Below are 144,179 nucleotides of genomic sequence, written 5' to 3'. Positions count from 1 at the left end.
AGGCCCACTCCCGAATCTGAAACTCTGGGAGTGAGGCTCAGCAAACCTCATTTTAACAAGCCTCTCAGGCAATTCTGATGCCCATTCAAGTTTGAGAGCCTAGAATCTAGAGCGATCAAGAAAAAGTCTCCCCATTATCACGGTGTAAATTCAGGGGTGTAGCCAATTAGTAAATGGAATTTCCCCACTCACAGAGATTTGTTTAGGAGTGATCCAATATAGGGAAATAACTCAAAACACTTAACAACCAGCCTAGCTAGGGCACTAACCGATCAGAATAGGTGCCGGCCATGACACCAGATCAGGGCTCTGTAGGCCCTCTTTTATGTCAGGCACTAAGCCTTCCTTTGCTGAATTTTGGACTCATCTACAGAGTTCTGGAAGGCCAGCGCAGAGGAGAGGCACTTAAGGGGGAAGCAGCTTTTTAGGGGGCAGGGAGGAGTAGCTATTTACCAACTGTATGAAAGTCTTTCGCTATTTTAACAGCTGGTAGAGCTGTAGCAGTGCATACCAGCAGCAAAGCTGCCTTGGTTCAATTGATGCAGCCTCAGCATTTCCCTGCAGTGGCTGTGGAAATAACAGCCAACTCCCGCTGCCTGAGACATGTATCCCTGAAGATATCACCCTAAAGATGAAGCCAGCCTGGGGAGGAGTGCGCAGCAGATAGAGCCAGAGAGAAGTGGAGAAGCCACTCTAAAATCCATCCTACTTCTGGATGTTCCATTCACCTGACCAGCTTGAGTTGAATTTTCTAGCTTTTGCATCTAAAGGCATCATATCTGCTGAAACCACTAAAAAGAGGCCCAGAGAGGTATCACAAGGGAACCCTGTTTCTGAGGGCTGTTCTCCTTCCTTCCTGAAGATTTGGGTAATGCAGCCCTTCCCTTCTTCACCTGAAGGTCTGGAGAGGGAACAGCTCAGGCCCATTCACCCCAGCTGCGTGTTGAGCTGGCTACAAAGCATATTTATTAGTGAAATGGGTTTGATCAGAGAGGCCTGCCTGACAAGTTCATTACATATCAATTTAATTAGTTGATTTACATTTAATTTACATTTCAATTAATGTCTTTAGCGACAAAATGCTGCCTTAATAGGGTAATTGCCTGTTAGGCAATATGTAAAAGAATAAATAGTCACATTCTGAGGAAGAATTCCTATTTTCAATTTTTTATTACCATAAATAACAGAAATAATTATTGCTCTTAAGGGCTACGTCCTCGTTTCCTTCTGGGCCTAATTATAAAGACTTAGTACCTCATTAAACAAGATAGTTTGGGAGTCCCAGAAAAATATTACTCAAATCGTGACTCATTAGTTTCGACAAAAGGGGAAAACTGATAGTAGTCACATTTGGGGGGCTGGAGGGGGGGAATTGACAGCTCATACAGGCAAGCCTTGTCTTGGAGCCACAATGTCACAATGGCAGACAGTATGTCTGTTCTGCGTGCCTGTTGAAATATTGGTCTGGGGGGTTGCTCAAATAGCCTCTTTTAAGTATTTCTGGAGATGAGGAGCTCACTACCTGTTGAAGCAGACTTTACAGAGTTCTGGATTTTAAGTTCTTTCTTAAGTTAGAGTCTGCACACACACACACACACACACACACACACACACACACACTCACACACACACCCTTGAATCAATTGCAATAGGTGTCTGTTAGATAAGTTTTGCCAGGGGCATAATTATGAGACAACCATCACTGTGTAATAGAGACGCTGACCACCCCAAATAGGCAGGAATAGAAATGAGTTGACAACTGTGGAAAGAAGGGCGACTGATCTGAGAAATGGGGAGAGTGAGACTGCATTTTGAAAGTTCAAGAGGAAAAGCTGCCATTCACCCAAGGAGATAACTAGAGGAAGGTAAGAGACAGAGGTTTGAGTCTGAGGAGTGAAACACCAGAGTCACAGTGCACACATGGCTAGCTTGTTCCTTGAAACGGCTGGGTGTTTAAGCTGAAAGAGCAAGTACTAAGAACGGAAAACTTTAGGGTCAAAGTATGGGGTTACTTTAGGCTAGGGCTATCCTTCCTCAAAGAACCTTGGCAAGCATGACTGTCAACTCCCCAGCCTCAGCGTCTTTGTACTCCGTTGGGCTGTCTCCAACAGTGCCACCACGTGGGAGCAAGCTGCAACGGCAGCAGCGGAACACCCCTAGCTTGATTCTGCATCTATTTGGCTCTTAGATCCTGGTTTGGATTTGATGTTTATACAAGCAGAGGAATGAAGACAGGACTCAGGAAAGATATACTGGACTTCCAGAAAATAACTCATCTAACGAGTGAAGGAAGGGAGAATCTAATTATTATAATTAGAAAAAAATGTGACCACATTTGTACCCTAATATTTTGTCTGTGTTTATCCTATTCCACGTAGATGACCACTGGTCTTAGCTTTCTTCTCTCTCCCACTCAGAATCAGTGTGTTCTGTGTCAGCCCATCAGCAATTAAACCACAGGCTTTAGGTCTGTCATTCTACATTTGCTCACTCCTGAATCAAATTTCCAAGGTAAATACCTCTAAGCCTCCAATCCCTCTTAACTGCCTATTTTTTTTTTTTTTTTTTTTTTTTTTAGGGTAAGATTTTTCATATCCCTTGATGCTTTAGCCACTGAGGTCTGGCAGTTACCAGATTTGTTGATAGCTTTTGTAAAGCAGATACCAAAATCTGAAGGCAAACGTGAGAATTATTCCACATAATACGGGGTGAAGGAGGCTGTCAGGATGGCAGCAGCTGGTCCTCACCAGCCTGGGGAGGCTGGAGCTATGTTTACTCTTCCTGGGATTTTCCTGATAAATCTAGAGCAGTGACTCTCAGCCCTACCAGACCCAATGTTCCTTTTTTTTTTTTAAATAATAAATTATGTAACATTTTTTAATATGAAATTCACAGAAAATATAATTTGCATACATGTACGACTTTAAAAAATACATATATTATTCTAAAAGGAGAAATAAATGAAAAGTAACATATAATAGAATAATATGTATTTTCATATGGAAATGCTCTGGCATAACTACATAAAAAGATATAATGAAGTATCACATGCTTTCATCTCTTCATAAAATTACCTAGATGTGAGAATTGCAAATGCAAACTGACGCAGTCAGGTATTTTGAATTGTGATTCAAATACTGCCACTAGCTGAGAGCAATTTGTTTTTCTAAACTCTTGTAGAGTTATGAACAAAATATAATTTTTCCCCTTGATTTAATAGGAAGTTCTATTATTCCTGGAAAAAACTGCTCTGTATTAAAATTATGTAAAAAGTCTTTGAGTTTATATGTGAAATGAAGTTAGCCTGCAAATTCAGATATTTATAAATGTTTTTCACCTATAGAATATGTAAAGAGATAGGATTTAGGGATGCTGAACAATTCATTATGTGGGACTGCCTGGCATGTTTTAATACTTCTCACGAAGTGCCAGGAGTACCCCCCCCATTATTGTGACAGTCATTTTTAGAAGACCCACATACTTCTGAAATACCTATAGGATAATATAATTCTTGTGGAGGACCATTTATCTACAGCAATGCAGATTTATGCCTCAGCTTCCCTTCCTTTCAAATCCAATTCCTTTTTGAACGAAGATTTCTGTTCTACACCCTAGCTCTCTGCCTTACTCTTACTAGTGCCCAGGGGCCCAGGGATGTGGGACGGTCCGGTTCCTGTATCTCAGCTCTTCCTTATTAGAAAGATTACTTGGGGCTTCCATACAGACTATCATCACACTCTGAAGATTGTACAAACTACTTTCCCTTGGTTGTGGCCTTGTTTATGGGTTATAAGAGAGTCCTGCTTGTCCCCCTAGGAAACGGCAGCCCACGTCAGTGTCCCACCCTGTTATTTCAGATGCACCACATTGGTGCTCACTGGCCAGACGTCCAGCTGCCAGTGCCTGTGATCCTCTGCTTTCTGCAGCTGCTGGAGCCCAATCTGCCCACACGGCAAGCCGAGAGGGGCTGGACTTAGCACTCACCCAATGGCTGATGGGAATATATGGATCGTCGTCGTCGGCAGCCGTCCGTCTCGAGAGACAATGGTGTAGCTTCTTTTTTTTTTTTTTTTTTAAAGTATATTTTATTGATTATGTTGTTACAGTAGTTCCAATTTTTTCCCCTTTACTCCCCTCCACCCAGTATCTCCCTCCCCCAGCATCCCCCCCCAAGTCCATACCCATGTTTCGTAAAAAAGAACTATCCCTCCCTCTCAGATATTAAGACCCTTTGTAATCTTGTAAAGGACAATGGGCGAAGGTCTCAAGCTCCTCTAGCTGCTTCAAGCTGGACATGGTCGTCGTCCTACCTACCCTTGGGTCCAGAAATCCCTAATAACAGTGGGGGTGTGGAGGGGAGGGTGGCCTTCCCACATGGGGAAGGATTGTGCAGACTCCAGGTCAGTTGGCTGTCTCCGGACAACGGCGTGCTTGGTTTAGCAGGCTGGCATCCTTGTTGTGTTCTGGGGGCAACAGATTTGGCAAAAAGGGTTAAAAAGCATCATTCAATCCATAACTACTAGGTGGCAAAAAAGGCAGGGATTAATTTTTCAATGTTCCACATTAGGAGAAAAAAAAAAAAAAAAAAAAAAAAAAAGGGCTTCTTTGGAGGAAGGTGTGCTAGGCACATCTCTCCTGTCCAAAACCCTTTTGCCCATTTTATTTAGTTTGGGCTGAGGGAAATAGTTTATGTTTCCCCCCTCTCAGACCTCTGGGCCCTTTCTGTCCAAGTCATTAGGATAGAAAAGAGAATTCAGTTTTAAAGTGAAGCCCACAGACCACCCCATTCTTCACCAACTCAGCCATTTAGTTCAGCCAAACTGTTGAGTCTCCGGAGGCAGCGCTGCAGAGAGGATTAAGTGAGGCTTATGCGTACAGACAATCACTCAGGTAATGCGGTCATAGGCTTATGCCCTTTGAAAACAGAAAACACATGTTAATTTATGTAACATAACCAACAAAAAAGTCTCTAAATCTGTAAGACTGTCTTATTGGGAAGACATACAGTTGCAAGGCACTTGACATTCTACTTGCCTGCAACTTGAATCTCTTTGGTGATATCACAGATATGGTTTAATTTTCAAGTGAAACCATTTTTTAAATGAGAAGAAACTTTAAAGACGGTTAGCTGCCCTACTTTACAGTCTGCCACTGATCATTGTGATTTTCCTTGAATACTGATTTTTCTCCCTAAGATTACTCTCCTTGTCTTTAAAGGGACTACATTAAGTCCATTTTTAATTTATCCTGTTCATTTGCATAAGCATAACAAGAGCAGCAAATGATCACTTATGATCTTTAGTTCTGTTTTGCTGGAACTTACCCAAGGAACATTTAGGGTGGCCCTCAGTCTGCTCTTCAGTGCACAGAAGCTGGACCACATACCTGGCATTCATCCTTGCCTGTACACACCTGTCCTTTCCAAGTCTTTCTGGTTTTCCATTGTGCCTTAAGGTCCCTTCTAGCCATCTTTCAGGAAAACAACCTTCGTTCCTTCCCTGGAGAGATTGCTGTGGACCGCACAACCAACCATGGCAGCAGGCCTTTTATTTCGCGGGCTTTTATTACCTTTGAAAGTCATTCCCAGTTCCTTAGGGCTTTTTGGTAACAACATGAGCCCAAGCATGTCTCCTTTAGGCTTGACATTCCAGTCAAAGGCTTGTTCAGAAAAAGGAACCTCTATTAACAACTGGTCTTATTAGGTCTATGCAAAGAAACTTAAGTCATTACTTACTTGTTTAGAATGCCAAACTCTGGAGAGATCAAATAGGGAGAAAAATATACAACGTGAAGGAAAATCTTTGTCCTAATATTCACTGAACTGGCATTTCCATTCTTCATATTTTCATTTTCCCCCACTAAAAAAAATTTTTTTGTTTGTTTTTCCATTACAGTTGTCTCACTTTTTTTTTTTTTTCCCCTCTTGCTTCCCTGTATCCTGCCCCTCCCTTCCCCCACATTCAGTCCCCACTCAGTTGCCCATGTCTGTGGGTCATTTATACATGTTCTTTGATTTTACACTTCCCCTTCTTACCCCCTTTTCTCCCTCCCCCCTCCCCCCTTGTTACTGTTAGTCTACTCCTTGTTTACATACCTCTGGTTCAATTTTGCTCATTTGTTTGTGTTGTTCATTAGTTTCCTGTAATAGGTGACAGCATAACGTATTTTTCTTTCATTGCCTGGCTTATTTCGCTAAGCATAATTCTCTCTAGTTCCATCCATGTTGTTGCAAATGGTAGAAGTTCCTTCTTTCTTTCTGCTACATAGAACTCCATTGTGTAAATGTACCACAGTTTTTTGATCCACTCATCTACAGATGGGCATTTAGGTTGTTTCCAGCACTTGGCTATTGTAAATAGTGCTGCTATGAACATTGGAGTGCATAGGTTCTTTTGAATTGGTGTTTCAGGATTTTTCGGATATAATCCCAGTAATGGAATTGCTGGTTCAAAAGGCAGTTCCATTTTTAGTTTTTTGAGGAAATTCCAAACTGTTTTCCATAGTGGCTGCACCAGTCTGCATTCCCACCAGCAATGCACCAGGGTTCCCGTTTCTCCGCATCCTCTCCAGCACAAGTTGTTTGTTGATTTGTTGATTATGGCCATTCTGACTGGTGTGAGGTGGTATCTCATTGTGGTTTTTATTTGCATCTCTCTGATGGCTAGTGATGTTGAGCATATTTTCATATGTCTATGGGCCCTCTGTATGTCTTCTTTGGAGAAGTGTTTGTTCAGGTCCTTTGCCCATTTTTTAATTGGGTTGTCTGTCTTCTTGGTGTTGAGTCGTATGAGTTCTTTATATATTTTGGAGATCAATCCCTTGTCTGAGATGTCATTGGCGAATATATTTTCCCATATGGTTGGTTTCCTTTTCATCTTGCTGATGTTTTCTTTAGCTGAGCAGAAACTTTTTAGTTTGATGTAGTCCCATTTGTTTATTCTTTCCTTTATTTCCCTTGCCTTAGGAGATATATCAGTGAAAATGTTGCTACGTGGGATACCTGAAATTTTCCTGCCTATTTTTTCCTCTAGGACTTTTATGGTATCACGGCTTACATTTAAGTCTTTGATCCATTTTGAGTTTATTCTGGTGTATGGTGTAAGTTGGTGGTCTAGTTTCATTTTTTTGCATGTCCCTGTCCAGTTCTCCCAACACCATTTGTTGAAGAGGCTCTTTTCACTCCATTTGATGTTCTTTCCCCCTTTGTCAAATATTAGTTGACCATATGACCCTGGGTTTATTTCTGGGCTCTCTATTCTGTTCCATTGATCTATATGTCTGTTTTTATGCCAGTACCAGACTGTTTTGATTATCGTGGCCTTGTAGTATAGTTTGATATCAGGTATTGTGATTCCTCCTACTGTGTTCTTCTTCCTCAAAATTGCTGTGGCTATTCGGGCTCTTTTTTGGTTCCATATAAATTTTTGAAGTATTTGTTCTAGGTCTGTGAAATATGTTGCTGGTATTTTAATAGGGATTGCATTGAATCTATAAATTGCTTTGGGTAGTATGGACATTTTAATGATGTTGATTCTTCCCATCCATGAGCATGGTATATGCTTCCATTTATTTGTATCTTCTTTAATTTCTTTCTTCAATGTTATGTAGTTTTCTGAGTACAGGTCTTTTACCTCCTTGGTTAAGTTTATTCCTAGGTATTTTATTTTTCTTGTTGCTATGGTAAATTGAATTTTTCTTTCAGTTTCTATCTCTGAGTTTTTATTGTTGGTGTATAAAAATGCCTTTGATTTCTTAATATTGACTTTGTATCCTGCTATTTTGCCGAATTCACTTATTAGGTCGAGTAGTTTTTTTGTGGAGTCTATAGGGTTTTCTATGTACACTATCATGTCATCTGCAAATAATGACAGTTTTACTTCCTCTTTTCCAATTTGGATGCCTTTTATTTCTCTTTCTTGTCTGATTGCGGTGGCTAGAACTTCCAAGACTATGTTGAATAGGAGTGGGGAGAGCGGACATCCTTGTCTTGTTCCTGATCTCAGGGGGAATGCTCTCAGTTTTTGCCCATTGAGTATGATGTTGGCTTCAGGTTTCTCATATATGGCCTTTATTATGTTGAGGTATGCTCCCTCTATTCCCATTTTGCTGAGAGTTTTTATCATAAATGGGTGTTGTACTTTATCAAATGCTTTTTCTGCATCTATTGATATTATCATGTGGTTTTTGTCTTTCATTTTGTTTATGTGGTGTATTACGTTTATTGATTTACGAATGTTAAACCATCCTTGCATCCCTGGGATGAATCCTACTTGATCGTGGTGTATGATCTTTCTAATGTGTTGCTGGATCCGGTTTGCCAATATTTTGTTGAGGATTTTAGCATCTATGTTCATCAGCGATATTGGCCTGTAGTTTTCTTTCTTTGTTGTGTCTTGACCTGGTTTTGGAATTAGGGTTATACTGGCTTCATAGAATGAGTTTGGCAGTCTTCCCTCTTCTTGTATCTTTTGGAATAGTCTGAGAAGGATAGGAGTTAGTTCTTTCCTAAATGTTTTGTAGAATTCACTTGTGAAGCCATCCGGTCCAGGGCTTTTGTGTGCTGGGAGTTTTTTGATTACTGCTTCAATTTCACTAGCTGTTATTGGTCTATTCAGACTTTCTGCTTCTTCTTGATTCAGTTTGGGAAGACTATAGGTTTCCAGGAATCTGTCCATTTCCTCTAGGTTGTCAAATTTCTTGCCATACAGTTGTTCATAATAATTTCTTATAATCCTTTGTATTTCTGTGGTATCAGTTGTGATTTCTCCTCTTTCATTTCTGATTTTATTTATTTGGGTCCTCTCTCTTTTTTTCTTGATGAGCCTGCTTAAAGGCTTGTCAATTTTGTTTATTTTTTCAAAGAACCAGCTCCTACTTTTGTTGATCTTTTGAATTGTTAGTTTAGACTCTATGTCATTTAATTCTGCTCTGATCTTGATGATTTCCTTCCTTCTACTTGATCTGGGCTTTGCTTGTTGTTCTTCCTCTAGATCTTGTAGCTGTAGGGTTAAATTTTTTATTAGATATTCCTCTAACTTTTTTAGGTAGGCCTGTATTGCTATGAACTTTCCTCTTAGGACTGCTTTCGCTGTATCCCATAGGTTTTGGGTTGTTGTGTGTTCATTATCATTGGTTTCCAGAAACTTTTTGATTTCTTCCTTGATGTCATTGTTAACCCATTCATTATTTAATAGCATGTTATTCATTCTCCATGAGTTTGAATGTTTTTGAATTTTTTCCTTGAGGTTGATTTCCAATTTTAAGCCATTGTGATCTGAGAAGATGCTTGATATAATTTCAATTTTCTTGAATTTGTTAAGGCTTGTTTTGTGTCCTACCATGTGGTCTATCTTTGAAAATGTTCCATGTGCACTTGAGAAGTATGTATATTTTGCTTCTTTGGGGTGAAAACTTCTATATATATCGACTAAGTCCATTTGATCTAGAGTGTTGTTCAGTGCCTCCATATCTTTGGTGTTTCTTTGCTTCGAAGATCTGTCCATTGTTGACAATGGGGTGTTAAAGTCCCCTACTATGAGTGTGTTGTTGTCTATATCTTTCTTGGAGTCTTTCAAAAGTTTCCTTACATATTTGGGTGCTCCTAAGTTTGGTGCATATATATTTATAAGGGTTATATCTTCTTGATGGATTTTTCCCTTAAGTATTATGAAATGCCCTTCTTTGTCTCTTTTTATGGACTTTGCTGTGAAATCTGTTTTGTCTGATATAAGTATTGCTACCCCAGCTTTTTTTTCATGTCCATTTGCTTGGAATACATTTTTCCATCCCTTTACTTTCAGTCTGTGTAGATCTTTTGTTCTAAGGTGGGTCTCTTGTAGACAGCATATATGTGGGTCATTCTTTCTAATCCATTCAGCTACCCTATGTCTTTTAATTGGAGCGTTTAATCCATTTACATTTAAGGTTATTACCGATAAGTACTTATTCATTGTCATTTTTCCCCTTTGTACTCGTGTTCTTCTCTGTCTCTCTCTGTTTCTTTATCTTCTTAGAGCAGACCTTTTAGCATCTCTTGCATTGCTGGTTTGGTGGAGATGTATTCTTTTAGCCTTCTTTTGTCTTGGAAGCTCCTTATTTCACCCTCCATTTTGAATGAGAGCTTTGCTGGGTATAGTATTCTAGGTTGTAGGCCTTTGTTTTTCATTGCTTGGAATACTTTTTGCCATTCCCTTCTGGCTTGTAGTGTTTCTGCTGAGAAATCTGATGATAGCCTTATTGGAGTACCCTTGTATGTTATTAGTTGTTTTTCTCTTGCTGCTTTTAGGATCCTCTCTTTGTCTTTGAATGTTGCCATTTTAATTATGATGTGTCTTGAGGTGGGCCTGTTGGGGTTCATCTTCATTGGGACCCTCTGTGCTTCCTGGACTTGCATGACTCTTTCTCTCGTCATGTTAGGAAAGTTTTCTGTCATTAGTTTTTCAAAGAGGTTTTCTATCCCTTGCTCTTCTTCTTCTCCTTCTGGAATTCCTATGATACGGATATTATTACGTTTCATGTTGTCCTGCAGCTGTCTTAGAACCTCTTCAGTCTTGTTCAGTCTTTTTTCATTTTGTTGCATTGTCTGGGAGTTTTTGTGTAGGTTGTCCTCCAGCTCGCTGATCCGATCTTCTGCTTCCTCTAGCCTGCTTTTAATTCCTTCTACTGTGTTCTTCAATTCAGAGATCGTATTTTTCATTTCCTCCTGGCTCTTATTGATAGCTTCTATGTCCTTTTTCATGCTCACGTAATTTTCTGTGAGTTCCTTGTAGTTTTTCTGGAGTTCTTTGAAGTTTCCGCTGAGCTCATTCAGCTTCTCCATAATCCATGTTTTGAATTCCATATCTGATAGTTCGCTCCCCTCTATTTCATTTAGCACTCTTTCTGGGGATTCTACCTTTCCTTTTGATGGGAGGTTGTTTCTCTGTCTCCCCATTTTTTTGACTCCTATTGTTTGTTAGTGCTTCTTGGAATGATCTGCACTTCCTGGATGTGCCTCTGGTGGCGTCAGATCATGTACCAGTCTGGCCCTAGGCAGCCTGTTGGAGACTTCCAGGGATCTACTGCTGTTGTCTGTCTTCTTTGATTGTTAATCTATTCAATCTGTGATTAGCTGTCAGGCTTAAGGACTGTGGGTGTGGCAGCTTAATTCCTGTAGGCAGGGCTTTTGCTTCCCCTCAGGCTGACGCCACTTGGAGGGGAATGGTCTACCCGCAGTACTGGGGATGAGTCAGCACTGGGACCCAGTCAGCTGCTCCTCCAGTTCTCCCCTCAAAGCCACCATGCCAAATTCTCCCCAAGTGTCTCCAGTCCTCTCTGCCTTCCCTCTGCTTGAGCCCAGGGTAAGTGGTGGCCAAAATATTTTCGTATGTGATCCACTTAAGAGCTCTTTTTCTCCTGCTGTTTCTCTCCGGCTAGCAAGAAAGCCTGTGGCTTTTCGCTTTTCACAGCTGATACTATTTTACTTTCCACTCTGTCGCTGTAGGCTGGGAAGCCCAGCTGGGGGTTTAGACCCTGCCCTTCTCAGGGGTAATCCCCGGCTGCTGAGCTGTTTCTCAGTCCCTTCAGCAGCCACCCGTGTGAGCCCAGCCAGCCCTTCCGCGTCTCCGCACTCCCTACCGGTCACGTTGTGATGTAGCGGCCTTTTCTGTCTCTCCGTGGTTATAAGACTTCTTTCCAGCTAGTATTCCGTTGGTTATTCCAGATGATTTCTCCAAAATTAAGTTGTAAATCCAGACTGGTCCTGGGAGGAGGTTAGTGTAGCTTCCACTTACTCCTCCGCCATCTTGGATCTCCTTCTGAGGTTTTTCTGAGGTCTGGCTGGGAGAAGTTAGATTTTCTAGGCAAGGAGGAGTTGTCACTAAGTGAAGACCTAGCCACCCTACTGGATCTATGCCAAATACATCAGCTCCTAGGCCATAAACTCTGGTAGCCACATGGGGTTCCAGACTTAAGGCCTGAGGCTGGTTAAATGTTAGAAGAAGAGGGTTGCACTGGAGAGGCTGGCAGTTTGGGGGAGGAGCTCCTTTGCTTAAAGTTATTTTAGGCAAAAGAGAGACCAGTTTTAAAGTGAGTCCACAGACCAACCCATACTTCGCCAACCCAACCACTTAGTTCAGCCAAACTGTTGAGTCTCAGGAGGTGGCAATGCAGATGGGCTTCTTAAGTGAGGCCTGTATGTACAGACAATCACTCAGGTAATGAGATCATAGGCTTATGCCCTTGGCCGGTGCACGAGGTTGCCTGATTGCCGCGGTGTTTGCTTTTGTTTCCCCCCTGCATCAATCCACTGCTGTCCCAACAAGAAGTCTCCGGTGTAGCTTCTTAAGTGTGTATCTGCACCGCCGAAAATGGCTGTGCAGTCCGACTCGGGAGTGACACGGTATCTGTCTCCTCCCGTGTTGAATCAACATCTTACGATGACGCTGGAGTGTCCTCTCCAGTGAAGCTGAAGCTACAGAGCCTGGGCAGGGTGATATGGAGGGTCTGCTGTTGCCCATGCAGCAGACCCCCCCTCTCTTCGCAGCTGAAGGGTCCAAGGGAAAGACGGAGTCAATACAGCTTGGCTTCAGGTGCGCCGCAGGAGTTGCCGGTGTTGACTACGACGTCAAACCGCCTTAGGGACTCCGGCTCCGGATTTTCTGTCGGGGTTTACTCCCTTAGCCTTTCCCCTGAAGAGGTATGCCGCAAGGCAGCGGAGGTTTTTTGGAGTCAGAGTTTTCCTTCTCTGATGTGCCCTGACTGGAAGATCGAACCAGCGACACTTAGCTCGCAGGCCGACGCTCAATCCACTGAGCCAAACCAGCTGTTCAAAAAGTACAATTAGAGATACTAAATACAAATATTTATTTTCTTTCTTCTGCATTCTCTTTTTTGATTTGTCATAGTGTTTATTTGCTATTTAAAGTTTCAGTAAATAAAAATTAAAATTTTAAATCATCAACATGAATTTTATTACTTATCTTTATATTGTGCAATGCCCATGTGGAGAATCACCAAAATTACAATCTATATCTCTTGGCTCCTCCCAGAGTATTCATCAAGTTGGTGGGAAGAGACAGCCCCAAGTCTCTCCAGGCACTGACTGAGCTATTTGATGGAAAACTGACAGGCACAGGGATACTTTACTGGGCAAGTGCAGACCCTCATGAGCTCCTATAGTTCCCACCTTGAGACTCAGGCCCAGCAAACTGACAACTGTTGCATCCTCCTTCCCACAGATATATGTGCTATGCCCTGGCTGGCATCAGGGAAGTCCAGCCAGGCATCTCTCATTGCAGCATGCTGGCTGACCCAACCCACGACAGACAAGTGAACCCCAGGGTTTTTAAACCTCCACACCAGGATTTGCTCAGCATTTGGTGGGAGAGATACTCACCCTCATTGACTCACCTGCTGAATGTACCATGGAGCTGCCAGCCAGGGGTGCAGTGGCTGCCATTATTATATCCAGTCATAAGACCCTGCAGAGCATGTGCACATCACCCTGACCCTCCCTGCATGCACACCAGGCCCTCTCCAGGGGCAGAGGACAGCAGTGGTCACTGAATGAGGGAGGGGAAGGGTGGGACACAGAGAGCTGAGAAGTGGTGGCCAAGAACGCATCCCAGGGAGATGTGTGAGCCAAGCCTCCATCCCCTGGTGCATGATTCAAAGTTCCATGGGGCTTCACTTACCAAACACATGTTCAAAGATAAAACTAAGAATCTCAAGGCAGTGGCTACAGAGCATTAAACCCCAAGCACTGCACTCTTCTGAGCATAGACCCCTGTGTGACTGCACTAGTTACATATGCCCGTGAAGCTGGCCCTGTACACACAAGGAAGATTGCCAAATCTCACTACATAGCACGAGTACAGAAAGTTGAAACAAAAGAAGGAAAACACTTCACATAATAATAAAGAAATTTAGAGCGCTCAGACCCGTAAGTCAAAAATACTACTTACATCTCACCTGGGGGATGAGCTAAAGAATAGACTCTTGCCTTTACTCCCTTCAACCCAGACTACAAAACTGACCAGAAGTTATGGTATGTATGGGTGAACTGGAATTAGATTTCTGAGCATTAAGCCAGGCTTTATTCCAAAGTACAGTGCCTTTAGCTATTCAAAGGGTATTTCATAGAAGAAGATAGACTAATATCAGAGCAACAAACAGGAGGTAACATGACCAGTTTCCTTTGCCTTAATAATTTATTCTTTTATGGTTTAGCAGTTCATTTCCCAAAGGTTTAATCAAAAAACTTCCTGTTGGGATTGGCTCCAAATAAGGCCTTTCGTATTTCTGGCATATTTTGCTCGGCTAAGAGATCCAGTCGACTTTCTAAGGTATTGGAAACCTTTATTCTCTGATTTCCACTGTAGACCTCCACACCTCCTGCTGAATTCATAGCCAGGTGTACCTCTCGATCAACTTGGACTTTCACATGCTTTTGGGAGACTATCGTGTACTCAGGGATGGCTTCTTGCACTGCATCCTCTACCAGGAAGTGGTCCTGTGGCCTGCAGCGGACAGTCACCACAGGCTCCAGCAGTCGGAGCAGACCCTGGAGCACTAGTTGATACAACAGCCCCTTGTATACTTCTGGGTCTTCCACGATCCTGATGAGTCTGAGCTTCACATCATTCAGTAACTCTGAGACGAGGTCATTCTGGGCTCTCAGGACCTTCAACCTTGCTTGATTCCTTATGGTGGACATCTGGATTTTCTTCTGTTGCTCTATCTGCTTTTCCTTTTTCTCATAATACTCCATAATCTTCAGTCGTTGGGTTTGTACAAGACGTCCTTTCTCAATGTTGAATTCTTCCTCAACCTTGGCATCTATTTCTTCTACCTTCTCATTGGCTTCCTGCTCAATGAAAGCCATCATGTGCTTAATCTGCTTCTGCACATCGACATCATTCAGGGCCATGGCTCCTCCTGGAAAGAGACAGAGGGAGATCTGGCAGACCCTATGGTTCCTTTGATTAGGGCAGAGGTTCAGGGGAGTCTCCAGAGTTCTACTTCCTTAAATGTGGAGTGGGTAGAGGGAAGAAGAAGAGAGTCAGCATCCAAAGGGAAGGAGCTTGGAGACCATCTGTCCACCACTCATTTCACAGATAAGGAAACTGAGGCCCAGAGAGGGAAAGCAACCTGTCTGAGATCATACCTTAGAAGAACAAAGACTTAAACTTGGATTCCTAGAGTTCTCTCTCTACTACACTCACCAGCTTTTGGTCATCAATTAATAATGAGACAATTAGGGCAGACATAATCCAGAAGTTTTCCAGTCAGTGATGGCTCAATACTCAGGAAACATTACTACTGATACCACAGAAATAGAAAGAATTACAAGAGACTACTATGAACAATCATATGCTAACAAATTGGAAAACCTAGAAGGAATGTATAAATTCTTAGAAACATACAATCTACCAAGACTGAATCATGAAGAAATAGAAAACCTGAACATATCTATAACTAGTAAGGCGATTAAGTCAGTAATTGAAAACCTCTCAACAAATAAGAGCCCAGGACTAGAAGGCTTCATTGGAGAATTCTTTCAAATATTTTCTTTTTAATTAATGCCGATCCCTCTCAAGCTCTTCCCAAAAAAAATTAAGAGGAGAAAACACTTCAAAATAGATTTTATGAGGCCCACATTATCTTGACACCAAAGCCAAAGATACTACAAGAAATAAGACAATATCCCTGATGAACATAGATGTGAAAATCCTCAACAAAATACTAGCAAACTGAATTCTACAGTGCATTAAGAGACTCATACATCAAGAACATAAAAATATCAATGTGATATATCACATTAACAGAATGAAGGATAAAATTACATAGTCATCTCAATAGATGCAGAAAAATCATTTGAGAAAATTTAATGCCCTTTCATAATAAAAAAAACACTTAACAAACTAGGAATAAAAGAAAATTATGTCACACTCAACAATGAAAAACTGAAAACTAAGATCAGGAGCAAAGCAAGGATGCCCACTCTTACCACTTTTATTAATGCGGTGTTAAAGGTCATATGAAATGCCAGAATTGGCATAAAAGGGTATATGTAATGTTTTAAACCAATGAGAATAACCAAGGAACTCTGCTGTAGGAAAATGGGCCAAGCAATTCTCAGGAGAGCAAACCAAAAGCCTAACAAATATGTGAAGAGACATTCAAACTGAACAATAATAAGAGAAATGAAATCTATCAAACTGTACATTCATCAGAGTGGCAAAGGATCAAAAAGCTGGAAATTGAGGATTGTTGGCAGGACTGTGGGGGTACAGAGCCCCTGATATGTGACTGCTCATTGGGTGGTTGGGGGAGGGGTAGAATAGGGTCCTCTTCTGGATCCTGAGGAGAAGAGAGTACTGATCCGTGTCTCAGGCCCAAAGCAGCATTGCAGGCAACAATTAGTTAAATCAGGTTTACAAATACCCATTTCATATAACAGAGATTTCTACCTTCATCTACAATGGAACACATACAAGAATACAGCATTATTGTGGTGACAGTACACTAAAGGCAATGTGGGCGTCCTTCCCTGAGGCCTAGTGAACACTCAACACACAGGGCATGCACACCATGGAATATCATGCAGCGGTTAGAAAAAACAAATTAGGCATACAGTATTCCCTCACTTGTCGTGGGTATTTTCACTGCGATAGGTGAAAATCTGCGAAGTAGGAACCTTACATTTATTTTAGTATTTATATATATTTTAAGACTTTATAAACCCTTCCCACACACTTATAAACCATTCCCAGTCCCTTAATAACCTTTCCCACTCTCTTATTAACCTTTTCCACGCTTTTATAAACACTACTTATGTTCTTAAACATATTCTACACTCTTAAACCTATGTAACTTTAACAACATACATATACAGTACCACAAAATCCCACGATATAGCAAAAACTCCATGATAAATAATTAAATATAATATTTTTTAAAATCCCGCGATACAGTAAGGCCGTGATAAGTGAACCGCGATATAGAGAGGGACTACTGTACACATAATGTGTACATGGAGGGATGGTAAAAGCAAGTACAATATCATTTGCATGATCAAAACCTCATGCACATAAAATGCAGCACATCTTGCAAGAACATGTACAAGCCAAAAGATATGCATTAGTCACCTGAAACGAGTGCCTATGGAAGGGTTAGGAAATGACAGTAGAGAATGGAGATTGCTGGAAAAAACTAAAACAATGTAGGTGGTACAAAGTTCACAGGCTTTGGACTCAAAGGTAGGCCAAGGCTGAAGTCTTCACCTCCACTGCGTCCCGTCGCGTCGCTTCTAGGGCTCTTGGCCTCAACTCTGTGTGGCTCCTCTTTGCTGCGTGGGTGCCCGTGTTTTCGCCCACTACTCTCTTGGTGCGCCCCTTTCCCCTCTACCTCTTCTCCTTTTATGCGTTCCCCACCCTGTGATTTCTCTGTTTCCTTCAGCCTTCGCCCCTTTCCTGTGTCTCCTCTTGTCCGTGTAGGTCTTGATTTTCCTGTCCCCTCGGAGTCTCTCTCCTGTCCATTCCGCTGGTTTTTGGACTTCCTTTCTCCCCGCGCCTCCTTCCTTAACATCCTGGCCCCCTTCCCACTTCCCTAGCCGCCGCTGTAGTGTTTCTGTCCTTTCAGCCCTCTCCACCCTGTGTGTGCGTCTCCTTCACAGACTGCACGCGCCTCCCGCTACTCCCGTTATCCAGCGTCGGCTGCGTTCTCTGTGGGGCACCAGCTCCCATTGTCCCTCCCAGTGCTTCCTGTGTTGTCCCCTTTTCTCTGCGTGTTCTGCCCTGTCTCCTTTTCTCTTTCCCACCCGCGAAGAGGGTCTCCTGTTTCCCGAGACCCCGCCCCCGCCTTCGTGCCCCGCCCCTCAGTTTCCCGCGGCGCCGACTGTGCCCCCTGCTGGTCTCCCTCCGACTCCCCGCAAGGGTCTGTCCCGTCCGCTTGCGGCTGCTGCCCTGTACAGTTTCTCTGCAGTGAGGGTAGCATCTCTGCCGACCCCCACTCATCCTTTTTCCCTGGAGGATGTCATTCCAGGTTTCTTCTGGTTGTGTCCCGCTTGTGTTCAGTTTGTTGGCTCCTGTCGTTTTGCATTCCAGGCTGGTGTGTGCTGCCTTCTCTGATTGGCTCCATCCCTTTGTGTGCTCCTTTGTCAGCCTTCATTTCTCATCCCTGTGTCCCTGTTCTGCTGGTCTTAGCCCTTTCGTTTGCCAGTACTTCTGGGATACAGGCCCTGCGTGTCAGGCATTCTGGACAGAAAACGTTAGCTGTGGGTTACTCCTACCTGGATGCTGTAAAGGGGAGCAGTGCTAGACAAAGTTGGAAAGGTTGTCTGGGGCTAATCTAGGGACAGCTGGGTGGGAGGCTTGAATGCCAGCTACAGAGATTGACTTTGATTCTTTAAAAAAAATTTTATTAATGCTTTTATTTTTTAAAGATTTATTTTATTCTCATTTGAGAGAGAGGGAAAGAGAGAAAGAAAGAAAGAAGGAAACATTGATGTGAGAGAGAAACATCGATTGGTCACCTCCCTTATAACTGGGGACCACACCTGCAACCTAGGCATGTGTCCTGACCTGGAATCAAACAGCTGGCTTTTCAGTATATGGGACAGTGCTTCAACCAGCTGAGCCACACTGGCCAGGGCAACCTTGATTCTTTAGCTAGGAGGGAGAAAGAGAGAGTGAGGAGAGGAAAGAGGGAAAGGGAAAGAAAGAAACTGTTTACGGAGAGCTTACCACTTGCCTATGTTAATAATTTTTTTCCCAACAATTACCCTATGAGGCGCATTACTAATTTACGTTATAAATGTGTTCATTGGTTGCACAAGGTTGCACAGCAATATATGGATAAAGACATCAGATTCCTCAACCTTTGGATGGGAAAATTCTAAGGTGTATATTCTACACTGGCTCTCAGTGGGATTAAGCTCTAATTGCCCACCATGGTGACCTTCTTGAAAATGTACGTTTTCTTGGCCTCCTTGCTTCTCTGATTAGTTTCCTGGGATCATCACCTCAATAAACGACTTACACTCAAATAATCGTCTGAGGGTTCTGGGGAACCCAAACTAAGACAGGAACTCTGGGAGAGCAAAGCTTCCAGGAATCTTATTTGTATAAGGACTCATGGGGAGAGGTAGTGAGAGGACTTGAACCTGAAGGTTGAGTCCAGATTCCTTGCACTTGAATCCTCAAGTCCATTGATCTTCCAGGATGCCCTCAAGTGTGATCCACAGGTTTTCAAGGAATTCTTCCTACTCTAGGAGGCCTATGACTCCTATCTTGGAATTTTTCTAGGTTTGTGGGTTGGCAGGAAAGAATCATGTTTTGCACTTGATACTGGATGCTACCATTCAACTGCCTTCCATCTTGGCCCGGGATAACATGATCCACACTAATCAAGAATGGATAGGAGAATCGGAAAGGATGTTTATCTTTGGTAAGCTTCATAAGTAACCGTTTTCAGTAGGTTACTGGGCCCTCTGAAGTCTGACTGAGGGGATGTGTTTCACTGCCTGCAGAGACTCCCCCTTCAAGGACTGTGATAAGAAAGCAGAGAAGCAAGGGTGCAAGTGAAGGAACAGCTCTAAAGAATGACAATAATGGCAGTAGAGGTTCAGGTCTCTCTTCTCTTGTCATGGTAGTAGCCCCGGTTGACAAACAAAGCCACAAAGAGGTGAAGTGGGAAAGAACTGTGGCCCCCATGGCCTGACAGCTTCTGTGGTTTCCTGAGAACAGCCTTCACCCCCCACCTACCCCTAGGGGGAAGACAGGGCTCTGGGGCAGGCCCTGAAATCCCAGTGGCTTTGCTGAGTGGGAGCATAGGTCAGAGGCCTGCGGTGCTGATAGCTACACTTGTATTCATAGCAGCTCTGGGGCCACTAGTCACTTTGGTCAGCACATTCCAAAGCTGCTCTGTAACTTCACGCTAGACAGGGGCTTTCTTCTCCTCTTTACAGTTTACTGGCAAGGTATCAAATGTTTTATAGGGCAAGTGCTGCCATCCACCCAGCTGTGCTCAGAGGTTACTGCCAATAAGAATGTTTCTGTTGGGACTCACACTAGGGTAACTTCAGGTTTGAAAGCCTGCCTCTGAATGCAGCTCTCATGCCCTATAAATGTCGCAAATCAAAGGCACACAGGGAGGGGTGGTGATTGGCAAACTTCCCGCCACGACGATGAGAACATAGCGCTCTGTGAGGCTAGAACAGCAGGGGTGAAGAGGAAGGAGAACAGAGGCAGCTTCCCAGGAGGTCAGAAGCCCCAGTGGACGAGCAAAGCTGGTTCCCTGGCTCAGGTCAGGCTCAGGTATCAATGATATCCCACCAACATCCAGCAGTACCTGTCTTCCTTATCAGGTGTCGGCACTGTTGTTCCTGCTTCCTCCTCTTCTTCCTTCTTGCCCTCCCTTTCACATCTGTTCATTCTTTGCATGTCTGCTATGTAACAGACCCATGGATTTATTTACATCCAAGAGGCTTCAGGGCCCTGACTTGGACCAGCATCTTCCCCAGTACTGTGTTCACCTATCATATTTTTCTATAAATTGCACAAAGGAAGACTTTAATAGCAGTCTTCTAAGACCCTTGTCTCTTTCCACTTCAGTTGCCTTCAAGTATGGTGGCAATCAAGTAGACATGACATTTTGGGGATTGAGGTAAAGGCGAGTCAAGCTGAAGTTTGGGTTTAGTGGGTTATGGTTCTGTGCTTCACAGTCACTTCCCATGTACAATTCAGCTATTGCCAGAGCTGTCCCTGGTATAGGAATGGCTTTCAGAAACACAGTTTCTGCCCACAGCACTGACTTACCCACTGTGGCCCCCCACTAGATTATCCACTTATGTCCTCTGGGTTTCCCTATTCACACCTGTAGAGAAGTCTTGAAATTATTTTTTCCAAGCACAGTCCTTTCCAGAAGAGGAATTAAGCCATCTGTCTAAAGGTAATTTATTTCTTTCCTACTTCGTCTATTCTACTTCCTTTCCTCTTCCCTCCCCTGCCCGTGGCGGTGAGCTGTGTTCTCCTATTCAGCTTCGACAAAATGATTAGAAATGTGAGGACATCTGGAAAGATGTAAAGGAAACAGGACCTTGTGCACCGTGAGGGAAGAGCTCTCTCTAATCACTGGCCTACATGTGGTGCTGGGCTGGGTTCTGTTGGTGGTGGAGAGTGACAGGTGAGGAGCAGGGCCATCGCCATCCAGACCAGAAGCTCTGCAAGGACAAGGGCTTTGTCTTGTTCTCTTATGTATTCTCAACACTGAGTGGAAAGGATGCAATAAATATCTGATGAAGGGAGGAGAGAGAGGGACAGGGGGACATATTAGCGCTGGGATTGCTTCATTTTATAACAGACATCTCTCCAAATCTTTCTGTGTCTGAATTCCAAGGGAGTCTTCCACTTTTCTGTACACATCATTCCTCCTTCCCTCAGGCTCCAAGGAAGATGTGTTAGCCTACCTGTTTAAGACCAGTCCACTGTGTCCTTGACTCCAGACTCTCCTGAGTCCTCCACAACATAGCTCCTATGATCATCTTCCTGCTTCCTGATTGCAGCCTTTTTCAAACTCTACACTGCCTTTTTTTGCTTAGCCTGTAACCATACCGAAGCCTGTCCTATCATTAAGTGTGCGTGCACACACACCCTGACCTCTACCCTCTGAACTATGTCCTGTCTGTAAGGGCCATCTATGAGTTCTCCATTCTCCTGCATTTTCTCTTCATTTGGAATTTCTCCATGAACTGAAACTCATCTAATGAAGGTCACCAATGACCATATTTCAAATCCATTAAGCACTTTGAGTAAATATCTTAACAAAATCATAACAGCGTGAGGCGCTGTCTTCATCCCATCCCTGAAACTTTTCTCTCTATTGGCTCCCATAACAGTTCTGCTGCATGTTCTTGTGCCTTCCCATGTCTCTCTCCTTCAAGGCTGGGCAGCAAAGTGATTTCTGTGAATGAAGGCTTTTATTTTTCACATTTTCATTCTCCCCTTCAAGGATAATAAACTCACCTAATCTCTGGACAGACTTTCTCTATTACAATGCTGAGGTGCTGGAGCTTAAGCAGGTCACTGACCACTCAGCAGTATACCCAAAGAAGACTGAGGGGTAATGATGAAGGGGATTAGAGCCATGTTGAAGCAGAATGGATGAAGGAACCAGGCCTGAGCAGCCTGGAGGAGAAAAGGTGTCATGGGGACTGGAGAGGAGGGAGAAAATGTGTTCTCAGCAGCCCCAGACCATTAGATGGGTCATCGAGTGGAATCTCTGAGGAGGTAGATTTTGCATCATTGTAAAGGAGAAAACTTTGTAATGGCCACAGCCATGCAGCTGTGGAAAGGGTAGCCTCATAATGCCAGGGTCCCTGCTAGCCTATAGGACAGCAGTTCTCAACCTGTGGGTTGTGACCCCTTTGGGGGTCGAATGACCCTTTCACAGGGGTCACCTAAGACCATTGGAAAACACATATTTAATTACATATTGTTTTTGTGATTAATCACTATGCTTTAGTTATGGTTGGGGGCTGTTGGGGGTCACCACAACACGAGGACCTGTATTAAAGTGTCACGGCATTAGGAAGGTTGAGAACCACTGCTATAGGGCATCTTCATGTGACTTTAAAAAAGGTATTTCTTTACGTGGTTGAAGCCTAAAGCAATGGCACTCAGCCCTCACTTGCTGCTTTGGGCAGGTGCCCTAGTGCAGAGTTGTCACACAGTCTTAGGCAGTGATTCTACAAAAGGGAGTACGTCTTCTGTCACTGGAAGCATTCAACCAGTGATTGGATGATCTGCTTTGGTTCTGTGGGGAATACTTCTTATAATTCTGCTTTTGGTGACTTAACACTGGTTATGAAGATGTGCTAGAGATAGAGAGAGGAAGGTGAAGAGAAAAAATGGAGTGAGAGGGGGAGAGATGAAGGGAAAGGAAAACAGAGGGGGAGAGAGAGATAAAAGGGAAGAGTGGTGGAGGAGAAAGGGAGAGAATAGAGGAAGAGATCAATTGATCCTTTAAATCTTAAATCCAAATATGCCTAAATCCAGCTGCATTGTCCTTGTTTTATGAGCAAATCATTTCCATGTCTACCACAGGATGTTAATCCATATCCTACTGTTCTTCCTCCCCTGCTGGCCAGTTGAGTCGCAGTTTTGTTCCAGGTGGTACCATGGATGAGCCATAATGTTACAGAAACAGGAGAGTCCAAAAATCCCCCGAGTTTGTGGCTGGGGGATGGGGAGAAGGAAGCAGCTTTCAGAATGCCTCCACATGCCTAAGGCTGATGGCCGGTGTCTTTCATTATGTAAATTGCTTTAATGCATCCAAAGCCTCAGGTGGATGGGAGGAGTCTTGAACCAGGTGATGGTATGGAAAGCACACAGAGCCTACATGGGGTTATGTGAATGGTCAGAACTATTGGCAACACCCACTGCATCAGAGGACGCAGTCAGGGATATATAGGCAGCTGCGAACACTTTAGGGGGGGCACGCTCTGGGGCTGTCTCCCTTGCTGGTGAGTGTTCACAGAGGTGCTCTGGAGAAGAAGAGGAGATCCACACGGTTTACAGAAAGAAGACAATTTGCAAGGAGGCTGAGAATCCAGGCGGTCCTGCATTGAGAGCTGGAGGGCACCACAGCACAGAAAGGACCTCCCCAATCAGATTGAGTGATTGGCAGCTGCTGGTAAAGCTGAACTGTGCCTAGGAAGTAGGGAAACTGTGTTTCTGACCCCCATAAAACTGGTTAGGTTTGGTAGAGGGGAGGTAAGGATATGTGTAACTGTTAAATAAACAATTTTTCTTTTCATTCAAATATAATATTCAGAGTTGTAACTTTGGCGGCGGGCAATTGGACCCCTAACTAAAGAGCCCGTGGGTTTGTTTTCAATTGGAGCAGCCCAGGGGTTCTGTAACAATAACTGGTCTACACCAGTGGTTTTCAACCTGGTCACACAATGGGATTACCTGTAGAGTTTATGTCTATTATCCTCACCTTTGGGAATGAAGCATAGGTACCCATTGTTTTTTAATTTCTCCAGGTGAGTCCAGTCAGGATCGAGAACCACTGGTTTTCAGTCACAAACATCCTTTTCTCAACTGTGAGATGTTCCACTTCTAGCCTCCCCTATAGTCGCAGGAGGCCCTGTGACCTAGCAAAGGAGGTCTGCTGGGATACTTCTAAAAATGCTTTTATTTCCCTATATAAAAAGGCAGGCATGACTTTCTCATTTGTTGGCGCTTCCCTTTGTCCCTTTTCCTGGTGTGGATTTGGACAAACAGCATGAAGACAAGAACAAAAAACAAACAACAACAACAAAAAAAAAATACTTAAAAACAGCAACATGCTAAACCCAATGAAATGGGAAGATAGACCTGGGCCTTCAAACCAGGTGAGTTCCGGCAGCATCTCCCTCCTAACCACCTCCAGGCTTCTTGTTATGAGAGATAATTAAATGTCTTTATTTTTTAAGCCAATGGTAATTGAGTTTTCTGTTATTTGCAAGTAAAAGCAATTTACCTAAGTATTAGGTATTTTCCTGTGGTGAAAGCTATTAACAGTTGAAAAAGAGAGAAGCACAGCCCATGCTAATGTTCAGAGTTCAGAAAATGAGTCTTCCTAAGATGAAAATGTAAAATGGATTTGAGTTCAATTTTTTTTTTTACTAATCGTGCTAGGTTGTTAGGACTACCATAACATATGACTGTTGTGACTTAAACGACAGTGATTTATTTTTGCACATTTCTTGAGGCTCGAAGTTCAGGATCAAGGTGTTGGCAGAGTTTGTTTCTTCTGAGGCCTCTCTCCTTCGCTTGTAGATGGCTATTTTCTCTTTATTTCTTTGCACGATCTTTCCTTAGTGTGAGTCTGTGTCCCAATCTCCTCTTCTTATAAGGACACCATTGGATTTAGGGCCCAGCCAGGGACCTCATTAAACCTTAATTACTTTTATAGCTTATCTCCAAATAGTCACATTTTGAGGTAATAGGTGGCAAAACTTCAACTTAAGAATCTTACGGGACACAATCCAGCTCATAATACTGGTGATTAAAATTTGGCCAGGGATAAGATGTTCACAAATGGCTTAGACCAATGGTTCTCAATCCTGACTATAATTACCTAAAGAAATTTAAACAATATAGATGTGTAGGCCTCTCTCCCAAAGGTACTGAGTTAATCAATCTGGGTTGGACCAGATATATAATTTTAGGTATTGTCAATCATTATTTATCCGAAAGTTGGTTAAACCAATTATAGAAAAGCTTCTTCTTATTATTCTTATTCTTAGTACCATTATTTTAAAAAAATTCTGGAACTTTGAGGGAAAGATGAGAAGCCAATCTTGTTCTGATGAGTAGACACTGAGCAAGGAGCCATGTAAAAGCAGGTCTTCAACGTAGGAGTCTGGCTACATATCTATTTCAGAATATGGGAAGAGACCCAACTCATTTCCACTCTTCTTTCCATAAGAACAGGGGGAAATAAAGACTCCCAGTGGCATTGGCAGCTGTAACCACTTGAGGAGGAAGGCCCAGAATGGAATATCCAGGGCTACTGGGAAGGAAGGGCAATCACTTGGTGCCAATATGGCCTTACGGTTTTTCGTTTACACCTTTAATTAATAGGCATGATTTATGTTCAGGGACTGTTATTAGAATTTAGTTTTGTTGAAACTGGCAGGTGGCCTAGGAAGGACTGAAAGGAGCTGTTTATCACTTGGCATGCTAAGAAACCATCGCCAGGAGACGCTGCGGAGGTGATTCTTGTTTCCTGACAGCATGACACACTATGTGTGTCATGATTTTTAAGTTTGCCATTTCTGTTGCAAAATTAATTCTGGATGAGTTTAAGAAATTTGCAGTCAGCCTGTTTAACTTCTAAACCACCTGCCGTTTTTGATCAAATCAAGAACAGTTTCCTATTGCTGCCATCAACTTAGTGGCTTAAATCAACACACATTTATTATCTTACATTTCTGTAGGTCAGAAGGCTGAAGTGAAGGAGTCTTACAGGTCTAAAATCAAAGTTTTGACAGGGCTTGTTTCTCTGGAGTCTCTAGGGGAGAATCCATTCCCTGTCTTCTCCAGTTTCTAAAGGCTGCTCTCATTTCTCAGCTTGGGGCTGCATATCACATCCCCTTTGTTCCTGCTGCTCCATGATCACATTGTCCTGTTTTCTGACTCTGACTCCTGTTGGCCGCCTTGTGATTACATAAGGCCCACCTGGATAAAATAAAGTAGGGTAATCTCTCTATCTCAACATCATTAAGTTGATCACATCTACAAAGTCCTTTTTGCCATAGTGTGTAATATTCACGGCATTTTGGGATTAGGACGTAGACATCTTTGCAAGGGTATTCCTCAGTTTACCTCAAGTACTGAGTGTCCCAGGTGCTTGCTTACAGCTTGGTAGTTGTGGATAAAATAAATGTCATTTACATCAGAATCCCCCTCTTTTCCCAACAGCTCCATATTTTAACACCCAAAGAGGACCCATCCTCATTCAGAAATTCTTCCCTAGGATGGATGCAGTTTATAGGCAATGCAGTGCTACTGGCTGGTGCCCAGGTCCTTATCTTTCCTGAAATGAGGTGGCAGGGTAGGGTCTCAGGAGGCCACCCGCCAGGATGGACATAGTGCCCAATCCCAGCAGACTCAGTGAGTAACCAGGGTTCAGAACCTTTACAATGTGTCCTCCCATGCCCACCGCTTGCTTTTCAAAAACAAGCTCGCCTAGTACTTGCTCATTTTCCCCAAGGCTGTTATGTGAGAAATTGGAAGTGATTCTTCATTGCTTATTTCTCTCTAAAACTCAGTCAGAGGAATGGCAATTTAGTTATTATTGATTGAACTAGCCTATCTTGCATAGGGAGACAATATTAATAAAGCAAAACATTCTTCTGGGTATTTGTTATGATAGTTGCATAATACATTAAAGCCAAAATACCTTTTTCCCTGGCAAGGGGTACAATTCATACTGTTCTATATATGAAAATTCTTACAACAGGGTGATGTTTGATTTATCTTTTCATTCCAAACTATATCAGAAATTTTACAAGTCTTGTTCTTCTTAAATCTTTGACACCATTCTCAGTGATAAATACACCAACAGTCTAGTGTTAAGAGGTTTAGAAAAAGTTCTACTTTAAAATATACAGACTCATTCTGAGAATCAAATTAAGTGACAGATTAATTTCCATTCAAATGCAAGATCATAATGACATATTATATATAAGACCTATCCTATTAATATAGCAATTACTGTTGTCATCATGGTTATTTGGCTGTATTGTATCTTAAACTAATTGGTATATTAATAGTATTAAAATAATAAATAATAAGAGGAAGCATGTTATAGCAGAAAGAAGGCTGCCTGTGGAGTAGGGCAGACTTAGGTTCAAATTCCTGCTGTGCCAGGCACCCTGTGAGCACAGGCAAGTTAATGTACTCTGAGCTCACTTCTTTTTTTGTTAAATGGGATATAAACGTTTACTTTGCAGCAATGTGTGAGGTATATAATTATATAAAGTACTTTGTACAATCTCTGATATATAGTGTAGTGTTACTGAATGGTTGCTGTAGTTATTATTATTGTTTATCATCTTTTTTTTTCCACCTTTTTCTTAATTGTTGTTCTATTACAGTTGTCCCAATTTTTCCTCAGTTGTTCTCGACTGCCTCACCCACCCCCCTGCTCCCACAGTCAATCCCCACCCTGTTGTCCATGCCCATGGGTCACTTAAACATGTTCCTTGACTAGACCCTTCCCCTTATTTCCCCTGTTATCCTCCTCCCAACTCCCCTCTGGTCACTTCAGTCTGTTTCTTGTTTCATGCCTCTGGTTTTATTTTGCTTGTTTGTTTTGTTCATTAGTTTCCTGTTATAGGTGAGATCATATTGTTAATCATCTTATAACTAACAAAGACACTGACCTTTGGGAATAATTCTTTTATGGAGACTGAACATGAATGAAAAACAATAGAGCTCTTTAAAAATGCCTCTGACAATCTGACCATTTGACTAGAGTCTGAGTGCCCATCCTCACTTCAAAACTGAAAATTGGACTGTATAAAAAATTCTCAAATTTATTCCTTCAAAATATTCATTAAATGAGGTAGGAGTTCTTGGAAAGATTAAGAGCTAACATATTTTATTGGGCTATTTCCCATAAAATTTTATAGAGGATAAAAGGAGGGGAAGTGCAGAAGCTACCTGTGATTATAAATTTCCCTGAGATATCATTAATTATAGTGGTGCCATTCACGATGCTGCTACTCATGCATATTAAAATTTTTACCAAAATTCTATGTCGGGTCTTAGGAATTGGCAGCTGGATTTTTGTATGTGGCTGAAACTTGAAGGCTATGACAGAGGAAGTATCTTCAAATTAGTTGCTGTGCACTGAATGTGTTCTCTGAATTCATATATTGAAATCCTAACCCCCATGTGATGGTATTTGTAGGTGGAGACTTTGAGTGGTAATTAGGTCCTGAGGGTGGAGCTCTCATCAATGGGATTGTGCTTTTATAAAATAAGCCCCAGAGAGTTCCCTTGCCCACTTCTCCATGTGAAGACACAAAGAGAAAACAGTCATCTGAAACTCAGAACAGGGTTCTCACCAGACCTCAACATGCTGGCACTCTGACCTTGACTTCTAGCCTAGAACTGTGAGAAATTAATTTTTATTGTTTATAAGCTACCTGGTCTATGGTGTTCTGTTATAATTGCTACCCAAGCTGATAAGACAGGAGCTTTGCCAAGAGAGCCTAGAAACCTATGAGTGGTTTCCCCACAAGTTCAAGACTGAGGGATAAGCTTTATAAGCACAGGGTAAGATGACCTGAAACTTTCCAGTTAGCAACTGCTACAGGGTTGGGAGCATAACAGAGTTTCTTGAGATCCAGTACTGCTGGGGAACATTAGAGTTGTGAACCTTCCATTGTGAAGAGATCTTTTTTTTTTTCTTCTTAACATTTTATTAATACTCTTGGATTCCAACTAATAGACCAGAAAGGCTGCATTTTACCAGAGAGGACCATGCCCTGTAGAAAGGCCTGCACTAGACTTGCCTTAACATGTATAACCAAGCCCAACAAAACCAATAGCAGAGACCGAGTTTGGGAGTTGAGTCTTATCAAGTTAGAGGGGCTTTAAAAACATCTTGGGTTTTACACATATCTGTACTAACAAATGTGTCACTGTCTTTGTAAGTTTAAGGTAATCATCCAGTAATTAAACCTCCTGCTAAAACATTATTCAGAGAAAGGTAATAGAATCCAGGGTCTTACAACGTGTTCTTCAGAATATCCAGTATTCAATTAAAAAATAACTAGCCATACAAGGAAACAGTGAATGCGATCCACAGTGGTGGAAACAAGCAGTTCACGGAAACATAACTGACAGGGCACAGATGTTGAACAGAGCATACAAAGACTTTAAAGCAGCTATTGTAAAATGACCAAAAATTAAAGGAAAATATATCCAAAGAATAATGGAAAATTGGTCCTAATAAGTGAATAAATAGGGACTCTCAGAAGACATGTGGAAAAAAAATTAAAAAGACCAAATAGAAATTTTGGAACTGAATAATACATGAATTGAAATGAAAAATTCACTGGATAAACTTAACAGTAGATTGGGGATGGCAGAAGAAAGAGTCAGTTACCTTGAAAACAGATTAATAGAAAATATACAAAACAAAAGAATCTGAGGAAAAAACTTGAAGAAAAATGTGAAGAACATTGGAGACCTATAAACGTAAGTAAGCAAACAGTCTAATATATGCTCTCATTTCATGAGGCTGGTGTAATCCAGATTCCAAAACTGCGAAAGGACAGCGAATAAAAGAAAATTATAGGTCCAATTATCTTATGAACATAGATGCAAACACCTAAATAAAATATTGGCTCACATAATACAAAAGCATATTCACAAAATGACAGTATGGGACTACAAGGATGGCACAGTAGCAGAAAAATCTATCAATGTCATTCACTTCATAAATAGGCTAAAGCTTATAAGGCTCATATAATATTCTCAATAATCAGTATAGAAAAAGGATTTGACACTGTTCAACATATATTACTTTTGTACAAATTACTATAGAACTAAAACATAAACAAAGGTAGGAATGACAGTATAATGAACTCCAGCCTGTCATCAAATTTCAAGAGTTACGTGGCTAACTTGTTTCATTCCTACCTTTACCTACTTTCCATTACTACCACCTCCCACCTCCACTGAAGTTTTTGAAGCAAGTCCCAGACATCATATAACATCCATAAGTACTTCAGGGTGTATGACTTTTGAAAAGACAAGGGCTCTTTTTTTTTTTTTTTTAAAGAAAAGGACCCCAGTACCATTATTATTTCTAAAAATATTTTAACAGAAGTTCTTTCAGATCATCATATGTCCAGTCAGCATTCAAATTTTCCCCACTGTCTCAAATACTTTGTATTAGGTTATGTCTGTTTAGATTTTTTTAATACATAGGGTCTCTCTTCTTGTGTTTTTTATTTCTTTGCAGTTTATTTGTTAAAGAAATAGTATTGTCTTTCTTTTGCTGCTTGTATCACTATGGTTTTAACATGTTTGTATACTTCGAATATTGTATTTCTGGCACATTGGTGGTAGATTTGGATCCTAGGTCAGATTTCAGTTTGATTTTTGACATGAAAGGTGGTGTTGTATACTCCTAGCTGCATCACCTCAAGAGGGACACAATGTCTTATTGTCTCTCTTTTTGTGATGTCAAGACTGATCAGTGTATTTGAGTATTTCAGACTACCTATTATAAAATTCCTCATCAGCTTTTCACTCATGGTTTTGGTAGCCACATATATTTTAATTCTTCATTCCTGTTCATTTGTACCTGAAAGTTTTCTATAAAGAAAGCTCATCAACTCTTTGGTTACCCTGAGGTATAGTTCAAACAAGAAGTTTGGGGTGAATACTGGATTCTTTCTTTTATAAGTTTTCAGAATAAGTTGGTTCTTAAGTCATTCATGGGTGACTAATGCTTTATTTCACCTTGAGTTAACAACTCATGGATTTTTAACATATTTGATTTGTTTCAGTGCAACATATTATTATTCATTTTGGTGCTTGTGGTAGGCAGAATAATGACCCCCAAAGATATCCATAGCCTAATCACTGCATTTGTGAATATGTTATCTTACATGGCAAAGGGAGAATTAAGGTTGCAGATGGAATTACTATTGCTGATCTTCAGAAAAGGAGATTGTCTGGGTAGGCTCAATGTAATAACAAGCATCCTTAATAATGGAAGTGGGAGGTAGGAGAGTAAGTCAGAGTGGTGCAATGTGAGAAAAACTTGATAAGCTACTGTTGCTTTGAAGATGGAGGAAAGAGACCATGAGCCAAGGAATGCTAGTGGCTTTTGAAAGCTGGAAAAGCAAGGAAATGGATCCTCCCCTAAGCCTCCAAAAAGGAACCCAGCCTACCCCTTGATTTTAGCCCACCAAGACCTGAATTGAACTTCTGATCTACAGAACTGTAAGATAATAAATTTATGTTGTTTAATCCTCCAGGTTTGTGGTAATTTGTTATGGCATCAATGGAAACCCAACACAGTGCTTATCATCTCTATGAGAAAAATATCAATAAAAACACTGGGACAGAGAAACTATTTCAATCATTAAGAGTTAAACAGATTTTAATTTTATTTTCTAGATAAAATTATAAAAATAATTTTCCTAGAGTTGCAATAACAAACCAATAAATATAATTTAAAAAATAAGAAACTATTTTTCAACAGCATAAAGAAAAAAACTATAATTAAATACTTAGGAATTAGGTAGAACCTTAATGGAGGACACTTGAAACCTCTAGTAAAGAACATAGAAGATGAGCTAATAAATGGACAAACATTTTATGTTCTTGGATAGGATAATGTAACATTTCTAAGATGTCAGTTCTCAGTCTATAAATTTAATGTACCATAATAAAAATTCCAGTTGGACTGTTTGAGGAAACTGATGAAGTTACTCTAAAATAAAATGAAGCAATAAAGGATCACAAATAGCTAAATCGATCTCATTTTACAAAGAGACTTGCCAAACAGTATATTAAGAAGTTATAGTAATAGATCAGTGTGATGATGTTGCAAGAGTGACAAATAGAACACTGGAACAGAATAGAAAGCTCTAAGACAGAACTTTAGGTAGTTAATATATAACACATATAGTGCCACAAATCTATAAGGGGAAGTATAGAAAGTTTAAGAGATACTGTTGGGAAATTTAGCTCACTCGCTAGAGGAAAAAACAAACAAAACAGAATCCCAGATTACTATTTAACATCATGTACAAAGATTAAGTTTTGGCGGATTAAACATAAAAGTGTGAAAAGTAAAAGTATGATTATGCCTTTGACTTGGGCAAGTCTCCTTCTCTAATCCTCAGTTTCCTCCTGCTGTCATTGTAAACTGTAGAGTGAAATTCAAATGAGAAATAATAATAATAATTCTTTCAGTTGAGGAAATTGAGGCTGCAGAGCGATGCCACGTTGGAACTCAGGGTTCTTGAGTCCAACTCTCTACCTCGTGCACTGTCCCCTTACACAAACAGTTAGTTATTCTCCCCTTTGTCTGCCTTTGGGCTCACAGTTTGACGTCACAGAACTGCCCCGACCTCACCCCACCCCCTAGGAAGCCCCGCCTCTTCTCGGGGCTCCGCCCCGTCCGGCGTTCACCCTGCCCCCAGCCATTCACCCGAGCTGGGAGGTTCCAGCGCGTCCCCGGCTGCCTCTCTTCCGGCCCCGCCCTCCTGGATGCCATGGCAACGAGTCCGCGCCCCCGCACTGCTGCTTCTCCCGCCAGACCCAGGCTGGACCGCGGGCCCCGGCCTGGGGGCTACAGCTGCCACCGCTGTTGTCACCTTGTCTCCTCCCTGTCCCCGCTCCGCCCCGTGTCTCCTTGCCTCAATCGGGCCGTGGCCGGGGGCCCTCCTAGCCGCCACATCCCGCACGGATGCCGAAGGTGAAGGCGCTGCAGTGCGCCCTGGCGCTGGAGATCCGCTCTGTGAGTACCTTTCACGCTCCCAGCCCCCGCCGTCAAGTGTCAGTGAGTTCCCGGCATTGACTTAGGACGCCTCCTCTGCTCAACTCAGAGAACCCCGGGTCACCTCAAAACATCCTTCACCCTCCAAATCGTCCTTAGGTAGCCTAGACCTCTTGTCACCTCGGACTTCCCCACCTCAAACTCTTGAGCTCCCTCCCACTCCAGCCAGGCAGAGGAGTCAAGCTCTCCTGGCTTCATCCCAACTTCCACTTGCTGTTCCTTCAAATCAGTTGCAAACCGCTTCAGAGATCTTCTGCCTGACCCCAACTTTCCAGTGAGTTATTTGGGGGCCGGGCTTCTCCTTAAGTTCCTCTTTTCTGCTCCTCTTCTCGTAGTGAGAGTATTGTTGGCTTTTCTTTTCTCCACTCCGGGGGAGCGGGGGAAGGGAGTAGGATAGGGAACATTTCTTCCCAAATCACTGCAGGACTTTTAAAAATGTCTAACCGTCTGATTAGTGGCCTTTTACTCTCAGTCTAAAAAGTTGAACTCTCATACCCCGCAACTGAAGTGTGTCCTCATTTCACAAAGAGCCTTGCCATCACCCTCTCCCCTCCCGGGGCCGACCGCTCAGCAATCATTTCACGGCCCTCCAATCCCCAAACCCTCCTGACGATGAGAGGTGCCCCTAATCCTTCCTGTCACGCCGAGAAAGGCATAACCTTTTAGAGGGAAACTGATCATTCTCTGAACTCCCGCTGGAGGACCTGCAACTCTGTTCGGGCTCTCTCCGGACTGGCTGAAGAGGCTCCTCTCCCCCAACCCGCTATGCAAATCCTGCTGTGCAAATCCTGCGTGGGCAGAGAGCTCCAAGTTTTAGCTCTGGTGAGGGGACTGGGACCTCCCCATGCTATGAGAAAACGCCCTTCCCCTTCATTCTTTAGAGAACCGCCTCCTTCCCCTCTTCAGCTGAAAGCTCCAGCTTCTCTTCTACAGGAAATCTCCAAAGATCGTTTCCATACCCCTAGCTTAGATCTGCCAGCAGTTTGGAACCAAAATTCTTCCTTCAGTCTCTTTTCCCTACTCCCACCTCTCCAAGACTTCTTATCTCTCAACTCAGTCTTTGCTCTCCCATCGGAACTGGGGATTGAGGGTGGTGAGGGTGCTTAAATGTGCAACATGACTCCACTTCCTTCCTGCAGGCCCCACCGCAAGGCTTCTCTTGCCACTTAACCCCACCCTGGCGGCGTTCCCAGTCCTGGTGGTCCTGCCGCACCTTCCAAGGAGGCTGGGGCAGCCTAGTCCAGGAGACCTCCAGGGAAGTCACGAGACTGCCGGAGGCCTTTTGTCAAGTCTTACGGAAGGGGAGGCTGGATTGGGCAGAGTGGAAAGCAGGGAGGAGAAGATCCAAGTTTGCCTGGCAGCCAGCAGAGATTTTTCTCTGCTCTGTTGGAAACGAGAGCCCTAGCTTCCGACGGTTTCCTTCCATAGCTGCCAAAGTTGGGCAAAATTTTTGTCAAGTAAGATTAGTTCAGCAAAAGAATAACTGAAGCTTCCTAAACTGCTCCTTCTTGGCAGTTAGTAAAAACTAGAAGACTTTGTTACTGGTCGCTGCTTTGTGTCCCGCCGGCTGGCTGGCCTCCGGGTTGGGATTTTGCAGTCAGACTGCCACTCTTTCCCTTCCTTGGCCTACAGACTTGCTAAGAGGAAGTGCTGTGCTGTTCTGTGCCTGAAGGAGCCCGAGAAACACATTTTATTTCACTCTAACTTTCTTCCCTGTATTAGTTGCACTACAGAAAGTGAATGACTGTAAAACGGACTTTGGCTGTTCATGGAGGCCTTAGAAATTAGGCATGTGGGAACGTTCCTGCTTAATTTTTATTTTTTTTGAGTCATGGGATTTTACATTTCTAAGAAATCTGAGCTGTTATTGCATTTATTGTTTCTTACAGGTCAGAAAATCATTGAGGCATAACATGACTATTTTTCTAGGGTTGCAGAACTATTAAGGGGCACATCTGCAAGAAGATGTTTTCTAGCTGGCACAAGCCCTGTTAAATGGCTCTGATGGTCAGACAAGCAAAAAAGACCATTAATAACTATAAAAGTTTAACAAGTTTGGTTAATTTGGCTTTCATTGAACAGAGATATGTGACCATAGGTAGTAACATCTTCTTTTCAATTTAGATTTTTCTTCTCAATTTAATTTTTTGCATTTATATGGTATAAAAGTCAAAACTGTATAGAATGATATATTCAGAGAAATCTTGATCCCGAACCTATTCAAACCTATTTCCTACCTATACTCATCTGCTATTGGTAACTGTTTTTATTCATTTTTGATTTATTCTTCTAGTATACTCTTTTGTAATATAATACACATATATGTACAATAAACTCCCCCATATTCATTTTACTTTCGTTTCTTGAACAATTGATAGTATATTAAATAAGCTGTTCTGCACTTTGTTTTTTTCATTTAATATACCCTGGGGATCATTCTATAAATACATATATAGATGGTTCTTTTCCCTCCTTTTTATTGACATTTTTAAACATACAGAGTAGTTGGAAAGATAGTACAATTAATTTGATTTATCTCTACATATGTATATGTTTATATATAAAATAAATAATTGTTGAAAAATTTCAAGTAAATTATTGATATCATGATATTCCACTCCTAAATACTTAAGTATACGTCTTCTAAAAATAAGGACATTTTTCTATAAAACCATGAAACCATTATCACACAACTAAGAACTTAGTGATGATTTTTTAATATCTAGTCCATATTCAAGTTTCCCAGTTGTCCCAGTTGTCTCAAAATAGTTAACTTTTTCAGACCAGGGTCCAATCCAAATTTACATGTTGCATTTCCTTTTTGGGTCTTTATAGTCGATTTTAATATAGAGCAGTTATACTTTTTCATTTCCATGTTTCCTTTTTTCCCCTCAATGAATTTAGATAAATTCATATGCTCATGTAACCATTACTCAGGTCAAGATTTAGAACACATCCATCACCCATGAAGTTCCCTTGTGCCCCGTAAAACCCCACGCAGAGGGAAATACTATTCTGATTTGTCACTATAGTTTGCTAGTACTTGAACTTCATATTAAATAGAGCCATGTAGTGTGTCATATTTTGTGTTGGCTTCTTTTAGCCAGCATATTTTTGAGGTTCATCCATGTTTGTTGCTGTTTATTAGTGGTTCCTTTAGATTGTGGAGTAGTATTCTCTTAGATGTACATATCATAGCATGTTTATACATTCTGTTTATTGATGATTACTTGGATTGCTACCAGGTTGTGGTTGCCAAGGATAAAGCTAGTATAAACATTCATGCTTGCAAAAATCTTTTTGTACACATTACCTTTTGAAGAGATGGAGTTCAGATATAAAATATCTCTTGTTATTGTTTGAATTTTTTTGTAGTGACAATTTGTTCTCTAATTCCTAGAAACTAGAAATTAGATGTTTTATCTCTGCTTGCCTATTGAAAGTATGGCACTCTATTTTTCTCTCTCCCTTTCCCCCTCCATGTTTATTTTTGCTGCAGTCTTGTATTAGTAGTAATCTCAACATTTTGTGTTGCTCAGCAGAGCCATGTGACTTGAGAGAAAATATATTGCTAGGAAGAAAGTGTGACTTTTCTCAGTGAATCTTTGGAGAATGATATGATATGCCAAGTAACTTGTTTTTAAAGAGCAGCAAAAGAATTATATTTCCCATCCCTTATACTTTTAATATTTGAAACATCTCTGATATGAAAAAGTATTTTTTCTGCTTTTCTCTATCTTTTTATTATTCACTAGTTCAGTTTTCATGACATCATTTGGGAACATGGAAGAAATTGAAATCATAAAAGTAAACCCCAATGCTTGAGCTATGAAACTGGCCAAGTTGCTTTACCTGAATAGTGTCCCTTTGGGGTTAGTTTATGTATGTAATTCCCAGTTTTTTTTTCTCTTTACTCACTTCACCTCATTACTTCACTCAAATCATTAATATCATTGGAACAAACAGGTCTGGGTCTTTTTCAGTCACTATTCAACTGAATGTGATGCTTACCTACATTTCTATGGAGTGGTGTCTCGGTTACACTGCAGTTGGTGGTCAATTTCCCTGGAAAATATAGACTTCACAAAATACTTTAGAAAATACTTCAAATGTATAGGAAAACCCCTGAATACTGCGAATTCTCCCACCCCAATCTAACAAATAGTATATTTTACATGTTTGCCGCAAATTTTTGTTTTAAAAACATAAAATGTTTTCTTTTAAAGACATACATTTTTTGTTTTAAACACATAAAATAAAATAATTTCGTTAAGGCCCCTTTGTGCCTCTTCCTGACCTTTCTTCCTAGATTTGATGTAATCAATATCCTGAAGTGGAATACAGCAGTTCCTTGCTCTATCACGGTTCACTTATCGCGGCCTTACTGTATCGTGGGATTTTTAAAAATATTATATTTAATTATCTTTTGCAGATCTTTTGCTATATCGCGGGATTTTGCGATACTGTATACGTATGTTGTTAAAGTTACGTAGGTTTAAGAGTGTAGAATAAATGTAAGGTTCCTACTTTGCAGGAGGGTCTGGAACGTAATACCCGCGATAAGTGAGGGAAGTACATTCTTTTCATTCAGGTGTTTGTACTTTTACTATATATTTGTGTGTAAGTACCACCTATACTATTGTTTTGTTTAAGACTTTACAGAAATGAGATCATATTGTTTGCATCCTTCTATAAACCTGTTTTGCACTTCACTGTTTTTGAAATTTGTCACTGTTGTTTCTTGCAGATCTAGCTTATTTCCCTTAACTGCTCTGTAATGCTTTATGTTTATATGAGTGATTTCATTTTTTTTTAAATAAAAACAATCACACAGCATTTATTGTCATTTGGTAATAACAAAAAGGCAATCGAAGTGATATAAATGAATGTTCAAGGACTACATCCACAACAAAGAACACCTAAAAAACACAAACTGTATTGCTTCTCAACAATTTCTTGCTTCATTAGTCACTTCTAGTTGGAGACACTTTGGAGGAGAGTAATATTATCTCCTTTTAGCATGATCCGACCTAGTTGTTTTCTTGACTTTGTTTTAGAATGAATTTCTTCTGCATCATCTAATACAAGGTTCATATATTCATCAAAACCAAATGATACAGCCCTCTATTCGCATATTCACTTGCTCATAAAGCCACACCTGAATCCGAGATCTATTTTGCAAGTATCTGAAGATGAGGTTGATGGGCTGCACCATCACCTTCTGCACTTTTTGGCCCTGGCCGCGGTACGCCATGCTTGAAGCTCGATTTCATTTTTATCTCTCTGTTGATGAACTTTTAAATGCCAGTGTTTTCCTATTTGTTAATATTATAGTGTTGCAATGAGTGTATTTTGTATATATCTCCTCTTTTCCACGTGTCAGTTTTTCTCCAGGGTGGGTAGTATACTCTGGGGAGCAATTTAGCAATTTGTTGGGCTCCTTTGCCACAGTGGTTGGGGGTCCTATTGATGTTAATTGCTATTCTTCATGACTTGAATGTTCCATTGTATATGTAAATGAAAACCTGTTTATAATTATTGGAGATTAGGAACTTAATTCTGTTTTATGTATAAACATGAACATTATTTGAAGTTTTTAAAATATAGGAAACTTTTTCAGGAATACAATTTCCATGTCAATTGAGAGACTGTACTTTTTTTTGTTTGGAACTCTGCAGAGAGTTCTTTTTTTTGAAAAATAATGGCACCAATGGCAGCACTGCTTGTGTGTGAGTTGACAATACATAACACTTATTATTCTGCTTTTGAAACTGTCCGTTTCATGTAGATTCTGTGTATGGATATGTCAAATGATGGTAACTGGTGCCAATTCAATGCCAACAGGAATCCCCAATTTGGGGTATGATGAAGAGGGAAACTTTATTCATTGCAAACAGTTCATTTGTGATACAGCAGGGCTGTGAGAACAGCACTGCCTTGAGACAGCTCAGTATCATTTAAGCTCAGTTATGAAACTGCATGGCTGTGAGGCTGCCCTGGGGCGAGGTGGACCTCAGCTATGGCCCGGCTCCTGCTAGACAGCTCTACCCTGCTTGGCTCGCTCTTCTGTGCTCTGGAGACATGGGAGAAATGACGCCTTCTGTCTGCAAAGGAAAGGGAAAGTGTGCTCTCTAAGCCAGAGGGCAGCTGACTTATATGTAGAGAAGTTCCTGCCCCTGGCCTATGAGTGGTCAGTCCTCATGCAAATGAGGACTCCAAATCCTCACAGTTTGATTGGTCCAAAAGCACGTTCTGTTTGGCTAGAATGAAGCTGCTCTGATTGGTGGGTAAAGAGGCTAATGAAGACATAGCTGCGCAGCTCTCCTTGGATGGGAAAAGTCTCAGTCCTGTTGGTTGAAATGCAATTCCAGGAATTGCTGTAAGGGCTGGCTCAGACTGCAGGCGGGCAGTTCAGTGCTGGCTTCTCCCGGAAGTGCCACTTGTGTGAGAGGCCCCTGTTTAGAAATTACCACTGGGCTCTGTTCCTTTTTTATGTTTAAAAAAATTGTTATGAGCCCATTTAGCCCCTAGGAGCCCTTATCTGGTAGGTATTTTTTTCTTCAGGGCCCACAGGTGCAAATATATCTTCTAACTTAGTCCTGCTTGAGCATTTACATGTAGAAATATATTTTTTATTATACAATATTTCTGTATTTTTTTTAGTTTTGGTTTATTTTTAGTTAAATATATAGGTAAATAGTAAAATATCTGTTGTAATGGAAGTGGTATTGGATCTTACAGAGACCCAGTGGTCTGGGGAATGGATTTAAAAATGGAACTACTGAGTCTTTGGCAATTGTTTTAGTTTCCTAGGGTTGCTATAACAAATTACCATCAACTTGGTGTCTTAAAACAACTGAAATTTATTCTCTTTCATTTCTGGAGGCCAAAAGCCCAAAAGAGAGGTATTGACAGGGCAACACTCCCTCAGAAGGTTCTGAAGGAGAAGACTTCCTGGTTCTTCTAGCTATTTGTAGCTCCAGGTATTGCCTGGATTTTGGCTGTATAACTCCAATCTCCAATTCTAGAGGTTTCCTTTTTCATTAACAGCCACTTCACTTCCTTTGCCCTTTGGGTACATAAGTTTTTAAAAATTTTTATTGTTCAATCTATTTGGGATACTAAACTCTATTGTTTATATATGTCCTGTAAAATTCTAAAAAATCTTTTAGTTGAAGTTTTTTTTCTTTTCTACTTTGGTTTCACTTCAGTAATTCCTTTTATTATAAATATATATATATATATATATATATATATTTTTTTTTTTTCTTTACCACTGGCAAACAAAGAGTGCTATTGACTTTTTAAATTATCTTTTTATAGAACTATAGCTTACAGTCATAAAGTGCACAAATCCTAAGTGTCTAATGACTACCCAGATCAATAATTAGACTATCTGCACCCCATGTTGCTCCCTGTGTTCCATTCCCCCCATCCACTCCACCTGCCCCCTTCCCCTCCTAAAGGTAACCTCTATCTTGACTTCTGTCACAATATATTTTGAACTTTTGAAATCTCTCTTTTTAGTATGAACTTTTTTATGTCTAACTTCTTTATGAGAATTTATTCTTGTTGCTTTGTGAGGCAGTAGTTTTTTATCCATTCTATTGTTTTTTCTCTCCAGCTTTATTGAAATATAATTGACACAACTGTGTAGGTTTAAGGTATACAACCTGTTGATTTGATAACTTACAAATTGCAAAATGATTACCACCATCCTGTCACACAGTTACCATTTCATTTTGTGGTGAGGACAGTTAAGATCTATACTCTTAGCAACAACCAACTATATGGCATAGTATTATTAGCTGTAATCACCATGCTATACATTGGAGCCCAAACATGCTAATCTTATAAATGGAAGCTTGGACTCTTTGACTAATATCTTCTAATATCTTCTAACCCCTGGTAACTACCACTCAACTCTCTGTTTAACTGAGTTTATCATTTTTATATTCCACTTATAAGTGGTATCATATAGTGTTTGACCTTCTCTGTCTGACTTGTTTCACTTAGCATAATGCCTACAATGTCCATCCATGTTGTTGCAAGTGGCAGGGTTTCCTCTTTCTCATGGCTGAATAATATACCCCCCCCACACACACCCCACACCACACCACACCACATCACACCACACCGTATCACACCGTACTGCATCTCACTACATCACACCACATCACATCTTATTCGTTCATCTGTCAATGGACCCTTAGGTTGTTTCCATATATTGGCTATGTGAGTAATGTTACAATGAACATGGAGTGCAGATATCTCTATGAGATCCTGATTTCAACTCCTTAGGATATATGCCCAGAAATGGGATTGCTGGATCACATGGTAGTTCTATTTTTGATTTTTAGGGAACTTTCATACTGTTTTCCATAGTGGCTGTACCTAATCTGCATTCCCACTACTAGTGTACAGGGATCCTTTTTCTCCAAACCCTCACTCACACTTGTTATCTCTTGTCTTTCCATTATAGCCATTCTAATTGGTATGACGTGATATCACATTGAGGTTTTGATTTACATTTTCCTGATGATTAGTGATGTTAAGCACTTTTTATGTCCCTGTTGGCCATCTGTATGTCTTCTTTAGAAAACTATTCAGTTCTTCTGTATCTCTTCTATGGTTGGTGGTCATTATCATTTTTTCCAATTTTAGAATATTACAAATTGTGCTCCTATGCTATGCCTATTCTTTACATTTATATTCAGCAACATTTCAAAAATGTCATACTAGTTCTAATAGTTTTATGGATTTTCTATGTGGAAAATTATATTTCCAAATAGAAAGTTTTTACTTCTTCCATAGAATCTTTTTTCCTTTTATTACTTATGTTCCTGACTAAAATCCCCAGTATAATGTTGTTTTTTTAGTTTAATTTTTATTGTATCTTTTCCATTACCATTTAGTCTATGTTCATGAATCCTTTTTCCTTTTTGCTCAATCCCTCCATCCTCTCAAAACCCCACACCCCACTAGCTGTCATCCTGCTCTCCATTTATGAGTCTGTCCCCATTTTTCTTGGTAGTTATTTTTGCTCATTAGATTCCACTTATGAGTGAAATCATATAGCATTTTTCTTTCTCTGACTGGCTTATTTCACTTAGCATAATGTTCTCCAGATCCATCCACACCGTCACAAAGGGTAAAACTTTCTTCTTTTTTATGACTGAGTAGTGTTCTATTGTGTAAATGTTCCATAGTTTTTTTTTTTATCTACTTATCTACTGATGGATACTTGGGCTACTTCCAAAACTTGGTGATTGTAAATAATGCTGCAGTGAACGTAGGGGTACTTATGTTCTTTCAAATTAGTGTTTTGGGCTCCTTCAGATATATTCTTAGAAGTAGGATTGCTGGGTCAAAAGACATATACATTTTTAATTTTTTGAGGTATCTCCATACTGTTTTCCACGGTGCTGTGCCAATCTTTATTTCTACCAACAGTGCAAAAGGGTTCCCCTTTCTCCACATCCTTGCCAGCACTTGTTTGTTGATTTAATGATGGTAGCCATTCTGAAAAGTGTGAGATGATATCTCATTGTGGTTTTAACTTGTTTTTCTCTATGATTAGTGATGTTGAGCATCTTTTCATGTGTCTATTGACTACCTATATGTCTGTCCTCTTTGGAGAAGTGTCTATTCAGGTCCTTTGCCCATTCTTTAATTGGGTTGTTTGCTTTTTGGGGTTGAGTTTTGTAAGTTCTTTATAAATTTTGGATATTAACCTTTTATCAGATGTATCAGTGAATATGTTCTCCCATTCTGTGGGTTGCCTTTTTATTTTGCTAATGATTTCCTTTTCAGTTTGATGTAGTCCATTTGTTTATTTTTTCTTTTGTTTCCCTTGCTTGGGGAGATGTAGCCAATAAAATGTTGCTATGAGCAATGTCCGAGATTTTGCTGCCTGTGTTTCCTTTACAGTTTTTATGGTTTGGGGTCTAACATTTAAGTCTTTGATCCATTTTGAATTTATTCTTATGTGTGGTGTAAGAAGGTGGCCTAGTTTCATTTTTATGCATGTATCTGTCCAATTTTTCCAACGCTATTTATTGAATAAACTATCTTTAGCCCATTGTATATGCTTGCTTCCTCTGCTGAATATTAATTGATTATAAAGGTGTGGATTTAGTTATGGGTTCTCTATTCTGTTCCATTGATCTATGTGTCTTTTTATGTCAGTACCATGCTGTTTTGATTCGTCGTCGGCAGCCGTCCGTCTCAAGAGACGATGGTGTAGCTTCTTAAGAGTCTATCTGCACCGCTGAGAATGGCTGTGCAGTCCGACTCGGGAGTGACACGGTATCTGTCTCCTCCCGTGTTGAATCGACATCTTGCGATGACGCTGAAGCTACAGAGCCTGGGCAGGGTGATATGGAGGGTCTGCTGTTGCCCATGCAGCAGACCCCCCCTCTCTTCGCAGCTGAAGGATCCAAGGGAAAGACGGAGTCAATACAGCTTGGCTTCAGGTGCGCCGCAGGAGTTGCCGGTGTTGACTACAACGTCAAACCGCCTTAGGGACTCTGGCTCGGGATTTTCTGTCGGGGTTTACTCCCTTAGCCTTTCCCCTGAAGAGGTATGCCGCAAGGCAGCGGAGGTTTTTTGGAGTCAGAGTTTTCCTTCTCTGATGTGCCCTGACTGGAAGATCGAACCAGCGACACTTAGCTCGCAGGCCGACGCTCAATCCACTGAGCTAAACCTAAGACCTAATAGTATAGTTTGATATTAAGTAGCATGATTCCTCTGACTTAGTTCTTTCCCAGTATCGCTGTTGCTATGTGGGGCTTTTTGTGGTTCCGTATACATTTTTAAAATATTTGTGCTAGTTCTGTGAAATATGTCATTGGAACCTTGATAGGAATTGTGCTGAATCTGTAGATTGCTTTGGGTAGTATGGACATTTTAATGATGTTAATTCTTCCTATCCATGAACATGGCATATACTTCCACTTATTTGTATCTTCCTAAATTTTTTCTTCAGTGTCTTATAATTTTCCAAGTACAGGCCTTTTACATCCTTGGTTAGGTTTATTCCTAGGTATTTTATTCCTTTAGAAGCAGTTGTGAATGGGATTGTTTCTTAATTTCCCTTTCTGTTAGTTTGTTATTGGCATATAAAAATGCAACTGATTTCTGGATATTAATTTTGTATCCTGATACTTTGATGAATTCATTTATCAGTTCTAGTAACTTCTTGGTGGAATCTTTGGGGTTTTTTATAAGCAGTATCACGTCATCTGCAAATAAAGACAGTTTTACTTCTTCCTTTCCAATTTGGATGCCTTTTATTTCTTCTTCTTGTCTGATTGCTGTGGCTAGAGCTTCCGGTACTATGTTGAATAAGAGAGGTGAAAGCAGACATCCATCTTATTCCTGATCATAGGGGGAACACTTGTAGTTTTTGCCCATTGAGAATGATGCTGGCAGTGGGTTTGTCACATATGGCCTTTATTGTATTTAGATACCCCTCTAACCCCACTTTGCCAAGAGTTGTATTTTTTTTTTAATCATAAATGTGTGCTGGATTTTATCAAATGCTAATGACTGGATTTATATTTCTTAAAAGCCTTGTACCAATAAGTATCCAAGCCTTTGCTGAGGATCTCTCTGTGCAAGTTGGGTATGCTTTCTATGTCCTGGCAGGCAGTTGCAACTCTTAGTCTTCACTTCCAACTCGCCTAAAACCTCAAGGTCATCCTGAGGTGAGAGAGCCTTTTTTAGTCATTTAGAGTCATGTGCACAGCCCTGTGCTTGTTCATGACTTTCTAAATTGCCAAGAATATATCATAACTTGTCAAAGTCACCACCCTTCTCCACACACACGCATCCCCACATATGATTTTCAAGCTCTCTCTTTTAAGGGTTTGGGTCACTTTATTATTTGCCCCATTGAGATCCCTTCATCAGGCATCTGTAATGTTAAAGAATTGCTACTCATTGTTTTTGACAAACACCTTGAGGTAAAGGTTGTTTGTCTTGAGTCAGTTTTGATTCAGGCCAAATAAAGAGAAGCCCTGTAAATGAGGGTTTCCATAGTATTGTGAGACAGGTCAAACAATGACAGTTTCCTGAGGACAGGGCTTTTATGTGGCTCTAAATCTGTTCTCCTCCAGTGGCCATGGGACTGCTGGTTTCATGGTTACCATGATTGTAAGAGTTTTGGTTTTCAAGGCTAGAGAAGAGCTGGGTAGAAAGGATTGAAAGTAGAGTATATTAAAACACCACAGTATTATGGTTTTTACTAGAATTTAAATATTTTTCTTGAATAAATGCTCCTGAGATTGTTGTAGGCCTCTGGTTAATTTCCAGAGCTCTATAAAGTTATTTTTGACTGATTTTGGTAGTGTTTCAGTTGCTTTTATTGAGGGGTTGCTTTTTTGGAGGTATTTATTTCACCATTCTGAAAGTACTTTATTTATGTGGGTCTTTATCTTTAAAGTAGGTTTTTTGTTTGTTTGTTTGTTTTTCAGAGACACCATATTGTGCTATAGAGTTGGTTTAAGTCAACTACTTTGCTATTTATTTCCTGTTTGTTCTAACTTAATTTACTTTAACTTCCCTCCCTGTTCCTGCTTTCTTTTTGGAAAGATGCTGGCTATTTCTTTAAAAGGTAACAGAATTTGTAGAAATATGATGAGAAAAAAGTCATGCCTTTTTGCATGTATTACAAATTGAGAAGAGACACAATATTTTTAAGTGAGGACAATTAGAGCAGCACCATCCAAAATAAATATAATATTCTATTAGCTATGTTAATAAAATTAAAAGAAATTGCTAAGTTGATTTTATCAATAATTTTATTTAAATCAATATATTAAAACATCCTTTCAAAATATAATTAATATAAAAGTTATTAATGAGATAGTTATATTTTTTGTAATGAAGTCTTAAGTGAGAAGACGGTGGAATGGACTAGTGAGGAATAGTTACCCAGATTATGGAAGAACACTGGGCAAGACAGCAATGTGTGTTCAGAAAACAGTTAAATATACTTTGACCCCATTATTAGGGGGTGTTGGATAATAGTTTTATGTGGGTAGTTACATTCAAATCTTAAAGAGCCTTTAAGATCCTGTTAAGGGCATGTCTTATCACTGACAATGAAATATGGCAGGGACTGGAGAGCCTGTCCGATGTATTTTTCTGGAATCTCCATATTTTATGTGTATACTTTCTGTTATCCATGAGGATGGTTAAGTGCAATTTTATATTTAAAAAATATTTTATTGAGCTAGAAACATACAATTCATTTGCTTTGAAACTTTGTCATATTGCTTTTGATGAGGGGGTGTATAAGCTATTTAGGGTAATACAGGTCAAGTTTGTGCTCTTTATGGTAATTTTTTGTCTTCTAGTATAGTGCTTTACTTCTGCTGATTCTTAATCCTTCATGATTAAATGATACTGAATAAGTTTATGTCAGCAATCAGCATAGAGTGGGTGTCTAAGGCTGACTGTTTAAAACTATTAGTGTCTGTCCCAAGAGCCAGTACACAGCGCTTCAAAAGTGGCACAATCAAATGGAAAATCATCGATTTCTCAGAGAGATGAAAGTTAGAAAGGCATTCTCTTTCATTCTGTAAATGCTAGAATCTCTCTATATCTTTTTATTTGTGCATATTTTTATTAGCTTAGCAGACTTGTGTTTTTATGTTACATTTTATAAGTCATTTTAGCACGATAGATCGGCGAATTCATAAAGCAGTCACATCCATCTACTTCATTCCTTTCAGGTAACCTGTCCAGGAGTGGTGCTAAAAGACAAGGAGGACATCTATCTTAGCATCTGTGTGTTTGGCCAATACAAAAAGACACAATGTGTCCCAGCCACTTTTCCATTGGTCTTCAATGCCAAAATGGTGTTTGAAAAGGTGAGTTCAAATCTCACATCAAAACTAACAAACAAAAAAATAAAATAGTTCCAAATTTTAGTAAAGTTCCAGAACCCAGATTATTATTGTACTGTGTATTTTGATTTAATTCAAAGGAAGATTTGTCACATCAATTTGGAGGCTTGAAAGTAAATATGCATTATGTTATACATTGAATTCATTGCCTCTTTTTTCATGATGGATCAGTTTATTTCTAAAATTGTGATAATGGACTTTATGTAAAATATAGTGCCTTGAATTCTTAATAACCACTTTCACAAAAATGAGAGAGGAAATATTAATAGGTAAGAATAGATTGTATTTTACTATGGCTGTCTCTTGATACTTCTTTCTATAAGTCTCTTTTCTTTTTTCCCTTAAAACCTCTGCTTTGGTTATCATCAATAATATTTATCACTTTAAAATTTCCTTCTTCCTCTATTTCCCTCTCTCTGTCCCTCCTTCCCTACCTCCCTTCCTTCTTCCTTTTCTCCACAAATAATTACCCATATCTGCTCTGTTCTATGCACTTCTTAAAGCACTGGGTAGACAAACATCTTCCACCTCTTGGCGCTTTCATTTTAATAGGAGAAACAGGCAATAATTAAGTAAACATGTAAATAATGCAATTTGAGATATTGGTGTCATGAAGGGAATAAAGGGAGGGTAAGGGACAGAGAGGGATAGAGGGACAGGGGGATTGTCTATTGTAAAGAGGGATCAGAGAAGACAATTACATGTAAGCTGGGCCTGAATTATGGGACAGTATCAGTTATTTGATAGCACAGGGGAAAAGCATTCTAGGCAGAGGAATAGCCAATAAAAAGGCTTCTTGTTAGACATAAGCTTGATGAGGTGGAGGAACACCAAGAAGGCCACCATGACCATGGTAACAAAACACAGGACGAAGTGCTAGCAGATGACGTTGGGGAGGGAGGCAGAGCCAGCTCTAGTGTTTGTTTCTAAAATCCTCCATAGTGATCATGGGAAGCAGAGCGGAAGTGATAGTTCTCAGTAATGTCAAATTTTCTTTGGGAAAGGAATATTTTGGGAACAAGAGGAAAAAACAAAGACCATGTAAGATGCATGTTCCTTTCCCTTCCTCTTCTCTATCCTGCTTCCTTGTCCACGCCCCGCTGTAGGTGTTCCCTGACGCAGTGGACCCTGGAGACGTGGTTGCACAGCTGGAATGTAAGTTTTTAACTTTTCAGTGCAGGTTCTAAGACATTTTAGAATTATGCTCTTTAATCTTGAGTCAATAAAAGTTAAAAAGGGTTTAATAAGAATTTTAAAAATCTTGAGCACGTTTTCATTGGAATTTCAGAATACAACCTGAAAGTAATAAAAAATATACATGTGCTGCAGAGAGGCTGGGGATTTTTTTCTTTTTCCGTGGTTGGTCTGTGGAAAACAAAGAGACTCATTGGAACTTTTTATTGATTAAGATAATGTAGATTGTTTATAAATGTAAGAACAGAGATTCCTGTTTCCTTGCAGACAAAAATATGTCCTTACTCTCAGGCAAATCAAGTGAGTAAATAATAGAAGATTGATGTAGTGGTAGTTTAAAATATATGTTTTGCATTTTGTACAATATTACATTTTCAAGGCTGAGGATAACAGTACATTCTTCAAAGTACTAGGAGTCTACTATAAAAAGGGACAGCTGTTTGTGAGAGCAGACAGGCAAAGGCATACACTTGGGGGTAAGTTTTTTGAACTCTAGATATAAAATGAAAAGCTCCGTTGTTTATTCTTGTAGTTGGAAAGGGGTCAGGGATTACCACATTGGTCTAATATAGAACTGCGGATAAAAGGTCAACAGTATTGGGCCTCATCAATGTCAGTCGCCTCCTCCTCACCTCCCTCCATCCACACCCCACTGGGACTCCAGCCGTAGAAACAGGGAATCTGGCACCATGCTAGGATCTGGGCATAGAGGAGGGACCGGAGCTAGCTCATTGTCTTACATTCAGGGATTTTACAGTTTAGTGACTACTCCACAGAGAATTCCTTATGGCCTGTGGCAATATCTTATTTTTTATAGCTGTTCTATCACTTGGTATTCTGTCTTTCACTGTAGCAGACTAACTAGGTGGCAATTTGGTGCCAGTGGGTATATGACTTTTAATATTTCCTGAACATTTTACTCAGTATCTGGGTAAGTGTGTTTCTTAGAAGGTATGAAGATAATTATATCATCATTCTGAAATTCTTCTGTTATAAAAATCTATATCTATCAACAATTTAATCTAAAAATAAAAAAGCAAGCAGAACAGAAACAGACTCATAGATACAGAGAACATTTTGATGGTTGCCAGATGGGAGGGGTGTTAGGGGGATGGGTAAACGAGTGAAGGGATTAAGAGGTACAAATTGGTAGTTAGAAAATAGTCATGGGGACGTAAAGTACAACAAAGGGGATATAGTCAATAATATTGTAATTACTATGTATGGTGTGAGATGGTTACTAGATTTATCGGGATGATCAGTTAGTAGGATACATAATGTCTAAGCACTGGGTTATACTCCTGGAACTAATACAATATTGTATGTCAGCTGTCACTGAAAAATAAAAACTATTTAAAGTAAAAAACAGTAAAAATAAATAAAACAATTTTTTCTATTTGATTTGAAATTTTCGGGTTATAAAAGAGTACTTAGTCGTTATTATTATTTAGAAATTTTAATGCTTTGATTTCCCTGATTCAGTTTTTCTCTTAGGTCTCTTCTACCCAGCACTGACATTTCACTTTTTGGTGTATTTCTGAACTTCAACTTTCTCTGCCCTGGCTTTAAATATTGGTATTCCACTGGCCTCACTTCTTTGCTCTCTTTTTCCTTAGTTTCTACTCTTTCCTTATACACTTTCCAAAGAGTTGGTTTTCTATGTATTACCTATTTTTTATGACTTCCACGTCAGTCTTTATCCCTGACCTCTTCTGTGAGTTTTGGGCCCCTTTTTCTTTTACTTTTTTTACTCTCAGTTTTGCAATCTTTCATTGTCCCTTAACCTCATTAATATGAAAAATTAAAAAGACACTAAAAATGGGAGGAGAGAATGTTGGAGTCCCATATACCTATTACATACACAACTTCAACGATGTTTGACAGATTGCTAATTTTATTACATGTTCACCCTGACACTTAAAAAATTGTTGAAATAGTTAATTCTATGCATACATCATTTCACTGCAAATACTCTGGTATGACCTTTAACTGATAAAAAGAAGATATAAAATCTCTCCATCACGCTGGTTGGTATCACACTAACAAAATTAATGCAATTCCTTAATAACATCAAATATGTAGTCATATGCAGACTTCCCCAGTAGTCACCAAAATGTCTTTTAAGATTGGTTTGCTAAAATCAGAATCTAGTCAAGGTATGGTTCACACATTGTGTATGGCTGTTTAGGTCTTAAGCTTCTTTTTTTTATAATACTGTTCTTTACTTCTTCCGTTTTTAACGCTGTGAATTTGTTAGAAAAACCATGTTCTTCAGAATGTCCCACAATTGGAATTTGGCTAATTGCTTTTTTAAAATTGCTAGTTAGCTTGCTTATTACTTGTATTATGTAAATTGAAATTAGCCCTAGAGAATTGATTAAATTCAGGCTTATTTTATTTTTCGGCACGAATCTTCATAGTTGGTGATGTGTACTTATTATTGCATCATATCAAGTGGCATTTAATGTCTGATTGTCTTAAGTGTAGTGATGTTAAAATTGATCATTTGGCTCCAGGCAACATCTGCCTCACTCCTTCATTATCAAGTTCCTCATCAGCCTTTCATTTAACAGCTTTAGCATTTGTTGAGATACATCTTTTCATTAGGAGTTTCAAAATGTGATACTTTAAAATAATATTGTCACCCTGGCTGGTATGGATCAGTGGATTCAATGCCGGCCTGCAAACTGAAGGATCGCTGATTCAATTCCCAGTCAGGGCACATGCCTGGGTTGCTGGTCAGTCCCCGGTTGGGGGCGTACGAGAGGCAACTGATTGATGTATCTCTTGCACATCAATGTTCCTCTCCCTCTCTTTCTCTCTCCCTTCCCCTCTTTCCAAAAATAAATAAAATCATAACATCATAAAATAATATTGTTGTTCTTTCTGTATTTATTAGCTGGAATTCTATAATTTTTTTTCTTTATCAGCAATCTGGTTACCATGAAATACAGTTCTTATAGAAAAGGCAGGGTTAGTTTTCTCTCCTTTGCTTACTTCAGTAGTTTTCCTGAGTTACAGTTTCCATCTCACAAAATCCACCCATTGTAACTGTAGTTAAATATTTCTAGAAAATGTAAACAGTTGTGAACCATCCTCAAAATCCAATTTAGAATATTTCTGTCACTCCCAGAAGTTCCCTGATGCTTATATGCAGTCATTCCCTATGCCCACTTCCAGTCCCCAGGAACCACTGATTTTTTTTCTGTCTCTTGTATGTGCCTTTTCTAGAAATTTCATATAAATGGATTAATATACTATGTGGCTTTTGTGTCTGGTTTCTTTCCCTTAGAATAATACTTCTCTGAGACTTATTCATGTTGTCTTGTGTATTAGTAGTTCATTCCTTTCTATTGATGAATAATATTATTTTATTGTATGGGACTTATTTCCACTTTCAAAAACTCCAAGACATTGCTGAGAAATTAACTATCATCTTAAAAAATGCAATGGTACACAATGTTCATAGATCAGAGCTCTGGAGGCAGTTCTCCCAAAGTTTATCTTTAGATTTAACATTTTGTCTAGTTTATGGACATTTGGATAGACATTAGGGTTGTTTCTAGTTTATGGCTATCATGAACAATGTTGCTATAAATATATGGCTGTATGCTGGGTTGTATGCTAAGTATATGTTTCACTTTTTAAGAAACTGTCAGCAGGTTTTCCTAAGTTACTGTACCATTTTTATTCCCACCAGCAATGTATAAAGGTTTCAGTTTTTCCATGTCATCCCCAAGACTTGGTATTCTCAGTCTTTTAGAATCTAGCCATTTTAATGGGTGTGTAGTGCTATCTTGTATTTCAATAATGACAAAATGATGTTGAGCGTCTTTCCATGTGGTTGTTAGGTATTTATATAATTTTTTTCTTGTAAAATGCTATATTCAAATCCTTCACCCATTCTTAAATTGGGTGTTGTATCTTATTGAATTGCAAGGTTTTATTCTTTTTTAAAAATATTCTAAATGTAAGTCCTTTATCAGATATATGATTTGCAAACATTTTCTCCCAGTCTGTGGCTTCTCTTCTTATTCTTTTAATGGTATCTTTTGAAGAATAAGTTACAAAGGCCAATGTATCAATTTTTTAATGGATCATGTTTTTGGTGTCATGTCTATGAACTAGATCTTTGTTTAACCCAAGGTCACTAAATTTTTCTCCTTTCTTTTTTTCTGGTGATTTTATAGTTTTATTCCTTACATTTAGTTCTGTGATCCATTTTGAGTTAATTTTTGTGTATGGTGAGTGGTAAAAGTCAAGGCTAATCTTCTTTTCTTCCTCCCTCTGTCCTTCCCCACCACTGTCTTTTGATAGATGGCTACCCAGTTGTCCCAACTGCATTTGTTGAAGAACCTACCCTTTCCCCTGTTTACTTGCCTTTGCACCTTACATGAAAACCAACGGACTCGAAATGTAAGGTGTTACTTCAGGACTCTCTAGTCTGTTCTGTTCATTGTATGGCTATCCTAGAGTCAGTTTATCAATTTCTGCCTAAAAGCTTGATGGAAATTTGGTAGGAGGAGTACTGAATAGGAATATTGTTGGTAGAAATAATGTAAAATCTAGAGATAAGGTTTGGGGGAATCGCCTTCATAAACTATCATCTCTCTAATCCGTGAACATGGTTTGTTCATTTTTTGAGCTGATTATTAATTTCTTTAAGCAATGTTTTGTAGTTTTCAGTATGCAGGTTATACATTTCTCTTTTTAAATTTATTTGTATTTTAGTTTTGATACTGTTATGAATAGAGTTGTATTTAAAATTTTTTTTTTGAATTCTTATTTGCTATTTTATAGAAATAAAATCGATCGTATGTATTGATATTGAACTTTGAACCTGTCTCAACTTGTTTTAAGTTCAGGTAGAGTTTTTGTTGTTGTTGTTGATATTTTATAGATTAATTTTATATACAGAATTATATGGTCTGAGAATAAAAGCAATTTTACTTTTTCCCTTTCCAATCTATATGCTTTTAATATTTTTCTTGCCTTACTCCCTGGCTTGAGCCTTCAGTATAGTGTTAAAAAGAAGTGGTGAAAGCAAACATTCTTGACTTGTTTCTGATGTCAGGAAAAAAATTCTTTATATTAAATATGATGTTAGCTATGGTTTTTATTGTAGATGCTCTTTAACAGGAGATCTATTAATAGAAGAAGAAATCTAACTGGTTGAAAGTTTTTATCATGCATGGGTATTATTTTTGTCATAGGCTTTTTCTGTGTTAAGATGATCATGTGCTTTTTTCTTCTTTGTTTTATAAATATGGTTTATCACATTATGGATTTTCTAGTATTAAACTAACATTTTACTCCTGGGATAAATCCTAGTTGGTCATGGTATATAACTCTTTTTATATTTTCCTGGGTTCAGTGTGCTAATATTTTAAATGATTTTTGTATTTATTTATGAGGAACATTGGCTTGTAGTTTTGTAGGCTCTTTGTCATGCTCTGATATTATGGTAATACTGGCCTCAAAAAACCAATTGAGAAATGTCCCTTCTTTCTTCATTTTCTGGAAAAGTTATGTAAGATTAATATTATTTCAGCTTTACGTATTTGTGCCAGTGAAGACATCTGGACCTGTGCTTTTTGTGGGGGAGGGTAAAATTACTGTATAAGATTATTGAGATATGTATGTATGTATATATACATATTTCTTCTTGCGTTAACTCTGATATTTGTCATTCTAGAAATGCATGTATTTCATCTAAGATGTTTACTTTGTTTGCTTAAAGTTGTTCATACTTTTCCTTTATGGTTCTTTTGATTTTTTGAGGTTGAGTAGTGATGTGTCCCTTCTTTCATTCCTGACTTGGGTAATTGGTGTTTTCTCTTTTTTCTTTTCTTGGATGGTTGGCCTAAAGATTTATCAATTTTGTTCATATTTTCTGAGAATTAATTTTTTATTTCAATGATTTTTTTTATTTTCCTCTTTTCTATTTTATTGATTATAATTTCAGTCCTTATTATTCCTTTCTTCTACCTACTTCGTGCATGATTTTTTTCTGAAAATATTCTAAATACACTTGAAAAGAATGAGTATTTTGGTCTCGTTGGTTCAATTATTCTATATCAATCTATTTCTGTCACTTGGTCAAGTTAGTTGATAATGTTCAGGTGTTCTGCATTCTTGCTGATTTTATTTCTTGAGGGCTAGAAGAGGTCTGGTTGTTTAATCAATTACTGAGAGAAGGGCATTTGAATGTTCAACTGTAATTACTGAATTTTCTGTTTCTCCTTTCATTTTTATCAGTGTGTGCTTCATATAATGTGCTGTTTATTGATTCACTACCCCACTGTTCCAATTCAATCTTTCTGCCTAATCTGTGACAGTTGATCTGGCTCTTTGAACATTTGTTTCTTTCCAGCTGGCACTGAAGCTTCGTGAGTAGAGGGCCCTGGAGTAACATTGCAGAGGGAAAGAGTTTGCTTCCAGATGTGGGCGTGCCTGCCTGGCAGGCTCCTGCACGGTGCCTGTTTTTCCCCAGGACCGGACTTCTGTGGCTCTTGCAGCCTCTCTGGTGCCCAGATATTTCCATACGTGGTGACCAACAGCGGCTTCCCTTAACTGTCCCCCTGGGGGGGGGGTTGTAGTCAAGTGCCTCTGGTGAAGCGCCTCCCTGGCAACTTAGAGGAATGGTTTGTGGCAAGTTCTAGAAGGCGGGCTTCCAGTAAGTTCTACTGGCAGGGCACCAGAGCAGCTTCTCTCTCTCGCTGAGCCAAGGCTGTCCTCTCTAGAAGTTCTGGATCTCAGCACTGGGGATGAGAGCTTGGGGAGAGCTCTTCCTCCTGGGCTCTGGCTGAGCCCTAGGACTGACAGCTGCTCCTGTGTTCTCTTAAGTTCCCTTTACATCTTCCTAGACTGTCCCTCATTACTTTAACCCCCCCCCCCCCTTATAGTTAATAGTTCTTTATATTAAACTTTCCCAGTGTGGTTTCTCTCTCCTAATTGGACCCAGACTGATACATTTAATTGTAGCTTCCTCAATCTTAACATCATTTATGGTGGTAAAAATTCATGGTAGCAAAATTACAGCAGTTTCAGGTCACATATCTCCCTATCATGTTCTAAAAATAAGAGGTCTGTGTTCCATGACTTTCATCAGGTCTTCAGATTTATTCTAATCACAGTAAGCTAGGGGACGTATTGAATAGCATGCTGTTGGCTTAGCTTGAACGTGTCTTCCTTTGTTTCAGGTGGTACATATGTCACCTTTGTTAGAACCACATAGGTCTCTAGTGGAAGGAGATAAAAAGGGATTCTGTGGTATGGAGATAGCTCATAGATGTTCCTACAATGAACCTCTATAGTACTGAGCTTTCAAACAGTGAGTGATGATAGCAATGGTAGAAACAGCCCCTTTAAATAAGAAGGAAAGCAGGCTTTATGTCAGTGAGTGCAAAGGGAAGCATTTCTTGTAAGGAAACACTGACTCAATGTGGATTCTTCCAGAATTTCCACTTACCTATTCTCTATAAGTATTGTGAGTTACATATATCATTTCCCATGTATAACATACAAAACTAATGTGTGCTTGTTTGTCTGACAGTCTAAAATCCAAAATTCATTAACTAAGAATGTGTTATCTAAAAGCAAATTGAGTGTGGTCCAAATGCTCAGGGAGATTCTAGGATCCCCTTAATTGGACAGTCTGATAAATAGTACTTGAGTAACTTCAGATAAAGTGCTTACAATGGTCCTTGGCACACAGTAAACACTTAAAAATATACCTTGTTTATTACTATTGCTGGTTTGTTATTATTGGCTTGGCCACAAAGTTCTTTTTCTTTTTTTCCTGTAAGATGGCTCTAGCAGTTCTTAGTTGTCCTTAGCCTCATTTGAAACAATTTTGTTAGATTGTATTGTGACAGCTGTCATATCAGTGTGCGTTAAAAAAACAAACATCAAAATTGGTAAATTTTTGTTAGCCATTTCAATATTGAAGATGGAAGAAAATAAGCAACATTTTTGGCATATTATGTTTTATTATTTCAAGAAAGGTAAAAAACACAACTGAAATGCAATGGAAGATTTGTTCAGTGTTTAGAAAAGTTGCTGTGACTGTTCAAACATATCAAGAGTGCTTTGCCAACCTTCATGTGGGAAATTTCTTGCTGGACAATGCTCCACCATGGGGTAGACCAGTTGAAGTTGATAGCAATCAAATCGAGACATTAATTGAGAACAATAGATGTTATACCATGCAGGAGATAGTCGACATACTCAAAATATCCAAATCAATAAAGTTATTGGTGAAAATGAAAAATGTGTCTTATTTTACAGAAAAAACTAAATGGGCTTTTTAGCCAACCCAATACTATCATTATTAATGGAGAACTTACCAGTTCCATTTCACACCTAAAGGAAACTCCAGAGGCCCAGAATCACCTAACATGCTGGGGAAGTATATGAGGTCTGTCCAGAAAGTGTCCAGCCATTGTTAATATTAACGAGAACAGTTTCTGTGACATCAATGTAACTGGCAGCCAAGGAGAGTGGACTGGAATGCGTATGTCTGAACAATGACGACATCACTGTACTAGTCAGTGGGGGTGGTAAATGCCATTGAGTGAGCATGTGTACTGGGTGGCTGGCACATTCAAAAGGACTGAGCGAGTAGAGCAACAAATCTGCATCACATTTTGCAATAAGCTTGAGTATTCCTCTGTGGAAACTATTCACATGGCTCAGAAGGCTGCAGCTATGGGCAGCTGGTGATGGCAGCTTCATCACAACAATGCACCTTCTCAGGCATCATGTTTGCTGCAGAGTGTTTTAGTAAAACATCAAATCACCCAGGTGACTCAGCCCCACTACAGCCCAGATTTGGCACCCTGAAACTTCCGACTTTTCCCAAAACTAAAATCAACTTTGAAAGGGAAGAGATTTCAGACCATCAATGAGATTCAGGAAAATACGATGGGGCAGCTGATGGTGGGCAATTGGGACAACTGTGTGAGGTCACAAGGTGCCTTTGAAGGGGACTGAGGCATCATTGTGTTATGTGTGTGTGTGTATATATATATATGTATATATATATATATATATATATATATATATATATACATTTTATTTGTGTGTGTGTGTGTGTGTATCTTGTATCTTCAATAAATGTCTCTATTTCTTCATATTACATGGTGGGATATCTTCTGGACAGGACAGACCTTGTATATTTATGATATAGAAAATGATATTAAGTGCTAATGATATTAAAGACACAATAGGGATATTTTACAATCAGAGAAGACATTCTCTTTAGGGATATGAATTTAATTCTGGAATTTACCAGAATAAAATTATTACAGCTAAAACTATACTCTGTGAGCCATTTTTAAGAAAGGGAATGAAAACTTTTTACTTCTTTGTTGAAACTGGGTTTTCATCCTTTCTCACTGAAGGTTTAGATTCTCTTCTACACACACATACACACACACTTATATACTTGCACTCACATCTATGCACACACACAGTATACTGATAGAAGTATACTGCCTGAAAAGCTGGTCATACAGATAAACATAATGCTTGCTCCCTCACTTCTTTCCAGTCACTGCTCAAATTTATCATCATAATAAGAAGCCTATTTTCACCAGTGTATCTAAAAGAGCATCACCTTTTGCTCAGTGTCTCAATCTCAATCCCATTATCTGTAAGAGTTATCCTGTCTTCTACACCAGGATATTGTATGCTTTTAATATTTCCACCAAGACAACAAGTGTAAAAAGGTACTGTTCAGGGCAAATAGTGATGAATGGTCCTCCTATTTTTCTTACTAGTACTGTTATTTATTTTTTATCTTCTTTCTTCAGAATGACAATTTTATAAGAGCAGAGACTTTTCCTGTTTTGTTTACTGCATCTGTAGTGTATATGGCAATACATGTTATATGCTAGATGTTTGATATCCAAGGAGTTAAATAAACTATCATAATAACTGCCTCTCATTATTACTTTTATGAGTGTTGAAACTATCCTATTGAGGGATACCTATTTGTAGTCTTATAATCCTTTGATTAGCAAATATATTTTGTATTTGGAATTTTATAATAGCTGCTCTGGCTTCATTCCCTTCAACATTTGGATAAAGAGAAGATAATGATCTTTATTTATATCGCAGTAGATTACTAGGTGTTCCTATTGCTTTTTCTTGCCTACAGGGGGAAATGGCAGTTTCATTAGAGCCCCTGCTTTTCAGCTTCTGGGAATTAGTGCTTTCCTGGTGTTTGGGTTTTTAAAAATGCTTTCAGGTGAAGATTTGAAGGCTGAGAATAAATCCTCAAAGTCTGTGAATAAATCCTCAAAGTCTGTGAGTGTGAGTATCCTTGCCTGGATCCTCAGGAGAGCTTATAGGACTTAGAATGCAAATTTTATTTTATTTTATTTGTTTTTTAACTTAATCTTTATTGTATGTTTTAAATGTACAAGGGCAAATGCATTCCAACCAATTCACCTTCACCTTTGTAGATAGGGCAGGTAAATCGGTGTTTAGAAAAAATTATTATAGCAATTGTTCTTGCTGATACAGAGTTAACAGCATTCTGGCATTCTGTTAAGGTATTTCCTATAGCTTTTCATTTGCTACACATGACTAGGATTTCAGGAGTATTGCAGTACATTTACTTTATAACTCACACTGAAAGTATAAGAAAATGAAATTTTTATACAGGAGGGAAGAAAATTGCCATTACTTAGTTACAAGAGGAAGGGCAACTATAAAATGAGGTTAATTCCATTACATGTTCCAGTAGATGTAATTTACATTACTTAAGTTTGGTTTCCAGCAACATTCCTTTTCCAGAGTGATTCTGGCTGGGGTGGGACATTGTCCTTTTACTTAGATATTTTATAAAAGGGCTATTTCCTTCCTTGGCTTTAGATTAGCCTTTCACCTTTCTTTATGAAATAATTTTTGCATTAATTTTAATATTCTGTAGGACTTGCTCTTAGACCAGATATATATATGTGTATGTTGTGTGTGTATACACACATACATGTATATAAATGCTGATATTTTACCTTTTTAAATTTGTTTCTTAAATATTTTTTAATTGGTTATAGAATTACATTATTTTTCTTTATATCAAGAGTTATATTTAGTATACAATGCTTGTTACCAAAACAGCAGTCCTGTAACCTTCCTCTCCTTCCTCATTTCCCACTCCCTAGGGACTGCTTTTCATTTTTTCTTTGTATTCATCTACCTATCTCTAATATGCTTATATTGCCTTTGAAACATTTTTATGTTTAATTTTAGGTATCACTACTTTTCCTAGTGAAAAATGAGGATATAAATACTTTTCGTAAATTCTCCGCTTGCCCTCAAAACATATACATGCCCATTTTCTGTCTTCCTTTCCTTTTAATATATATTATAATTTTGCTTTATATTTTTATGATCATGTTAAATGTATTTATAACTGAACCATGAGTTATACATACTATGATTACTGTCCTGGAAGAATTTTGCTTTCTGCTTAAATTAATAATTTTTTCTCCTGTGCTTACTTTTATAGTTTTAGTTTTTTAGTTTTTGCTTAACTTAATCCCAATTCTCCCTCCAGTATTTAAATCATTTTCTCAAAGTTTAAAGTTCTTTCACTTATAAGGTTTTTTTTTTGCTTGCTACCTAAAATATTTTTCAGTCTAATAATTTTACTAGAATATGTCCTGAAGTAGTTATTTTTTAATGGCTTGTTATTTTTGGGTATAATGTGTTCTCTTTCATTTGTAGGTTCCATTTGGTTTTATTTCTGCAGAGTTTCCTGAACTATACTATTGAGTATTTATGTTCTTCATTCACCTTAGTTTTCTTCATCAGGCTTTATTGTTATAATGTTGACTCTCTCTTGCCTGTTTAGTATTTTTATTTTCTCATTTAAATTTTTCTTTTTGTTTCTTTATCATTAAGAAAAATCCCATTTTTGGTTAAATTTCTTTTTAAGGCATTATATGTTGTGTTTATTTGTTTTTGTTACAGTTTAATATTCATTTTTGAAATTACTTCCTCTATTTCTACATTTTTCCTGAGTTATACTATCTCAGTTTTATTTTTCTAAATTTGATTAATATAGTTCTTCAAATTCTGGTGTTACTTTATTATCTTTTAAATAGTAGGTTACAGTTTTGATGTGTTTGACAAACGTCTGTTTTGTAAGCATGAGTTTGGCTTTGCTGACAGACTCATGAATTTCAGGTTGGTGCCACCACAAGTTGCTTCTCAGCGTTATGTCTCAGTCCTTTTACTCTTAGAGAACTTCCTCTGTAATTTGTTGTGTGGATATTCTAAGCATATTCATTTTTCCTATCGGATGTCTCTTGTTTACATTCTTAAGAATAACAGATGACTTTATTTCCTACTTTGCTGACAAAAATGGAGGCCATTGTAGTGATCCACCTCAGTTTACTGTACCGTTGCCCTAAAAGTCACCTACATCAGTACACACTCTTATCTTCTCTCTCCTGGTCTTAGAGGACGAGTTTCTCTGTTCTGCTCAAAGTTATGTTGGCTACTGGTTTCCTTTACCCATCTTTTGTCATTTCTAGTATCTTGGTCATTGTATTTTAATTTTTTTTCTCTGTATCTTCAATTTCTCTCTTGTTACACCCTCTCCATATAACCGTGCTATACATTCCCATCTTAAAAATAAGTATTCCCTGTTTCACCTTTGCCCCCATCTAGCTACTCTCTTATCTCTTTTTTCTATTCCTCATTCAAAGTATGACTTCTTCACATCACATTTATTTTGTAAATCACTGCTTTTTAGTTCCAGCAGTGTTAATGAAAGCATTTCAGGCCTTGAAGACAGCTAGTTATAGCTGAGTTCAAATCTCAACTCAGGAAGTTATTATCTTTGCTAACCTTAACCTTATTTTTTTAATTTGTAAAATGGAGATAATCACCTGTTAGAATTGTTTTGAAAATTTGTGTGAAGCTTATAGGAGCTCAGTCCAGACACACAGAAGATATTCTCCAAATGAAAGTAAATAATATTATTGTATTGGTGATCCATATATTTTAGTGTATTTTCTAGTTTGTTTGTAAACATGTCTTTCAAATAGTTGAAGTTGCAGAATAAGTGACCTCAGGAAAAATATAGTATTAGTATGTACAGAAAATTATGTCACTGAGCTTAACCTGTTTGCTTAATTTGTTTAATTTCTAATGAAATCTTATTTTATATTCAGATATTTTCTAAAAGACAGGGCTTTCCTTTATGACCAAGTATTATATTTATTGTAAGTGCAATAGATCAAATTTCATAAGAGCCTATTTCTTATTTCAGTACCATCTTTAACATCAGTTTTTTTCTGTTCTTCCATTTATTGGTAATGAGATGAGAAACAGCCATTACGTATCATGAAATATGTTGTGTGATTCAAGCAGTGATAGAAAAATCTACTTAAACAGAAGTTGCTTATCCACTGACCTGTGATTAAAATTAAGATATGTCATTTTAAAAAACTTCTTGATTGCCTGTGCTGACTCTGTCACTATGAGATAATATAGAGGACTCAGAAATGAATAAAATACAGACTCTTTGTTCAAAGGAGTGGTTTCTTTCCCTTCTTTTGTAAATCCAATTACACAGTGTTAGATCCTTTTACTCCATCCCTTTTTTCTCCTGCCTATGTTCTTCATCCTTTTGACTTTCTGTGCTTCTCTCTTCCAATTCTAAAAACCTCTCTTGAGTCATTTGTAATCTGATGATAAATTCATCCATTGTGTTTAATTTTGTGTTATTTTATTTTTAAGTTAAAAATTTTCCATTTGGTTGTTTATAATTGTTTCCAGTTCTCTGTTAAACATTCTCAATCTTGCATTTTATTTTATTTTTCATGTTTTATTTTATTTACTTGTTTATTTATTTTTGTTGCATTTTTCCATTACCATTTCCCCCCCTTATCCTTCCCTCTCCCCACAAGCACCACCTTGTTGTCCATGTCCATGAATTCTTTTTTCTTGACCCATTCATCCCCTAAACTCCCCCACACCACAATAGCGGTCAACCTGCTCTCTATCTATGAGTCCATTTTTATTTTTCTTGTTAGTTCAGTTTGTTCATTGAATTCCACATATGAGTGAAATCATATGGTATTTGTCTTTCTCTGACTGGCTTATTTCACTTAGCCTAATGTTCTTCAGGTCCATCCATGCCGTGACAAACAGAACAGTCTTCTTCTTTTCTATGTCTGAATAGCATTCCATTGTGTAAATGTCCCATAGTTGTTTTATCCACTCATCTACTAATGGATGCTTGGGCTGCTTCCATATCTTGGTGATTGTAAATAACACTGCAGTGAACATAGGGGTGCTTATGTTCTTTCTAATTAGTGTTTCAGGTTTCTTCAGATAAGTTCCCAGAAGTGGGATCACTGGGTCATAAGGCAGTTCCATTTTTAATTTTTTGAGGTTTCTCAAAAAATGACTATGCCAATCTTCATTCCTACTGACAGTGCAAAAGGATTCGCCTTTCTCCATATCCTCACCAGCACTCATTTGTTGACTTATTGATGATAGCCATTCTGACCACAGTGAGGTGATATCTCAAAGCTTTTGCACAGCAAAGGAAACCATCAACAAAATAATAAGACAACCCACTGAAAGGGAGAACATATTTGCTGATATACTGATAAGGGGTTAATATCCAAAATTTATAAGAACTTATCAAACTCACACCAAAAAAGCAAAAACAAAAGACAAAACCCATACAGTTCAATTAAAAAATGGGCAAAGGATCTGAATAGATATTTCTCCAAAGAGGACATACATGGCAACAGCCATATGGAAAGATGCTCAAAGTCACTAATCATCAGAGAAATGCAAATTGCACTTTATTTTATTGAGCATGTAAACATATTTTAAGTCTGATAACTTTTTTTCTGAATCTCCTGTTTATCTGCTTTTATTATCTGTTATTTCTCTTAGTTTTTAGTCCCAATAATTAATTTTTTCTATTTACTTGGTTGGTTTTCATTGAGTGTCAGACTTCGAATGTAAAGATTTTAGAAGTAATTCAAAACTGTAGATGAGGATATTTTCCTTCAGATCAGACTTATGATTGTTTTAGCAGATTACTAGGGAGCACTAGCAATTCTGAATCACCTTAATTCAGACAGGATTTTTGTATGATTCAAATTTTGGCCTCAGTTCCTAGTTGGCTGTATTAGTATGTTCGGGTTGCTATAACAAATACCATAGAATGAGAGGCTTATTAAACAATAGAAATTTATTTCTCACAATTCTAGGGGCCAGAAAGACCCAGATCAAGGCATCAGTAGTTTCTGTGTCTTGGTTGCCTTTTCTCTTCATCCATGGCCATCTGCTCTGTGTTCTCACATGGTGGAAGGGAAGCTCTTTAGGGTCTCTTCTCTAAGGACACTAATCCATATTTGAGGACTTTGCCCCAATTACCTCCCAAAGGTCTGAACTCCAAATATTACATTGGGGGTTAGGATTTCAACACATGAATTTTAGGGGCTACAAACATTCAATATATCACATTGGCTACCTATTCTTAGTTTACTCTTTACTCTTGTGGTGTATCTTTTTAAGATCCAGTTCTATAGCCTATCCAGTTAATCAGGCCATTGTCTCTTATCTGCAGATCCTTCCTCCCATCTCTTCCCAAGGCCACGATGCTCCAGTTTTTGTTCTTCTACTTCATGAGCTTACTAAAAGCTATCAGAGACCAGAGAATTTTCAAGACAGTGAAAATACTGTGTATGATATTATAATAATGGAAATATCTCATTATACATTTGTCCAAATCCACAGAATATAAAACACCAAGAGTAATCGTCATAAGGCAAACTACGGACTTTGGGTGATTATGATATGGCAATGTAGGTTCATCCTTGGTAAAAAAGCACCATTCTTGTGAATGATGTTGATAGTGGGGGAAGTTATGCAAGTTGGGGGCAGAGGATATTATGGGAAATCTCTGTACCTTCCTGTCAATTGTGTTGTAAACCTAAAACTGTACTAGAAAAAATAAAATCTTAAAAATCAAAGAAAACTTCAGAGAGTTTGTAGGGTTTATGTCTACTATAGATTAGTAAAGCCATAAAAACATACCATACACACACACAATATACAAAGATATAAATATATGTGATATGTAGGGTACCCAGCAGTTACTTTGACTTGTAGATACTTCTATGGTAAAGTAACTAACATTTGTTTGTCATTAATTTGCTTAAGAAATTTTTCTTTAAACTTTCAGATGATACAGCATTGTTTGAGTTGATTCAACTAGTTCCACCAGGTACTGTATTATATTTTGATAAAGTAATTGACACGTGAACAAATTTCAATGAAATGCTTTTTAAATATTTCATCTTTTTCCTTTCTTCCCAAATTAAGAACAATTTTGAGTTTCTAGTAATGGACAACTATGTGTAAAATGCCAATAGACCAAAATAACATATAGAGAAAGATTGACGTGAGTGGCATTAGAACACACTGTTCTAAAATTGAATGAATAGTAATAAATAAAAGTGAAAAATAACCTGGTTTCATTCTAGTATATTTTCTGACATTCATAAAAATTGACAGTTAGGTTTTTGTGATTTTTCTAAAATTATATGCTTTGTTGATGGAGTCATCAGTTATCTTTCTTTTTGTGTGCAGATTGTTACTGGGAGTGGAGGAGAATAAGACCACACCTATTTAGCAAACATTACAAATCCCTAGAATAAGTAGAGTTAAAATATGGAGGATAGTTTTATTTCTGTTATGGCCATCTGTGATTATAGAAGACATCTATCTTAATCAAGTGCTTATTTATATGAAAAAATAGAGCTGTATTTTATTGAAAAGCAGTAATTTGAAAATTTTTAGATGTTAAATATATACCAAATTTAGATAACCACAAATTCCAAAAAATGTTTGTATTTTTTTCAGCATGTAACCTAATACCTTATAATGGCAGGTAGAAAAAAAATGGAAGATAGAAAAATTTGTGAAAATTATAATTAAATTTCAGATATTTAAATGTTGTAGCAACTTGATACATTTACAAAAACTTTTTTTTAAGGAACTCATAGGTACTCACTAAATTTAGAGGAATATTCCTTCTTCTTCTACAAAATGGGATATGGATAATGAGTGGAGTGCACTACATGTTTGAATAAGAAAATGTGTTAATTCATTTAGCATAACTTTCATTTTCCTTCCATAGAAAAAACCAAGACCCTGAATCAGGTATTTCAGTAAGGTGTCAGGCATTATATATATTGTACTTGATGATTTGGTTTCTAAATAGAATATTTTGTTATAATTTGAATCACAGGGTGTCTCTCTTGTAGTGGGTGAAACACTGTCTACATATGATGAAAATACACGGGATTTCATGTTCCCGGGCCCAAACCAAATTTCTGGGCACCATGACTCAAACCGCCAGGTTACCATGAGGAGGATTTCTGGCCTTCGAGTAAGTGCTTACTATTTTCTGAATTAATTTGTGATGCAGGATCATGGTTAAAACCACCACAGAGCCCTCAATATCTGAAATGTGAGGAACTAATTCAAAGTTTAATTTAGTTTAAACATAATAGTTTTCTGAAAATTTCATAGTGTTTTAAACATACTGAAATTGAATGAGAATAAGTCAGCAAAACTCGTGTATCTACCCCAAAACTAACGAGTGCTATTTTGCCTTATGTTTTTCACATTTCTCTTCTTTCCTTACTTCTCTTACTGCTCCTCTCCACCATCCCTATCTTTATTTGTGTCTCTCTCTCTTTTCTGTATTTTTCTCCAAAGAATGACCAATAAACTTTTGGGAGGATGCTCAATCTCATTAACATTTAAGAAAATCCAAATTAAAACAACCATATGATTTCATTTTTACAGCCATAAAAATGATAAAATTTAATAAATTTGACAATATCAAAAGTGTGAAAGAGGAAACTTTCTCAGGCTGCTGTGCCATGTAAATGGGAATAACTACAATTAAGAACTATCTAGTAAAGGCAAAGATTCTCATAGCCCATGGCATTCTAGACATATATGTCCGAGTTGTGTTTTCACTGGTATACTGAGAGCCTTCTTAGGCATGTTCATTTGTTGCATTGTTTATAATAGTGAAAAGTGGAAATAATTAAAGTGTTCATTAGTAGGAGTTTGGATAGATTATTATATGTTCATGTAACGGAAATATATATTTATACACCTAAAAGTGAAAGCTGCATTGTGACAGCAGACTCCCCCAAATTCTTCCAACTTCCTTCAGTTTTCATTGGATGATTTCAAAATATTTTCTTCCCTGAAAATGTCTTCCTCTTAGAGAACCTGAGAAAAGCCTCTGCTGTTTCAAAAAAGAAAGTAGCAAAAATTATCTAGCATGAAATAATTTGGACATTTATTACTAACTTTATAAAATACTGGAATAGTCTGAGTAAGGGAACTGGGGTGATATATGAGCCAACGTGGTGAATTAAGTAATCTCCCCTGTAGGTCTAAGTTTATGATATGCTCTATCCTAGGAAATAACAACTTGTGCTTGCTGAAAATATAAAAGTTAACTAGTAACAAATCTATGAAAATATTCCTCCTTTGGGATACTTTTAGTATCCATTAGTCACCTTCTATACTATGAAAGTCTTCAAAGAGTGTTTTAGCAGCTGTCTAGAAACTTGCAATGAAAAAATTATCTGATTTTAAGTCATGGTCTTTTAAAATCTTATAGCCCACCAAATTGGCAATATAAACATAAGCGTATGGACCATTAACAGTTATCTTTCTTCATTTAATTCAGTTATTCTTACATACAACATACATTTCAGAACATACTACATTACTAAGGCATTTCATATCTCATCTTTTTCTGGTAATGGTGATATGAAGAGAGTTTGGCCAATTCCTCTCTCCACACAAAATAACTATGAAACTGGACAAAATCGTCACAAACACTTTCAGGACAATGGAAGCTGACTGGCAGTTAAGGCAATTAAGCCAAATTAAGAGTGTTTATGCTTGAATAATTGCTAAAGCTTTGAGTAAAAATGGCAGGAGTATGTGGCCTTCTTGCCTGGGACTGCTCCTAAACCCTGCATGCCTGGTGAGAATGGTGGCTTCACTGAACCTGGAGCTGGGCAGGAAAATCTGGCGTTTTTACTGCAGGCGTGAGAATTAATCTGGGGCAGTGGGACTGTGGTATTGTGGTTTATAATAAATAAACACACACATTTGGTTCTTATCCCCTTTTAGGTACAGATTGGTTGCCAAGGGAACCAACCTTGTAACTAGAGAGTTAGGACTCTCAGCCCTACCCTGGACTTCTAGAAAGTGTAGAGGGGCTGGAGATTGTGTTAGTTACCAATGGACAATGATATAGTCAATCATGCCTATGTAGTGAGGCCTCCATAAATACCCAGAAGTACTGGGTTCAGAGATCCTCCAGGTTGGTGACATGTGGAGAGAGGTGCTGGAAGAGTGATGTGCCCAGAGAAGGCAGGGAAGGTCTGTGTCCATTCCCACATCCTTTGCCCTGCACATATCTTCCATCTGGATGTTAGTCTGTATCCTTAATATGGCAAACAGGAAACTGTTATCCTGAGTTCTGTGAGCTACTCCAGCCAATGACTTGAACCTGAGGAGGGGATCATGGGAAACGTCAGCTTATAGCCAACAGGTCAGAAGCAAAGGTGACAAACTAAACTAGCGACGGGCATCTGAAGCGGGGTGGAGACAGTCTTGTGGGAATCATCTGTGGGATCTGATGCTGTCGCCATGTAGGTAGTGTCAAAACTGAGTTCAATTGTAAGGTACCAAGCTGGTGGCACAGAGAATTGCTTGGTGATATTGGAAACCCCACACATTGAAATCGGTGTCAGAATCCTAGGGATAAAAAATGTGGCCTGCCGTCCCTCAGAATTCTTGTGCCTACATAGACATCTGAGTCTTAGGCTGTCCTCCTGAAGCCATCACTGTGGCAAGGATTCAGATCACAGCTGGGATTAAATCCCAGCAACCACAGACTACCTGAGTGAGCTTGAGCAAAGCACTGTAACACAGAGACATCAAAGGGTTGTACGATGATGAATGCCAGTGATATGGTGATGGCTTTGGAGATCATGATGGTGGCGGCGATGAGGATAGTACCTTCTTTAGACCGAACGTCATAAATACAGAATCTGTGATTTCTCATTTTTGAATTTAACTCTTAGCACAGTAATTTGCCTGGAGTAGGTAGTTTAATGCCTCTTGATTGAATTGAAAGAATGAGTTCTATCTTATTGTAGACTTTATAGCATAAGGGACATTTGAGATGGTGTGATGGTTAATTTTATGTGTCAACTTGGTTAGATTATGGCACCCAGTTGTTTGGTCAAACACTAGTCTAGGTGTTGTGAAGATTTTTGTAGATGTTGATTAATATTTACAATTAGTTGACTTTAAGTTTAGGAGATTACCCTTGATAATGTAGGTAAACCTCATCCAATTAACTGAATGCTCAAAGAGCAAAAATTGAGGTTTCCTTAAGTATAAAGGGACACTGCCCGAGTTCCCAGGCTGCTGGCTTGCTTACAGATTTTTCAGTCAAAATCAGCTTTTGCCTGAGTTTACAATCTGCTAGTCTGTCCTACAGATTTTGGATTTACCACTCTCACAATTGTGAGAAACAATTTCTTAAAACAAAGTCTCCCCCCCCCTCCTCTCTGTGCACACACACATATCCTATTAGTTCTGTTTCTTTGGAGAATCTAAATTGATACAAACAGGTTTTGAAAGATCAGTACAAATAATGACTAAAACATTATTTACTATGTGACCAGCAGTATATGGAGTTGGGTAAAGTGATAATTTCCAGTCGATGCTATTGTAATTATAAAATATGTCCACAAACGATTTGACACTCCTCTCTTGCAAAGGCAGAGCTAACTCTGGACAATATGATGCTAACAGATATAATGTGGTGAAGCGACAGTATTAGACTTTAGACCAGGTCATTGAATGCATTGTGGCTTTCTCTTTGCATTCAATTTTGTATCACTTGCTCTGTGGGTAGTCAACTTGCATATATGAGGACATTCAAGCAACTCTGAATGTCCTTCTGCAAAGGGCTGAACCTGAACAGCTTTGCTGGAGTGTTTGTGAAAGATTCAAGAGTCTTGAAGAAGCTCAGATGCATGTTTGCAGGAAAGTGAGGCAAATGTTATTGGGAACTAGGAGAAAAAGGAAGTTTTGTCATGTAAAGGCAGAAGGGTTACAACACAGACCCCTGCAGCAATGTGGGCTGTAGAAAAATACCGAATGAAATGGGTGGTCTGTACAAGGATACTTTCAGAGTGCTTTCTCCTTGCTGCTTATGGAAAAATATGAGCGGGGAGAGAGAAACTGAAGGAAAGGTGGTTAAACAAAAAAGAGCTGGAATTTACTGTTTCTGAAGATTTCCAGCCTTTCCCAATGGCAAGTATGGTAAATTGCAATTCAGTCTTCTGAGCGAAAATCATTCCAGGGCACTTTCAGTAAATTGTGGTCTGACAGTGAAACCAATAGTGTGACTATAAAATGCTTCATTAAAATCTAAGATCCAAGATGTTGCCCCAGGAAATAATTCAATTAATCATAGGTTTTCAAAAATGCTCAAGGGCATTATCCCGCAGCAATCTCAGAGGCCCATGGTAGCGAAGAGTAGGGCTTTTGTCTATAAGTGTGAACTCTAATAAGACTTACATGAGAGATCCAAATGTTGTTAAGGGCATTATATTGGCAGGAACGTCACCAACCTGGTTTGAAAAGGAGAGAAACCTAAAAAATGAGGCTTTTGGCCTCCTCAAATTCTATTTACAGGACCAAAGCTCAGAACATGAGCACTTCCAAACATGGTCTGCCTCTCATTACAAAGGAACAATAATTCAAAGGATGGAAGCAAAGTCCAGATTGTGGAGCCAGGAACCTTGGATGGTTCATTCTCTCTCTCTCTCTCTCTCTCTCTCTCTCTCTCTCTCTCAGTTTAGTTTACACATGAGAGAATAAAAGTAGTTTGTGGTCAGAGGGTTGACTGTGGTGGCTTTAATACATGTCCATGAATTTTTTGTACCCATCTACTGAAAAGTTAGCCCAACTCCTTTATCTGTGGGCTGTACCTAGTGACTGATGAAGAGAATATGACAGAAGCATGGGTGTTACGCTTCTGAGATCACATTACAAAAGGACCATGGCTCGCTCCTGGCTTTGCTCTTGGGTCACTGTCCTTAGGAGAACTAGCTGCGTGTCATGAGGACACTCAAGCAGCCTTGGGGAGAGGTTTATTTGATGAGAAGCTGAGTCCTTGCTGAGTGCTGGGAGAGAACTGAGGGCTTCAGCGAAAGCTGTGTGAATGAGCCTTCTCTAGCAGCAGACCCGCCCGCCCCAGCAGGGCCTTCAGATGACTGCAGCCGGAGTGACATCTTGACTGCAGTCTCATGAGAGATTTTGAGCCAGAACCACTCAGTTTAGCATCTGCCAGATTCCTTCCCCATAGAAACTATGTGAGATAATAAGTGCTTACTGATGTTTTATATGTTATCACAATAGAAAACTAACAAAGAGGCATAGTGGAGATCATTAATAGTAGATATGTTTGCTGAAAAGCAGTTGTTTAATTAATTTTTAGGCAAGTCAGATTTGTTTTTCTGTAACGGGTGTGACGTTTGAAACTGTAAACTTAGTAGGTCCAAGGCTGGGTTTGTAGGTGCCGGCTCCTGCTGTGTCAGAGTGACGCCGTGCTGGGAACAGGCATTGTCTTTTAATGTTTTGGTGGACGCATAACTTAGGGTGCTTCCACATATTTTCTCAAGTGCTTTGTGATTGTTCCTTTGAATTTTCCCACTTGTCTTCACTTTTTCTCAAAACAGTGTTCAAACTGATGATTGAAGTGTTGTAAGACATAGAAGCAAGATTCATTCATAGATCTGAATGTAAGCTACATTATGGGAAAAAATGTTGGAGGAATTGATAGACTTATCTCTCCTCTGTTTTCAACAACTGCATATCCGGGAGCTGTGTTTTTTTTTGTTTTTTGTTTTTTTTTTAACATGAGACTATCCAAAGTATTTATTATGTAGTTAGATATGTCTTCAGTTGTAAAAATGAAAAGGGCTGAAATCCATTAAGTATTTTCATGTATTTATGACTTTAATGTATCATAGTTTAAAAATCTTAAAAGAATTTGACAGAAAATACTTGAAAGTGAAAAAAAGCTATTAAGTATTTCCTAAAAGTAATATAATCACCTCATAAGTGAGCCATCGGCAATGAAACCATTGCTAGCACACATTTAGCATTATATATTATGTTGTCTTTATCTTTGATAAGAAGAACAAACCAACAAATGAAGCAGCTGAACCTTGACAACCTCTTGTTGCTTTAGGTCATATTTTCGTCACTAAAATTATCTTTTTTAAATTGAAATGTCTAATAACACCCTCTCCCCCACTCACAGGGAATTGCTCCAAAGCTGGAATTTTCTACAACCTCAGTGATTACTGAATGTCTGATAAGTTCAAGGAAGTGCTGCACTCAGGTTAGGTCATTTACAGTATGTAATGGTTCAATTTATTTGTTCATATTTATGGGCGTTTGGTAAGTGTGATTTCTTTTTATTTTGGCTGCAGCTGTTTTGACTTTTCTTTTGTCACTCTTTTGGTAAAGCAGTGATCATAGGTTTTAGCAGCTTGGTTACATCCTAATAAATGCGAGAATGAAAAGTTTGGAACATGTGATAAACGGTGCCATTATGTGTTTTGTTTTAACTTTATGGACCTTTTCTTTAATGCAGAGAAGTCAGGCTCTCAGAAATACGTTGGCATCAAGACTTCTTACAGAAGTTATAGGTTACTGTAGGATGTCCAAAGGATAACTTTTTAGCAAATATAACCAGAGGGTCTCAGGCTGGGATATCGATGTGTAGCCAGTTATTCCTTAAGGGACTCTTGCTCAGTTTGGCAAGCACACTGGTACTATCAGATCAAGGAAAGCTTGGATACTCCAGCCTAAGTACCTTCTATATTTTTGAAAACTGCCTTTAGTAACTGAGATACCTGGGTCTAATGTTCCATTCTGGTCTGACTTCTTACTGAGTCACGAGGATCATCTTGCTGCCTTGTCCACAGCTTATCTACTAATGTCTGGGCATCACTCATGTGGTTGCATTATGACGAGGTAACAATGACCAGCCTGTGATGAAGAGCCAGTAATGTACAAAGCCCAGAGGGCCCAACTGGGCAAGACTGGACCTACGATGGAAAGACTGGAGTATTAATTGACTACATTATCAGTTTTAGAGTAAATTTGCTGAGGATGATAACTGTGACTTAAGCTAAGAAAGGTAACATAGAGTTATAAAATTATCAAAGGGATCATTTAATTTAGCATGATATTTAATACATCAGAGTTTGGCCATAGTTATTTATCTTTTTTAAATGCAAGCTGAAGCATAGCTATTAGAGTTTCTAACAAGCCATGCTTTCCAAATGCAGAGATGTGTTTCTGACTTGTTTTTGATATATACACTGCAACTTGTTGAAAATTGTGAGTTGTTACAAATATTTGTCTTACCTGGGCTCAGACAAAATGTTTCTCTCCACATTAGGATATGCCCTTCTGGCGGATGGATAGAGAAGTCTCTTTTTGTCTGGAGTTTAGCAATATACACAGAAAAGTATATACATTCTAGGTGTACACAGCTTGGTGGAAGGGTCCTTTCTCAATATAAAACTGGCTCCCCATTAATAGCTTCCTTAGACTTCGGAAATAACATTTTCCTCTGTAAACTTCTGGGAAGACTCTTTTTATCTTGCTGTTTCAATGTTTGTCATTTGTTCTTTATTGAGCAGAGATGTAAGAAAGCAGGCTTTGGTGTCAGACAGGGTTTAAGAAAATATGCTTTAGAGTCAGACAGATTTGGGTTCAAGTTCCTTATATGGTTGCTTTAAAGATTAAATTAGAGAATATATGTGATGTACCTGGCACATAACATTTAATTAATGAATTTTGCGGCTGTTACTATGTTATTTTAATTAAGGTAACTAGGAGAGGTCAGAGGCAATAGTTGAAATAGAAAATAGAAAATGTCTGAGTAGGCACAACAGAGCATATACATTCACATTAAAATTCTGAATGTTAACAGCTAGAATTTTAATCTTATTTGACTTTATTTGAGAATGTGATCAATCTACTTAAAAGTAAGTATTAGTTACAATTAAAATTTTAATGGCTATAAAAGCAGCATTTTCAGATTTAAATATAAGAATAGGACAAAACATTTTTTGTTAAGAGACAAGTCAGTGAAGTCATAAAAGTTATTGAGATTATTGAGGTTTACAATACTTATAATGATCTTTATTTATTTTGAAACTTTAAAAATTGGATGTTTTGTCACCAATTGAATGGACGAAAAAATTACTGTGATTTTTCTGGAATAAAACTTTTTTTACTTATTTTTGCCTAGTGCAAAGTAGAATTTAATATTAAATATCGATAGGAGCTTTATTAATATGCTGGTTAATATGTCATATCAAGTAACTTTCGCTGTATAAAAGGCCATGATGACTTAGTCGCTTAAAGCAAATTGTTTCTCACAGTTGTGTGGATTAGCTGGTGAGTCTTTTGGTCTGGACTGGCTAGGCCAGGGCTGGCTGATGGGGGATGGCTTCATTCACAGGTCTCAAAGTTGGCTGCCTTTTTGGGTCAGGGAGGGACTTGACATTGTGGACTGAGTCAGTGAGAGGGCAAGTAACAGATTTAGTGAGAATAAAAGAAGCAGGTTGAGGAAACATTTTGGTGAGCAAGGGATTTTCAGAGTTTGGGGTGCAATGGATCTGCCTAATGATGAAATCTAAGACAAAGTACAAGAAGATAATTACTTAACGCTGAGAAATAGGAAGTTTCAGTCCATGGTTTTGGGGAGATTCGTTTCTTGAACATTTTGTTAAACCTCCAGATCCTTTCATGTGCTAACATTCCTGCCTCTGTGAGTCAGTGTGATGTCACAGAGGTAGATGAAATGGGATGAGGTAGAAAAATTCTGCATTACTTGTTGTAGTCATTGAACAAGGTGGGAGGAGGTTCAGGAGCATATCAAGAACTATAGAAGAAAGAAAGATGATGAAATAATCTGATGCTGCTGGTTTGTATGAACTCATGGACTTATTTTTCCAATTAGGAAAATATAATGTATTTTGTTTCCCGTTTATCTACCTCTTAAAAATATTTGACTCTTCTCCCTTTTATTTCACATTTGTATTTTATTTTTATTTTTTAGAATAGATACCTTTAACAAGTAGGGAAGAGGATAGAGAAAGTAGAGAGTGGGGTAGGATTGCTATTTTTGTTTAAGTAATTAATATTAGGAGGACATTCAAAGATTCTTAACTGCCATTTTCTCTAATATTGGAAAGCTCATAATTCTAGATAATGAGTAAAGAGGTCTTATTTACTTATAATTCAATTTTTAATGCATGTATAAGAGACTAAATAAAATTTATCCTAATGCAAAAAATTTTAGAAGTATTACATTTGCTTTTCAGAATTTTAGACTGCTAACCATATTTTTTGAAGTTAGAATATTAGTTATTTAAGTTTGTAACATATCTTTTATACATTTTTACTTTTATAACAGTGTGGAACCAGAATTAAGATGGTATGGTTTTCTGTAATTAAATGATAAAGTTATAGTTTGGAAGCAATCTTAAAATTATAATCACTTTGTACAATCCCCAATTATTTGAATACTTAATTATAAATAATAAATAAACATTAACATTAATTTTTAGTATACTGAAAAATCATTTTTCTGACTTTGTTTCTTAGATTTTTCAAATGATTAAATATTAAACTTTCGTGTTTGTAAAGTACTTGTTAGACTTAAGAAGGAAGTTTGATACAGTATGCTTTATTAACTACTAAAGAGTAATGTAGGGGAATATGGGTTTGACTTTTCCAAGGATCTGCACAAATAGGAAAGCTCATCTGGTTGGCTTAAATTATATGTGTCATCAATTGCTTTTTAAAAGTGTGTATCTCTATCCATCCATCCATCCATCCATCCATCCATCTATCTTCTACCCAAGTTAATTTTTATTTTTTATGTTTAGGATAAATATCTTTACCATACGACTCCAGTTGAAAAATCACATAGCAGACTGCAAAGCAGAACATCAAGATCACAAAAGAAAAAATCCAAGTCACCTGAGAGAAATAAATATTGTGTTAATGCAAAAAACTACGAACAGCCTACAATATCTTCCAAATCACACTCTCCATCTCCCTACACAAAAAGAAGGATGTGTGAGCTATCTGAAGACACCAGGAGGCGGTTGGCCCATTTAAATCTGGGGCCGTATGAATTCAAAAAAGAAACAGATAAACCTCCATTTGTGATTAGACATGTATGTGTTCTCTTAAACATTTCCATTTGAAACTGATTTAATCTTTCTTTCACAAAAATAATATTCTAAAACTTCTTTCAACTTCTAGCCTGTGTTAGTTTTGTGTCCTGAATTGTTAGCATAGCAATCTACAGTGGAAAATTAACTTAGAACAAAATGCCAGTTTTTTTTGCCAGTCTTTAAACCTGACAACGATCAAGCTCCAACATCAATGGCATGTTAAATCCTCTAAGTACACATTTCCTTTCTTCTTATACAGTGTACAGCACATGACTTTACAGATTGAACTTAGATGTAACTGACGTTAGTACTAAAATGGCAGAGTAGGGTTTTAAAAGAGGACCAAGTTTTCTTTATGAAAAGGAAGACCTCCCCACCCCTAGACTTTTTAAAAATTATAATGGAAAACGAGTTTCCCTTGAAATTATATTCTGTGGGTCAACCTTATATAATGAATGGACCTTTGAAGCAAATTGTTATTTGATGGGGGTGGAAAGGCCTTTGAAAGTGAAGGGAGTTAAGGGTAGTAGCGTAGTTCTACTTTTGATGTGCTTTAAGTTTAAATTATTGTGATTACATTTGTCTTATTTCTGTAGAATTTATAAGTTCTAGTAAGATTTTTTCTTGTGGTTGTTTGTGTAAACAGTATCCAGATAATGTTCACTTGCTTGTTTGATGGCAGTTTCAGAGTGCTTTTAATTTTTATCTGTCCTCAATTGTAAATTGGATTGAAATGCAAGGACCTACTAGGTGCCTATGGACAAAGATAACCAGGAATATTTACGGGGTGGGGGAGGGGGGCGGTTAGCCACATAAAAATTGTTTAAGGAAATAACTGCTCTTTAAATGTTTATTATATTGTTTTTCACATCACTGTTCAAAATAGAATAATTCTAATATGTCTTGTATAAACTTTGACATTTGTATTAAAGTGATTTTCCTCTTAGCTTTCTAATGAATAGAAAGAAATGCATACTTCCAAGTCTGTAGTTAGAAAATTGTTTATTTATTGTATAGAAAATTGGATTTTTCCAGTTGTATTTGTGAACATAGACATGTCTTCCCCCGCCATTGCAATTTGTGATTTTAAAAGCATTTAACAAATTTATGACCAAACATTTTAATTTGGTACATGCATATGCAAAATGTTAACACTTTTAGGAAACACATTCTAGTTTTAGATACATTGTATGAAAAATAGCCTTAAAGATTATGGAGCAGTTTTAATAAATCACTAGCATGTTCCCAAACTGGAAAAGCCATTCTGGAAGAGTTAAACAGCATTTTTTTTTTTTTTTTAATTTATCCAGAATAGGATTTTAGTTATGCAGAATAGGATTTTTTATGATAAAATACACTTAACAAAATTTATCATTCCATTCATTTTAAAGTATTTATTTTAGTGGCACTAAATAAACTAGTGGAAATATTATACATTCATATTGTTCTGCAACTCTTACAACTATCTAGTTCCTGAACTTCATTATCCTAAACCAAACCATGTACTCATTAAGCATTCACTTCTCATTCCTTTGTTTCTCCAGCCCCTGGCAACCACTAATCTGCTTTTTATCTCTATGACTTTTCCTGTTCTGCCAAATCATATAAGTGGAATCATACAATATTTGGCATTTTGTGCCTGGCATTTTTCATTTAGCACAGTGCTTTTGAGTTTTCATTCATGCTGTAGCACATGCCAGTGCTTGATTCTTTTTATGGCTGAATAATTCATGTATGCATATGAGGTCTGTCCGGAAAAAGTCCAGCCATTAATACAATGAGAACAGTTTGCATGATGACATCAATGTAACCTGGCAGCCAAGAAAAGTGGAATGGAATACGCATATGTGAACAATGACAACTTCACTCTACTAGTCAGTGGGGGCAGTAGACGCTGTTGAGTGAGCATGTGTACTGAGCGAGTAGAGCAATAATTCTGCATCAGATGTTACAATAAGCTTGAACATTCCTCCATGGAAACTATTCTGATGATTCAGAAGGCTGCAGCTATGGGCTACTGGTGATTGGCAGCTTCATCACAACAACACGCCTGCTCATGCATCATGTCTTGTGCTGAGCTTTTGGTGACACATCAAATCACCCAGGTGACTCAGCCCCCCTACAGCCCAGATTTGGTGCCCTGTGATTTCTGGCTTTTCCCAAAACTAAAATCGCCTTTGAAAGGGAAGAGCTTTCAGACCATCAAAGATATTCAGGAAAATATGATGGGAAAGCTGATGGCTATTGAGAAAATGTGTGAGGTCCAAGGGGCCTACTTTGAAGGGGACTGAGGCATTATTGTCCTGTGTACAATGTTTCTTGTATCTTGTATCTTTAATAAATGTGTCTATTTTTCATAGTACATGGCTGGATACCTTCTGGACAGACCTCATATGTACCAAATTTTGTTTATCATCTGCTGATTGGCATTTGGGTTGTTTGCACCTTTTGGTTGTATGAACAGTGCTTCTATGAACATTTGTACACATGTTTTTGTTTGAATACCTGTTTTAATTCCTAATTGTTTTAATATCTTGAAGTGGAATTACTGGGCCATAAGGAAATTATTAAACTGTTTTCCACAGTGGTTGCCCCGTTTTACATTCTCAGCAGCACTGCATGAGGGTTACAATTTATCCACGTTCTCACCAACACTTGTTACTTTGCGTTTGTCTTCTTTTTATTACAGCCATCTTAGGGCATGTGGAGTGGTTTCTCATTATGGTTTAGATTTGCATTTGCCTAATGACTAAGGATGCAAAGCATCTTTTCATGTGCTTACTAGCCAATTGTGTATTTTCTTTGGAGAGAGATCTATTCAAGTTTTTTTTTTTTTTGTCCACTTTTAAATAGGTTGTCTTTTTGATGCTCAGTTGTGAATTTTCTTTATATATTTCGTATTCTAGAACTTTTATCAGGTATAATTTTTTCTCATTCTGTGGCTTGTCTTTTGACTCTTCTTAATTTTAATTTTTAAAAGTTGTGGTAAAATATACACCATATAAAATGTACTATTTTAATCATTTTTTAAGTGTACAGTTTAGTAAGATTAAGTACATTTACATTTACATCACCACCATCTGTCTCCAGGACTTTTTTCATCTTGCTAAGCTGAAACTCTGTATCCATTAAACAGTAACTTCCCACTCCCCTTTCCTTCAGCCCCTGGTAACTACCATTTCTTTCAGTCTTTATGAATTTTACTACTTTGGGTATCTCAAATAAGTGGAATATACAGTATTTGTCCATTTGCGACTGGCTTATTTCACTTAGCATAGTATCATCAAGGTTCATTCATGTTGTAGCATTTGTCAGAATTTCCTTTTTACAGTGGGATAATGTTCTTTTATATGTATATGTCACATTTTACTTAATTATTTGCTGATGGACACTTGGTTTGCTTCCACATTTTGGCTATTGTGAATAATGCTGCTGTGAACACGGTGTTCCCTGCTTTCAGATGTTTTGGTTAGATTCCCAGAAGTAGAATTGCTGGGTCATATTATAATTTTACTTTGTATTTTTTGAAAAAACTCCACACTATTTTCCATAATAGGTACACCAATTTACATTCCCACCAACAATGCAAATGGGTTTCAATTTCTCTATATCCTCATCAACACTTATTATATTGGTTTTTTTCCTATATAGTGATCCTAATGGGTATGAAGTATTATTTCACGTACTTTTGATTTGCATTTCCCTAATAATTAGTGTTGTTGAACATTTTTTTCATGTGCTTATTGGTTATTTTTATATCTTTTGTAGACTTGTCTATTTAAGTCTTTTGCCCACTTTTAATTGAGGTTTTTATTAAGTTGTAGAAGCTTATATATTCTGCATCTTAGTGCCTTATATATCAGATTATTTGCAAATGTTTTCTTTTATAGTTGTCCTCTCACTCTCTTGGTATTATTCTTTAATGCACAGGGTTTATAATTTTCATGAATAGAGCTGTCTTTTTACACAGATTTATATCACTCTGATTTTTTTATTTTGCTTATTATCTATAAGCTATAAAGCACTCAGCGTTCTGGGCTTTGAACACAGCTAAGTAAAGACACTGTTTGAATTCAAAATCTGTATGCTAAAGAGATAACTAGCAAATGACTAATCTTTTTATTTTATTTTTTTAGTTTTTAAAAGTTTTATTTAATCTTTATTGTATTTTTTCCATTACCATTTAGTCCTCTTATATCCCCCGCCCCTTAGCAGTCACCACACTGTTGTCCATATCAATGAGTCCTTTTTCCTTTTTGCTCAATCCCTCCACCCCCTTAACTCCCCTGCCCTCACTGTCATCTTGCTCTCTATCTATGAGTCGGTCGCCATTTTCCTTGTTTCTTCAGTTGTTCATAGATTCCACATAAGAGTGAAGCCATATGTATTTGTCTTTCTCTGACTGGCTTATTTCGCTCAGCATAATGTTCTCCAGGTCCATCTATACTGTCACAAAGGGTAAAATTTTCTTCTTTTTTATGGCCAAGTAGTATTCCATGATGTAGATGTCCCAAACTTTGTAATGGAAAGCAGACTAGGCAATGGAGTAATAGGTATTCAACTGTATATCTGTTCAATTAAAATATATATAATTAAACATTTCTGGAGTTTTTATCAATTTTGTCTAAAGCCAAACAGCAAAATACTCAACTATGCTCTGACTTTGAAACATGCCTGAACCATATGGTCACTTCCGTGGTTACCTGAAGATATGTGGTCTATGTAATTTAGTTGATTTTCTGGTGCCATGGCACTGAAAGGAGACTTACACTGTTTTTCCGCTTTGAATTCTTCTTCTAGGTTGATCCCCCAAGTCCCAAGGCTGATACTTTATTTGGATCTTCTGGCAGAGACTGTGAAAGAGACGGATGGTCCAGGATGCACAGTGGTGAGATACCAGTTCTTTCTCTTGCTTTATTGCCTTGGCAACTGTCAAGCCTTTCACTTGGCGTCAGTTAACAAAAACAGAATCTTTGCTGTATTATTGGATAATATGGTATAGTGCTACTTTTCATAACTTGTGGGACACACCCATATAGGTACTCTCTAAAAATAATAGAATTTCTGTGCTGCTATAAACCATTTCCCTCTTTGAGATACAAAATAGTATTATCTTCTAGTAAAAACAACAACTTGATTATGTTTTGCTCAACAATTTCTAAATTTATTTGACCCTGGAGCCCTTTTCTCACCTTAACATATATTAGTTTGTGGAACAGACTTTGGGGAATACTGTAGTAAAAAGAGATCAACGATATAGTTTTTGGATGGACATTCACACATATATTTGAATATTTGTTCTGCCACTTATTTACAAAGTAGGGTTTCTTGAATCAATTCTTAACTACTTTGATAATCAGTTTTTTTAATCAAAGAATGAAGATAACATGGTAATTCTTACCCTGTAAACTGTGCTAGTACACTGGACTTATAAATATCAGCTGCCATTGTAATATATAAATAATACTTATCAGTTTTATGTCTGAAAAGATAACATCCTTTAGGTTTAGTTTATGACTATATCTTTAAACTTTAGTCCTAGTCCTAATGGTTAGATAAGTATTTTCTTAAGTTCAATATGAAGGTAATTTTTATGAAGGTTAAATGAGACTGAATATTTAAGGATACTTGAGTGTTAAACTGAATTGGCTAGTCTAGTCAGCTCAGCAGGCATTCACCAACAGCCCTTAAGTTAATTTACTACACACTAACAAAGGCAGAGAAACAAAAATGAGACACTGAAAAACATAATCATGACATGCTGTGAGCTCTTTCTCTTTCTCCTTCTATACTGTAGTGTATAATCTCTTTTTATTAAGTGGGGAAGTGAAGCATTCTTCTCAAAGAACATTCAGAGTTTGTGCTCATTTATTTTGCTTTATTTTTTAGCACTGACAGGGAGATAGATGTGATAATCAATGTTTTTTATACCTAGAATGTCAGATTATATTAAATTAGGAAAAGATGTTATACTCTATGTCTTCTTAGAAAAAATTTATGGACATGGAAAAATGATCTTTTAGAACAAGAAGATCAGAAGTAACTTCAATATAGATGTTTATTTGTAAGATGGTTTTAGAATACACTTAAATGTCTGATTTTTCTTGACAGTTATATATTTTTTGAATTTCAGACATACAGAAAAGTTGAAGGAATACAAAGAATTCTCATGCACCTTTCAGAATCCACACATACTAATATTTGCTTTTCTCTCTACTTCTCTTTATCTCTTTTCTCTCCTGCCTACATCTCTGTGTGTGTGCCTGTGTATAAACTTTTTTTTTGACAAGGATGTCACTATGGAATGAATTGTCTCCCTCCAAAATTCATATGATGAAGCTCTGATACCTATTTGCATGGTATATGGAGATGGAGCCTTTGGGAATTAATTAGGTTTAGGTGAGGCTATGAGGGTGGGGCCTCCTTGTTAGGATTAGTGCCCTTAGTAGAAGAGGCACCAGAGACCTTGCTTTCCCTCTCTGCCATGTGAAGACAAAGGTATGAGGTGGCTGTCTTCAAGCCAGAACAAGACCATTTACCAGAACCTGACTATACTGGTACCTGGATCTCAGACTTCCAGCTGTCAGAACTGTGAGAAATAAATGTCTGTTGTTTAAGCCACTCAGTCTGTGGTATTTTCTTATGGCAATCTGAGAAGACCAGAAAGATATTATCATCTGTGATGCAATTATCAGAGCAGGAAATTAACAATGGCATAAGAACAATAACTAACCTGTAAACCTAAATCAGATTTTGCCACTTGTCCCTATAATATTTTTACAGCAAGAGAAGTCCCATATCATCCATAGCCTTCCGTTGCCATGTCTCTAGTTTTCTTTAACATGGACCAGTTTCTTAGACTTTCTTTGTATTTGACATTGATAATGTATTTAACATTGATAATTTTGAAGAATACAGGCCAATTATTTAGTAGTATGTCCCTCAATTTGGGGTTGTTTGATTTTAATTTCATGATTAGATTTAGATTATTTGTTTTTCTTCAGAATACAACAGGAGTGTTGTGTTACTCTCAGTGCATCATGTCAGGAGGTATGTGGTGTCGCTTTGTTACTGGCGATATTAATTTGCTCACTTGATTAAGGTGGTTTATGCTTTGTTTCTCCATCATAAAAGTGCTATTTATTTTCTTTGTAACTATGGGAAGATATCTTGAAACTATGTAATATCCCGTGACTCCTCAACTTTGACTCCATTAGCATACATGATGATTTTTGCCTGAAACAATTTATTTCTGTGATGTTAGCCAAATAGTGATTTTAAAATATTTTATTATTCTTTCTACATTTATTACTTGCCTTTCTACTATAAAAAGTTTCTTTCTCATTTCTTTAATTTCCTTGCCTCTATTCTTCGACTATATTTTTTTCCTGCCTGACAGTTGAGCAGCTGTGATTTGGGTTTTCATAAGCTATTTAAATGCATATGAGGATTTCTTACGACAGATTCTCTAAAGCAGTGAATTTTCACTTGTGACTATCTTACTTTAATGGAAATCCTTCTTGAACACTTTTTGCCAAAATATCTTGCCTAATAATTCTTTTAAAAAATATTTTGTTATTTTTTGGTTTTGAGAGAGAGAGAGAGCGAGGAAGGGGACAAGGAGAGAGAAACATTATTTGCTTCTCCACTTACTTATGCATTCATTGCTTGATTCTTGTATGTTCCCTGCCTGGGGATCAAACCCTCAACCTTATGCCTAATAATTCTTAAGTTTTTATGGGAAATCATTTTTATCACCATTGATTGTTTTAGTCTTCATAATAATCATATGAAGATGAATTTAACTATTTTCGATTAAGAAAAATGACAGAGACTTAGAGAGTTTGATCTGTTGGAGAGCTACAGAATAGCCATGGTCAGTCTAGAATGCAAGTCTTTTAACCCCAAGTTCCTTCTTTACCACTGCTCTACTACTACTATCTCCACATTGATTCAGCTGCCTTTTTTAGATAAAATTTTCAAGCACACTTCCTCTGCCTGGGATTTCCGTGGCATGTAATTCTAATTGTAATTTGTGCAGACTTTTTGAAGAAATTCAGTGTGTCTTGTACCTCAAGTATCTTTGGAAGCTTTATCCAGTCATTTGTGTATTTTGAAGAGGAAATCAAGGGTGTCGTCCTGGCCTCTTGTCATTTGCTTAGAATTTAGGAGAAATGTTAGACTCTGTCTCCCCCTTGGAGGAAACTTGTCATATTCTCATCAATCAAACATTCTTTTATGAGTTTTATTTCTACATAAGATTGTGATCTTTTATGAGCTTCTGCTAATTCCTTTGTTTGGTGGTTATTATTTGTAAAGTAAAATACAGAGTGGGGCTAAAGTAGGTTTTCAGTTGTCTTATGAAAAAATAATGCAATAATTAATAAATAATAATACAAGAATAAACACAATTTTATGTACTCACAGCTGTAAACCTACTTTTGTCCCACCCTGTAAATGGGAAATAATATTCAAATCCTAATATGTCATATCTTGAACAAATAGGAATACATGGTAATATTTTAATGTTTTCTGAATAAAATAGCATGTAGTCATCATGTGTATATTTATTAGCAAAATGTCTCATTTATTTCAGCTTTTATTTAAATGTATCCCTCCTCCTTTTAGCAGTAGACAGCTTAGTTTCTTTATTTCTGTTCTTTATTAAACATTTTAATAGGTTTATTAAGGTAAAATTTATCTATCATAAAATTTATCTACCATAAAATTTACCTGTTTTAAGTGTAGAATTAAATGATTTTTAATAAATTTGCACAATCCATTTTTAGAATATTTCCCTTATCCAGAAGAGTTTCTGTATACCCATTTGTGGTGACTCTGCATTCCCACCTCAGCACCTGGATTGTTCCCACTTCTTGGCTATTAGGAATAATATTGCTGTGGACATTTGCACTGAAGTCTTTGCATAGACATGTTTTCTTTTCTCTGGGACAGACACCTAGCAATGGAATTGCTGGTTCATATGGTAAATTTATGTTTACCTTGCTAGGCAATTGCCCACTGTTTTCCAATGTGGCTGCACCATAATGCATTTCCAGCAGCAGGGTATGAGGTTTCTAGTTTCTCCACATCCTTGTCAACACTTGTTACTGCTATTTTTTATAATTATTCTAGTGGGTACGCAGTCCTATCTCACTGTGATTTTAATTTGCATTTGACTAGTGACAGTGAGTGTTTTCTGTGTGCTTATTAGTCACTTATATGTCTTTTTTGATGATCATCACTCTTCTAGTAATTGGTAAGCAGGACACTTGCTGTTTCCTGAACTTCAGACAAGAAAAAAAGTGAGGGGGAAAGTCTGAGACTTTTGCTACTGGGACTTTGACAGCCATAGATAGAAAAGATAAAAATATTAGAGGTCAGAATAATCATTTTCAAGTGAATACATCATAAGTGATCGAGGTAGAAAACACTTTGTTATGTGCCTTTCCTGTTTAGAAGGTTGGATCCTGTGAGAGATACTAAACCCTGGTTTTATTTTACAAAGCTGTATGTGTTAGCTTTGTTTCCAGTTATTGGGACTGACATATGGCAAATGCATTGGCCCTATTCTCCATGGTGATTCACAGGAGAGCAGAGGCCAACCTCAGAATGTTCCATCGGCATTGGCATAGCAGTAGAGTAAGTGCTGATAAAGGACTCCGGGGTCCTGCTCTTTGAAGGTTTAAATAGGTGTATACATTCAGCATTAGGTGTTTTGCAGTAGTAGTAGCACTAAATACCAGAATGGGATTTAATTTCTTGAAGTTATGAAAAAGGAAGACAACAGTGCCCTTCTTACTAGGGTATTGTGGAGGTTGCCAAGATCAGGATTGACTTACGGAGAACACGTAGCAGCAATAATTAATTATTAGTATAGGGCTCAAGAATTACTTTGATAGAAACAATGAGTTGGTATAGAGTTGCCGAGTTTTAGATTAAAGCTTTAAGTCCTTCTTTCTTAAAGTCAGGATTGGTCCTTCAGGACTGAGTCATATCTAAACCTAATGGGTGAAAGTCAGCTATGGAGAGAGGAAGGTTGCAGAGACTCTAAGTTATTAGGCTACTCCCAGTGTGCATGGTGACTTGAATACAAAATTGATTTTAATTTCTATATTAGATAGTTGCTAAGGAAATGTTTTGATGACTGGTTGCTACTTTTTGTTTTTAACATGTACTGTTAGTCACTACTTCATAATTGATTAATTTGATTATATATCACATCCATTTGGTTAACAAAGCCATAATATGATGTCATTTTTTAGACAAAGTCATTTTATTGTGTGTGCTTTTGTTTAATTATAAGGAAATCTATTCTTATATTAGTGGAAGTAGCACTGAACTAATCAAAGACCTCAGTTCCATTACTTGTTAGCTATATAGGAAGTCAACCTACTGAAGTGAAGAGTAGAAATACCAGTCCTGTGTATTTTATTAGTCTGCTTGGGCTGCCATAACAAAATACTGGAAACTGGGGGCTTACAAAAGAGACATTTATTTTCTCACAGTTCTGGAGGCTGGGAAGTCTAAGATCAAGGTGCTGGTAAGGTTGGTTTCATTCTGAGATCTTTTCTCTGGGCTTGTAGGCAACTGCCATCTCACTGTATGCTCACATGACCTCTTCCTCATGGTGAATGGAGAAGGAAATTGAGGGAGAGAGAGAGAACATGAATGTGTGCGTGAGAGCAAGCTCTCTGATGTTTCGTCTTATAAGGCCATTTTTGCCATCATGAGAGCCCCATCCTCATGACCTCAGCTAACCCTAATTATCTCCCAAAGGTCCAATCTCAGATACAATCAACGTTTGAACTTTGAGAGGACACAAACATGCCATCCATAATACCTATTTCATGGAGTTAATGGAGAATCACGTAACTGCTAACATTTCTTGAATGTGTTTTTTGCTAGTTGATATTCTAAGTACTTATACTTCATTGGTTAATTACTCATAGTACAACCCCAAGAATTTTAGATACTATTATTTATTCCAAAGAAACCTGAGATTTAAAGAAGTAAAGTTAATCAAGATCTCATGTGCACACACACACAAACAATCTGAAGTAGTTCTTTCTTCATACTTTCCTCAAATGTGACCATTCTTTCAAGCTCAACTCACCTTTTTCGTTCTTTGGAAAGTTTTTCTGTTTTTCTTCAACATTGAAAGATTGGTCTTGATATGACTTTTTAATAGTATTAATTGTCTGGATCATTCTGACTTTGTTCTTTTATGCTGCTGTTATTCAACTTTGTGTAACTTAACCAACATAATTTATGAGCACTTCACAACCATGGGCTGTGAGTCTTATCTCCTGCATTTAGAATATACCAGTAATTATTGGTAAAGGTGATTATATGTGAACATTGGGAAATGTCAGATCAAAGCAACAGATTAATTTATAAAAATGAAAGAAAATTATAAATCTGTCCAAATTAGGGTAAGTTTATAAATGGTTTGTGGAAAGCAGAACATATACAAGTGTTTTAATATATTGATATTGTTAATATTACATTGGTAACCACAAGTAATATATGCCATGTTCAGAAATTATTACTTTAATTTTTAAAGTTAGCATGTTTGGAGAATTAGGTTCAGTATCCTTATTCTTTCATTTCTTCTGCTACTTGTGGCCATGCTGTGCATTAGACTTTACAGAAGAGCTGAGCTGTGATTTATTTTATAATTTTGAAAAGCACTTGAAGTAAGTTGAATTTTTCTGAATTAAATGGTGAAATTTTCCTTGTATAAAAGACATTCATATTTCAACAATTCTTTATAAAGGTTCAGCATACTTGGAAAACAACATTTTGTACCATTAACAAAAGCTAATTAATTGACAGAATATAGACTACCCTAGGTCTCTATTCATATAACTTTTTTTTTTTCCTGGACAAAGCAGTTTGGAAGCTAAAATATAGAATACTTTTGGCCAGAATGTATGAGTAAGGAAGTAGAATTGTGAATTGTGGTTCTAATTTGCATGATTTGTCAATATCAAAGAGATTATAATACTTAAAAGTTGATTTTTGAAAGTTGACTCCTTTAAGTAATGAGTAAAACCCAAAATCTGAATCTATAACATAGTGAGCCTTATCTGAGGGAGAAATTTAGAATAGTTTTCTAATCTACTGTGCTATAGATACTGTGCTTGGGACTTCTATAAGCTGTATAATTTAATCATCACTATGACTCTCTGAGATAAAGTAAGCATTGCCTTCCTGCTCTTAAAAAGAGGAATGAAACAGATTAATTGTATAACCTGACCAAAGTAATATATTTGGTAAGTGATGGAATAAGAAATTGAACCCAGGCTTGCTGGACTTAGAATTCAATAGTAATGATCTTGATGATGGTGTTAGTAATAAGAATTAACATTTATTTTATTACCTTGCATGTACTATCAAGGTAATCTTTAAAGCAAATTATGAATGAGGTACATCAGCCAGATGAGGCATATGAGTCTTAGAGAGATTAATTTGGCCGATGTTGTACAGAAATTGCTGGGGGCTGGACTGTCATGTAGATCTATTTGTCCACAGGTCCATACACTGAACTATGCTACCACCTCTAAAACTGACCCTGTTTTCATTATATAGACTTGATTCTAGCATTGTCTCCAAGAATATTTGATAATATCTATTAAATCTATATATTCAAATTAAATTTCATCATTAACTAATTTATCAAATAAAAATTATCCATTTTATCCATATCAATTTCATAACCATTTATGTAGACAAATTGGTTAGTTAACTAAAATTATTCTGGTCTGTAATCAGATATTTTCTACTCTAATGAAATTAGTATTTATGAAATCACTTAATTACTGAAGAATTAATACAAGTTTTAATTTGTTGCTTGTCATCTTTGCTTATGTAACATTGATATTAAGATATTTCTAAAATCTGCTGTATGCATTATAATCACAGGAACAGAATGATAGTAGGAAAAGCAAAAATGAAATCAATTTTTTTTGGTATGAAATATTTATAGTTTCTTTTGTATACATTTTTCAGATCATGCGCATCTTGGCTGCTACCGACCGAAGGATTATAAGGTATGTAGTATAAATTACGTAATGATAGTTATCCTTGCTTTCAGATAAAGCATAGGTTGGAGATTATTTTGGTCAAAAAGTGTACCAACAATAATTGTCATATCATGAATGTCATTGTTTTGGCTACCTTGTCAAGTGTTAGAATACTTTTCATTGCATGTCTTCCTATAAGTATTTTGTGGCTTTTGATTGTTTATTTGGTTTAGTTACTTATTAAATGTGTTTGTGTTTGTATATATGTGTGTGTGAGAGAGACAGCGAAATTGGCTGTTACTTTTAGTAGTACCTGGCACAGCACTATTTATAAACTTCAGTCATTCACAAGGCATCCTCATAATAGAGTTTGTGATACGAAAGTTTAGGATTAGTGGACACAAAGGATGGGGGTCTTAAAGCAAGTCTTGATAAATAAACAGTTATTTGATAAGGGAGAGATTTATCTAGTTGACTGATCTATTGTCCTGAGAAAAGGACTGTTTGTCCAGATTGAAAATCTGTTGTTTCAAGAAGGGAGCTAATTGATGATTGAGCAAACTGTTGTTTAGGTAAATGTTTTATGGGAAGATCCTGAAGCAAACAATGAAGTTATTTACTGATTTATAACATTTGTTCTTGGGAAAGAATTTCCTGGAATCCATGGTAAGTCAAGTTGAGGTAGATGGACCTCAGTACCTTGTCGATAGTTAAGCCATATGAAGGCAGGTTGTTGCAGTTCTTGTTTCACTAAAGTTATATATGTTCTTCTATTGACGTTGCACTTGTTAGATTTGTTTCTAGAAACCTCATTGCTTTGTTTCCTATTGCAAATACTATTTTATATAAAGTTACATTTTTTTGTTTTACTGAGGTATAGGTTTGAAACTGATTTTAATGTAACAGTTTTGTCATAGATACTGATATTTTAATAGAGGAAACCATATCATCTACCAATAATGAATTTTCATATTGCCTTTCAAAAGATTTCTTTGTCTGAACTTACTGGAGTCTTCAAAACAGTGTTGAATAAAAGTGGTGATAGAAGATGTGGCAGACATTTATTGCTTATTGGCTCTTTATGCCCTGTAATATATTCAGGCCCCCTTGCAGGTATGTGCGGGCTTAGTTCTAGCCCATAGGCTGTGAGTGGAAATTATGTGGGTCCCTTCCAGGATGAAGCATAGAAGAACTGATATGAATTGTTTGCTGTTAAGTGACGATGAGACCTTGTGTTCTTGATGGCATAGCTTTAAGTTTTTCAGAGTGTCTCAGCACAGGTCCTTGGGTAGTTTTGTGAAGTGTTCATTTCTCTTGCTAACCTGTATTACCATAAAGCATAGGGAACAATAATGCTTTATTATATTAAGCCACTGCTTTCCAAACTTAATTTGCTACTGCAGTGTAGCCTAATATGTGTCAGTCTGAACCAATACCAGTGAAGTTTGCATTCTTGTCTTGATCCTGTCTTTGATAGGATCATGTCCAAGTTTTCATACCTATGAATGTTTTTGGCAGTAGATTTTTGTTAGATATCCTTTAGTAAGTTAAGGGTGGTCCCTTTGAAATTCCTTGTTTGCAAAGAATATTTTTAAATTATGAGTGGATGTTGAATATTATTGAATGCTTTTTTTCAGTATCTGTTTAATTGATAATGATTTTTTTTTTGTAGTGAATTAATAGACATTCTAATGGTAACCCATCATTGTATTTTTTGGATAAACCCAACTTGGTCATTTATATATTTTAACATGACTGAATTTAATTTTTAAAAAATTATTTAAGATTTTTTCTATATATGCCACTAGTGAGGATGGTTTGTGAATACCTTTCTTCTACTTTCCTTGAAGGCTTCGGTAGCACTATTAGAATCACATCATAAAATTGGGTGAGGAATATTTTTTTGTTTCTTGGGAGTCAGTTTGTTCCTTAACTCTGTGTATTGGGTTGTTAGTAAGTTTGATTGTGAGCCCATCTTTTGTGGTACTTTCCTTACAGGCATCCAGTGAGGCTTTTTCATCTGTTTCTCTCCTAGATCTCTCCTATCTCACTGGCCTGGGACCCTCGCCACTTAATAGCTTTTTAACTTTGCTTCAGTTTTCTTTCCTGTAAGGTGTAGATAATAAAAATACCTACCTCATAATATTGTTGTGTGGATTAAAGTTATTTATATAAGTGCATAAGAACAGTGGTCTAATAAGGAAGGGTTTCCCACACCTCAATCCAAGGATTGATATATTTAGGAATTATTTATTTTTGCATTATTTTGGAATTCTATAAATTCTTCTCCAGTGTAAAGAAAGTACATTTTCTTTTAACCAAACCAGATAGTTTAGCATATGAATTTTTAGGTTGTAAAAGATAGAACTTGATCACTCACTTAAAGCAGGATTCAGGAAGGACTGTTTCTGGCAAATTTGAGAAACTGATCTAAGTTACCAAACTTTGTTTTTCTCCCTTTTGAATCAGAACCATGCTGTCTTCTTACCATCCTGAAAGTAGTGGCTATACTGCACTTCTTTTTTATAGCCCTTATTCTCAATTCTTCCCACTATTTCCATTAGAATTATTTATATTTATTTCTTAAATTTTATGGTCCATGACAAAGGGAAAATTTTAGAGCATGATGTGCAGTAACAAGCCATAAGCACACTTTCAACGAATATTTGTTGTATAAGTGAATTCCCTGGTTCCCATTATACTTAGTAGTTAATTCTTTCTTTTAATAACTTGACCTTGGAGTTCTTGTAAGTATAAAAATTATATGGCCATTAATATCATTTAACTTATTAACTCATTGTATGAGCAACTTTTTAGAAATCTTATTTTGTAAGTGTGGCATAACCAAACCATTTTATGTCACAGATTTGAAAAGTATGTCATTTATATAATCGCATTACACTTATGTAACTGTAATAAATTTAGCATATGGAATTTTTTTTTCTACCTGTAACAGTTTCAGATTGGTTTAAAATATTAGGGTTTTTTCTTGATATCTTTCAATATTTTCTATGTTGTAATTAATTATATTTCTGAGGTTATAGAAAAGGCATTTACAGAACTATTTCCATAAATGTAAAAAAATCTTTTTATGCTGACATATGAAGATTGCTGTTAACAGAAGGTATAAATATTATTGTCTTTTATAAGCCAAGTCCTCTACTTTGTGTTTTCATTAACTTTATTTCATTTATATTTGTGGCAAACTTAGAATGTTATTCCCCAGTTTATCGATAAGGAAACTAAGCTTAGATAGAGTAAATGACTTGCTTGGCAGCACATAACTAGGAGGGATTTGAACCCTGGTCTTTGGACTCTAAGCTAGTGTTCTTGAGGAGTCATCCAAGAAATGGAACTCTTTTGTCATGAGCCAAAGAGATTATATTTCATCTGGTTTTTGTAAGTGAGTAAGTAACCTGTGGAAACCTCACAAGAGCTGTGGAAACATTTTTAAAAATAAGGCGTAAGCTTGAAAGTTTGAAGTGGATTCTTATCGAAGACTTAACCCTCAATATACTTACCAGTCTTCCATTTAAATATAAAACTTACCAAAACAAATATTTAATTCTCTGGAAAGAATACATCTCAGTTGTGTTTCCATCACACAATTACTTATTGCATGTCTATGTAGTTTTAGTTTCATTGCTTGGTGTTTCATCATTACTTTTTTCCCTTGTCTCCCATTCTGGATTGTAACATCTTAGGGGTCCCATTACATTGATCTGTAATTGCTTTCTCCTACCTTGTTCAGTACAGTATTTCCTCACTTATTGCGGGTATTACGTTCTAGACCCCCCACGATAGGTGAAAATCTGTGAAGTGGGAACCTTACATTTATTTCAGTATTTATATATATTTTAAGGCTTTATAAACCCTTCCCACACACTTATAAACCGTTCTCAGTCCTTTATTAACCTTTCCCACTCCCTTATTAACCTTTTCCACACTTGTATAAACACCACTTATATTCTTAAACATATTCTACACTCTTAACCTTATGTAACTTTAACAACATACATATACAGTACTGTAAAATTTTATATGGGTACTCACCAGTGAAGTATACTACAACTTGAATGATGAAGATGATGAATTAACTGTGCAGTACTGATGATGATGAAGATGATGAAGATGAGATGAATGTACTGCACAGCAAATAAGAGCATTACAGCTCTTCTAAAGGCACCACTTCATCAGGTGCTTCTTTAGATAGTGCAGTAGTATCTTCGGCCTCGTCCATAACTTCTACTTCCGCTAAAGGTGTAGGCGTAACCAACCTCTCCATTGATGAACAAAGTGATGAACATAGTTATGGGGAGTTGCTGGTGCTGCTTCTTCTTCTGATTGAGAATGATTTTGTAAACTGACATGGCACTGTTTTTTTTTTTTTTTTTTTTTTTTTTATTTATTTTTTTTTTAAATTATTTTATTTTCAGTTACAGTTGACACACATTAATGTATTAGGTTCAGATGTACACCCCGGTGATTAGACATTATATAACTTTTTTTTTTTTTTTTAAGTATATTTTATTGATTATATTGTTACAATAGTTCCAATTTTTTTTTTCCCCTTTGCTCCCCTCCGCCCAGCACCCCCCTTCCCCAACAATCCCCTCTCCAAGTCCATGCCCATGGGTCGTACATACAAGCTCTCCCGCCTCACCCTTTCATATATTCTTCTTCTTCTTTTTTTAAAATTAATTAATTAATTAGTTAAATATTTTAACAATAAAAAATAACAATTCCTCCCTCTCAGACTTAAGACCCTTTACAATCTTATAAAGGACAATGGATGAAGGTCTCGAGCTCCTCTAGCTGCTTCAAGCTGGACATGGTCGTCGTCCTACCTACCCGTGGGTCAAGAAATCCCTAATAAGAGTGGGGATGTGGAGGGGAGGGTGGCCTTCCCACAAGGGGAAGGATCGTGCAGACTCCAGGTTGGTTGGCTGTCTCTGGACAACGGCATGCTTGGTTTGACAGGCTGGCATCCTTGTTGTATTCTGGGGGCAACAGGGTTAAAGGACATCATTTAATCCGTAACCACTAGATGACAAAAGACAGGTATTAATTTTTCAATGTCCCACATTAGGGAAAAGAAGGGCTTCTTTGGAGGAAGGTGTGCCAGGTACATCTCACCTGCCCAAAACCCTTTTGCCCATTATACTTATTTTGGACTGAGGGAAATATTTTAGGTTTCCCCCATCTCAGGCCTCTGGGCTTTTTCTGTCCAAGCCATTAGGATAGAAAAGAGAAACCAGTTTTAAAGTGAAGCCCACAGACCACCCCGTTCTTCACCAACCCAGCCACTTAGTTCAGCCAAACCATTGAGTCTCAGGAGGCAGCAATGCAGACAGGATTAAGTGAGGCCTATGCATACAGATAACCACTCAGGTAATGAGATTGTAGGCTTATGCCCTTTGAAAACAGAAAACACATGTTAATTTATGTAACATAACCCACATACAAGTCTCTAAATCTGTAGGACTGTCTTATCGGAAGGAAAATCCTTGTCCTTCTAATATTCACTGAACTTGCATTTCTATTCTTTATATTTTTATTCCCCCCCCACTAAAAAATTTTCTGTTTGTTTGTTTTTCCACTACAGTTGTCTCACTTTTTTTCCCCCTCTTGCTTCCCTGCACCCTGCCCCCCCCCACAGTCAGTCCCCACCCAGTTGTCCATGTCCATGGGTCATTCATACATGTTCTTTGACTAGACCCTTCCCCTTCTTACCCCTTCTCTCCCTCCCATCTCCCCCTTTGTTACTGTTAGTTTATTCCTTGTTTACATACCTCTGGTTCAATTTTGCTCATTTGTTTGTGTTGTTCATTAGTTTCCTGTAACAGGTGACAGCATAAGGTAATTTTCTTTTGTTGCCTGGCTTATTTTGCTAAGCATAATTCTCTCTAGTTCCAATCATGTTGTTGCAAATGGTAGAAGTTCCTTCTTTCTTTCAGTACTTATTCATTGTCATTTTCCCCCTTTGTACTCGTGTTCCTCTCTGTCTCTCTGTTTCTTCATCTTCTTAAAGCAGACCCTTTAGCATCTCTTGCAATGCTGGTTTGGTGGAGATGTATTCTTTTAGCCTTCTTTTGTCTTGGAAACTCCTTATTTCACCTTCCATTTTGAATGAAAGCCTTGCTGGGTAGAGTATTCTTGGTTGTAGGCCTTTGTTTTTCATTGCTTGGAATATTTTTTGCCATTCCCTTCTGGCTTGTAGTGTTTCTGCTGAGAAATCTGATGATAGCCTTATTGGAGCTCTCTTGTATGTTATTAGTTGTTTCTCTCTTGCTGCTTTTAGGATTCTCTCTTTGTCTTTGAATGTTGGCATTTTAATTATGATGTGTCTTGAAGTGGGCCTGTTGGGGTTCATCTTCATTGGGACCCTCTGTGCTTCCTGGACTTGCGTGACTCTTTCTCTCGTCATGTTAGGAAAGTTTTCTGTCATTAGTTTTTCAAAGAGGTTTTCTATCCCTTGCTCTTCTTCTTCTCCTTCTGGAATTCCTATGATACGGATATTATTACGTTTCATGTTGTCCTGCAGCTGTCTTAGAACCTCTTCAGTCTTGTTCAGTCTTTTTTCATTTTGTTGCATTGTCTGGGAGTTTTTGTGTAGGTTGTCCTCCAGCTTGCTGATCCGATCTTCTGCTTCCTCTAGCCTGCTTTTAATTCCTTCTACTGTGTTCTTCAATTCAGAGATCGTATTTTTCATTTCCTCCTGGCTCTTATTGATAGCTTCTATGTCCTTTTTCATGCTCACGTAATTTTCTGTGAGTTCCTTGTAGTTTTTCTGGAGTTCTTTGAAGTTTCCGCTGAGCTCATTCAGCTTCTCCATAATCCATGTTTTGAATTCCATATCTGATAGTTCGCTCCCCTCTATTTCATTTAGCACTCTTTCTGGGGATTCTACCTTTCCTTTTGATGGGAGGTTGTTTCTCTGTCTCCCCATTTTTTTGACTCCTATTGTTTGTTGGTGCTTCTTGGAATGATCTGCACTTCCTGGATCTGCCTCTGGTGGCGTCAGATCATGTACCAGTCTGGCCCTAGGCAGCCTGTTGGAGACTTCCAGGGATCTACTGCTGTTGTCTGTCTTCTTTGATTGTTAATCTATTCAATCTGTGATTAGCTGTCAGGCTTAAGGACTGTGGGTGTGGCAGCTTAATTCCTGTAGGCAGGGCTTTTGCTTCCTCTCAGGCTGACGCCACTTGGAGGGGAATGGTCTACCCGCAGTACTGGGGATGAGTCAGCACTGGGACCCAGTCAGCTGCCCCTCCAGTTCTCCCCTCAAAGCCACCGTGCCAAATTCTCCCCAAGTGTCTCCAGTCCTCTCTGCCTTCCCTCTGCTTGAGCCCAGGGTAAGTGGTGGCCAAAATATTTTCGTATGTGATCCACTTAAGAGCTCTTTTTCTCCTGCTGTTTCTCTCCGGCTAGCAAGAAAGCCTGTGGCTTTTCGCTTTTCACAGCTGATACTATTTTACTTTCCACTCTGTCGCTGTAGGCTGGGAAGCCCAGCTGGGGGTTTAGACCCTGCCCTTCTCAGGGGGAATCCCCGGCTGCTGAGCTGTTTCTCAGCCCCTTCAGCTGCCACCCGTGGGAGCCCAGCCAGCCCTTCCACGTCTCCGCACTCTCTAACGGTCACGTTGTGATGTAGCGGCCTTTTCTGTCTCTCCGTGGTTATAAGACTTCTCTCCAGCTGGTGTTCGGTTCGTTATTCCAGATGATTTCTCCAAAATTACATTGTAAATCCAGACTAGTTCTAGGAGGAAGTTAGTGTAGCTTCCACTTACTCCTCCGCCATCTTGTTTCTCCCTGACATGGCACTGTTGATTGAATTTGCAAACTGCAATGAATGAACCATATGGCAGTCCCATTCTTCAGCCACTCATTGAAGTTCTTTGGCCATTCTGACCATGGTTGCAAGATGATCAAGTATTAGGCCAACCTCCTCCTCTTCCTCAACCAGTTGTTCATCTTGTTCCTCATCCTCTTCTTCACATGCTGACGTAGCTCCTCCAGGTCTTCGTCCGTCAACGGTTGAGAGTGCATATTGATGAGGGTATTTACGTCTTCAATAGTCAATGTCACTGAAGCCCTCTCCTCCCAGTATTTTTGCCAGCTTCATGGCCTTATCCACCGCAGAGTGATAGATTTCATCAGGAGAGAATCCCTTGTAATCATGGACCACTTCTGGCCACAATTTTTTCCAGCTGGCATTCAAAGTCTCACTCTTCATCTCCTTAATGGCCTTTTGAATATTTTGGAGACACGATGCAATTGTGTACTCATGCCAGTACACCTTTAGCGAGACATCTTCATCCAAGTCCATAGCTTCAGTGAGGTTTTGCTGGGCGCTTCAGGTGTAGAGCACCTTAAAAGCATGAATAACACCTTGATTCATTGGCTGAATGAGTGATGTGGTGTTCAGTGGCAAGAAGTCTATCTGGATGCCATCATACGTCAGGTCTAGAGCATGGCCTCCAGCATTGCCCATTATCAGAAACACTTTGAAATCAAGGCCTTTCTTTGCCAGATAAACCTTAACCTCTGGGATAAAACATTGATGAAACCAATCAGTTGTGAGGAGTTTCGTGATCCAAGCCTTAGGGCTGTGCATCCAGTATACAGGCAACATTCTTATTTTTGTTTTTTAAGACTCTTGGGTTCTTGGACTTATAAATAAGCCCTCGCTTTATCATAAAGCCTGCAGCATTCCCACACATTATTAAAGTTACCCTATCTTTTTAGGCCTTGAAACCAGGGGCTTTTGTTTCTTCCTTCATAATGATAGTGTGAGACGGCATCCGTTTCCAGAATAAGCCTGTTTCATCCATGTTGAAAACTTGTTCAGGTTTATAACCTCCTTCCTCAATGATGTCTTTGAACGTGTTGTTCACGCACTCCTCGACTCCAGCTTTATCCACAGAGGCAGCCTCTCTGTGTAGAGAAACACTCTTGAGTCCAAAGCGTTTCTGAAATTTGTCAGACCAGCCCTTGCTGTCACTGAATGGTGTTGGTCTGGTTGGAGAAGCACTCAAAGGTCCTGCTTCAGCGTCGTCATCATCGTCCTCTTCTTCATTCTCGTCACCATCGTGACCATCCCTTTTTGCTGCTAAACAATCGTACAGGTGCTAGGCCCTCGTCCTGATGGTGTTTGCATCCAGCAAGATATTCTTTTTTCTGCAATCGTTTATCCACACAGCTAATGCAGACGCCATCTTCACAATGATCTTATTGCGGGAAGTAACCACCCTCTTTGTTGTTTGGTTGAAAGTCACTGATGCCGTAGACCTGATATTCTTCTCGTCCTTCTTTATATAGCGAACTGTAGACTCGTTGGTCCCATAATAGCAGCCAACAGACGCATAGCTTCTCCCTTCCTTCAACATGTCGAGAAGTTCCACCTTCTCTTTTATGGTAAGCATCTTCCTCTGGCGCTTAGGTTCACTGCCAGAATCCTTAGAAGATGCAGAACGTTTGGGTGGCATTGTAGGGCTTGCAATAAATCCAATCTTTAAGGAAAATTTCACAAACACAACACCGCAGAGCAAAACTATGCACAGCGATCGGAGATAGGAGTGAAGTGGACAAGGCGAGATGCTGAACATATGCGCACAGTGCGGGAGAGCAGACAGACTGATGCTTCGGTTACTGAGCCAATCAGCGCCCAGGATACACAAGACAATGCTCTGATTGGTCGCCTTCCATTAATCAGCCAATCGTGTGCTGTGTACAGTCTCACGCAGGCAAATGAGCTCTAGCGTACATCTCGTTTTCAGCGTAATGTATGTGTTCATCCACAAAATAAATACATACTGTAAACAGTGTGCAGTATTTTATTTCTATTTAATATTCTTTTAATGTTAGAATCATTTATTATATTTTTTATATATTTTTTGAAAATTTTTAGGCAAAAATCATTAAAATCATAAATACTATACTATGAATACGTATGCAGTACCATAAAATCCCGCGATATAGTGAAAAATCCGCGATAAATAATGAAATATAATATTTTTTAAAATCCCGCGATACAGTGAGGCTGCAATAAGTGAACCGCAATACTAGGCCTTCACAATATAGAGAGGGACTACTGTACTTTATACAGTACATAGAAGATGCTTAATAAGTGTTGAATAGCATTGAGTTATAGCACTTAAGTTTCTCTACAATGTGTCCTTCTTCATTTCTATCATATCCTCTCATACTGCTTTCCTGTAGAGATAGCCAAGTGATCGTAGTCTTTGTTTATCTGTCCTTGTGCCTTTTCCACATTCAAATGCCCTTCTCCCCCTTTCTCAACTTTCGGTCTTAATTACCATCTCACCTCCTCTATGAGACCTCCACAATTCAGCTTATTAGAAGCTTTTGACTTTCCTTCTGCAGTTATTGTCATTAGGGTATATTTGACGCTTAGCATATCCCATTCTCAGTTACCTTTTGTTTATGCCCTGTCTCATCTGGATTGTGAATTTAAATTCCTGTATCCCCGTAGGTATGTAAATTTTAGATATATGGAGTGAACAGTCTAGATGCATTCAGTGTTTACTCTTACAGTAATAATGATTACTACATCCTGAAATTTACCTTAAAATATAGCTGTGGCACTATATATTCTTTTAACTTTTATAAAGTGTGTGTGTGTGTTTGTATACATCACTATATATATTATGTGTTTACATATATAATTTTTAAAGCAGGTTATCAGGACAGCCCATGGGAGAGACTTCGATGACTCCTTGGAAAGATGTGATGAGTATCTGAGCTCACGGTCCTGTAGCAAGCCCCAGCATTCAGCCAGGACCCTGCTTGTCCACTCCGCACCCTCAACAGTGCTGCAGCGTCCTCCAAGCCCTGTGTTAAACCGGGCTTCTCTCCGGGAAAGGTGATGCTTAGTCTCTATTTCTGGACTACTTCTTTGAATAATGATCACTAGGAAAGAGAAGACAGTAGTAATGTATGTGAAGTGATTATTTGTAAAAGTATAATTTGATTTTCAGAGGCTTACATTATTTTTGTTTAGAACATATTGCATATTATAATAGTGTTAGATACTCCTCCCCAGCCCAGTTCTCTTGAAGTGAGTTTATTATTAGTGAGTTTATTAATTAGGGTGACTTTAACCATAATTAAGTACTTTTGTTTATAAAAGAGAAAAAGAGTATGTGATAGTTTGTTTTGAGTAGATTCATAGATACTTAGTATTATAGGCATGGCTTATGTAAAAAGTAGCAAAGGTTATATTTTCCTTCTGGAGATAGTGATGATAGTATATATTGTTGGTTTATGGTACCTAGTTACCTCAGATAACCTCTTTTCAACTCCCTGAGGAATCTTTGTCATGTAAAGATTCTAGCTCTCCCTCTAAAAATGCTTTTGCAACCAAAGTTAGCCACTAGTTATAATTTGAATGTGAAACAAATAATTTATATTCATCTGCATTTTGGTATTGTTATTGAATCCAAATCAGAAATTCCTTGCTTCTCTTGGAAAGTAACATAGAAAACAATAGTTGTCATAAATTAAAAAAATAAAAAACACCAAACCTTAGTATTTAAAAAAATTTTATAGAAATTTGAATACATAACAGATATAATACCATCCACAACATGGAAATAAAATCTAACTTTATGATAGTATTAAAAAGCTAAAGTAGTACACTAAATTTCTACAGCATATTAGAGCCATCAGACATAATTGACAAAGTCTAAATTAACCGTAGAAGATTCATCAAAAGTTCATCGTAAAACTGATGTGTCGGTTTGGAGGATGCATTAAACATTCCTGTTCTGAACAGAAATAGATTTGTTTTCTCATTAGCCTGATAAGCATTCAAAAACGAGACGTGGAGGTATTCTAAAGACCCTAATCATGAGACAGGTAGTTTTGTTTAATGTTGCTTCCAGTCCATTACAATCATGCCATCATGCCAATGGGGATCATTGAGTTCAGATACATGGATAGATAGATACATAGATAAGTAGATTTCTATACCTATAGGCTTTAAAATTTCAAGAGAAGCTCTTGAAGATAGATGTTTCTGCTGAAGTCTGGTAACTTGCTTCTTAATGTCAAGGGATTTTTCTTTGAATTCCATGTCTGCTCAGATATTTAGACATATAGTTGCTACTCTTTCTAACTACTTTTAGAATTAAGGGCTTGTGGTTTTGTGGATTAGGTTCTTTACTGTATCGAGGTTTTTAAGATTTTTTTTTTACCTGTATTTCCTTGGACATATTTTTATAAATATCTTAATTTATTTTTCTACCTTTTTACATATTTTGCAGAACTCTCCGACTGTTTACCATTATGGTACAATATCAATTTTAGTCTTGTATTATTTTATCCTTGTATATAATTTTGACCCAGCTTTTGAATCCTCTCCTTTCAATGTTGATGAATTCTTCATTGAGGCTATATTCATTTTTTTTTTTTACATTTTTTATTAAGGATACCTAAGGTCGGTTGTCTTTTTTTTTTTTTCATATTTCAATGCAGGGGATGGTTTAGAGTAGGTAGTGGCATTTACACATTTATTTTAATGCTGGATGATAGAAGTGGATAAATTCTTTGCTAGAAGAAAAATGAGTGATTTTAATAATAAACATTACCTATCGTATCTATGACTTGAGGAAGGTTGAGGTGCTGTTAAAATAAGAGAATATAAGGGCAGTTTAGTTTTAAATTCATCTAAATTAATAAAATTGGGGGGTACTTTCTAGGAGAGGTAAAATTTTTTACTTTCGATGAGGTGAAACACCTCTATTTTGAGTATATTTTCTCAAAAAGATCTAGACTTAGTCTATAAAGGAAAATAAAATACCTTTATAAATATTAGCACACTCAGTACCACATCTTTAAACAAAAGACATCTCTGATCTGGCTTTTTAGGTCACTCAGCAGTATATTTATAGGGTGTTTTATACAATCCATTGGAATAATAAGCAATTTAAATGTAAATGTAGATTATATGTCATAGAAAAAATGGGAGTACAACAGAACATGCAGCTATTGGAATTTATCTGGGTAAGGATTCATTAAAATTAATTAAGTTTTCTCTAAGATTGCTGTAAAATGCTGACTCCTTAATCATGTATATGAATTAAACAGACTTAAAAACTTTATCAGTGACTCTAAGCAAATGAATTTTTTATTGATAGTGAAAGATTTTTCTGCTTTAAACCCATTTCAAAAATACCTTCAATAGATTTAGCACACCATAAAAAGGTTTCAGTTGTGATGTGTGATAGTTCAGAAGCAGTTTTCTCCTCCAAGTATAAATATTAATATTATAACTTATAGTTTGTATTAGGCTGTAGAATTAGTACTAAAATAAGACTAAGGGATACTAGCAAATCTAATTAAAAAGGAACTGATATTCTTTTAAAGCATGCCTAAGGTTTTTATTTTTGTAAATTGAATTAAAGATCGTTAGGCAATCATTTCTTATACCACAGCACAGACTAGTGGATCCTCTCGTGGTATCATTAAAGATAATGTGGGATCCTGTTTCCTGTTGGAGCTACGTATGGATCTAGATATTCAAGATGTGTTACATAAGTAGCAAATGAAGTCTGCTAGGATATTTGCAGAGATGCAATAACACTTTCTTTTACAAATCCAGGAGATTAAAATTGTAGATGTAGTTGATCATCCATTATTGATTACATTTTTTTAAAACAGGTAATGTAAATCATTTATCCTGCTTAATAGTCTATACTCTGAGAAAACATATAAAATTGTAGCTTTTTAAAAACAAACTGTGAGATAAAAAGACAAAGTTTTAAGCCACCTATTAGCATTCTAGTACTCATTCCTTTAGGAAGGAATTATCGATAGCATTTCATATAGATGCATTATAATCAGATCTAGAAATTTTCATTGTTACTTATATAGCTTAATCATACTAACGCCAGTTTTAAGCTTGTGAAGGGCATAAGAAAGAGGAATGATTGCTTTATTTCTTCTTTGACATGTTTAAGTCCAACACTCAGACTCTAATAAAAGGCATATCTTTCTTTCCTATTATTCAATATTTACTTTTTCAAGTGGTATCATCTGTACTGGGAAGGGGTCATTCAATTTTTATGTTCCCCTGTATTCTTTTTGTTTATTTGTTTATTGAGGTACCATTGACACATGAAATTATATTACTTTCAGATGTACAACATTATGATTCAGTATTTGTATCATTCCCCTGTATTTTAAAGGAATAAGAACATAATTGGATTATAAATAATATTTTAATCTATTATATTTTGTGTCATTTCATAAAATTAGTTATTTTCTTTATGCAGAGAGGGATTTCCTCCACATACTTTGAATATAATTCAATTACTGGGAAATAAGAGCTAATTTTAAAGGCACTCTACATGGAATTATTGTTCTAATATGAAAATCTGTAGCTTTATGTAGTGATAAAGCTCTAAAAATTATGTATGGAAATTATTAAACTGGTCAGATATATGGGGATATTCTTCCAAATTCATGTTAAAGTTTATTATTAAGACTATTTATTGAACATATTGTGAGTACTTAATACCTGATTTTATATTTGCCTTTCATTCTTGGTTGAAAGAAGAAAAACATTATTCTAATCTTCATATATTATCACATAGGGATAAGGGAAAAAGGACTTTCTGCGTTTGGTATTTGGAAAGATTTCTTTTTCTTCCCCTCTGACTACAAATCACCTTTGTTTTTTGTGCCTACAGATTCCATTCTGATTGGTGTGCACCTTCAAACTGCGATGAGATCCATGACCGGGTAAAAAATGTCTTGAAATTACATCAGGCTCATCAAAGACATTTATGTGTTAGTTTCTAAAATTTTCTCTCAAAGGCATTTTATAACTGGGCATGAAAACCACCCGAGAGGCTTAAAGCTTACAATATTTAATCATTGGGAAGGAAAAGATACCCTCTTCACATCTAACTTCCTGCTTGACCTGAGTCATTATGCAAATTGTTTGATGTGGATTATCTAAATTATAAACATAAGTTAGTGATTATTATCTCATAAAAAGTCAGTAAATAGTGACTTTATAATAATTTTCTCACAGCCTTTAAAATATGGGAACTCTTGTTTTTTGATCCAGTATGAAGCAAATCCATGTCCTACAAACAGATTTGATTCTGAATGGTAGAATGAGGGAGCGGGTGAGAAAATATGTATTTTGAAGAAACCTCCAGCTAATGTTTATGTTAATTAAATGTTTAAAAGAGAGAAAGAGCAGGTCAAGTTTATCAGGTTTAATATTAGAGAACATCAATATGAGAAAATCTTCTGAGATAAGGCAAAAAGTGTATACATGAATGACAGCTCGGGAATAATTACTGTATATTCTTTCATGCTCGATTCCTTTTTTTATTTATTAGTTTTAAAAACAATTACATGAACGTCATGTTGGACACTACACTAAGTCCTGGGAACATAACCGGATTCTGTTGACATTGGCATCAGTTTGTACCATTTTAAGTTTCTATATGCATAGTTTTTTAATTAAACCTGTTTTCAAAGTATAACATACATATAGAATACACACACACCTTAAGTAACAGCTTCATATAATATAATAAAACCACCTTATGTAAACTATCTCCAGAGCAAGAAACAAAACATTACGAGCTATGCATAAGCCCCTCCTTTTTCCTCACAGCTACTGCCACTCCAAGGGTAAACATTCTTCTGACTTCTAATAAATAGTAGGATTAGTATTGTCTGTTTTGATTTGTATATAAATGTCATCCTACAATGTCTGCTTCTTTTTTCCCCAACTTATTTCACTTTGTTTTTGCAATTCAGACATTTTTACAGTGCAGACGTCTTGTTAAGTTTAGCAGTAGTTCTTCATTCTTGCTGCTGTATGGCATTTCCTCATATGAAAATACTGTTGTTGATTTACTTATTCCTCTCATGATGTACATTTGGGTTGTTTCTTGTTTGGGCTATTAAGAGCTGCTATTAGCCCTTTATGCATATCCTTGGATAACATTGTATACATTTTATTTGGGTATATAAGTACCAGTGGAATTGCTCAGTCATCATATGTGTCTGTTCAGTTTTGTAGATCCTGCCAAAGATTTTTCCAAGTGATTCTATCAGTGTGTGTGAGTTCTACTTGTTCCGCATCTTCACTACTATTTGATCAGTTATATATGTGTGCTTGTGTGTATTTTTATTTTGGCATTTTCATAAGTAATTAGCATTTTATCACATAAGTTTAGAAAGAAGGCAAGGATGCCCCCTCTCACCGTTCCTTTAACATCATACCAGGAGTCTTACATGATGCAGAAAGGTAGGAAAAAGAAATGAAAGGCATGCAGGTTGGAAAGGAAGAAGAAGAAAAACTTTATTTGCTGTTTCCTGATGTTCATTGGACATTTGGGTATCCTCTTTGTGAGCATGTGTTAAAGTCATCCTCTCATTTTTGTACTGACTATTTCCCTTTCTTTTTTTACTTAAGACTTCCATATAGATTCTTGATATGAGTTCTTAGCTGAGTATATGTTTTGCAGTTTTCTTTTTTCTATGCATTGCATTTGATTCTCTTAGTGATATATTTTGGTGAAAAGTTCTCAATTCTAGTGAATCTAATTTATCATTTTTCTTTTATTAGCATTTTTAGAATTTTTGTCTATAAGACATTTTCCTTGATTTTTTTTCTAAAGGTTTCTTGTTTTCTTTCACATTTAAATATATGATTTGGTTGGAGTTATTTTTTTCATATAGTAGTAAGTAGGTTTCTAGTTTCGAGAAATATTCACATCTCATGATAGTGGATGTATCTCTTTTTCTTTCTAGCTCTTTTAATTTTTGTTTTATGTATTTTGAAACTATGCCATTGTTGGATACAGATTTCAGACTGTGATATGAAACTTTTATCACACAATGTTCCTCGTTATCTCCTGTATTATTCTTTGTTTCACTGTATTTTTTTCCCTGAAATTAACATAGTTATAGTGATATTTTTTGGCTAATATGTGCAAGGTGCATGTTTTTACATTCTTTAATTTTTATCATTTTACTTAACGTGAATGTCTCATAATAAGCAGATGAAATTTCTTGCAAGAATGAAAATTCAGAATTTTTATGTCAATTGATGGGGCTTTCATTTGGAACAATATGTATTTTTTGCCATTAATTTTCCTTTTTACTAACTTTTTTTTTTTGCTATTCTCTCATAGGTTTTCTCTAAAAACTTCAATATGCATAGCTGACATATTATTTCTTTGTTGACTTCCTCAGTCATATTGGGGCCTAAAAACATTCAACTCTTTGTAATCTACCTCTTTTATGTATATCTATTTTTTCATGCCTTTTTAATTCTAAATATATTAAACACAAACTTTGTTTGTATTGTAATTTTTATTCATTTTAACCTAATATTTACCCTTTCTAATATTCTTTATTCTTTCTGGATTTTCATGTTCCCATCTAGATTCTAGGAAATTTTTTCTTCTGCTTGAAGAATCCCCTGTGATACTTATTTTCACGTCATTTTCCAGGCTGTGAGTTCTGTTTTGGTTTGTTGAAAACATCGTGGTTTAATTTTATGTAATATGGTTTAATTGGATATATATTTCTAGATTGGCAGCTCCCTTTTTTGGCATGTTAAAGGGGCCATTCCATTGTCGCAATTCTGGCTTCTTTTTTGTCTGTTGAAAACTCAGCGTTATCCCTTTGAAATATGTGCGGTTTTTCCCATTCTCTGTGTTCAGCAATCTTACTATTATATACCTAGATGTGGTTTTCTTGGGTAATTCTATGTTAAGTTTTTAGAGCTTCTCAAACCTGAAAGTTATCTTTTATCAGTTTTGGAAAAGCAGTAGCCATTCTTTCTTTAAATATTGCTTCTGCCCTAATATCTCTTTACTCTCCCTCTGGAACTCCCCATTACACTTCCATAATATCTTTAGGGTGTATTTCATATGTATTTTATATTTATTTTCGTATTTTTAATTTTTTTTTTGAAGTTTGGACGTTTTCTTTTGAAATGTCTCTTAGGTTGCTAACCCTATCTTCTGCTTCCTTTACATTGCTGTTAAAGCTATTTGAAAGTTTTTGAAAGATATAACTTAAAAAGACATAAACTACCAAAACCAACTCAAGAAGAAATAATTTCAGTAATTGTATATATATAAAAGAAATTGAATTTGAAGTTAAGAATCTTCCATAAAAGGAAATACTAGGTCCAGATGGCCTCTTTCATGAATCCTACAAAACCTTTAAGGAAAATATAATATCAGTCATGGATTCTTGAAAATTGAAGGAAAATTTACCAGGTTATTTTATGAGGTCAACATTTACCCTATTATCAAAACCAGACGACTACATTACAAAAAAGAAAAATATAGACTCACCTAACACCCTCATGAACATGTGTGCAAAAGTCCTCAACAGCAATATTACCAAATCAAATCTAGCAGTTTATAAATATGAAGATATGTCATAATCAAGTGGACTCATTCCAGAAATGCAAAGTAAATTCATCCTATTAGCAGAATAAGAAAAAATGTATTTCTTCTCTGTGTCTTTTCAGTGGACACAGAAAAAAGTATCCCCAAAAAATTAACTCCATTTATGGGTAGTCTTAGTAAAGTTGAGATATAAGAGAATTTTTGCAACTTAATAAAGAGCATCCTTTTAAAACCTACAGCTAACATTGTACTCAATGGTGAAAGATCGAATGCTTTTCCCCTAAGCTTAGAAAGAAGGCAAGGATGACCCCTCTCACCGTTCCTTTAACATCATACCAGGAGTCTTAGATGATGCAGGAAGGTAAGAAAAAGAAGTGAAAGGCATGCAGGTTGGAAAGGAAGAAGAAGGAAAACTATTTGCAGAAGATATGATTTTTTTTTAGAAAATGCTAAAGGATCTACAGAACAATTCCTAAAACTAATAGTGAGTTTAGAAGGGCATAGTATACAAAGAAAGTCATTTTTCCCCTACATGCCAGCAATGAACAATTGAAATTTTAAATTAGAAAATCCATACCATGTGTAATAATAGCACCAGAAATTGAAGTGATTAGGTGTAATTCTAACTAAATATGTTCAGTATCTGCATTTTATGCACTACAAAATACTATTGAAAAACTCAAAAGACATAGATCTAAATGGAGAGATACAATACTATCGTCACAGATCAGAGGACTCACTATGAAGACGTCAGCAGTTTTCTCCATTTGATTTTGTTTCAGTGCAGACATAATAAAAACCACATTAGGCTTCTTAAATAGATGTTGAGGAGCTGATTCTAAAAAGTATATGGAATGGCAAAATAAAACCAAAACAAGTATGAAAAAAGAACAATAAAGTTGCAAGACCCACTATGTAGTTTTAACACTTAACTGTAAAACGCAGCAATGAAGATAGTGTGGTATTTGACTAAAATAGGGATACATATATCCAAAAAATAAAATAGATACCCCATAAATATGAGTATATCTACAAAAATATTGTCAGCTGATTTTTCACACAAGTGTATATATAGTCAATGAATGTAGACTTTGCATTTTTTGCCTTTGTTACACATGGTTCTAGATTTTTTTAAAAGTCTTTGACAGATAATTCAACATAGATCATAGTAGAAAATCTGTTTAGTTTATGTTTGGAAATAACTTTTAAGATATGATACAAAACACATATTCATAAAAGAAAAAATATTGATAGATTGAACTTCATTAATATTAAAAACTTTTGTGAAATACACTATTAAAAGAATAGAAAGAAAAGCCTCAGTCTGGATAAAAATATTTACAAAGCACATATATGATTAAGGACTTGTATCCAGAATTTACAAAACAAAAAATTGAAAAAAACAAACTTCAAACTCAGTAGTATAACAAAACTACCGAATTAAAAACGGTAAAACATCTGAACAGACCTTTTACCAAATCAACATAAAAAAAGATGTTCAATAGTCATTATAGAAATGCAGACTAAAACAATGATGTGATATTACTGCATCCCTTTCAGAATAGTTAAACAAAAAAGTATCTCAAAATTTACAGTAGCAGATGCTGTCAAGGATATGGAGCAATAGAAATTCTCATTCAAGACTGGTGGAAAAGCCCAGTGCTACAGCCACTTTGGAAGACAGTTTTATATGGGGCAAAATATACACATCAGATGACACAGCAATCCTACTCTTAGTTATTTACCCAAGTAAAATGAAAACAGGTTCACACAAAAGCCTGTACACAGAAGTTTATGGAAAATTTATTCATAATCACCCCACACTAGAATCTTAAGAGAACATTCAACTTACTGCCAGTTATGGGGAAGAAGAACCCCATCTTCCTTCATTAGCTTCGTTGTACTAATGACTTTTACTGAAAGAAAAATATTTGTTCATGGAAATTCTGAAAAGTTTCTTCTGGACTATATTATTTTAGGATACCTTCATTAAAAATAGACTAAATAGATATTAGCTGGAAGAGTTTGAGCCTAATTCTTTTATTTTATGATTGATGAGGAAAAGAGAGAGAGAGAGAGAGACATCAATTTGTTGTTCCACTTATTTATGCATTTATTGGTTGCTTCTTGTATGTGTTCTAACTGGGGTTGAACCCACAACTTTGGTGTATTGGGACAGCGCTCTAACCAGCTGCCTGCCCAGGGCCAACCCTAATTTTCATATAGGGGAATGATCTAATGACTTGGGATGAAAGTTTTGATTTCATAGTTCAGTTTATTTGCATTGCAGGAGGCAGTATAATGCAAATCAAGTTAGATGTGGACTTAAATTCTGACTCTGCCACTTAATAATTTGTATCTTTGGGAAAGTTCTTTAGTATATTAATTAATTTATTATTTAATTTTTCTGAATTTCAAAACCTTTGGTAAGGTTATTGAAGGCTTACATGATATTTATTTAAAAAGTACCTAGATACCTTGAAGGTGCTCAACAAACATTGATACTGTCCACCTTTTTTGTATTTACTTGTGGGCACATGGGAATGTTGATAAGGAGTAAGAGGTGAATCACTTCTCTGTGCCCTGGGAATGGATTTTCTGGGATTGACAAGACTGATACATCTCTTCAAATGTTTGCTTGACCCATAGTCAATAACATAATAAAATGTGATGTTTGTTGCCTCTTTGCTATAAAATAACCGGACCTTTAGAAAAAAAGACTATTTAAGGGCTCTTATAAGAGATGTATGTGTGTTGATTATATAGATAAAATTTCACAAAATAGAGCCTTAAAATTTAATGGGAATAAATATAAAGGTCATCTAGTTCTTTTTGTTCCTCAGGGCAAAATTCCCCTCCATGGAATCCTTGATCTAAACGGGTATCAATGCTCTTGATGAATAGTTTTAGTGATTGTAATCTTACTCCTTTTGAAGACAGCCATTCTGTTTTTAGAATGCTTTATTAATTAGAAAGTCTTCTTTATTTTGTCCTTTATTATGACTCCTAATAATTCTACCCTTTGACCATCCTGTCCATAGAGCTTCATAAATAAAGGAGCCTTATTCCATGTGTGCCCAGAAACCATGTCTTAGTCATCTTTCTTTCCTCAGAGTCTAGAATATTAACTGCCCGCCTCAAAATATGGGTTTTGTTTAATGAATAATTTAGGCTTAAATTTTTTAAAAAGTGCTTTTGTATGTTTTTTAGTATATGAACTTTTAAAATTTAGTCATTTTTTGCAATGTCAAAAATTAATTTTTCAATTGTATTGACAAAATTAAACAAGTATTGATTTCTCTTTATGACTTATGCAATCACTTATATAACTTAGAAATGAATTTTTAAATTTAATATTATTTACTTATTCTATTTAGTTCTTCTTGTAACATAATCTATTTCTTAAGATTGAAACCATTACATTTTTTAAAATTTCTTACACTTTTTTGTGATGTCTTTGTATTTACTACAACCAATTACATTTTCTGTGGTATTAATGGAATAAATGCTTCACTTTTGATTTATCAGATTGGACAAAAATAAGTAACATCTAGCTATATGCTATTTAAGAAAAAAGATTTAAAACCTAATGACAATGAAAGGTTGAAAATAAAAGGACAAATATAAGCCATCCAAACACTAAGTAAAAGAAAGCCATTGTAGCTATGTTAATAGTGAATGAAAAAAGTTAGCAGGGGAAAAGCATGAATAGAACTAAATGGAGTTACTTCATAGTGATAAAAGGTTTCAATTCACCTAGAAGCTTTAATAACTATAGATACATATTCACATGTTCTGTTATTTCTTAACTTGCTGTACTATTTACTGTTTACATTTTTTTAAACTAAATGCTCTCTTCCCAATTTCTTGCTATTGGCAAATTTTCTTTTTTTAAATATGGTTTATTGATTATGCTGTTACAGTTGTCCCAATTTCTTTCCCTTTGTTCCCCTCCACCCAGTGACATCCCTCCCTCCAGTTGTCCCCCCCTACTTAGTCCATGCCCATTGGTTGTGCATATAGTTCTTCTCAACATCTTCCTGTCTACTCCACTCCCTCCTACTACGCTTCTTAATTCCTGTACCACCTCCCTCCCTTTCCCCGCTTCCTCCTCCCTGCTGACCTTCCTGCATAACGTTCCCCATACCTATAATCCTTTTCCCACTCTTGTTGCCTACTTAATTTGCCTTTGTTTCGGTTCCCTAGCTTCTGTTGTTGGTTGTTGTGATACAGTTTTCATTTTAATGTTCATAGTTTTGATCCTCTTCCTCCAAAACAAGTCCCTTTAACATTTCTTATAACAGTGGTTTGGATCTGATGAACTCCTTCAGTTTTACTTTGTCCTGGAAGCCTTTCTCTGCCCTTCTATTCTGAATGAGTAATCATGGTTATAGGATTTTTGCTTTTCATTACTTTGAATATTTTTTGCCAGTCCCTTCTTGCCTGCAGAGTTTCTTTGAGAAATCAGCTGAGAGTCTTATTGGGACCCCTTTGTACACAATTCTCTTCTTCTCTCTTGCTGCTTTTAAGATTCTCTCTTTATCCTTAATTTTTGACATTTTGATTATAATGTGTCTTGGTTCTCCCTGGGTCCAGTTTTTTTGGAACTCTCTGTGCTTCCTGGACCTGTAAGTCTATTTTCTTCCCCAAGTTCAGGAAGTTCTGCCTCATTACTTTTTCACACACAATTTTTCAATTTCTAGTTCTTCTTCTTCACCTTCTGGCAATCCTATGATTTGGATGTTGACCCGCTTATAGCTGTTTGGTAAGTTTCTGAAGTTCATTTCAGCAGGACTAGCCTTCGTTTCTTCCCCATCTTGTTTAAGATCTGCTGTTAGGTCTGTAAGCATGTTTATAACCAAAGCTCTGAACTGTGCCTCAGAAAGATTTCCTATCTGCTGCTTCATTAGATTAGATATTTGCTGTCTGGTCAGCTGCATCACCAGGATCTCTATCATGATCTGTGCCATCCTGACCATTTTGTGTTTACCTTTGCTTCTTGGGCAGGGCTGTCACACCTCCTATGCTATAGGGGGCAGAGCCCCGTGCACTCCTCACAACCCGGCGACCTGTCTCACCACGCTGTGGCGTTTTCTGCGGAGGTGGGGGTCCAAGATGGATTCCTGCTGTTCACTCTCCACTGAGAGACCAGGAGCCTCCTCCTCCATCCCAACCCCTCTGGGCCTCACAGTCCAAGGCAATGAAGGTCTGCCTTCCCTGGCTTTGGAATAGCAAGCTGATGGGTCTGGTCTGCAGCCGGGGGTGCTCCCCAGGCGCTTCTTGCCTCCCCTTAAATACGGGTGTGTGCTTACCACTGTCCTGCCGCTGTCGCTGCTGCTGCTGTGGACAGCACAACTTGACCTCTCCTCCCCGGCTTCACCCCTCCTACCTCTCCGGACGAGCACCACTTCTTTATAACTTTATACGTTGGACTTCCATTATTTTCTGGAACTTCTGGTTATTTCTGGTTATGCGATAGTTTTATCCTTCTTAGTTGTGGAGGGAGATGGAGCGTGTCAGTCTAGGCCTCCATCTTGGCCAGAAGTCTCCTGTGTATTTTTGCTTCCATGTCTCAGGAACAGCTGTGGCTCCTATTTTGTTGTAAGGGGCGGAGCCTTAGGGATTCGTCAGTATAGGGCGACCTGTTTCACCACCTGTGGCGCTGGATGTGGGGGAGGGGTCTGAGAAGGAACAATGCCGCTTGCCCAGCACTTGCCCCTTTTCCAGGCACTTCTCCCACTTCTGCACTGGACTGGCGCCCCTCTAGCTGTTGCCTTGGCCATTGTTCCCAGAGTGGGTGGGTCTGCAGATGTTCTAGGTCCATGGGGGCCCTGTCTGGATCAGTATTTCTTCTTTATATCTTTGTTTGCTGGAGGCCAGTAGGTGAGAAAGATATTTGATACTAAATTATATGAAGTACCACAAATTAAGACCATAATTATTGTGAATGATATAGTTTGCAAAGCTATATTTTTAGAATGCTATTTCTTATGCTCTTGAATGTGTCTATTAGAAGAACAATCTGCCCATAGAAGGAAGAGTAACCACATATTTTAATTCCACATAACAATGTATAAGATATTACTACACATCTTATTACATATCTTAATACACAGAATCCATTCCCATTCATTCACTGATTGAAGAAATTTCTACTGGGTGTCCAGTCTTTGATAAGCAATATTAACAAAAATGTAATGAAACTATGTTAGTCTTATTGAACAGAATAATAAATTTTGGTCTACAGTAGTCCCTCTCTGTATCATGGTTCACTTATCACAGCCTCACTGTATCGCAGGTTTTTAAAAAATATTACATTTAATTATATATCACAGATTTTTCACTATATCGCGGGATTTTGCGGTACTGTGTATGTTTGTTGTTAAAGTTACATAGGTTTAAGAGTGTAGAATATGTTTAAGAACATAAGTAGTGTTTATAAAAGTGTGGAAAAGGTTAATAAGGGAGTGGGAAAGGTTAATAAGGGACTGGGAACGGTTTATAAGTGTGCAGGAAGGGTTTATAAAGCCTTAAAATATATATAAATACTAAAATAAATGTAAGGTTCCTACTTCGCAGATTTTTACCTATCGTGGGGAGTAGGGGGTGTCTAGAATGTAATACCCGTGACAAGTGAGGGAATGCTGTACTCTCTTGTTTCTTTCCTAAGACATGCAAACATTTAATTTAATTTCTTATAATAGGGGAGGAGAACAGCATTTCCCAAAGAGACATGAGTGTCATTATAATTATAAAATGAATGAGTGATAGTCTTTATTTTTTCAGGATGAGAGAGATCCAGAGAAAGAAGATGAACTAGAACTGAAAAGAGATCTTTTATGCAGAGACTGTGCCTATGACAGTGACCCTGAGTATAGGTATGAGCTTGCCTAACTCTGTGTAGTATAGAGATCATTCTCATAATTGATATAAAAATGACCTGCTTCTTAATCTGCTGGGTTTGTGGGAAATTTAGACTCAAATTAACAATTATTAATTAATTATTTGTTTATATTTAAAATATTTAACAATGTAAAATCCTATTAAAACATTTTAATGTTTGCATTAATGATTAAACTTTTCAATGAAAACAAATAGTCTCTTTGACTTCCCTGCAAATCCACATATCCAGGGCTTATTTCAGGCTATATGATATATCCATGCTAGCTGTCCTATGTCTTCCACCACCTTTGAGTATGAAGTTAATTAAGAAGAAACCTCTTATCAAGGAGTTATTAAGTGACCTTTCACTGCCAATACTTTGGGATTTGGGACCTGGATTGGAGAAAGAATCTACTACTACCCATACATACTTCCTTCTCAAATTTTAAGACATTTGCTATGGTAGCCTTGCCAGTTCTCAGGGCCCTGGGATGCTCTTTCCTCCTATTAGTACCTTCTATCTATATCTCAAATTTTGACAGTATTTCTGGCATCACTATCTTGTTTTGAGCATTAGTCCTAATTAAAGACCAGGCATGAGGTGATTCTTCATATAGATGGGAGTTGACCACAAAAAGAGAGAAGTAAGGATAAAAATAATCTGAAGTTCATGTTTAGAATATGACTTGGCCCTTTATGACTATTGCCCAAAATTTTAGCCACATTGTTCTCTTATGGAGTTAGCTGTTGATATAAACTGCTTTCTTGCTTATGCATACTTTTCAGGTTACTAACAGTAGAAATATGCTCAATATAAATGCTTTAATTATGAATTTATTTATAATAGAATCTCAAACTGAGTAATTTAAATTTTGGCTACTTATTTTTAAATAATACAAGATTGAGTATAGTTTTCATCTCCTCCTCATTTGTTACCATCTGATTAATTTCATGAATTTACTAAGATGTAATAAATAGCCAAAAAGCTATCGTTAGTATTAACAAACAGAAGAAAAAATCTAAATCATGTATAGACTTAAAATCTCTTGACTAAGAATAAGCCTTCATTTTTAAGTGAGAAAATATTGCTTAATTCTAATTTGAATTCATTGGATGTTGTGTAATTAACTCAAGTATCATAAAGTTCTTTTTAATTAAATATTTAAGATTTAATATTTTTAAGGTTTTTGTCTAGAGGGTATATTGATACTCAGAAAATTTGTGTTGTTGCATGTTTATGTGATTTTTCAAAGTGTAAAAATTGTAGCTTAGAGGTATAGAAAACTTTCTGATAATTAGAAAAGGAAAGTGTTGGTTTCATCTTTACTTTTTAAATGTGTATTCCTCTTTATTTAATACAACAAACTCATGTAACACATATGAAAGGAAAAAATACTCATGTAAAAGGCCCTTCACAAAGCATAGACAGGAACATCAGTGCTAAATCAAATAAGGCTCCTGCTTTAAAACAGGGTTTTCCTAGCTACATCGGGAATTTGATTGCTAGCTGCATCAGGTATTTGAGGAAGGTTGTTGCAAAAAAATAATAATAACAGAAAAGAAAGAAAATCCCTTCACTGAAGGAGCACATTCCTGGGTTACTTTCATCCTTCAGAACAAAAAAATGCTTTGATAATTAGACTAGCTTACTTAATATTGATGCCTGGTAGCCCCTTAAAGAACACCAGTGGGCAACCAGAATGGTTTTATGATTTTATGACACTCTCATAAACAAGTTGGCAGTTACGGTTTTGACTACATATTATTAGATAGATGACTGTTGATGATGACATAGAAGACTATTAGCAGCAACCCCAAGTTAGCTTTGGAAGCCATAATAAGTAGTATTTCATGATATTATGCTCAAACTGTAGTTGCTTTAGTGAAAACTGCCATTAGGAGTAAAAAATATGTTTTTTGTTTTATTTATTTATGAGACTACTCTGAAGTATTAAGGCTACACTCTATATTATGTCAGTTTTATGGCTAGTTTTTTTTTTTTTAACTTGAGGGATGGGAGAGAATTCAGAATAGAAAAATGAAAACAAATTGGATGTTCTCAATTGACATAATAATGATACTGAGTTTAACCTGCATTAGTGAAACCAGAGGAATGACTTAAAATACCAGTTTAACATACTACTTTTGAGTGAATAATTTTTGATGTTAAGGAGACTTTATTGTAAATTTAAAAATTTTATATTTATTTTTAATTGAATTTATTGGGTGACATTGGTTAATATAATTATATAGGTTTCAAGTGTACAGTTCTATAGTACATCATCTGCACAGGGTTCGCCCACCATCCCAAGCAAAGTGTCTCTCCATCCTCATTCCGCCTTTTAACACCTAGGACTTGAAACTGCCTAGTTCTCAGATATTATGCTGGCCTCAAGGTTCTTTTTTTGTCTTTTTTTCTTAATAGCATTGCCGTAATTAAATAGAAGGCTCCCTATTGAAATGGTGGGAGTATTAGTTGCTAAAAAAGGATGCACTGCATTCAGTAAACTAACAATATTATCCCTGCTTTAAAGATAACCATTTACTGAAAGGACAAAAAGCCCCTTTCAGGCCCACTTTACCAGAACTAGCCACCTCTCTTTCCTTGAGTCCATCAGCCATAATTAACTGTCATTGCTCTGATCCTGTAGTCTCAGGACTGGAGAGAGAACTGAAAAGCATCTCCCTCCCAGGTGTCTTAAAACCTGTATAGACAAGACATACCAGACTTGAGCTCCCAGACCCTGAACCCAGAGATAACAGCAGAACAAATTGAGGCCTGCACAGTCAGTCTGAAACCTCCTGATTTACAACTAATCATCATGACTACCCAGTCGCATCCTCTCCCCCTTTATCACCCAATAAAAACTTAAAGCCCCTACATTTCACTGCTGGTGTATCTCTTCACACCAGCCCCTTTCCCTCTTGGAAGGTGAATAAAACTTTGCTCTCTGCCAAAAATAAAAAATAAAAAATAATAACCATTTAATGGTATATAACATTGATGCAGTATTTTATAGAATGTAGTATGAACTTATAAATGCTTTGGCTGAATGAAAGCTGGAGATACTCAAGGTAAAACAGAGAAGTATAGTCTTTAAAAGCCTATTACTATAATAAGATTTTTCAATGTCATGTACACATTTTAAATTCATTAATATACCCAATAATGGAAAATCAGAATTGACTCATTATGTTAACAGTTCATTAATTAGAGAGCCACTGCTTCCATGTCTGGAAGTAATTATTGTTTTTAAGACTCTGATAATCTTTGTTTGCACCTACCTATTCATGGTCCATATTAGAACCCATTCTCTGTTTTGCAGTTCAGACTTCCAGGTGAACCAATTTACAAGTTCTCTCCAGAGGACCACAATGCTTTTTACTAAATTTATAAAGTTTGCAATTTTAAATAGAAATAAACTCCCTGCCAAATGTGCAAGATCTAAAAGCATTAGAATGTCTGTTTTGGCCATATTACCTTTCATTTGCAAAGCGGGTTCTATAAACAAGAAAGCTAAAAAGTTTTCTGAATTTTATTTATTAATTGCAATATACTGTGGTGGTATTTTAAGGCAGCTTTGAGACATGAAAAAAAAGTTATCTAATGAAACCAAAGCAGTAACAAACCTTTGCCTGATACTATAAATATAAATATAATAATTTATATAGGGATTAGGAATTTGGTTTACAACCTTGGACAAACCTGTACAATGATTTTTAATGTTACCTTTCTGATAGTTTGGTAATAGTATGTTAGAAATTCAAGTTTATCTTGAGTAAGTTTATTGTAGTAGAATTAGTCTGGTGACTTAACAAAATATAGAATTCAGACAAGGACATTATCTGGCCGTTAGAATGCAGTAAAGTTGATGATTGTGGACAATAGGGAGAGAGAAACAAACCTGTGTTTTGTGAAATATTAATTAGTGCATAGCTTGCTGCAAAACCACAAATAAGCAAGAGACAACCAAACACACACAATACGTGCAACTCCTAAAATAGTATGCAGAACAGAGGCCACTGCGGGGACTCATTCTGCTGGGTGTTTTTGCTTTCAGAGATTTGTGTGTGTGTTAGGGTTTGCTAATTGCAAAATTAACAGCAACAACAACAACAGCAACAAAAGAAAGGAAGAGAGAAAAAGAGGGAAAGAAAAAATTGTGTGATTTATTACTTGACTCGGGAAAGAACTGTTTCAAGTGACAACAGGAGTTAGGTTGGTGAGAAACGGTATGAAATAGATTATATTCAGTTGGCTAGACGATGTGTGGAGCAAAGCTAACAAAGGAAATGTCACTGTATCAAAGCACATTGAGACTTGGCTAAGGCCTTTAAGAAATTTTAAAGATTATGCTGATGTTATTAGAAATTGTTTTAATTACATCTATGACACTGAGGGGACAAGATAGAAGTAATGAGAATCATGTTTTAAAACACTTCTGTTAGCCCAGAAACTATATATTTTCAAAATTTTTTCAGGGTAAAAGAGATGGTACTGAGGGTAGGAGAGTTTGACAGGATCTGTAAGTAACGTGAGTGTGAGGTAGAATCCCATCTGAGCACAGCCATCGGGGAGTTGAGAGACCTGTTGTCATGGTTCATAGAAGTGAATTTTTTAAATATAATATAAGATGTGTCAAGTATAACAAAGGATATTTTAAGGTTTGCTTATACTAAATAATAACAATAAATAAAAATAAAAATGAATAGCCACTTACTTACCATCTAGCTTAAGAAATAGAACATTACCCATACCTGTGAAGCCCCCTTATGCCCCTAAGCAGTTGTTGCATCTCTTTCCATAGGGGTAATGGCTATGGTGACTTTGCCCTTAGTCATTTTTTCTTTAGTTATACCATACATGTATCTAGCTTTAATCGATAAATTATTTAATTTTCTTTGTTTTAAACTTTATATATATACATAAAAGCATATATATGTGTATATATATATGTATAAAGTGTATATACTGTAGCTGTATTGTTTGCAGTTGGATTTTTCCTCTCAATTGATTTTTTTAGTTTCATTCATGTTTGTAGTTATAGATAATTAATTTTCCCCATTGTATACTCGACCATTGTATGCATATACCCCAATTTTGATTTATCTGGTTTAATGTAAATAGATATTCAGGCTGCTTCTAGTTCTTAGTTCTGTTACAAGGAGTGTTATGATGAACATGTTTGTACATGGTACCCATGTGCAAGAATTTTGCTGGGGTATCTAACAGTTGAATTACTGATTGAAGTTGCATATTTAAGCTTACTGGTTCATGCCAAACAGTTTTTCAGAGTGAGTGTATAAATGTTTTCACTGCATCGTCACTGATACTTTGTCAAGCTCTAGAAATGATAATACAGACACTTCATGCCTTTTTTCCTGCTCACTTTTATTGTGTTCAGATGGTAACACTGACTTCAGGCCAAAAAAGAAATACATCTCTATACAACTCCAAGAGTTCCTGCTTCACAGTTGACGATAGAGGGAACATCAGGAGACTGATAAGTTAGGGAAGAAATTATTTGTTTTTGTGAAGAGAGAGTCCAAATATATGAAGAAAATATTTAAAGCATTTAATAGTCAGGACATATAGTTTTAGAAGGTGCAAACTTCATAATCTCTAACATGACTGAGAGGTCTTATCTATAACTAGTACTTAATTTATTGAAGTAGGTCAGTTATTTATTTAAAAATAAAATTAACAGTCTTTGAAGAAGTCAACATTTTATTTCTGATATAATAAGCCTAGAACTTAATGTTTGTGATAGTAAAATGATAACTTTGGTGTGTTTTTAAAAAGTACTGTGAAGCCTTTACAAAGAGTTGCCTTTTCTTCCCTATTCCTATTACAACTATTTCATAGCTTCCTATCTATTATTCTCTCTCTCTTTTTTTCTTTAAAACTCTAAAAATTACAGTGAATCCCTATCACTTCAAATGCACAGTCCTCTGGTTTTTTTCCTGTTTTCCAAAAGCAGCTCCTATTCAGTCTAACTTTCTCTTCCTCCATGAGGACGATAACATGCCACAGTAGAAATGGTTTTAGAGCCACAGACATGCTCTCCCTTTCTATTCTGCCCTTTACTAGCTGAGAAGCTTAGGAAATCACTTGACTTCGCTGAGTCTCAGTTTCCACAGTTTCAGAGGGTTGTAAGATTTGTTTGATAAATATATATAAATATATATAAAATACCTAGGAGTTCAATGTCTCATAATTTATAACTTATGTGAGCAAGTTAAGAACTGTACTACATACCTTACTTATATTCTCTTTGATTTTCCAAATAATACTGCAAAAATATAGTAAAGGAAGTTGAGACCCTGAACAATTAAATCAGTTGCTCAAGATATCTAGCCTATAAAGGATTGAATGAAGCTCAGTACCATGTCTGCCTGACTTTAGAAGCCAGACACTCTCATAACTGGCCAGACCACACTCCCTGTGCTCTGCATTTCCCACGTCCCACCTCTCTCTTTTCTCTGAATTCCAGTTGAACTCTGTGTCTCACACAATTTTCATGTTATTGTTTTGTAATTGTTTCATGCAAAGAGTATCACTCTTTGAAGGCACAGGCCTTATTGTCTCTTATTTCTCATGGTCTAAACAGAGAATGCACACCTATGAAGTACTCCATAAATATCTAATTTATATAGTACTGCCTTCCATCTAGTTTCACTATTGTTTTATCTTGTGTGTCCTTTTTTACAGCTCACTTCAGCGGCCACATGGCGCTGTCCATTCGGATGATGGTGAATACTGGTCTAACAGGGCAGCCTGTTCCAACGGAAAATCCCACCGACCCGTCTTTGAGAACAGCATGGACAAGCTGTACAGGAACTTATACAAAAAGGCCTGTGGTTCTGCTTCTCACACACAGGAAAGCTTCTGAGACTATGCATGATGAACTGTATGAATGTCCATGTCAACTTCTCAATGAAAACGTTTGACATGATCAATGTCTCTATTCCTTTTTTTTTTAACTAGGTGGCTCTAATTTAGTACATTGGTTAGACTTGAATAAGCTTATTACTTCAAATCATAAATTATCATAGGCAAGCCTTTTTTATCACAGAAAAGAGTGCTATGTTCCAAAAGTCAGAGGTCTGCCACAAAATCACAATGTCCACTGTGATTACAAGAAGGATATTGTCACATGTATGTCATATCACCATCTAAAAATCCAAGAGCAGATTCTTTCTAAAAATGTTCTGCCTCAGTCACCTTGTAATTTTCTTTTGATATATTTACCTGGTTATCTTGTCTGAGTAAGATTTAATTAATAGTAATTCCCTTTCCTGGTAATGAGCAAAAAGATATACTGTGGAGAAATGAACTTCCCAAGGGTGGAAAACCTGTTTTAACTGGTGTTTTCTACTTTTTCCTTCTTAGCTCATAAGATGTCATTTCCTTTCTAAAGTTATATAACTGTTCACTTCCTCTTCTCTAAAAGAACTTCCTAAGTTACCTGGAATGTACAACAATTATCTAAAATAGCAGAGGACATGCATGACTCCAAATGTCAATCACTCATTTTTAAAGATAGAATTCTTTACCTGATTTTCTTCTAGGGCCATATCTTTTGATGCAAACAGAATCAGAAAATAACCTTTGTTTGTAAGTGTGTAGAGGCTCAAAAAAAATTGGGTGGGGAATTACTTTGTAATTTACTCTATTTAGAGTTTTCATAGGCACCAATGGCCTAAGAAAGTAGTATCCTTACATTAAAGGATACTTGGAACCAAAAAGGAAGTAAAATATTATAGCAGTACTCTTTGTAGCAGGCACTGAAAAATCTGTTGGTTGATAAAATTAGCTCCTTCCCCAACCCCCAAGCACACACCTGTGAGTGCAGTGACACTTTGAAGATATATATCAAGGTTCTTGAATTCTAGGAACTCACCCTGATGACTGATGGAAGATCAGGCAAATAAACAGTTATAGTTGATATAATATCCATGAATTTCCTCACTTTTCCTCATTTTTTTAGTCCCAGCACCACAATCTGGGCATATCTCCATTATAGCACTTAAGAAAAACTGAGTTATCAGTGACTTTTGTGTCTTTTTCTATTGTTCTGGGTTTTCCTCTGCATTCATGGCACACAGTAGTAGGTAGATACACAATGTTTATTAAATAATTGCATGAAAGAAAAAATACATGAAGGGCCACTAAAAACAATACAAAGCCTAACTCTATCTGTATATAAGAAATAAGATGCCCTGACAAGTCTGTTGCTCTCAGCTCGTTTATTTATACCTGTAGCCAAAGAGAGAAAAATGGAAAAGATGTGAAAAATCTTAGCTGTACCCTGGTTCTCAAGAAGAGAGCTATGGTTCCTCGGTTGTGACAGTTAGTGTTCCTGTAGTGAAATCTATTTTTTAAGAGTACTCTTAAACTAAGAGAAAAAGAGGTCTGAAGTGACGGCCTGCCTTTCTGTTTGCCTGTTGCTTGGCTAACCAGCTAAGATATAAGGTGTTCAGGGGAGCAGGGCCAGCTCCCAAACTGCTCCTGCAGAGGGTGATAAGTGCGGGGTCAGGCAATGGACCAGGGAAGCAATTGCCTGCCATTGTTTCCACACCTTATATTCCAATGGCGTTTAGTTCCCTTCTATGAAATGCAAATTTCTTGGTTCCCAGGATGAGCCATAAATATTTTCTTTCCCAGTGTCTTATCTTTCGTCGCTCACAAAGCGGTGCATTTTTGACTGAGGGACTGAATTCTCTATCTTCTAGCATTCAGATGTAACCAAAGTACTTAATCTAGAAACTATGGCCCTCTTGATTAAGAATCAGTATAAGTAAGGTATTTATGTGAATATTTAAGCAAAACTGTCTCAATGAAATGCCGTCTTTTTTGTTTGTTTTTACTGGTATCTTCATCTTAGTATGTTGCATTCACTCCATGAAAATTCACATAAATGAGCCTGGTGGAAGAGAAAGTATTCTGCTCTAAGTGATGTAGTGTATGAATGTGTGCAGGTGTTTTGAGGGGCATTTTTTTTTCACTTCCCATCCCCGCCTTAGTGTTATCCTGAAAGTTTTTTAAAGCAAGAGAATTTAGGTAATATTTATTAAGGATCACCATCTGTACTTGTTGATTTACATACCTTATCTTATTTGATCTGCACAACAACTCTGTAAATGAGGGTATGTGTAAGTAATCTCATTTTTAGAGACTAGGTAACTAAGGACCAAACTGCTGTGGTTAGCCAGTGATAAACGTAGCCAGTAAGTGGTAAGATTGGATTTGAATCCTACCCCAAACTACCTCTCAACCAGATAAGTGGTTAAGAAACTCAGCTTGTTACAGTTCATAAGTTTTTAAATGGTGGAGCTAATTGTCTCTTCAGAAAGAACCTCAGTAAATTACAACACAAACCAAACACATTAATGCAATAAAACCTGGGGCAGATTTCCAGCAATCAAACACTAAAAATGAATAAAGAGATCATCTCATCAACTAAGTTAGAAGTTGGTGGAAGTGCATGAAAAGAACATCACTGAAGATTTATCTTAACTGACACAAGATGTCGGTAACCAGAGTCGATGTATGGGCTAGTTGCAGGTGAAGGACTTCCAGTGATCTTTCTGTGGAGCCCTAGTTACTCTCTTTGATTTAGGAACCACACATTCTTGTAGCACTGCATTTTTTAACAGCTCCATTGAGGTATAATTGATATACAAAAAACTGTACATATTTAATATGTATAATTTTATTAATTTGGACATCTGTGATATCATCACTGCAGTGAAGGTAATAAATATATTCAATACCTTCCAGAGTTTTCACATTTTTTTAAAACATCTTTAGTGAGGTGTAACTGATATACAAAAAGCTGCATATATTTAATATGTACGTTTTGATGAATTTGGACATATACAAACACCTGTAATACCATGACCACCGTGAAGGTAATAGATATATTCAACACCTTCCAGAATTTCCTTGTGTCCCATTTTTTGCCTGTTAACTGTAATCACCATGCTATAGAATAGCTCTCTAGGAGAGCTATCATCTTGTATAACTAAAACTTTATTATTATTAACAAATAAAAGGGATGTTAACCCATGATCAGATATGTGGTTTGCAAATATTTTTCTCCGATGTCATAAGTTGACTTTTAATTCTGTTGATTGTTTCCTTTGTTGTGCACAAGCTTTTTAATTTGATTTGATTCCACTTAATCTAGTTTTGCTTTTGTTGCTTGTGCTTTTGGTGTCATGCCCAAGAAATTAATGCCTAGACCAATGTCAAGAAGCGTTTCCCCTAAGTTTTTTTTTTAGGGTTTTGTAGTTTCAGATCTTACATTAATCTTCAGTCCACTTCGAGTTGATTTTATGTATGGTGTAAGGTAGGGGTCTAATTTCTTTTCTTTCTTTTTTTGCATGTGGCTATCCAGTTTTCCCCTCACCTTTTTTGAAGAGACTCTCCTTTCCCATTGTGTGGTCTTGCCACCCTTATCAAAGATCAGTGGACTGTATATGTGTGGCTTTATTTCTGGGCTCTCCATCTATTTCATTGCTATGTGTCCTTATCTTTTTGCCCGGACCATACTCTTTTATTACTATCGTTTTGTAATTTAGTTTGAAATCAGGAAGTGATACCTTTGGCCTTGTTCTTCTTTCTCAAGGTCACTTTGGCTATTCTGAATCTTTTTTAGTTCTATATGAATTTCATACTTTTCTATCTCTGTAAAAAAAAAAAAAAGCCATTGGGATTTTGATGGGTATAGCAATGCAATGATGGGGATAGCGATCTATAGGTCACTTTGGTCAGTATGGACATTTTAACAGACCACATGGCAACTACAAAAAAGAATAGGGAAGATGCACAAAATAAAAAGAAAAATGGATCAGTATCACTACAAAAAAAAAATTGACAACACTCAAAAGAAAAAGCAAGATTAGTGGAGCAAAAGAACTACAAAACAGAAAACAACAAAATGGCAAAAGTAAGCCCTTTTCTATAAATAAGACCTTCAACATAAATGAAGTAAACTCCTCAAAAGACATAAAATGGCTGAAGTGATAATAAAACAAGACCCAACTATATGCTTTCTACAAAACTCACTTGGTGTTTAAGGACATACAGGCTCAAAGTAAAGAATGGAAAAGCAGCTTTCCATGCAAATAATAAACAGCAGAGAGCACAGGTGGCTACAGTAATATCAGAAAAAAGTAGACTTTTGAGTCAAAACTGTCACAAGCATCACTACATTTCTGTTGCAGTACAACTTTAAAGGAGTTCAGCTTTCTGAGTTTATGATATAACAGTTCAGAAATAAGTGAGAGAAAGCCTTTAATGTCTTCGAACATACGTAATAGAATTGAGAATAAGTGTATCCTGTTAGAGGCTCCCTTTTATCAATGAAAACTCTTTCTTCACCTGAGTTTTTATCTGTTTGATTTTCAGTAAAATTAGTGATTATGCAAACAAAATATTGAAGAAGAATTTATGTATATATAGGTTTTCAGAAAATCCTATTTCTAGCAATATTTCACAGTAGTAAAAATACTTCTTTACAATTTTTCTGAACCTCAGTTTTCACTACCTGTAAAATAGGATATTAATAAACATTGCCCTCCATTTCTCAGAAAAGTATTAGGATTGAACAGAAAAATTAATGTGGATGTTCTTTGACATATGTTAGGCACTATCGTAATTGCTTTTTGGAAATGATCTGGAAAAGGAATCTGCAATTTGAAAAATATTTCATCTGGCATAATAGCAATACTGTTGGCTCTAGAGTTGAACAGACCTTGTGTCTCTTGTTTTAAATTAGCCACCGCTATGTCACTTACCCTTTCTGAACTTGTGTTTGCACTTGAAAAATGAAAGCTATTTTCATAGTGTTGTGGTCATTTGAACAGTTAATGCACATGAAGCATAACTAATACTAAAATTCCAAGTCAGTTTACAGGTAGTATTCTGAAAGATCTTAAGAATCTGATTGGTGAAAAATGGAATATGTGTTATGTGAATAAATGTGAAAAGTTCAAAATTTTAGATCATGACATCAGCATAGTCAGATTTTTGGTATGGCTCTAAAATTTACTAGTTATTTAATGTATGTAGGTTGTGCAGAATTATGGAAAAAAGCCACATATACCTGTGTTTAAATTCTGTACTATGATGTTATCTGGAGGTATTGAACCTTAATTTTATTATTCATGAAATTGAAATGATACCTACGTAGGATTATTACTATAAAAAAGCATACGTATTAGGTAAATGAAGCAAAGTGACTAGCATTGTACCTGACAAGAAATGTATACTTAAAAATGATTTAATGCCCTTCCCCCATCATTAGTTTTAATAGTTTTCTGCATAAATTCATCCAGGCATAGACAGCTGCTAAGCTGTTAACCTTGTATACTGTGTACTTTGGTAGAGGTTTTGTGTAGATTTTACTAGTGAAACTAAGTGCATGACTTCAGTTTCTGAGAATATTTTCCATTTAAATTTTATATGTGATGTCTTTCACTTGTTGAGGTATTACTTTAAACATAAAAGTAAATTTAGTTTGAAGTGATATTCTGTTAAACCAGTTTTGACATGGGAAGTTTATTTTGTCCTTCAGTTATTTTTTAACTTTGTACAGTTATATTTTCCAAATTAATCGGTCTTTTGATTTTGGGGATGTCAGAGGTGGAAGTTAGAGTAAATCCTCCTCATTCAATAGAAATAATTCTAGATCATCTCACCCAGATGAACATCTTGATAGCTCTTAAGGATTTGTAATGAACATGACTGAACAGTCACCACCTTTTTCAGAAGATGATACTGTTTGACATTAGTCACACTAGTCACAGAGGTATGTGTACAGTCATGGGCTTTGTAACATTGAAGATAAGTTCTAAAATTTGTCATTAGGCAATTTCATTCTTGTACGATTACACAAACCTAGATGGTCTAGCCTACTGCACTCCTAGGCTGTGTGGTATAGCCTATTACTCCTCAGTGACAAGCCCGTATAGCATGTTACTGTGCAAAACAACACGAGATCAAATCAGGCACAAAGGAAAGTGAAGCCATCAAGAGACATGTTAAGCACAAGATGTATGAGGTTGCTGCTCGAATAACATGCATATTGTTTTACAGCAGACTTTCTATTATAAGTGGAAAGAGTGCACTCTAAAATAATGATAATACTATAGTATGGTAAATACATACACCAGTAACATAGTCGTTTATTATCATTATCAAGTTTTACATACTTAATTGTATGTGCTATACTTTCTATCCAACCACAGGGCAGTAGGCTTGTTTACACCAGCATCACCACAGACACAGAATGCATTTCGTTAAGATGGCTTTGATGTCACTAGGCAATAGGGATTTTTCAGCTGCATTATACTAAGACTGTTTTGTATATTTGGTCCCTCATTGACCAAAACATCATTTATGGGGCACATGACTATATATATATGTGTCAGATATACATACCTTTTTAAAGTAGACCCATCTCAGGTTTATATAGTTTTGGAAATTGCTAGCCTAATGAGTATTATATTTTATCCATTGCATCTTACTGTATATAAATTATTCACCACCCAGAAAATTAGCCTAGTGGTTATATACACAGCTTTTAGAGTCGCGCTGTTGGATTCAAATTGTCCTTTCAACACTTAGTAACTGTGTGACCTTAGACAAATTACCTGATTTCTTTTTGTCTCAGTTTTCTCATCTGTAAAAGGAAAATAATGTTACCAATCTTATGGCATCATTATGAAAATTAAGTTAGTTTAGTTAACAAATATAAAGTGCTTAACAATGCTTAGCACATGGTAAGGGCTCTGTAACGATAACTTTTTACGATGAAGATGATGATGTATCTGATTATATGTTGGACTCATCTGAAACATGTTTTCTGAAACAATTACTTGGTATAGCTCCCTTTGCACCCTGTTATTAATAATATTCTGTTAAGTAAAAAGTTAGATTGAAAAGGAATCTACTACTCTACTCAACAAGAACATGTAAAAAACATTTTTGCATTTTTCTAAAGGAGGGAAAGAATCGGCTGTCCTGATCCTCCTCTGTGGCCCAGCAGTTGCTCGCATGTGATATTTCTACCACTGTGCTGCATAAAGAGTGTGTTTTGGCATAGAAACTGCATAATTTGGAGAGCTTTTTGTTGATAATCTTAAACAAAAAAGTCAAACTCATTTCAGTTTTGCTGGAAACGAGATGAGGGAATTGTTTTTGCCAAATGAGAGAAAAGATGCCAGCTTTTGAATTAGGAAGTATTTTCAAGTTTTTATGTTGAGAAAATGGAAGGAAAAGAACATTTGACTTCAGTGGATTTTTGTCTAGTAAGCATTGAAAGCCTTGGAAAATTATTTCCACTAATTTTTTTATGATAAATAGTAGCTTGTGTTTTACATTGCTCTGTAACATTTTCAAGCATTTTTACCTTTTCTTTTATTGTCTCTCCCCTTAACATGTTTGTGAATTAGGTAGGGCAGGATTATAATCTTCATTTTTACAAATGAGAAAACTCAAGTTTGGGTTAAGAGGGTCCCACAGATCACAGTGGGTGTGTAAGTGGCTGAACTAGGACTTCAACCCAGATACTGTATTAGTATTTTCTCATAAATAGTCTATAGAATTTTTTCCTACTGTTCTTTGATTTTCTTTATATATTAGATTTTAAGAGATGATACTTATTCACAGTGATTGATTCCCTTCTATATTTGTGGGAGGCTTGTTTTCCATTATTCAAAATTTTTATATGTTTGTAAATAACACCAAATATTTGCTTTCCCTGCTCCCTACTCTGTCCTACCTGTTGGCCAATTCACCTGCTTATTAACACATTTATGCTCCATTGAGCAGCAAAGAAAATGAAACTAGCCAACCTGTGACTTATTAGCAGCTCTACTGGAAAGGCTTAGCAGTGAAGAATTCCATGGGGTTGAAAGAATTCACCGATCTAGGTACCACAAATAATTGGAAATTGTCATAATTTAGACTCAGAAGTGTGATACGCATGACTATACCATCTAGGTGATCAGAATCACTCATGTTAAAAAGTTTCCTCATCTCAACCTTTGAAAATGCAGTCAGTTTCACTGCATTTTAAAGACTCTCTCTAGAGGATTGTGATGCTTGCCCAGCTAAAAACCAGGAGTCTGCACCTATGTAGGTTCTTCTGTAGTAAGGATTATAGAGTGCTTTTTTTGTTTGTTTGTTTTTTTCTGATTTAAATATCTCCTTTTAAAACATTTTTACTATGTTAATCTCTTCATCATCTGAATTATTCTTTAATTTTAAGCACAAAATCCCTTGAGCTCCAAGAAAGATAATGACTGATCTTGATTTCCATGTGAATTATATATCTTTTGGGTTATCCATGGCTAACCTTTAAATCCCAGGGTTTTACTTTTTCTCCTTTCATCTCAACAGATTTCAAGGTCATTTATTTATATATTCATTTAGGAAACCTACTATGAACTAGATATTGTGCATGGCATTGGGCAAATATAAAGTAAGATAAATCCTGAGCTCTCACAAACGCTTCATAATACAGTGTATTGTAAAATGTGAAATGTACTGTGGTTATATACAATGTAAGTAAATAAGTGAAAGAGGAAGGAATCGCTTAATGAGTGAAGGAAGACGTCACAAAGGCATCAGCCTTTCCTCTGGATCTCAGTGCATTGTTTTGTCAGAGGAGGCCAGGGCATCAGAGCTTCCTGGACCTGAGGCACAGCGTATTCAAGGAACTGCAAGAGGCGAGAATGGTAGAGTAGGAGATACGTGCTGAAACTGGGGCCTGAGATGAGGGCGGAATGTGTTGAAATCACATTTCCTATGCCTTACTATAGGATTTGAATTGTATCCTCATTAAAAAAAAAAAAAGAACTACGTGCTCAGTAATGTCATTTTATCCTCATAGTATCATTGAGCAGAAATAGCTGACATTCCAAAGTTCAGACTAAGACCAAGGATAAGGGTTTTGTAGTCTGTTTCTCCAGCCAGTTTGCATCTTTGAGCATATTTAAAGCACTTGTATGTCGAACACTATAGATGATATAAAAAACAATTTTTAAATGTCCTAACTGAATTTTCAGTGCAGTTTAGCATGTGAGGTAAATTCTTGAAAAGACCACAGTAAGAGATAACGCAAAGGAATTTGTAAGTGTGGAAGAGTCAATGAGTAATAAGAGTTCAAAAGATGGCATGAACTAAAGGCATTTATCCGAAAAGGTTTCATGAATACAGAGGAGGGATGAGCTCACTGTGGAGGACGGGTTGGATTGGAATAGGTAGGAAAGGAGAAAAGTAGTTTAAGTGGGAAGAAAGGGAACAGTTGCATGAAGGTGTTGAGGTCACCATGTGCCTGGGGCTCACGTTTCACGGAGGGGAGAGTGTCAGTAAGTTCCGACAATGAATAGAGCTTCTGAATGAAAACCTGGTCAGAAAGGCTGTTCCTGGGTTTACTTTTGATTCGTCTTCAAGGTCTCACATAAAATGCAAACCTCAACTGAAATTGATAAAATAAATAGTTTGCAATAGAGGGGTATTTCCTGGCATTAAGATATGTTCAAACACTCAAATCATTGCCAGAGACTTTTCAGCTTGAACTCGTGCTGTTTAAAAGCATTGGGAAGAGCTTCATATGGGTTAGACGTTTTCCCCCCAAGGAAAAAAAAGAAAAGTATGGCCATTGGTCCTGTGTGTAGAGAGGAATGGTCACATATTCATCAGCTGGATGCCTTTGTTTCCCTCATTATTTGTCTGTAGTCAGTGAACTTTGGGGATAATTCCTTCTTTTCTTGGATTGAGAATGAAACTATATACACAAGGACCACTAACACTCAGACCTCAAAGACTGATATGAAAACATTTGCTGATACACTTTAAAATCATTATTATTTTACATCAGTTTTTCTAGGTAGGTATTTCAGCTTAAACTGGACTTTTTAAGTGTTAACTTTGATTAAAGCAATAGTGCATAAAATTGGAAAGTTTATAGACGTACTCACATAAAAGTAAAAACTTGAGATAACTTGGTAATATTTTTGTATAATGTGATATCTATGCATTTCCACAAAGTTGTTAGTTTTTTATACAAATGTATCTGACTAGTTTAATATTAATACAAACACATCTGTTTTTTTTAAATGATGCATAAATGTATTTTTAATGGTTATCTAATGTTACATTGATACACAGTGAAGTGGTTTAACCATTCCTCTGTGTTTGGACACTTAGGTTGTTTCCTAATCGTCTGTGTCTGTTGTTTATTTAAACTGAGGAGAAACGTGCTCACACCAAAGGTAGCTTATATGATCTGCCTACGCCACGTGCAGGCAAGCGGAACGTGGATGACAGAAGGTGGTTCTTCCTTCCTTGTTTGTTTGTGCTGAAACTCTCCCTTGTTTGCATACATTTTAGCCTCTGCACCGTTTTCGGAAGCTCTATTTGTCTCACTTACTTTTTGGTTTGGATAAGGTTTAAATATAAAATCCATCTGTGAAGCAGATTGTGTATGCACGTTGAAGGCTAAAACCCATTTTTAATTAAAACTTTATTCAGCACTCGTGGTTCACTTTGTCCTGTTTTTATTATGAAACACTTCGGTCTTCTTCCTAAAACACATATGTCTTGTACATTTCAAGATGTTCCCCGTTGCTCATGCAGAGCTAGTTTCTTTCTGCTGTCAGCTCCCAGCCATATGTTCCGGCTGTTCATTTTGCTTCCCTTTCTGGCACTTGCGTAGGCAACATCTTGTATGTAATGCAAGTTCGTTTATTCCTTTCTCTTTAATAGAACTTGTCAGAAGGTAGAGTAGGAAACTGGAAACATGGACCGGTTCTCTGGCTTGTTAGGTTGTATGTGATCATAAAGGCTGTAGCCTTAAGTTCCTAATGTTTGTAGGACACGGAGGGAAAATGTGTCCAGTGAGACATGAAGTCTTGCCAGACGTAACTAATTTCAGTGAAGATACGACTGATGCTACCTGGCAGTAGTGCACATTATATACATTGCAGTTCTTTGTGTTGGTTATTAAACCGAATGTGAAGATGGGGGAGGGGAGGGAAATGTAGAAGTCAGATGGTCCCTTTTATTTTCAGCAACACACCATCATACTCTCATCTGAAAGTATTTTTTCAGGATTGTTGCCACCATGTAAGTGACTTTTGAGGCAACTTGTATTGCATTTCAAGTCAGAGATGAAATAATTTAAAAAGTGATGTTTAAGTTGAATCTGAATGAGAAAAGGTGGTGATATCTGATGGCATTAGAAAGTTTGCCTGTCTGAACATTAATGAAATATATTAGTCATGACAGACTTTACATTCTCCATAGAATAAAGTCCCAGAATAGTAAAACCATCACCACCTGAACCCTGATTTCAGAATCCCTGGATTTAATAATTGTTATACTTTAACTAAAATATTTGTCCTTTTAACTATTGACTGTAACATCTAAACTTATTCCCTGTTTCCTAACCTCCTTTTAACAGAATACTGAATATATATATATGAATAGATATGATCTATTAAGATATATATGAACATATTAAGATATATGAATATATAAAGATAGATATTTTAAAATTCATTGTTGATGGTTCATCGGTCATATCAGCTGCTGTAAATGGTGGCTGTTGAGGAAGAGGGGAGCCGTGTGCCAGTCTGCACGGTAATATGGCTGTTTTGTTTCTAGCATTTGTGCTACTTTGATGTTTGTTCTTCCCTTGCTGACAATGGGCACATCTCATTAGGTCAGAATCTCTTTTCCCCCTTTAAATGTCCTGTTTATGGTTTCGAGGAGGCCTGATATGACTACTACGTAAAACAAGAATGGAAGTGACCTGTCAGGGACCTTGTAGGTGTTGCTGTTGTTTGCAGCTCAGGGGACAAACTTGCTGTGTCCAAAGAGCGTGAGTATAAATGTCAGCCACTTGTCCAAATTCAGTTGTTAAACATTTAAGGATAAAATTACTTTGGCCTAACGTTTTAATTTCATAGAAGCTTTCAATATGAGAGAAGTGTAAGTGCATTTGGGCGGCACCGAGATTCCTTTATAAGAGAACTTACTGTATCACACAACTTCTACCCCAGAACGCACATCTTGAATACAGTATCACATAACCTATGATGCAAGAGGCATCATTACCCCAGTACAGACATTATAATACATTTTATTTAAGCTCATAGTGTTTCTCCTGAAATGGAAACCTTCCTTCAACCACAACACACATGGAAGAGCTTAAATATAGGGCTTTGCATAGTCTGTGCAGTCATTTTGAAATGAGCTAATAGATTTTTTTATTCCTTTGTAACACTTCACCTTCATTTCAATAAATAACATTCTAAAGTATATCCTGTACATCTATGCAACTGATAAGAGCGTTTCTATACATGCAGAAGACAACCCTAGCAGGTCGCAGGAGGCTTGCTCTGAACCTGTAGAGCACGCACGTGCTGGGCACAGTTCTAGGTGCTGTGGGAAAGGGGACAGAGATGAAGCTTCAGCCCCAAGGAGAAGGGGACGAATAGGTGGGCTGCGCTTCACCATGAAAACACTGTAACAAGTATAAACAAGTCCAGTGGTGAACTCTGGAGAATTAAGAAAGAGTTGAAAAGAAAAGGAGAGGTAGGGCTGGCAGGTAAATAGACAAGAGAGGGTGCTCCCCTCGCGTCCCAGGAGCAAGAGGAGCTCCTATCCTCACCTCAGCGTTGGGAGCGCTAGAGTGCGCTTATCACATGTGTTTGAATGCAGTTGCTGTTCCATCTGGAAAACCAGGGAACATCCAGGTTCCCAGGACTGTGGGGACAAAGGGAGAATAACGTTAATTTTGCCAGACGGAAGATGGGTCTCCGGATGTTTTCACAGACCCAGGAGCTGGGCCTTAAAGGATGCGTGGGACTTCCGTCGGCCGCGGTGTACAGGATGGTGCAGGCCGTGAGAACTGCTGGAACAAAGAGCAAGTCATGGTAACAGGGACTGTCTCTCCGGCCATAATTACATCTGGTGACAGCAGGGGAGAAGGCACAGTGCAGGGCAGTGAGAGCCCTGGCTGAGTCGCAGCAGCCTGTGGGGGTCGGGCGCCAGCTGTGTGAGTCCGGGACGGTGCTGAACACTCTATGCTTCCATTTCCTCTTCTGAAGACGAGAATAGAGCCTATCCCCAGGGCTGCCATGTGGCACAACTGAGAGGCAGCATCGCACACAGAGGTCCTGCCTGTCTCAGGTGGGCTGGGGGATTAATCGAGATAATCCACAGAAACGCACAGCACAGTGGCTGGCACATGGTGCTCAGTAAATGTTAGCTATTGTTATTCTGGCGGCTACATCTTAAAGAATGAATCTGTTTGAAATCATCTTATTTATAAAGGTTTATGCATCTCTATGCTTAGTAAGCAGTCTGTGTTCTGAGAGTAATTTGAGTACAATGCAAGATGTACTTTGTTTAATTTACTGGGCTTCAAATTTGTTGTGAATGAAGTATACAAAGATAAAAACTAATAAACCAAACCAAAACAAAAAAAAATCTAAATCCCTTCACAAAGGTTGTGAATGAGCAGTTTTTTGTCCCTGACCTTGGTTCATTTGATTCATGCTGATGCATAGAAGTCTCAAATATATTTATTTTTATTAGTAAAACCTTTCTTCTGTGACCATCCAGTTTTTCTATTGGGAGCTTCTTCTAGCACAGTTTTTGTGATGTTGAAGTTTAAAGAGGTTTATTTTTTTCTTCCGCTATTATATCCAGAAGCGAGGATGCTGAGAATGGATTGGCTGATCCAAACATCGGACTCAGAAAATGGGACAGCCATGAATTTGCCTGAAGATTCAGAAATGGGGGGACCATGATTATTACCAGACTTCTGGTGACAGTAAGCATGTGAGGGTGCAGGAGACAGAAAATAAAACACATAAGATTTAATGGCTTTTGCTATGAAGGTCTTTGGGCGGCTAGGATAGACTTACTTCCTGAACACATGGTAGTCTTTTTGTTACTTGTTCAACTGGATTAATTGAAGCCTGTTAACACTCTTCTGTAGAACAGAAAATAGCCCTGAGCTACTCACCAGTGTATGTGCAAAGGTGCGTGGTTCTGTTAGGATCTGTCTTCAAAGGTCTAGTCAGCAGAGTTAGGGATTACAGTGTGTACTACCACTAGGTGAAGTGAAAGGAGCTTAGTGTGGACCCCTGTCACAGGTTGGATTCAGACTGAGACTGAATTTGGTGTGCAGGGTGTTTATTAGGGAGGGCCCTGGGTCCATACCAGTAGAAGGAAGGACACAGGATTGGGTGGAGGGAGAAGATGAACAGAGATTGGCCTGATTGTAGCCTTGGCCACACCCAGTGGGGCCTCGAGCCAAAATGGCCCACCAGAGCTATCTCACTTCGGGCTGAAATGGCCGTGCCTTTATTCTTATTAGTTCTCAGATCCGGGCTGCCCCTACGGGGAGGGGAAGGCCTTGGGCAAGGCGAGTGTGTGCTGAGGCGGTCCCTGCTGGGGCTGAGGGCTGAAGGCTGCCTCTCCTCAGAGCCACCTGCAGGTGGGACAAGTCCTTCCTGTCCTCCCATCTCCCGCTTCAAGTTCTGTTATAATACACAGGATGCAAACCAGTTCCCAGAAGTCTGACTGGACATAGAGCTTCACCCTTGTCCTTTCCCCATTTCCCACACAAAATAAGGTCTCACGTAACTCACTGTCCCAAAATTACTTATACCACCGGACAACACCACCACCCTCAACAGCAAAACATAGATCTAATACTAGTTCTGTGAGGCACGTGGTTTTTCCCGAGCAGGAATTATAAGGCAGTTTTACAGCCCTGATCTCTTCACCAAGTTCCAGGCCCACAGATACAAATAACTATTGGGCAAGTCCAGTGAGATATCTCATAGGTACCTTACATATGCTCAAATCTGAGCTCATCATTTTACTATATTTGCTTTAGCATATGTCCCTCTATCCACCAATTCTTTTTTGTATTGTGGTAAAATGCAAATAATTCGAACCATTTGGAAGTATATAGTTCAGTGCCATTAAATGCATTCACAAAGCTATGTACCCATCACTGCTATCCATACTTTTTCAACATTCCCAACATAAAACCTGGACCCTTAAACAATATGTCTCCCTCCCCCCCGCCTTACCTTGTAACCTCTGTTCAGCTTTGTGTGTCTGTGAATCTGTCTATTCTAGGCACCTCACATAAATGGAATCACACATTTTCTGCCTCATTTCACTCATCATAATGTTTTTAAGGTCCATCCAAGTTGTAGCATACATCAACATTTTATACCTTCTTATGGCTGAATAGTATTCCAATGTGTGTATATATGTTTTGTTTACCCATTTATCTGTTGACAGACTTATTTCTTTCCAGTGATATTGCAACAATCTCATAAATTGCCATCCTTTAGCAACCCCTAACCCTTTATTCTTTCTGTTGCCGTTATAATCTTTCTAAAACAAACAGTAAGAGGTTCGTTGGATATATACTTGTTGCCCTTACTCACCCTCCCCAACCCTGTCCCATACTTGGCTACACCATGGCGCCCAGTTCCTAGTGGTACTCCTTGTCCTTAGGGTTGCCTCTGCCTACCTCTCCCAACTGACCTGCTCTATCCCCCTACACATCTGATGCTTCAGCCACACCAAGTCTTTCCCCCAGACCTGCCATGCCCACTTACATACTTGTCTTGCTTGGTGCTGTTTCTTCTGCCTCAATATAATCCCATTCCACTTTTCCACCCAGCAATCTCTACTCATCCTTCAAAATCCAAGTTAAATGCCGTGCCTGTGAAGCCCTCCCATACTCTGTCAGGTAATTTGTTGCTCCTTTCTCTGTTTCTACCTCTAATTTCAGTCTTTATTGCAATGCACTTCATTCACTTGCTTACTTGCCTGCCTTTGTTTATTAGATTGGCTTCTACTTCGACTGCACATTTTTTACACATTTATTCCACGTGCCTGGAAACAAGTAGCATTCACAAATATGTATACAAGAGTGGTGTAATGGGAGAGGCATGAAGGTGGCATCAGAATTCTGGGCTCAAGGACCAACTCCAGTACTGAGTGGCAGACCTGGGCACATCACTCCTCTGAGTTTGTTCCTTCATCTGTAATAATTCAACACCCTAGAGTGGTACTGAGAACTAAACAAGATAATTGATGTGGAAATGCTCTTTATAAAATAATCATGAGGGTTTGTAAAAGCATAAGTTTTATTAGTGTTCATGTAGGTCTCTTCACAGATAATCTTGCAGTTTTGTGAATTATTCCTTTAAGAATAAATCACAAATAGTGGGGATGTAATTTTTGAGCAGATGATTCACTTGAGTATACTTACATTGTTTGGTTTATTTGTACAAGTGGTTGGAAAAGCAGGGATGCAGAGTGCAGGCAATAAAAGAGGATTTTCTAATTATCAATGTAGCCCAATGGCAGGTGCTCTGTCTCAGGGGATAGAAAGTTCCATCTCCACTGGCAGTGTACAAGCAGAGACTGGTAACCCTCCCTGTCAGACAGGCCATTCAGAGAAATTCTCACCTGGGCCAAAGAGGAAAAGGCCACAGACTAGCTGACTCCTGAGGGTCCTTTCCATTTTGAATGTATGTAATTCTAAAATTTACATTCAAACTGTACTGACAGATGGACCAGGGCTTTTGTGTTCTATTATGAGGATAAAGTATAATGATAGTTTTTTTTCTTTCTTCTTTAAATGAAGGTTGTAGATTTTGTGTAAGATCACATACAGTAAAAAACAGACAAACAACAATTTCTACTTCATGAGTTCAGGCAAAAGTTGAGATTTGACTTTGAAATATGAAAGTACCTGTAAACTGTTACTAGCTCCGTTTAAGTATCTGGGCCTTATATTTATATATAGCCTTTAAAGTGCTCCCAACTTTCCCCCCAGAGAAAAGGGGAGAAACTGACAGTAATCTAACTTAGGGCTGGAAGTCTAGAGAGACATAAGTTCTAACTGATGTGAACTCACACCCAGGGACCTGGTTCCGGGCCTCACATATTAAATGGAGTGCTTCTGTGGTCCCAGCTCAATTGCAAATCACTCTTAAAAATGTTTCTTCATGGATTTTTAAGAGTACTATTTGTTTTTAAACATTGCCTTTTCACAGTCCAAAGCTACTTCTTAATGTTATTATCGCTCATGGCAAACCATTTCAGCTCTCTGAAAACTACCTGTAGGCGTTTTTCTGCTTGCAAGGTTTCCACTCAAGTGTGCCGCAGGTGGCTCGCTCTCCACGGACCCCCTCCGCCACCGCCCACCCTCTGCCCCAAGGAGACCAACGTGGGAATGAGCCAGAAGCGCCCAATGTCAGCACCGGAAGCTCCCTGGATTTCATCTAAACTCATTGAGACCTCCGCACTGTCTCACTGAGGACGCCGAAACTGAGGTATGAGGGTGGGGAGGGCGTCACGAAGCAAGTCATAGTAAATTTCAGCCAGGATGCGAGCGCCTTCAAGTCGTCAGACTCTGATGTGGTTTCCCCAGAAGCAGCGCAGGAAACCCGGGCCCTCTCCGCGGTTTATTTGGGAGGCGATCCTAGGAAACGCCGGCAGCGGGCGACGTGAGCCCGAGAGTGGGAAGGGAAGGCAGCTATTCCAGGTGCGGTAAGAAGCAGGTTCACTGGGCAGCTGAGGCTCGGTCCCTCCAGGGACTGGCAATGCGCCTCCAACAACTCTGGTTTGTCACCGGGCGGGGACTGCTCCCAGGCACTGAATTCCCAGCACTCTCAGACTGTTTGATGGCCGGAACGGTTTTACAGCCAGAGGAAGCCGGCCCTCAGGGGAGAGTCGCAAAGGCTTTTAGGATTCCTGAGTGGGTGGGGCAGCAAGACCTCTGCAGCCTGGTCAAATGCTGCTCCTCTCCTGCCCCTGCTCAGGGAACCTCACTGCCTTAGAGGCAAGGGGTTAATGAAACATGGTTTATAAGGGGAAGTTAAATGTGTAGTGTTGGTGTCTGCAGATGAGTGCACGTTTGCAACTCACCCGCCTTTGCATGCCTGTCCCTCTACCCCGTACGACTTCGGAAAACTCCCGTTCATTCTCCAAAGTCCAGCTCCAATATGAACTTTCCGACACCTCAGGAAAAATCAGTCGTTCCTCATATCCCCTTTGCTCTGACAGCATGTCTGCTAGTCATGCCCCGCTGTGTGCCCACCTCACCTGCTGCTGATGGTAGTAACAGCTAATGTTTGCTGCGTGCTTTCTCTGTGTGCCAGGCACTGTTTTAAATACGTTACGTGAATTAACTCATTTAATCTTCTAAACTCTACGAAGTAGCTTCAATTACCATCTCCATTGCGTAGAATGGAAACTGAGAGGGGTTAAGCTACAGTTAGCAAGTGGCAGAGCTTAGGTTTAGTTTCAAGCGTTCAGGTTTCCAAGTCCCTGTTCTCAACCACTGCAGAGAACCACCTCTGTTTGGTTGAGGTAAAGAGGGACCAAGGATTGAACCCTGGGGCTACTTCTGGCAGGGCCTCATGCCAGGCTGGGAAACATCCCCTTTAGGGAACCTTACACAGGTAGATGACACAAGATTTGCATTTTACAAAGACCACTCCCGCTGTAAGGCATAAGGGGAACTGGAAGAGGAGAGACTGGGAACAGAGGTCACAGTCAAGAGACAGGTGCAAAAATCCAGGTAAGAGATGAAGACGTCCTAAGTTTATCAGGGAACTCCGTGCCTGAGCTAACTAACCCCTGCTGACCTTCCAGCCCCTGCACCAGCCACGCCCAAGCAGAGGAGGGCTGCCCCTCATGGTATGCAGTGGTGCCTGGAACAAATGCGCCTGAGCTCTGGCTGCCACCTGCGAGCCCTTCTGGGGAGCCCTGTGCCCCAAGAAGGAAGGGTGCCTTTTGCTGGCTCACTCCCACAAAGAAGACAGATGGGCCACCCTCGTCCCTGCCCGTATGACCTTCTTTCATTTTAAACTACTCTTTGCTTCCTGATTGTGTCATGGTTTTCCTTCTGTATTTTCTCTCTACTAAGAATGCTCTTTCACTCATTCATTCATCCATCCATCCATTCATTCATTCATTCTTTTGCTCACTCACACATATTTCTTAGCACCCACCCTGTGGCAAGTACTGTTCTAGGTGATGGGGACTCGGTGGGGGAGCTTACAATCTGGGAGACAAACTGAGTATTAATGAAATAATTATACACATATATTATTCTGACATGTTCTTTGAAGGTAAACTCAGGGGACCATGAGATTGCATGTTGGGTGCTGGGACTTACCTGCTCTGGGGTAGGATGCAGGTGGCTGTGGTACGGTCATCAGAGAAATGATGAGGCTTCCCTTAGGATGCACATGCTGAGATGTGAGGAATAAGCAGGAATGAACCGGGCAATGCAGGGAGAGATGGCGGGAAGCCACCCTCCTGCAGTCCCGCTATGATTAACAGCATGTGCAGGAATTTTCTGGTTAGAGGAGATGAATCTGGAACCCAGAGGTGAACACTACACAGAGAATAGGGAGCTGGGGAGGGGACCCAAAATGGGGACTGGGAGCAGTGAGAGGCTCTGCAGGGGGAGGGGACTCAGAACCACGGCAGGCAGCAGGAGCTGGAGGCTGAGAAGACCTGTGGGAATGCTCATAGCGGGCTGCTGAGGAGCTTTGGAAAACAGGTATGTTCAATGTTTAATTCTAAATCGTGTTTCTGTGGTTTAAAATCCTCCGCTCCCCAAACCTTCAGTATAATCGGTTCCACACAAAAACTTATGGTTTGGGGGAAAATCAGGGGAGAGAACTGAGTCCCGAGAAGGGTCAGGAGGGAGCAATGAGGGGACTGCAGTCACGTGGGGTGACAGGATAGGGTCAAGCAGCCCATGGACATGAATTGGAGGCAGTGGAAACAGCAGGTAGTCACAGGATCAGCTGTATTTAAACCTCAAAGAACCAGAATTTTATTTGTTTATGTTGGTGATTGACTAGTATAAGTGATGATCAGAGGCAGGATGGAGGATCTGACAAGACCAGGGGCAGCCTAGACAGGGAGATGGATAAAGGGGGGGACATCTCTGTGTCAGGGAAGAAGACGGGCAGTGGTTCCACTTTAGACACTGGAGACTCAGTGTGTGAACTCCAGCTGCAGGAGAGTCCTCCCCACCGGCCCGCTCCCCAAGGCACAACGCAGCCAGCCACAGAGCGCAGCCTGCGTGACCTTGGGGAATTCCTCATTCAGCAGTGATCAAGCATCTGCTACTCTCTGGGTACAAAGTCACTTGGGACTTGGTCCTTGATTCATGCCCCTTGGAGGGCTCAGTCTGGCCAGGAGATAAACATCACAGTACAGTGATCAGAGCTGCCACAGAAACAAGTCCAGAGGGTGTGGGAGCAGGAGTGGGACCCTGACCCAGTCTGAGGCATCAGGCAGCTTCTTGGAGGATGGACAACTAAGCAGGGTCATGGTGTTTTCCAGGGCATGAGCTCCTGGTAGGCAAAGGGGGAGGGGCACAGGCCCAGCTGCAGCGGCTCCTCGGCTGCCCATGCTGACCTTCTGCAGGGCTTGCAATGATGCCCAGAGCAGCCTGTCTCAGTCCCTCCTGTTTTCAGCAAGTCCCGTCTCTCCAGCTGGACTCCCGGCTCCTCAAGGCCATGGAGACAGGCACATGTTTAGAGATGAGAGCAGGGAGAGACAGATTGGAGGAGTGCCAAGGACAGTCCCTTATCCCAGTGCCCCCTGCCCCAAACACCATCTGTCACCAGGCTAACATTCCTCCCTGGTCTCTCCTTTGGGTCTGACGGCCATCCTGCGGCGCTGCCAATGGAAGCATGAGGTCCTTCGGGTACATGCCTGCTAGAAATAGCCAACTGTTGATTGGAAACGAGCGATGTAGGGCAAGGAGGAAAGGGGGGGAAGGGAGCATAAGGGTGAGCAAAGATGCACATAGATTTCTGCAACTTCCTTGTTATTCCTTTTCTTGTATCGTCCACTTTTTAATCTCAAGACACACATTGAGTAAATGCTCCTGAGCAGACTCACCAAGAAGGTGAAAACAGCATTTTGAGGTAGTAATTTAAGGCAATGAAGTGAGAAGAGAGTTGGAGCCAGGTGACCAGTGTGCACCCTGCTGTGTGGCCCCAGGCAGACCAGCGCTCTCTCTGGGCCTCCGTTCCACCACTGGTCAAGTGCGCAGGCTGGATGAGGGGCTCTGCAGGTGCACCTGCAGTCTTGGCCTCCGTGGTCTCCAGTTTGGACAGCAGGGTGGGAGGAAAGCCTGTGTCTGCTGCTGGCCAGACCAGCATGGTGTTTCATCCATCTCAGCTGATGCCGGGTCTACGGAGTCATGCAAAATAGCCCCAGAGGAAGACATTGATGGCCAGCAGGAGGACAGCATTGACATTGCAGACGCTTCTCCAGAGCGGCTCCTCCTTGATGCTGGTCAGCTTCTGCTCTAGCGCGGCCTTCTCGGCTGGGCTCAGGGCTTGCCGCTGGGCCCCGGAGAGCCCACACAGCCAGCCCCAGAGCAGCTTTCCCCAGGCTCTGCACAGGGCTGAGAGACAGGAGCCAGAAGGAGGCAGGAAACAGGAAGGGAGGGGCAAGACAAGGTCGAAAGGAGAGTGATGAGGGAGCAGGGCAGGAAGAGACATGGTGAGAAATCAAAGAAAGGGAGGAGGTGCACAGGAGTGGGGTGTGGAACCCTCAGCTTAGCCCCTTTCTCTAAGCTGCAGACTGGGCGCTGAGCCTGGACTCTACCCTGAGCTCTGACCCTGGCTACAGCATCCAAACCATCATGGAACAGAAGCTTCTCGATGGTGACCATGAGGAGGTGTGTAAGGGGTGAGGATAATGCTGTTCATCCCTATTCAGATCACATGCCCCCCATGAGGATGCAGTGGGGAGCACCAACCACCTAGGAGGAGGCAGCAGGTGACCAGACAGACTGATGCTGTCTGTGCTCTGGGAAGGGCATTGGACTGGAAGCTGCGCTCTAGGGCTCGCTGACTGAGGCCACAGGCAAATCACTCAACGTCTCTGAGCTGCAGGACCTTCCCCTCCCAGGTAAGCCAATGGAGTATGTCCTGTTCTGCAGATTGTTTGGTTCACGCAGTGAGAACGCAGATCTGACAGCACTTCAAAAAGTTACAGTGCTGGAGTGGAGCATGTGCCGCGTGGACGTAGATCCCAGCATGGAGAAGGGGCTTGCCCTGAGGTTGAAAGGGAACATGATTCATTGAAAACTAAGTTTAGAAGAACTAATAAAATAAATACTTTAAAAGGTTTTTATGGATTATCAGTTAGTATATTAAAATAAAATTCAAATAAAAATCCTTTCACTGAGGTTGAAGACAACCCACTGGAAATGCTTTATCATCTTAACGGCTTTGGAACTTGGCACTTGGTGAGGTCAGTGAGACTACAGAGTCTCAGGGGTGTGAAGACCCCAGATGCCCTCTGGCCTGGCTCCCTCACTGTCCAGAGGAGGGAAAAGGCTGAGAGAGAGGAAGCGGCTTGCTTAAGGCCATACAGCCACAAAGCTGCACACAGAGCAGGGAGATGACTTCAGATCTCTGACTGTCCTAAACTTTATCTTTCAACAAGTGGACCAGCACTCACTTCTGAGTCACTTGGGCAGTTATTGGCAAACGATGATTCAATAAATCTAAACCTATCTACCACCCCAGAGGTATACACTTCTCTCAGATCTACTCCACTGTCCTTAAGTTCATTTTTTAACTTTATTTTTGTAGGACTCAAAAGCATCTGCCATTTTGCTTTTTAACTGAGTACAACACAGACAAGGTTTCATCTCCCTGCAGCCTTCTGGGAGGCGGGTGCTGCTTCCCCATTCCCAACTTCCCCTCAGCAGGGGAGGGGCTCTTGTATATTACAGCACTTGCCTCTCCCTGCCCTTTCTGTCCTTCCAGTGGTCGGGAGGGACTTCTCTTACTGAACTTGGCTGACTCAGTTTCTCCTATGTTGCTTTTGGGAGCAAGCCAAAGAGATGGGCTCTGCCCTTGACCTGGGGGCCACCAGGCAGGGCTGCCCATGACTGTGTACGTCTGTCCGGTCCTGGGGCCGTGGAGAGTTCGGGCTGTGCCCTCCCTGCTACAGTTTGGGCGCCACCTTTTTGCAGCTTCTCCCCTTCCTCTTTCCTCTCTTTGGAGTTGCCTCACCTGCAAAGACCTGTGCTCGTGGATTGCTTCTTCCACACCTTAAGTTTTTATAGGGAAAGGACCTGGCCCTTGGATAATGGGATGAGAAGCAGTTTTGAGGCCCCAGCTTCAGGTGGATGGACCACAAAGCTCGAATAATAGGTAAGGAGTTACGTTTTGCAAAGCAAA

The 144,179-nt window shown here is 37.9% G+C and overlaps 3 protein-coding genes and 1 pseudogene across 10 annotated transcripts in view; 1 reads left to right on the top strand and 3 right to left on the bottom strand.

The window, feature by feature from the left end:
- Positions 1-14,208: 14,208 nt before the first annotated feature.
- Positions 14,209-14,930, bottom strand: LOC150014871 (V-type proton ATPase subunit E 2-like). Of its 2 annotated transcripts, XM_090271623.1 has the most exons (2): positions 14,618-14,930; positions 14,209-14,542 (listed from the first exon to the last, which is right to left on the bottom strand). In XM_090271623.1, exons 1-2 carry the CDS (start codon positions 14,906-14,908, stop codon positions 14,228-14,230), a joined length of 606 nt encoding a protein of 201 aa, XP_090127749.1. In that variant the 5' UTR covers positions 14,909-14,930; the 3' UTR covers positions 14,209-14,227. The 2 variants fall into 2 exon arrangements, with proteins under 2 accessions (XP_090127749.1, XP_090127748.1); XM_090271622.1 differs by having other exon boundaries at positions 14,209-14,930.
- A 17,862-nt stretch (positions 14,931-32,792) lies between these two features.
- SPATA6 (spermatogenesis associated 6) lies at positions 32,793-120,783 on the top strand. 4 transcript variants are annotated; one of them, XM_090271621.1, is made up of 13 exons: positions 32,793-33,027; positions 46,806-46,943; positions 48,086-48,134; positions 64,402-64,443; positions 65,486-65,610; positions 71,608-71,688; positions 75,260-75,553; positions 80,354-80,441; positions 88,568-88,608; positions 99,279-99,463; positions 103,293-103,344; positions 113,784-113,875; positions 120,592-120,783. In XM_090271621.1, exons 1-13 carry the CDS (start codon positions 32,977-32,979, stop codon positions 120,770-120,772), a joined length of 1,419 nt encoding a protein of 472 aa, XP_090127747.1. In that variant the 5' UTR covers positions 32,793-32,976; the 3' UTR covers positions 120,773-120,783. The 4 variants fall into 4 exon arrangements, with proteins under 4 accessions (XP_090127747.1, XP_090127745.1, XP_090127746.1 ...); XM_090271619.1 differs by having other exon boundaries at positions 103,293-103,392; XM_090271620.1 differs by having other exon boundaries at positions 99,276-99,463.
- On the bottom strand, positions 37,879-38,324 carry LOC150014870 (small nuclear ribonucleoprotein E-like; annotated as a pseudogene).
- Positions 120,784-141,799: 21,016 nt separating the features above from the next.
- Positions 141,800-144,179, bottom strand: part of SLC5A9 (solute carrier family 5 member 9) — a 25,958-nt gene continuing 23,578 nt past the window's right edge. For all 4 annotated transcript variants that reach the window (XM_090269426.1, XM_090269424.1, XM_090269423.1 and 1 more), the window contains one exon: positions 141,800-142,387. In XM_090269426.1, the coding sequence (XP_090125552.1) occupies positions 142,179-142,387 (209 nt within the window). In that variant the 3' untranslated portion in view covers positions 141,800-142,178. The remainder of the gene's footprint in view (positions 142,388-144,179) is intronic.

Source organism: Furipterus horrens, unplaced genomic scaffold (assembly GCF_987537825.1).
Source record: "Furipterus horrens unplaced genomic scaffold, mFurHor1.1.pri manual_scaffold_3, whole genome shotgun sequence".
In the NCBI taxonomy this organism is placed as follows: domain Eukaryota; kingdom Metazoa; phylum Chordata; class Mammalia; order Chiroptera; family Furipteridae; genus Furipterus; species Furipterus horrens.
This window is presented reverse-complemented; position numbering and strand designations above follow the sequence as displayed.

Bases quoted from the DNA above. Each gene is read 5' to 3' on its own strand.
- LOC150014871 (XM_090271622.1), bottom strand. From the start codon at position 14,908: ATGGCCCTGAATGATGTCGATGTGCAGAAGCAGATTAAGCACATGATG.
- SPATA6 (XM_090271617.1), top strand. From the start codon at position 32,977: ATGCCGAAGGTGAAGGCGCTGCAGTGCGCCCTGGCGCTGGAGATCCGC. The intron at 46,944-48,085 runs GTGAGTTCAAAT...GCCCCGCTGTAG, and splicing joins CCAAAATGGTGTTTGAAAAG to GTGTTCCCTGACGCAGTGGA. The intron at 103,393-113,783 runs GTTAGTTTCTAA...TTATTTTTTCAG, and splicing joins CTCATCAAAGACATTTATGT to GATGAGAGAGATCCAGAGAA.